A 144,179-nucleotide genomic window follows, 5' to 3' on the forward strand; every position below is an offset into this window, starting at 1 on the left:
TATCGGTTCAGTTAGAGCTGGGAGATAATCTCTTGGAATTTTTGGAAAGCTAATAGTAGATAGTAGTTGGGGAGTAGGATCTTCCACGTTGTTTGGTGTGGAGGTGGGGGTATTTGAGTTTGAGTATAAGTCAGAGTAAAAATCTTTCATAACCTGAGCGATGTGTTTATTGGATGTTGTGTATGTATTATCTGAGAGTTTTAATGGGTGTACTGTAGTAGTGGATCTAGAACCATTTAACATGTTTGTCAGGAGTTTACCAGATTTGTTGGCAAAGCAATGGTAACGATAATTGATGTTGTATAATTGTTTGTTGCCTCTGTTGTGTAGGTATTCGTTAGAGTGTGTTTTTGCTAGAATATATTTTTGTTTATTTGTTGGAGAGGGGTTTTGTCTATATTGTGAGTATGTCATGGATAAGGTTTGTTGAAGTAAGAGGAAGGTAGCGGAATATTGTTTGTTTAGCTTGGCTACGTATGAGAGGATGAATCCTCGTAAGACAGCTTTTGCTGTCTGCCAAAACAGAGGGGGGTTTGTGGTTGCGTGCGACTGGTTGCTGGTGTTGAAATTATCCCACTCTTCCATCAACTTATTTTTAAATTCTGCTGAAACTAATAAGTGGTTTGGAAATCTCCAAATGGATTTCGCGGTAGGCTCTTCATTAATGAGTAGTTTAAACCAAAGTAAGGAATGGTCGGATATGAAAATTGGTTCCATTTCCGAAGCTGTGACTCTAGATAATAGTTTATCTGAAAGGAGCATATAATCAATACGCGAATATGTATGATGGGCAGCAGATAGGCAAGAGTATTCTCTGACAGTGGGATTCAATGTTCTCCAAATATCTGCTAGCTGTAAAGCTGAGGCCACCTGTGTGACACCTAAAGCGGGGAGGGATGGGGCTTTTTTTGTCTTTGAGGACTTATCTAAATAAATATCGGAAACCAGATTAAAGTCGCCACAGAGTATCAAATTAGTATGCATAAGAGGGGTCAATTCGCCAAGTAGTTTGGTAAAAAATTGTTTTTTGTATACTGTTGGTGCATATATATTGCACAGGGTATACTGAGTAGAATGTATTATAACCTGAGAGATTATAAATCTTCCTTCTGGATCGGTTGTGCTTTTCACTAGTTCATGGGGTATGTTGCGTTTAATCAAAATAACAACTCCTCTTGCTTTTGAATTAAATGTGGCGCTAGCTAGGTGTTTCCATCCTAGCATTTGGAGTTTTTGTACTTCAGGAGCTGTTAAATGCGATTCCTGAAGCATTACTATGTCTAGCTTCATTTTATTGCAGTAAACTAAGATCTTTCTGCGCTTAGCTGGCGAATTGATCCCTCCCACATTTATAGAGCCCACCTTCAACTCCGTCATGGTTTCATTTTATCAGAGTAGGAAGATCGGGAATACACTGCACATGGAAACTTATAGATGAGGACCGGGATAAGACACAGGAGGGGGGGGGGGGGAGACAGGACAACAATTTCTAACATTACTAAATATGGAATCTATTGCTGTGTCCAGCACAGCAATAACAAGTGTTTCTAGAATCCAACACTTACGGTTAACAAATAAGAATAGTATTTCTACTAAATTTACTAGATATAGCATCAACTTTCCGGAGCAAAGCTCTCTCCGGCTCCGCCTCACTAGTAGGTATATAGGGTATGACTGAGTCTATGTTAAAGATAGGTATAAAGGAAAGAGGGGGATAGGGGGGGGGGATGGGGGGGGTGGGATAAGAGTGTGATTTCTAGAGCTTGGCTTCTTATAGGCCACACCAGCTGAAGGAAGGGAGGGGGGGGGGGTATGGGGTGGAAAGAAGGGGGAAAGCGAGGGGGGGGGGGTAGGATGTGTCATCTAAAGTTAACTGGAATCTTATAACTCTATAAACTGAATTAGACACTGAATTATATAACTTTCACATAATGAACAGTCTAGCATAGGAGTAATAACTTTGCCAGAAATGGCTTCTTATTTCCTCAGACCGGTTCACAGTCAAGGACAGAGTGGCTTCCTGGTAGGGGGAGATATGGGGGCGTCAGAGATGTCGTCTTCTTTGTGGAGTCGACTTTCTTTCAGGAATTCTGTGACATCAGCGGGGGTTGAAAAATCATGTTGAGAGTCCTTCAGAAAAATTCTGAGTTTAGCAGGATATATTAACGCAAATCTCAGTTTTTCAGTAATCAATTGGCTGCAAATCGGCGAAAACACTTTTCGTGCCTTCGTGACTTCAGCAGAGAAATCTTGGAATAGTCTCAGTGAGTGGCTTTCCCATTTAATAATGGGTACTTTCCTAGACGCTCTCCACAAGACCATTTTGTGAATATAGCTTAGGCATTTAAAAATAGTAACCCTTGGGCGGGTGTCATTTGGGCGTGGGGTTGCTCCTATGCGATGGACACGCTCTATTACCATTGTGGCGCATTCTTCCCGTACGCCTAATAATGAAGGCAAAGTTTGGCTAACAAATAGTTCCAGAGCCTGTCCTTTAACATTTTCAGGTAGCCCCACCAATCGCAAATTATTTCTCCTCGATCGGTTTTCGATTTCTTCCAATCTGTTAATAATGGAGTAATTTTCTTTTTCAAGGCGTTTAATTTCGCACTGTGCGTTTGCCATGCTATGTGACAGTGAGCCAATGTTGTGTTCTGCGGTGTCTACTCTGTGCGTTAGCTGTTGTAACTGAGTAGTAATATCACTCACCGCCTTTGCCAGAAGTGGGGCCATGGTGGAGGTGATTGTGTCGACCATGTCATCATATGTCAGCGGGGGGGTCTGTGGCAGTCGAGAGGTGTCTTCATCATCCCCTTGAATCTCTGAGGAGGATTTCTTAGAGGCTGGGAGCAGTGAGGTAGCGTCGCCGTCTGGCGCCATGTCTGTTCCAGGCCCTCTCTTGAACTGGCGCCCGCTCTGTTGGTGGGAGCGCTGCGGCTGCGGGGCTGTCAGATTTCTGTCCATTTTCCGTTCCGGGGGACTGAGGGGGGATGGCAATGGATTTGCTCAGTCGTCTGGAGGCGAAAACGCCGTGTAAAGAGGTGAGGTATCGGAGCACGGAGCGGAGCTGAGTGAGGTGCGACTCACTCCATGCACCCGGAAACCGGAAGTCAGAGATCATGGAAACCCTTTAAAATCTGCCACCTTGCGCTGCCATCTTCACTCCAGTCTCGGAGAAGGGTGGGATAGGGTGTGCTATGCTGTGCTGCTGTGTAATGATGTGTAATGCTGTGTAATGCTGGGTACTGTCTCTGCTCGGCCCTCTCTCCTCTCTGCTCAGTGGGATCATTATCACCATTTTAACTTCAAGGACAACTGCTGTGTACTGTCTCTCCTAGTCCTTGTGCTGGGGCCTGCCTCTGCTGTGCTGTATAGTCCACTGGTGCTGCTAGTGCCAGCCTAGTACCAACCTAAGTACTTACCTAACTACTGCAGTATATAATTCCAGTCTGCAGAGGATGGAGGAGCAGCAAAAGGCCATTCAAGCCTACACGGCCACCTATAACATAGGCAGAGGAGCGGGGCTGCACCTGACTCAAGCATAGTGGAGGCTGATTTTCATGTTGTGCAAGGTTCTCCAGCCGTTTAAACTTGCCACAGGTGAAGTCAGTTCCGACAGTGCCAGCTTGAGTCAGGTGATTCCCCTGATCAGGCTGTTGCAGAAGCAGCTGGAGAAAATGAAAGAGGAGCTACAGCATTGCGATTCCGCAAAGCATGTCGCTCTTGTGGATGAAATCCTCCATGCGCTTTGCCAGGATATGAGGGTGGTCAGTCTGTTAACGTCAGATGAATACGCTCTGGCCATCATGTGCGATCCTCTGTTTAAAGCATATGTTGTGTCTCTGTTTCCGGCGGACACAAGTCTACAAAGGTGCAAAGACCTGCTGGTCAGGAGACTGTCATCTGAAGGGGACCGTGACATGGCCACAGCTCCTCCTTCATTTTCTCCCACACCTGTGGCTGCGAGGAAACAGCTGCGGTTCCCACACAACCCGCTGGGGATATAGGGCAGGCAGGAGGGGGTTTGGACATCTGATCTGAACTAAAGAACCTGGCAATGATTGCTGACATGTCTACTGTCACTGCATTGGATGCTGTCACCATTGAAAAAATGGTGGAGGATTACTTTGGTGACAGCATCCAAGTAGACATGTCAGACAGTCCTTACCTGTACTGGCAGGAAAAAAAGGCAGTTTGGAAGCCCCTATACAAACTGGCTCTATTTTACCTCAGTTGTCCCCCCTCCAGTTTGTACTCCGAAAGTGTTTTTAGTGCAGTGGGGAACCTGGTCAGTGAGCGGCGAAAGAGGTTGCTTTCGCAAAATGTGGAGAAAATTATGTTCAGAAAAATTAATTATCAATTATTCAATGAAGACCAATGCCTCCAGAGATTATAATGGGACCTGTGATTGTGGAGTTCAAGGGGAAGAATTGATAATCTATGAGGATGAGGAAGTACACACTGAAGGGGGCGAGGAATCAGAGGAGGAGGAGAATGACGAGTGAAGATGACATCTTGTCACTGTAGAAGATATTATGAATTGTTTTTTTTGTGTGGGGGCCCAAAAAAATAATCATTTCAGCCACAGTTTTGTAGGCCCTGTCGCTGAAATGTTTGGTTTGTTAAAGTGTGCATGTCCTATTTTTGCAACATAAGGATGGGTGGGAGGGCCCAAGGACAATTCCATCTTGCATCACCATTCATTAAGGAGTCATTCATATGTAGGACTTGTCTTTAAATGCATACAACTGTTTGCATTCCACTAATGAGAGTCATTGATTGCTGCACCAATCGCCCACTGCTCTTCGGCTGGTCACCGCCTGTGCTCAGATAGGTTGTTACAGGTGTCTCCGGGAAGCAATTCTACAGTGTTGTTAATGTAGGCACTGTACGTTAATCACAGATAACTGATACATGTCTGTGTCACAGACGTTTCTGCCACTGCCTGCAGAATGCTGCCGAATCGCCCACTTCTCCTCGGCTGGTGGTAAACAACACGATCAAGCCAGATAGTGATCTTATTAGATATTAAACTGATAAAAACAGATACACAGCACAGCACACTCGCAGACCAACTCAGTGCTGCATGAAATGCCCACTGATCCTCAGCTGCACATCGTAAACACGATCAAGCCAGATAGGGGTCTTATTGGGTCTTATTAAACTGAACACGTACGATTAGGAAGTAAGCCCCCAGTTTCTGAACAGGAGTGCCGAGAGGGGGGGAGCAGGTACAGTTTACCCGGGCCCAGGCCTGTCAGGGGGATCCAGGTCTGGACACACATTTTTTTTAATTTGGTGGCGAGTGCGCTGGGTCTGAGTGCGCCGTAGTCAACTTTTCAGCAGCAGCATTGGGAGTGCGGATGTGGGCCGGCATGGGGGCAGCAGCATCACAGAGGTCCTTCCGCTCTCCAACTCTAGGGCCTGCTGAGAGCCCGCCACATGATTTGGGAGTTTACTCCTGGCAGAGCATGTTAACCCCTGGCAAAGCATGTAACTCTGGGCAGAGCATGTAACCCCATGCAGAGTATGTAACTCCTGGCAGAGCATGTAACCCCTGGCAGAGCAGGTTAATCCCATGGCAAAGAGCATGTTAACCCCTGGCAGAGCATGTAACTCTGGGCAGAGCATGTAACCCCAGGCAGAGCATGTAACCCATGGCAGAGCATGTAACCCCTGGCAGAGCATGCTAACCCTTGGCAGAGCAGGTTAATCCCATGGCAAAGAGTATGTTAACCCCTGGTAGAGAATGTTAACCCCTGGCAGAGCATGTAACTCCGGGCAGAGCATGTTAACCCCTGGTAGAGAATGTTAACCCCTGGCAGAGAATGTTAACCCCTGGCAGAGCATGTAACTCCGGGCAGAGCATGTAACTCCGGGCAGAGCATGTTAACCCCTGGCAGAGCATGTAACCCCTGGCAGAGCAGGTTAATCCCATGGCAAAGAGCATGTTAACCCCTGGTAGAGAATGCTAACCCCTGGCAGAGCATGTAACTCCAGGCAGAGCATGTAAACCCATGGCAACAAGCATGTAAACCCCTGGTAGAGCATGTTAACCCCTGGCATCAAGCATGAAGCCCATAGCAATGAATAGAATAGAATCCCTTTATTCGTCTCACAATGGAGAAATTTCAGTGTTACAGCAAGGTTCAAGTACAGATAAGAGTAGTAGCATAATAATAAGAACACACATAATAAGATAAGATCCAAACAATATAACTCAAGAATCTAGGAACATGCAGGTCTTCTTCAGACCATGACAGTTGTACATTCTAATTGCAGCCGGAAGGAACAATGAGCATTTAGGTAAGTGGAACTTACAGTATGTGGCATAATATGTGTGGTATTATATGTAATAGACATTACAGTGTGTGGCATAATATGCAATGAGCCTTACAGTGTGGAATAATGTGTAATGGGCATTATGGCATGTGGTAAAATATGTAATAGGTATTACAGTGTATGGTATAATGTGTACTGGCCACTACGGTTCGATATAACGTGTAATGAGCATTATGGCATGTGGTATACTATGTAATGAGTGTATGACATGTGTAATAGGCATTAAGGTGTAACTTTTTGTCCCTGTATCCACCTTGGAAGCAGTGGCGTAACAAGAGTCAACAGTGTGCGGGGACCTCCGTCCGTGGGGGGCCCCAGGAAGTTGTTGTACCGGGGCCCAGGATTTCTCTTGGCGGCCCTGCTCCAACCCAGGGGTAAAAGTGGTCCTAGAGAGGTGGGAAACTCTTTTCCATCTGCCACCTAGTAATTAATTACACCCTCCCCTCCACCCATTAGGCAATGTTTTGAGAGACGACTGGTAATAACCCCACAGTTGAATAATCAGATTATTATATGGATCGCTTTTCATTATTATATGAATGATGCACTATTTTTTTATCATTGCTTCTTTTATTGTGGGTGGTACCAGTGGCAATTCCATCTTGCACCTCTTTTGCCATTATGTGCTTTGTGTGGCCAAGTTAATTTTATTTAGCTGGCTTATTGGGTATTAAACTGATAAAAACAGTTACACACTTGCAGAACAAGTCAGTGCTGCACGAAATGCCCACTTCTCCTCGGCTGCACATCGTAAACATGATCAAGCCAGATAGGGGTCTTTTTGGGGTCTAGTTTTTCAAACTGCCTTCCTGTCTGCCGCTGCAGTGCCACTCCTAGATGAGCCACGTGTTTGTGCCGCACACTTGTGTGGCTTAGCATAGTTGTCCAGCTACCTCGTGCAACCTTTTGCCCTAAAAACAATATTGTGAGGTGTTCAGAATAGACTGGAAATGAATGTTATTGAGGTTAATAACAGCATAGAAGCAAAAAAAAACAACCCAAATTCTGTTAAAAAAAAAAAAATCAGAACCCAAAACCCAAAATGTTTAGGTTGTGTTTTGGTAAAACCCATTAGAACCCAAAACGTGAAGGTAATCAGAACCCAAAACTCAAAAAGTGGCCTGCACATCCCTAGTCTCATGTAGACTGCTGTACTCATTCATGTTTACAAGCACAAAGGGTGGCCTGAGGACATGTGAATATATGAGTTGGCACTAAATGATCACATGTGGATAAGTTGGGGCAGGTCTAGTGGTTCTTAGTAGCATATAGGAGGCATGTGGGGTGTTCTGATGTTGCAGTTCAATTTTCTTAATCTTGGCTTCTTGTTACAGCATGGACCAAATATGGTTTAAAGCAAAGTTTTCATTTCAGTTGGGTAAGGTGAGAGTACCAACTAAGAGAGTACATTTCTCTTAACCTTGTAAACACTATTTTATTCTCATGGGTACAACCAGTGACAAATTTCCCATTAGGCGTGTGCAGGGCCGGCGCTACCCACTCAGCGCCATGCTGAAAAGGCGCTGTCTCCCTCCCTGCTCTGCTAAAGCTGCCTCAGCCCTCACTGTCACTGCCTCCTGCATGCCGCCCGCAGCACCTGTCTGACAGCGGTCAGCAATATGGAAAGGCTGAGCAGCTCCCTGCACCGCGCACACACTGTCCTCCTCCTGCGACCTGCCCCCTCTTCCTCACGGACAATTGCGCTGAGGCATGTAGCGCTGTCTGTGAATGCCTGGATGACATGTCATGTCCGGATCCGGCCCCTACTCATTGCTCCCTGCGCCTGTCAGCTGTCAATCAAATGATGAACAGGCAGCAGCGCCGCCTCCCCTTCCTTCCCTCTTCTCAGTGTGCTATGCCAGTGCCTCTGCCAGTCCTCAACACTCCGCCACCTCTATCTCCTCCCCTTTTCTTCCATCTCCTCCTTCTCTCCCCTCCTTTCCCCCCTCAGTCACGAGTGCTGCACATACTTTTTGTACTGCTTTCAGATCGCATCGCACACACATTGCATGCATGCCGTGCGATCTAGCCCATAACGTATGCGATTCTCGCAGCGTGTATGGGCACCTTTAATGCCTGCAACATTTTGAGGACACAGCACTGAGATGGTGTACGCATCATGCATGTACATGCACCCGAGATCCTCCATAGGATCGCATATTGCATACACTCCCACAATCGGGCTGCAGCTTGTTGCAATGGCAATGTGAAAGGGCGCAAAATGTATGGTTTGCAGGAGGGCGCCGGACACCTTAGAACCGGCCCTGGGCGTGTGCCTAGGGGTGGCACTTCTTAGGGGTGACACCACCCAGGGGCATCGAGGAGAGCACCAGGCTTCAGCCTGGCCAGGTAAGTCCTGGAGGGGGGGACCCCTTTATTGGGGGGGTCCCCACTTCCCCAGTACCCCTGGCCAGGCTGACCGGTCGGTTTGGCCAGGGGGACTTGTATAAAAAGTCTCCTCCCTGCTGGCTGGTTTTGCCTGGGGCTGGTTCTTAAAATAAGGGGGACTCCTAGTCATTTTGTCCCCCGTATTTTGGGAACCAGCCCCGGTCCTGGAGTCTGGGACTGGTTTTAAAAAATCATCGAAGCCCTATCTTGTTGGTTTCATGATTTTTTAATACCAGCCCCGCCACTGGAGGGCGGTACTGAGCCGCCGAGGTACCAGAGAGGTACCAGCATCACATCCCGGCCGGCGTGAATCAACGCTGCCGCCCGCTCCCTGCTGGGGGTATTTCAGCGAGGATGGAAACGCTGCGCCCCCGCGCGAGCCGCCGGCTCCCTGGGGATTCAGCGAGGATGGATAGGACGATCGGGACTCGCAGCACCCGGATTCTGCATATCAGCTACACTAGGTACAGCGCTCCGGGGGGGGGGGGGTGCGGGCACCCGCCGCAGTATAGCCCGCACCCCCCCCTGTGCCGTAGTAAGTGTCGACCACCCCCCCCCCCGGGGGGGTTTTGCCTGTTGCGGGCGGGGGGCTTGCACTGGCCCTGAGCCCCGGCTCTTTCAGCCTGGTGCTGTTTACGGCCGTGGGGGGGAGGGGGGGGGAGGGGGGGGGGGAACCCCACTCCATATTTTGTATTTTTATTTTTTTCTATTGTTTTTACATACTGCAGCCTGCACAGATCTGACTGATCTGTGCAGACTGCCTATAGGAATTCGTATTAGCGGCTGTATATACGGACGCTAAACGAATCAATACGAATGAATACGACATCTGGGATTACAAAGGAGTCGTATTTGACTGCTTTTTAAATTCCCCTCCGGAATACGAATTTGCATACTGTTAAAACAGCCGTATGCAGTTGTATTCATAATATGAATACAAACAAATGTATTTGTATTCTTAGTAAATTTCCCAAAAAAACTGGGAAGTACGTGGACATCTTCGCAATGACAAAGGAAACGAAGAAAGCATGTGAGCTGGCAGCTAACAAGGGGCCAGCGGCTGAAGCAGCATATAAGACGTACAACAGGTGGCTAAGTGGGTTGTATACATTTGCAGCGTGTTATCTTAAGACCAGGCCTGGGGAAAAAATGAATGTGCTTATATACATGAACATGATACATGACATGGTGGAGAACAGCAAGGTAAACACCTGGAGGGCATATGACGAAGCCTTCCGCAGGAAGCACAGTGGCTGGAAGGTGCTTACATTGGGAGAGAAGGATGTAGAAATTTGGCTGTATATGACACAACCCAAGGAAGAGGAGCAGTCCAGCGAACAGGGGAATTGCCCGGGGAGGCACAGTTTTCAGGGGAAATCAAAAGGAAAATGCTTTGCCGTCAACAGCACCCAATGCACAAGAGGCCAGCAATGCAAGTTCAGGCAAATATGTGCACAATGTGGGAAAGGGCACCCAGCAAACTAATACAGTAGAAGGGCAAGTGTTTTCCCTGGGGAAAAGGCAGAAGGAGATCAGCGGTTTAAGTAGGGCTGCTACTCCAGTTAAGTTGGTCAGCATGCATAAAATTGCTAGGGTGGTACCACAATAAGGAGGACACAGAGTTTCTAAAAACAGGGTTCAGGGACGGATTTAAGTTACCCATTGAAGTGGAAGTCGAGGTTGCAGTAAAGGCAAAACATTTAAATTCTGCCAGTGAATTACTGCGCATAGTGGGAGAAAAGGTCCGCAAGGAAATAGAGGCGGAGAGCATAGCAGGCCCCTTTCCAGAACCCCCTTTTCAGCATTTAATAGTGTCCCCAATAGGAGTGGTACCAAAAAAGATGCCTGGGAAATTCAGGCTCATCCAACACATGTCATACCCAGGAGGAAATCTGCAGTGTATGATGCCACAGTGCAGCATTGCTTACCAGTCTTTTGAAGATGCCATCAGAATAGTGCGCAGCTGTGGGGTAGGGGCCCAATTGGGGAAGATAGATATTGAATCAGCATTTAGGCTCCTCCCCCTTCAACCATATAGTCACACATTCATGGGATTAAAGTTCGAGGGCAGTTATTATGTGGATTTATGCTTACCCATGGGTAACGCCATTTCATGCATGTTCTTTGAAAAATTCAGCACCTTCCTGCACTGGTGCGGGGACGGGCTGCAGGACAATTGCGCACTATCTGGATGACTTTCTAATGGTCAGCCAGGCGAACACTGACACATGCGAGCGGCTGTTACAATCCACGCAGGCGCTGTTCCACACTTGGGGCTCCCATAGCAACGGAAAATACAGTGTCGCCTATGAACAAACTGTCATATCTGGGACTAGAAATAGATACCATTGACAGGCTGTGTAGGTTACCAGAGGACAAGGTTGCCGGCCTTATGAGGCAGATTGGAGAGCATGCCAGAGCAAACAAGATTACCCTAAAACAGCTCGAATCGTTGCTGGGGTCACTTAATTTCACATGCAGAATCCCAATGGGCAGAATCTTCTGCCATAAACTGGAAAGGGCCACAGCAGGGGTAAGAAAGCTGTATCATCTGATTAAGCTGACAACAGAAATCAGAGAAGATATGTCGATGTGGGAAACATTTCTAAGGGAATTCAATGGTATTCGCATCTGGCCGGCACTGCCTGTGTCGAGAAAGAGGCTGCAGCTGTACCATACCCTCCAACATGATCCATTCCATTAGGTACAACATGCTCTGTTCCTGGACTTCCCTGCCAGTGGCAGTTACAGAGGTGAGGCTCCAGCACAGTCCAATATTAAAAGGGGGGAGTCACATCAACTGTCAGTGAGTCCAGGACAGTAATGTTTGGGGCGGAAGTAGGTGTGGCTCCCCCTTTTGAATATTGGACTGTGCTGCAGGCTCACATCTGTATCTGCCACTTGCAGGGAAGTCCAGAAACAGAGCATTTTGTACCTAATGGAATGGGTCATGTTGGAGGGTATGCTGTACACCGATGCAGTAGGGTCTTGTGGTTTCAGGGCATATCTCGAGGGAGAATGGTGCGCATCGTAGTGGCCGCAGAGCTGGGATGAAGCAGGGCGGACAAGGAACATGCTGCTGCTAGAGCTGTTCCCGATCATAGTAGCGGTGGAGTTGTGGGGTAACAGGTTAGCCAACATGGAAATAACCTTCTGGTGTGACCACCTGGGGGTGGTTCAGGCAGTCAATAGGCAGAGTGCCTCCTCCCCACCAGCGATCAATCTGATCAGGCATTTGGTAATGGTTTGCCTGCGGCACAACATTAAAGGCCCCGATACATTAGTCCGACTTGTCCTAGGGACGAGTCATACCTGATTTCCCCTGCAGGTCCCCGGGAGGGGGAAACACGATTAGGCACTTGATGTGCCATGGTGTGCATATGATAAATCGCATGGATTTATCATATGCAGTCCTTGGGGAGCTGCAGGAGGAGGGAGCCATGCGTGGGACGGCAGCGGGCGGGGAACCCTGCTTGGCTCTCTATTAGCTGGCATCCCCCGCCCACTGCTGTCCCGCGCATGGCTCCCTCCTCTGGGGCCGGGCATTGCCCATCCGACCTCCCGACCCCGATCCGATGCGCACGGGACCGCGCATTGGAACGGACGGCATGTCTACAAGTGCGATTTTGGCCGATATCACAGCCCGATTCATCCGAATCGGGTGAAATCATGCCCAAATGGCATAGTGTATGGGGGCCTTAACTTCCGCACCAAGCACGTCCCAGGGGTAGATAACATCATAGCTGAGTGGGAAGCCTTTAGGGAAGCGGCACCACATGCGCAGCTGCAAGGTTTAACATGTCCACCTCATTTATGGCAGGTTGTCAAGATGGCGTGAACAAGCTGGTGAAAGACTCGACATGGAGAAGCTACAGGGCAGCTTGGGCGGAATAGGGGAAACATAAGTAAAGAGCAGCAAAGGAGGGTAAGTGGGAAAGTTAAGCGCTAAAAGAATTCCTGTGGGGAATGTACAAATACGGGAAATCTAGGGCGTAGGTGAGGGTAGCACTGGCAGCCATTGCTTTCTTTACAGAGGTAGCAGGGGAGGAGGACATTACAAAGAGCTTTACCATCACCCGAATGATGAAAGGTTGATGCAGGCAGAACCCAAAGGAGCCTGATACTAGGCAGCCCATTACAGAGCGAATGCTGGGGCAGCTTATGGCGGAGAAACCCCAATAAAGGGGGTGCAGATCTCCAAGGCCTGGCATCGGAGGGGGCAAATTGGGGACCGAGGTCGGTTACAGGTTTCAGTTGAGAGAAGGGGTCCATGAGCCCCCAAAGCCAGCTTGATTCAGTTATGTTGGAGGGCTGGTGGACTGCAGTGCTATCTTTGCCACCTAAGCGAGTAAGATTATATTTGTAATCTGTTTAATAAATGTGACCTTTAATTCACAATAAATAAATGACTCTGATTGGTTATTTCAGGAAAAAGGGGAACAGGTGGAAGGGGAAGGGGGGGGGGCGATTAAGGGGTTGAGTTTCTTAGTCTCTTTAAGGGTAAAAGTATGGCGGGAGCATCAGATGCTCAGAGGTTTAATAGGAGCTAACAGCGACTAGCCGGGAGAGACCAATTAGTCTGGGCTCCCAAGGCCAGAAGGTGTGCCCCATTGTCTTGCCGGTATTAGGAAGGGGGCAGGGAGATACTACGGAAGAGATAGGGGAAGGTAAGAGAGGGATATAGGGAGCAGGCTCCTCCCTGGGGGCGTATACCCATACTTAAGGACAGGACAGGTATAGAGGGAGGATCAGAAATAGCAACCGGTGACGCAAAAAGGATTTTCCCACGGACCCACCCTTCGACGAAGAAGGAGCAACATCCAAGCAGCATCTAGTTACAGCAGAGATTGTCTTAATAGGGCAGAAGTACTGCTGGCCAGACAAAGCAGCACTGTTTACTTGTTTCAGCTGCCTTCAGCTCGAAAGCAGCCCAGTGTGTACGAGGCAACAATGAGCATTGATGCGCTCTCCTGCATCATCGCTGGCCCGGCCGCTCATCTGGTGGTATTACCAGCAGATGAGCGATGGGGTGGATGGCTTACCATAGCTTCCTGCTCAGGTAAAATCGCTGACACAGGCAAAAAAAAAAACACTCAATGTGTATGCACTGAGCATTTTTCAGCCCAGCAATTTTCCATATCATTGGTCAGCATACATACTGGGCAAAAAACGCCCAGTGTGTATGGACCTTTACTGTGGCTTGAATCCTGTGTTTAGCAACCTGCGATGGACCTGGGATTTTGAAATAACAGGGGTATAATTTTGGACCTTGGTAAAACCACCAATTTAGTGTTCTTACTTTAGCTTGTGATACATCCATATTAGTGATCAGTGAGGGTTAATGTATTACAGTATATGTTTTTGTTACCACATTAATAGTGGAGTTTTTCCAAAGTAAATATGTGTGAAGTAGTTAAAAAGGTAATATATTAAGGGGATGTGTGAGTAGGCTAAATGCTGGTAATCTTTTACAAATCAATAGTGTTTTACAGTTCCCCTAACTAGACATATTAGTGCCCTGTGCCAGAAAGGGGATTGGTTCCTCCCACACTACAAATAGGGACAGTGCACAGAACTTATACTCATTCCACTGCAGCTGCACACAGGATCACACCACACTGCAGCAACACATACAGGGTAACACCCAGTGGTGCAAGTAGAAACAACGTCTTAGTGGTACTGTGCTGCACGCCGAAAAATGGGCGTGGTCAGGGGTGTGGTCATATGACACAAGGGGAGTGGCTACATGACAAAACTTTATGCCCCCAGTGCCAGATATGTCCCCCACAGTGCTAGGTATGCCCCCAGTGCCACACATATGCCCCACAGTGCAAAGTATGCCCCCACAGTGCTACACATATGCCCTCATGGTGCTAGTTATGCCCCCAGTGCCAGATATGCCCCCACAGTGCCACACATATGCCCCCACAGTGCGAAGTATGCCCCCAATGCCAGATATGCCCCCACAGTGAAACACATATGCCCCCACATTGCGAAGTATGCCCCCAATGCCAGATATGCCCCCACAGTGACACACATATGCCCCCACAGTGCGAAGTATGCCCACAATGCCAGATATGCCCCCACAGTGCCACACATATGCCCCCACAGTGCAAAATATGCCCCCAATGCCAGAAATGCCCCCACAGTGACACACATATGCCCCCACAGTGCGAGATATGCCCCCAATGCCAGATATGCCCCCACAGTGACACACATATGCCCCCACAGTGTGAAATATGCCCCCAATGCCAGATATGCCCCCACAGTGACACACATAAGCCCCCACAGTGCGAAGTATGCCCCCAATGCCAGATATGCCCCCACAGTGCAACACATATGCCGCCACAGTGCTAGTTATGCCCCGAGTGCCAGATATGCCCAATAATGCCACATATGCCCCACAGTGCTAGTTATGCCCCCAGTGCCAGATATGCCCCAGAATGCCACACATATGCCCCCAGTGCCAGATATGCCCCCACAATGCCACACATATGCCCCCACAGTGCAAAGTATGCCCCCACAATGCCACACACATGCCCCCCACAGTGCTCGTTATGCCCCCAGTGCCAGATATGTCCCCCACAGTGCTAGGTATGCCCCCAGTGCCACACATATGCCCCACAGTGCAAAGTATGCCCCCACAGTGCTACACATATGCCCTCATGGTGCTAGTTATGCCCCCAGTGCCAGATATGCCCCCACAGTGAAACACATATGCCCCCACATTGCGAAGTATGCCCCCAATGCCAGATATGCCCCCACAGTGACACACATATGCCCCCACAGTGCGAAGTATGCCCACAATGCCAGATATGCCCCCACAGTGCCACACATATGCCCCCACAGTGCAAAATATGCCCCCAATGCCAGAAATGCCCCCACAGTGACACACATATGCCCCCACAGTGCGAAGTATGCCCCCAATGCCAGATATGCCCCCACAGTGACACACATATGCCCCCACAGTGCGAGATATGCCCCCAATGCCAGATATGCCCCCACAGTGACACACATATGCCCCCACAGTGTGAAATATGCCCCCAATGCCAGATATGCCCCCACAGTGACACACATAAGCCCCCACAGTGTGAAGTATGCCCCCAATGCCAGATATGCCCCCACAGTGCAACACATATGCCGCCACAGTGCTAGTTATGCCCCGAGTGCCAGATATGCCCAATAATGCCACATATGCCCCACAGTGCTAGTTATGCCCCCAGTGCCAGATATGCCCCATAATGCCACACATATGCCCCCAGTGCCAGATATGCCCCCACAATGCCACACATATGCCCCCACAGTGCAAAGTATGCCCCCACAATGCCACACACATGCCCCCCACAGTGCTCGTTATGCCCCCAGTGCCAGATATGCCCGGGCCATAATGACACACATATGCCCCTACAGTGCTAGCTCTGCCACCTCAATGCAACACATGCCCGCCACATATGTCCCCACAGTGGCAGAAGCCAGCAGCAGCGGCACAAGTTACTCACCCTTCTGGTGTCCTGGTGTCCGGGTCTCCTCTTCTTCTCCCCCGCTGCCGCTGATGATGATGCTGTGGCTTCTTCAGGGGACAGGGGAGTGCAGGGCAGGACAGGACAGGGCAGCGCAGGACAGGGCAGCGCAGGACAGGGCAGCGCAGGACAGGGCAGCGCAGGACAGGGCAGCGCATCACGCGTCTCTCGAGTCCTTCCCCGGCTTCACTGTGTCTGGGCCGCCAGCCAATCATACCTTGCGGGCTGGCTCCTGATTGGCTGCTGGCCCGTGAGCTATGATTAGCTGAGAGCCCAGTCACAGTGACACAGGGAGGGGAAGGAGAGATGCGCTCCCCTCCCCTCGGCTGTGGCGGGGCAGCGGAGGCCACGCCCCCTGCCACTTAGATATGCGCGCATGCGCATTAGACACTTTCCAGGGCATTTGTTATGGCGGTACGGGGTACCGGCACAATATGTTTTACCTGTACGCTGTACCACCCCGTACTGCCATATTTACAGCCCTGGTAACACCACATTGCACTGGCACACGCAGGGTTACATCGTTCACTCCAGAGGCAGTGGGTGGGGGTGGACACCGGGTCACAGCAGGAAAAAAAAAGATCCATACATAGATACACACACACACTATATACAACCCATATCTCCAAACATGACCCTCTCCAGGAGGGACACACTGCTCTATTCCTGGACTTCCCTCTTAATTAATGATTGCCATCACCTGTGTTGAAACACTTTTCTTATCACATACCCTGTTCAACACAGGTGATGGTTATCATAAATTAAGACGGAAGTCGAGGAATAGAGCATTGAGGGGCAGATTTATTAAGCTTGGAGAAGAGATAAACTGGAGATAAAGTGGAGAAAAGGTAAAAGGAGATAATGCACCAGCCAATCAGCTCCCAACTGTCTTTTTCAAACACAGCTGATTGGCTGTGCTTTATCTCCTTTTACCTTTTCTCCACTTTATCTCCAGTTTATTTCTTCTCCAAGCTTAATAAATCTGCCCCTGAGTCCCTAATGGAGAGGGTCATGTTGGGAGGTATGACAACCCACTGCAGACATAAATACATATATACACACCACCCACTGCATACATACAATACACACAGCATGCATACATACATATGTAGACAAAAAATGACATATATACACTGTATTAATACATGTATACCAGGGACGTGCAGTCAGGGGAGGCAGGGGAGGCAGAACCTCCCCTGTCATTAATGATTACTAAAATAATACAAAGAAAATAACTATGACACATATGTGTCATAAGCATATGCTTTATATTAGAAAAAAAAGTGGTAAAAATATTATTAGAATTGGTTACAGAGGCTCCAAGAGCGGTACCTCCGGGTGTCAATGTTAAAGTTCTGAACTATGGGGCGGGTAGGCGGCGGGGACAACTAGCTGTTGTCAATGCCCATTAGAAGAAGCATTACAGGCGGCACCTATAGCGGTGCCTCAGTGACAGTCAGGGACATGCTTTCTGTTTCTGGCTATATGAAGCACACCCCTGTCACTGAGGCAGATGTGATTGGGCACAGTAGCGCTGCCTCAGTGACAGGGGCGTGCTTTCATATAGCCAGAAACAAAAAGCACGTCCCTGACTATCACTAAGGCACTTCTATAGGTGTCGTTGTCTCCCTCTCCCCCCCCATAAAGCCCCAGCCCCAGCGCTAATCAAGAGACTAATGGGAGATTGACTGATCCCCCTCTCCCACAGCGCTAGCCCTAGCTCCGCGCTGAACGTAAGACCAGCGGGGGGAATAAATAGTTTGCAACTGCCCAGCGCCGTCCCGAGTGCTGAATGTGACACCAGCGTCTACCCCTCTCCCCCAGTGCTCCGGAGTCTCCAGTTGATTTCAGCTGCTCCCCAGGCGCTGGTCCCAGCTCCAGCACTGATGAGCAGCTGAATGGGACAGCAGCGGCTCCCCCTCTCCCTCGGCGCTGGTCCCAGCTCCAGCACTGACGAGCAGCTGAATGGGACAGCAGCGGCTCCCCGTCTCCCCCGGCGCTGGTCCCAGCTCCAGCACTGACGAGCAGCTGAATGGGACAGCAGCGGCTTCCCCTCTCCCCCGGCGCTGGTCCCAGCTCCAGCACTGATGAGCAGCTGAATGGGACAGCAGCGGCTTCCCCTCTCCCCGGCGCTGGTCCCAGCTCCAGCACTGATGAGCAGCTGAATGGGACAGCAGCGGCTCCCCCTCTCCCCCGGCGCTGGTCCCAGCTCCAGCACTGACGAGCAGCTGAATGGGACAGCAGCGGCTCCCCCTCTCCCCCGGCGCTGGTCCCAGCTCCAGCACTGACGAGCAGCTGAATGGGACAGCAGCGGCTCCCCCTCTCCCCCGGCGCTGGTCCCAGCTCCAGCACTAACTAGCAGCTGAATGGGACAGCAGCGGCTCCCCCTCTCCCCCGGCGCTGGTCCCAGCTCCAGCACTGACAAGCAGCTTAATGGGACAGCAGCGGCTTCACCTCTCCCACGGCGCTGGTCCCAGCTCCAGCACTGATGAGCAGCTGAATGGGACAGCAGCGGCTTCCCCTCTCCCTGGCGCTGGTCCCAGCTCCAGCACTGATGAGCAGCTGAATGGGACAGCAGTGGCTCCCCCTCTCCCCCGGCGCTGGTCCCAGCTCCAGCACTGACGAGCAGCTGAATGGGACAGCAGCGGCTCCCCCTCTCCCCCGGCGCTGGCCCTAGCTCTAGAGCCTTCAGATGAGACCAGCGGGGGAAGTGACTTGGTGGCTGCCGCCTGGCCCCAGCCCAGTCTCCATTTCTTATGAGGAGATCAGCGGGACTTCACGGCTCCCCCCTCATGTGATGCCAGCACTGCTCAGCAGAACTGCAATCCCAAGGTCAGTGCTTCCGACCCCCATCCCCAGCCCAGTGCCCCCTATTTAACCAGCCATCCCCCTTCCCTAGACCAGTGCCCCCTTAACCAGCCATCCCTGTCCCCAGCCCAGTGCCCCCTATCTAACCAGCAAACCCCTTTCCTAGCCCAGTAACCCCCCTATCTAACCATCCACCCCCTTCCCTAACCCAGGGTCCCCATCCCCAGCCCAGTGCTCCCCTAAGCAGCCATTCCCCTTCCCTATCCCAGTACCCCACTATCTAATAAGCCATCCCTGTCCCCAGCCCAGTACCCCCCTAAGCAGCCATTCCCCTTCCCTAGCCCAGTACCCCACTATCTAATAAGCCATTCCTGTCCCCAGCCCAGTACCCCCCTAAGCAGCCATTCCCCTTCCCTAGCCCAGTACCCCACTATCTAATAAGCCATTCCTGTCCCCAGCCCAGTACCCCCCTAAGCAGCCATTCCCCTTCCCTAGCCCAGTACCCCACTATCTAATCAGCCATCCCTGTCCCCAGCCCAGTACCCCCCTAAGCAGCCATTCCCCTTCCCTAGCGCAGTGCCTGCCCTATATAACCATCCATCCAACAGCACAGTGCCCCCCCCCCATCAGCTGGGGTGGTAGAACAATGGGCATACTCCGTGGTGGCTTGGTGGAGCCAGTACCAACAGGGTCTGTGGGGAGCGCTGGGTCTGGGTAGGAGCTGCTCTGCCGGTCTCTGCTGCTCATGCAGGCGGCTGCTCCCACACTTGCCTGTCAGCGCAGAAGCAACGCGGACCCAGCGCTGCCCACAGAGCTTGTCCGTGCTAGCTCCAACAAGCTAGGGTACTTGTTTCCTAGCACGACCACAATCGCGGGCATCGGGTGTAATTTTTAGTGGTCTGCGACGCGACCGACGCGATGCCCCCGATTTCCCATTGAAATGCATTGAAAAAAGTAAAAATCGCGTCGGTCGCGTCGCAGGCGGCTAAAAAAAGCTTAAATGGTCCAGACGCGATGCCCCCGATTTCCCATAGGAAACAATGTTAAATGCCTCAATTTACCCGCGATGCCCCAGATTTCCCATAGGAAACAATGTTAAATGCCTCAATTTACCCAAATCATCATAGGGAACAATGGTAAATGGGCCAGAAACCCCCAAAAACACCCCTGAACAGTGAAATGTCCCCCCAAAAGTAGTTTATGCCACCCCACGATCAACGTGAACCCGAAGCGTGGTGAGCGCAGCGAGCCCGCGAGGGGCGACGGTACGCGTCCTCCGACCTTTTCATACCCCCACTATCCACGTCGGCGTGGAGTTGAGAATAGAATAGTGTGGCGAGCGCAGCGAGGGGACGCGGATACCTTCACAGGTAAACGCGTCCCTTTGCGGGCTTCACAGGTATCCGCGTCCGCTCGCCACGCTTCGGGCTCGGTGGCTCGCTGCGCTCGCCACACTATTCTATTCTCAACTCCACGCCAACGTGGATAGTGGGGGTATGAAAAGGTCGGAGGACGCGTACCGCTGCGCTCGCCACGCTTCGGGTTCACGTTGATCGTGGGGTGGCGTAAACTACTATGGGAAATCGGGGGCATCGCGGGTAAATTGAGGCATTTAATATTGTTCCCTATGGGAAATCGCGGGCATTTTTACTAACGATGCCCACGATCATGATCAGTGTGGCCGTGCTAGGAAACAAGTACCCAAGCTAGTGCCTCACCATCCCCTAACCTCACTGCACATCACTGATGTATACATATACACAACACACACTTCATATTTACATTACACATACATACACTGCTTGCATACATATACACACAACATACATGTACTGTATATATACTACATACATACAGAGACATACATACAGCATATATTGATGCACACACACACTACATACATACATACAACACACACTGCATACATACACACACAATACATGCATAGATACACATAAACACACAGAACATACATACATACATACATACATACATACAAACACACACCAAACAGCACTTACCGAGAGAGGAGAAAGGAGGAGACTGCCTGTGCCTGAGTGAGTGGAGCTGCTGGGGCAGCATGTGCTCAATAGCTCCCACTGCTGGTGCCTGAGTATATGTGAGTGGAGCTGCTGGGGCATTATGTGCTCAACAGCTCCCACTGCTGGTGCCTGAGTATATGTGAGTGGAGCTGCTGGGGCAGTATGTGCACAATAGCTCCCGCTGCTGGTGGCTGCCCTGTGTCATGCAGACTGACTGAAGCAGCAATGCACTTATTGTGCTGCCTAACAATCAGGGCCAGCAACAGAAATCTTGGAGCCCCATGCACTGTTATCTCTGCGGCCCCCCACACCATCAAACGCTATCAACCCTCTCCCATGCTGGAACAAAAACTGGATGCACTCCCTCACCCTGTGGCTTGCACTCTATCACACTGACCCTCACCATGCAGACCACATTCTATAACACCGACGCATTCCCTCACCCTGCGTCCTGTGTTCTATCACACTGATGCGCTCCCTCACCCTGCGACCTGCGCTCCATTACACTGACGCACTCCCTCATCTCGTGACCTGCGCGCTATCATACTGACACGCAACATCAACTTAAGTCCTGTGCTCTATCACACCGATGCTCTCCCTCACCCCGTGACCTGCTTTCTTCCACACTGACATGCTCTCTCACCCCTCGATAGGGTTACCACCTAGTCCCTTTAATTCCGGACACATATTAATTACACAGGTTCTGTGGCTGGCTGACTTCAAGACTCCACTTCACCTGATTTTAAACTGCCACAGAACCTGTGTAATTAACATGTGTCCGGAATTAAAGGGACTAGGTGGTAACCCTACCCCTCGACGTGCATTCTATCACACTGACACTCTCCCACACCCTTCGGCCTAGGCCCTATCACCAGGGCAGCCGAGAGGTATGCCGGGCCCCGGGAAAACATGTGGATGTGGCCTAATTGAAGGGGGGGCGTGGCCACCTCCCATGATTAGGCCACACCCCCAAAACATTTAGGGGGTGAAAAAACACGGTCAGTAAGATGCTCATGCTGAGCCTGCTGTAGGTGTTTGCTGCACGGGAGGGACAGGGGGGGTCGGACCAGGGCCCCCATCAGGCCCCTCCAGCAAGCTTGGGCCCGGGTGATTAGTACCTGCCCCCCCCCCCCCTCGGCTTCCCTGCCTATCACACTGCTGCACTCTCTCACACCGCGGCCTGTGCTCTATCACACTGATGCACTCCCTCACCCCACAGCCTGCGTTTTATCACACTGGCATGCTCCCTCACCCTGCAGCCTGTGTTCTATTGCACTTCTGCAATCCCTCACCCTGCGACCTGTGTTCTATCAACACCACTGATGCACTCCCTCACCACACAGCCTGCGCTCAAAGGGGACAGGGATGGCTGTCCCATTTGACCCTCCCCCTGATGCCTGGCCTGATAACAGCAGGCAAAGAAGGAGCCATAAGAGACGGAGGCCCAGGGTAACATACCTCCTGTGGCCCCCTTTAATCCATCTCTGTCCCAGGTAGAGTGGGCCTTATCTCAAAGATATGCAGATTTATACACAAATATAAGTTGCAACCATTTGGCTGCCAACTCTACATGAAATCCCGGATATCTTTATTTCTACTTTTGTAATGAATCTTTTGCATATTAGCATATGTGCATAAATAAACTAATTATTAGTCTCTTAACTTGCAAGTGTCATTAATCGTTCATTCTTTGGCCTGCAGTAAAGCACATGATCACCTGCAGGCATGCTTACCAGCCAAAAGAGTTAAGTAATATCAGGTGTTTTATTAAGAAGGGCAGGTTAGACTTGTTGATCTAGTACAGTGTGCAACAATCTTTGAGCATATGCCACATGCAGCTGAGATGAGAGCATATATCTGGCTGTTTCTACAATAATACATGGAAAGGTACTGTTTTAAATATTATATAAGCTTCCAAATGCAGTGTTTTGTGCAGTATACTGTAACTTTCAACGTTTTCGTGACTATTTGTGTATACTGAATATAACATAATGCTGTTCACAGCTGAAGTCAAAACAGTTTAGGAGACAGAGCTAATCATTTGTACATGGAATTAGTAGTTAATAGGTTTGTTTTTTTCATGATCTGAGTGTATTGTTCTGTAGACTGGCATTGATTCAAAGAAGAAACTTTTAATTAGGATCGTATGGTGACGGCAATCTGAAACTGATGTGCTTACTTTAGTTGTGATGGTCGACATTATGTTGAAAATAGTTTTTCATAGTCATAGCTTGACTTCTTTCTTTGTTTAAATAAGAGCAATGTGACGTTTATTGGGTGATTTGAATATGTAAACAAAATACTATTTATTTTTATGACTGCAACATGAGCTTCATTATTTTTTTTTTTTTTAATATCTATTTTATACATTCAAAACTGGTGGGGAAAGAGTGTGTGTGTGTGTGTGTGTGTGTGTGTGTGTGTGTGTGTGTGTGTGTGTGTGTGTGTGTGTGTGTGTGTGTGTGTGTGTGTGTGTGTGTGTGTGTGTGTGTGTGTGTGTGTGTGTGTGTGTGTGTGTGTGTGTGTGTGTGTGTCAGTCAAAGTGGACTACCTGACCCTCTCCTTCATGAAGAAAATGCTCTGTTTCTGGACTTCCCTGGTAATTTATGATTGCCGACACCTTTCTTAGCGATTACCTAGCTCACCACAGGTGATAGCAATCATACATTACCAGGGAAGTCCAGAAACAGAGCATTTTCTCCCTGAAGACAGGGTCAGGTAGGAAACCCTGATATTATATATATATAGAGAGAAAGAGAAATGGAAGAGGCGGCACTCAAATGGGATTTTTCAAAAGTGTATTGTGGCAAAAGAAAGGACCAACGTTTTGGGGTCTTAATCACCCCTTTGTTAAGGTGCAAGTGGAAATCCAAAAAGCATAAACATTCACAAGAGTGCATAGGAGGTTATTCAATTTACCTATCAGAATGATCCAGCGACCTTCCTTATTCTTATGGGAGTCAATTAGGTCAAAAGTTAGATGGGATGCTAAAAGGATAGAGACTCCACGTTTGCGATGCGATTTTTAATTGTATAAGCACCCGAATGGGTGCTTACAATGTTAAATGCATCCCCACGCCAGCCCCACCATCAATGCGAACCCGAAGCGCAGCGGTACACGTCCTCCAACCTTTTCATACCCCCACTATCCACGTCGGCGTGGAGTTTATTCTAAATAGTGTGGCGAGCGCAGCGAGCCACCGAGCCCGAAGCGTGGTGAGCGGACACGTATTACTTTACATGTATTCCGCGTCCCCTCGCGGGGCTCGCTGCGCTTGCCACGCTTCTGGCTCGGTGGCTCGCTGTGCTCGCCACACTATCTAAAATCAACTCCACGCCGACGTGGATAGTGGGGATCTGAAAAGGTCGGAGGACGCGTACCGCCGCCCCTCACGGGCTCACTACGCTTGCCACGCTTTGGGTTGGCGTTGATAGTGGGGGGCATTTAACATTGTAAGGGCCCATCAGGGTGCTTGTACAATAAAAAATCGTATACCATCGCATTGTATGCCATTGTATGGCATAAGATGCCATACAATTTTTTTTATTGTACAACATCTTGTCGCATCGTATACCTTATTTAGTCTTATGGTATACAATGCAATAGGCGCCGTGCTAGGAAACAAGTACCGAAATTTTCAACCCGGTAACTTGTTCTTCTGTGTGAAGGTGTATCAGGCTGCTCCCGGCAAAATGACACAGCATTTGAAATGCTGTGTATTTGCCAGGATTTTCAGACTTTTCTGTCTGAAAGGGGTATTATACTGAACAGCCTTGTATTGCACAGCCAGCGATGGACTGGGCCGCTGAATCAGCCCTGGCATTTGTGAATGCATGTGATCTTTGTCATGCACGTGCACACGTGGGCACACATACACCACGTATAAGCGTGCTGCCTCTCCCGGCTTGCAGGAGAGAAAGTGAGGAAGCGGCGTGTGATGCCCCCCTCTCCTGGACCTCAGCAGCGGACATTAAGAGTCCAGCCGCGCTCTCTATGTGCTGATCGGGAGGCGGAGACTTCACCTTGCATGAAGAAACCGGCCCACCTGGCTATCAGCCTCACTGGTATTTGACAGATGGCCAGTCCAGCCCTCTGGGGTTAAGCATCTGCACAGTTAAGCGCGTGTGCAGATGCCTGGTGCAAGTGGGCATGACCAACTGCTTGTTCGCCATCCCATTCGCACCTAGCAGTGCGTGGAGTGGCGGCAAGGGGTCATACCCATGGAAACGTCCAGCCTTTCATGGGCGCTCCCATGAAAATGCTCGGTGTTCCCATGTAAATGCGCCCGTGACACGGGTGCAGGGGGCAGACAGCTGACATCGGCGTATGTCAGCTGCCCGCCCGCTTCCCTACAGGGTGCCCGCAGATCTAAGAAAACACAGAGGTGTCTTAGGTCTGCAAACGACTACAAAATCATTCGATGGTTTTCGACCATCGAATGATTTTGTCCTCGCACGCAAGCCTGCGAATGGAGGCAGTTCAGGATTAAGGTTTTGGATTGAATGGAAACAGGTCCAAATTACATAATGTTAGCAGTTTTATAATTTTGTGGGGGGGGGGGGGGGGTAGGCTGTCAGTGGGGCAGGAGGGATCGCAGAAGAGATGGGAGATTCCTGCTTCTGTTCATCCTACATCCATTCAGGGGAAACATTTACTTATTATGTGATAAATGGGTTCCTTCATGTTGGATAGAAGTTCAACATCGCTGGGTATCACTGGGTATGTACTCAACATTCCAATTATGATTTTATGCTGGTCTCTTCTCTGTTCTTTAACTGCAGAATTGGTGGCAGGTGGGCAGTCTATGTTCTGGAATTAGTGACTACATGCTTTTGCCAGTCTTAACTATTGCTGGAGTTTTATTGCAAAGCATCATACTGTATGTAGATTATTCTAAAGGATGAAACTAAGGGTGTAATTCAGGTTGGCTCGCGACATGCGAATATCCCCGCCGCATTGCATATAGACGTTTAGCATAAACATCCATTCAAGGGGAGCGTACCGGGGCCCATCCGATGGCCGCTGGCCATCTAATGATTTTTCCCCTGTTCGCAAATAGAAGTCAGTCTTGGCTGATCTCTATTTGCGGCATCCGGCTCCAAGAACGGAGTGGGCACTGACGTCATGTGATGGCAGCCACCCACCACCAAAAGCCATTGGTCCTCCTGCATTCACATGGGTACGCCCAGCATTTTCTTGGATATATATATAGATTCTATATACCAGTGGTAGCCAACCCTAGCCCTCAAGAGCTACAAACAGTTCACATTTTCCAGACAACCTAGCTGCTGCACAGCTGCACTCATTAATCACTGACACATTTTAAAAGATACACAGATGGAGCTAAGTAGCTCACTTGTGATTCTGTGAGGAGACCTGCAAAACATGCACTGTTGGTAGCTCTCGAGGACTAGGGTTGGCTACCCCAGCTATATACAATGAAATGAAATTCCTGGAGTTAATGGACGGTCTCGCTGCCAAGACACAGCCGGGCATGCATATAGATTCATATGCATGCCTGGCTATTGTTATCTACACAGCAGCTGAGGCAAGAAGCAGTAGCATATTTATAATGGGTGCAGTGTGTGCATTGCACCCTGGCCCCTGCGAGGGGGTGTGGTACACTTGAAAAATGTGCATGTTGACTGTGTAGACATTCGGGACAAAAATAACAAGAAAACGTCGTCCTTTTGACTGTCGACCTAATGCTTGTGTCGACCTGCCAACCCTGTCGACATTAGCCATGTTGACCTATTTCAAGTGTCAACCTAAAACGCGTCGACCTTTAGTGGTCGACCCAATGCAAGTTGACCTAAATTGGGTCGACCCAATGACCCATACCCTGTGAAGAGATACGGTGTACATAGTATCTATTCATGCGACAAGGCACATGCAGGCTGTTTTAGCTGAGAGCCAATAGGACCAGGGGCGGCGCCCTGATAATACAGTCTAGCATGAAGACTAAAGGTGGCCATACACATGCAGATTTATCTGCAGATCTGGCTGGTTGGAACAAAATCCTGGTTATGGATGAGAGCAAATGACAGTTGACCATTTGCTTGGAAATGCTGGAAAACTGACAAACTGTCACTCACCCATAACCTTGTTTTTGTTCCAACCAGACAGATCTGAAGATAAATCTTACTAGTGTATGGGCACCTACACATTTCTCTTTATTACTGTATAAAAACTTTACCTTCCAGAAAAAGAAAGCATAAAAAAACAAAATAATATTTTTCATGACAGGTAATTTTTGATGGTTTTATTGATGTTTAAAGATCAGGAAGTCAGGGTAAAATATTACCTACCCTTCAGCAGGTAAAGGATAGGAGTAAAATTATCTTTTTATTCAAACTTTGTGTACTTAAAGGGTGTATACCTTTCCTTTCTTTAGATTCAGCCTTCCTAAATAAACATGACGCCAGGAGATAAGGTCCAGAGAACACATATGGTATGTGTCTCTGCACAGTACAGAAGTGATATAATTATCTTGCTGTTAGAGGCTGACATTTACCTCAGTCAGGTTTGACAGGAATCGTGAGAGATTGTACAATGCTTGAGGCGCTACTACCTGGCAAGGAGGAATGGATCATCTATACCACAGGTTCTAAAACCCCACACAGTGCATGTTTTGCAGGTCTCCTCACAGAGGGGTTTATTCTAGTTCATTCTTTCTGACAAAATCCTTCTTAAGGCCCCCATACATTAGGCCGACTTGTCCTAGGGACAAGTCGGACCCAATTTACCTGCGAGCCGCCCGGCAGCTCCCCGGGAGGCTCACATACAATTTGGCACTTGATGTGCCATTTTTACATGGGATAAATCGCATGCGATTTATCCCATGTAAAAAAAACCCCGGGGAGCTGCAGGGCGGTGAGCAGTAGTGGGGGCGGGCAGCGGCAGTAGTGGGGGCGGGCAGCGGTGGTGGGGGCGGCCAGCGGCGGTAGTGGGGGCGGTCAGCGGCGGTGGGGACGGGCGGCGTTTGCGGTGAGCGCAGTGTACTTACACATAGCAGCAGCGGCGGGGACGGGACGCGCAGTGGCGGCTATTATATTTTTAAAATACTTGTCAAATGACCGGCCGCTCTCTGATTGGCTGAGAGCTCTCCGGCCAATCAGAGAGCGGCCGGTCATTTGACAAGTATTTTAAAAATATAATAGCCGCCACTGCGCGTCCCGTCCCCGCTGCTGCTATGTGTAAGTACACTGCGCTCACCGCAAACGCCGCCCGTCCCCACCGCCGCTGACCGCCCCCACTACCGCCGCTGGCCGCCCCCACCACCGCTGCTGCTATGTGTAAGTACACTGCGCTCACCGCACACGCCGCCCGTCCCCACCGCCGCTGGCCGCCCCCACCACCGCTGCCGCTGGCCGCCCCCACCACCGCTGCCGCTGGCCGCCCCCACTACTCCCCCGGTGTCTGTATGCATATGCCTGTCAGGTGGCAGGCATATGCATACAGGGAGGTCGGACGTGATCGTATGTACAGACCGTCCGACCTCCCTGATCCGGTCCGATGCGCACGGGACCGCGCATCGGATCGGATCAAATGTCACATTCCTACGATTTTGGGCCGATTTCATCCGATTATCGGCACAAAGTGCCGAAATCGGATGAAATCGTCCCAAAATCGCATAGTGTATGGGGGCCTTTAGATGGACAAAACCATGTGCACTGCAGGGGGGCAGATGTAGCATGTGCAGAGAGAAATAGATTTGGGTGAGCTATTTTGTTTCTGTGCAGGGAAAATACTAACTGCATGATTTTACACTTCAATATAGATCTCACTTTGAAGAAAATCCCCACCCAAATCTAATTCTCTCTGCACAAGTTAAATCTGCCCCACCTGCAGTGCACATGGTTTTGTCCATCTAAGAAGGATTTTGTCAGAAAGAATGGACTAGAATAACCCCCAGAATCACAAGTGAAATAATTAGCTCTACCTGTGGATTTTTTTAAAATGTGTCAGTGAGTAAGGAATGCACCTGTGCACCTGTAGGGTGACTTGGAAAAGGTGAACTGTGTGGGGTTCTGAGAACCGAGTTTGCGAACCCCCTGATCTATACTGTTGACTTGCCTCCTTTAAAACACATTTTTTTCTACTAGTGTCCGAATTGTAAAGCGCAACGGAATATGTTGCGCTTTATAAGAAAAATAAATAAATAAAAGTAAATAAATAGTGTTATGGTGCCCATACACTCATATGCCAACTTACACACAAGAAAATACTGTAAGATCTGTCTTATCCTTCCACGGGATACTTACAAAGCAATAGGAACTATATACACCACACTCCTCCCAACTTAGATAAATGCAGACAAATTGTAAATGTAGCACTACACAAGGTATATGTTACCCTAGAAGGCTACAAATCAAGCCTTTGGGGTGCCTTACGAACTCTGTCTGGGTAACAATGTTTAAATTCCCTAGAGACAGGCTGTTCCACTGAAGTCACACCAGAAGGTTCAGGGTCAGTTGTTGTCACTAGGGGAATCTCTTGTTCAGGTGACTCCATTCTAGGCATTGGAACAGTCTCTGTAGTCAACCCAGAGGGGTATACATTTTCCTCAGTGTAAGGAACAGTCTCTGTACCAGGCCATGGGGGGTAAACATAAACCCCTACATCACTAGCTTGGCTGTGTCCAGATTTCGACTCACCAGTCATCTGCCTCCTGGCCTCAATTATTTGATCAATGTGTCATTGCCACAATTCCCCTCCAACTTCAATCACATACATCAGTGGGCCAGATTTTGAAGAAACTATGCCCGGTTGCCATTTGTCTCCTCTGTAGTCACAGACAAGCACCTTTTGGCCAATGTCGAAGGATCGTGTAGGTTTCTGGTAAACAGTTTAAAACTGTTTGTTTTGTACCTTTCTTCTCACATCTGGTTTTATCAAGTCCCACTGAGACCGCAAGTTACGCTGCATAAAAAGCACAGCAGGTGGTTGACCAGTAGTAGAGTGCTCAGTTCTATGATATATGAAAAGGAAGTTGTCAATCTTATGTTGTAAAGGCAGATGTTCCTGGTGTGCAGACTTGATAGCCTTTTTGAACGTTTGTACAAATCTTTCAGCCAAACCATTAGTGGCTGGATGGTGTGGAGCTGATGTGAAATGTCTGTGCCATTATCTTGCATGAACTTTTTGATTTCATTCGACACGAATTGTGGTCCATTGTCACTGCATACTTGCTCTGGTAGACCATTTCTGGCAAAGATGGTTCGTAGAACAGCAATTGTTTTCTCAGACGTAGTGGATTTCATATTTATTACCTCTGGCCATTTTGAATGAGCGTCCACTGCAATAAGAAACACACAATTCATGAATGGACCAGCAAAGTTGTTATGTGTATGGGGCTGTGGATGGTGAATTTTGAACTCCTTGACTCCATTCACATCCTTTTGTCAATGTTTCGATTTGCCCATCGATTCCTGGCCACCACACATAGCTTCTATCAAGACTCTTCATTTTTACTGTGCCCAGGTGCCCCTCATGTAAGTTTTCCAACACTCTTTTTCTCAATTTGGGTGGTTTTACCACTCTGGAACCACACAACAGAGTTTCTTGACAGACAGAAAGTTGATCCCTCCTGGCTGAAAACCCATAATATTGAGCATTGCCATGTTTAGGCCAACCTTTGAGAGTTAATTCCATTACTTTAGATAAGATTGGGTCTCTCCTTGTTTCCCGATTGATCATGTCATTGGTTATAGGTAGCTGTTCTATTAACATATTGTGATAAATGTTCAGGTCATCTTGGTCACTGGCTTCATTGCCTTGGGGCAAGGGAGAACGTGATAGACCATCAGTGTTGCCATGTAGTTTTGTTCCTTTAAACTCAATGTCATATGAGTGTGCACCCAGGAATAATGACCAACGTTGAAGACGAGCAGCAGTCATGACTGGAACTCCCTTTTTGGGAGTTAAAAATTGACACCAATGGTTGATGATCAGTTACTAATGTGAAGCTTTGTCCGTACAAAAATTTATGAAATTTCTTCACTCCCCATACTAGACTTAAGGCCTCTTGATCAATTTGTGCATAATTCTTCTCTGCTGCAGTCAAGGACCGTGAGGCGAATGCAATTGGTTTCTCACTTCCATCTCTTAGTTGATGTGACAACACTGCTCCAATGCCATATGGTGAGGCATCACATGCCAGTCTGATCAGCAGTGTTGGATCAAAATGAGTAAGGACTTTATCAGATGTAATCAATCTTTTTGTTTCTGCAAAGGCTTCCTCAGTCTTTTGTCCACTTCCAACGAGCACTTTTCTGTAGTAAGGCATTTAGTGGGTGTAGGACTGTGGAGATGTCTGGTAAGAACTTGTGATAGTAATTGACTAGACTCAAGTAAGATCTTAGCTGCGACACAGACTGGGGCCGGGGTGCTTGCAGTACTGCTTCAATTTTGTCAGCCATCTTGTACAGGCCCTCTCTATCAATTATATGTCCACAGTAGGAAATGCTTTCTTGGAAAAATGCACATTTGTTTTTATTTACTCTGAGTCCATACTCCTGTAGTCAATGTAATACTTTCTCCAAATTATTTAGATGGTCCACGTCATCTTTGCCTGTTACAATTATGTCATCCAGGTAACATTGTGTACCTGGTATTCCTTGCAGGACTATATCTATTGCTCTCTGCCATAGTGCTGGGGCTGAAGATAGTCCAAACACAAGACGGTTATATTGTAATAAGCCTTTGTGTGTGTTGATGGTAAGATATTTCTTGGACGCTTCCTCAATTTCCATCTGTAAATACACTTGAGCTAGAACAATTTTGAAAAAGCGGTTACCCCTGAAAGAGCTGCAAAGATGTCCTCTATTTTGGAAAAAGGATACTGTACAGTTCATAGCACTGGATTTATTGTCATCTTGAAATCGCCATAAATTCGGATACTTCCCATTTTATCCTTCTTTACTACTGGAACTATAGGCGTAGCCCATTCACTCCATTCCACAGGGGAGAGTATACCAGAGTCTTCTAATTTCTGTAATTCCTTCTCAACCCTTGGTCGAATAGCATATGGTACTGTACAAGCTTTATGAAACTTTGGAACTGCCTGTGGATCCACCCCTATTCCGTCGCGGAAAATGGATTGTACAGCATCCAACAGTTTTGAAAGTTCTTTAGTAGCTGCATCACTGCTAGATACATTGGAGGTGGTAGATTGTAACGTGTGAATGGAATGCCAGTCAAGTTGAATTTTCCTTATCCAATCACGAGCCAATAGTGCCGTCCCACCCTGTGGAAGTACGTATAAATACAGTTCATGATTATTGCCTTTGTATTTCACAGAAACCTTTATTTTTCCCAGTGGAGACACCAGTTTGCCTGTGTATGTGCGGAGATTCACTGATGTTTTCTTTAAAGGAATTGTAGCAAATAAGCACTTGTAATCCTTTGCATTTATCACTGACAGAGCAGCGCCTGTGTCTAATTCCATTTTTAAGTCAATACCTGCTACTTTTAAGGTGACCCAAATCACTTGGCACTCTTTTGACCTTACAGAGTGCACATCTAGGCTGCCTAAGCCTTTTTCTGTCCCATTACTATCAGTAGAGTCGGATTCATTGTCGGTTACCTTATGCACCTGGGGTGTTGTATATTTTCTCCCAGAGGCTTTATATGCTTGTGAGCGGTTGGGTGTTTTCCCTGACTGACATGTCCTTTCAATATGGCCTCTTTTCTTACATTTGCAACATACTTTGTCTAAACCAGCACTGACTGGCTTCATGTGAGGACTTCCCACAGCAGGCACAGGGCTGTCTCTGATTCCAATGAATTGGAGTGGTAGAACATTCTGGAGCCTTCTGTTGCAATTCTGATGCATCTCTGGTTGCAGTCTCCATTAAAATAGCTATGGATAGTGCCCTCTCTAAGGTCAGTTTAGGCTCACCCAGCAATGTATTTTGTGTATTTGCACTTATCATCCCACAAACCAATCAGTCTCTTAAGGCATCTGATAACCCTGCTCCAAACTCACAGTGTTCAGATAACTTTCTTAATGCAGCAATGTACTCAGACACACTTTCACTTTGATTTTTTCTGTGACCTGAATCTTTCAGCAATCACTAATGGTTTAGGATTTGGGTGCTTTTGTAAGATGTCCACAATGTCAGTGAATGACTTGGTGGCTGGCTTATCAGGTGTTACTAAACTCCTCAGTAACTGTATGTTTTGGCCACCATCACACTTCGTAAAGACTGCTACTTTCTTGTCAGCCTGCACACAGTTAGCATCACAGTACAATTCCACTCTCTCAATATATGTAGCACAGTCCTCTATAGCACTATCAAAAGCAGCTATTGTGCCAATATATCCTGACATTTTGCCTTAATGTCCTCTTTCCTCTCTTCTGTATATTAAGAATGATAGAACTCACATGCTCCTGTATTCAGCGATGGCTGTCTGCATGTGCTGCCCTTTTTCACCCCATAATTGTGTAGAGTTAGTCCTGTGGCATTCCACTGATCACTGGAGCAATACTGAAGAATAGGTTTTATCCTCGTCGCCAGTGTTAAGTCTGTAACTTATATTATATCAAACCTTCATAAAGGAGGACACAGGAGTTCAGCATGCTTCTTTACTCATAAACTGCAGGGAAGGAACTTACACACAAGAAAATAAGCTCTGTTGTATCCTTCCACGGGATACTTACACAGCAATAGGAACTATATACATCACAGTGATCACTTCTGCAATTTGATAGATAGTATGTGCAACACAAACTATCTATCGATGCAACATTTGACCGGCGGGTCAGCGCATCACGTGGCATGGTTCACAAAATGTGCATACAATCATTCCATTTATCGAACAGTAATTGAATGATTGTATTCAATATCTCATAAGTGTATGGGCTACATTACAGAAATAATTAAATGTCTGTGTTGCTCACCCTCCCTTTTGTGATTCTTTTATTGTGACCTCAGCGGGGAGCAGCATTTTTAGTTATACCACTCTATATAAAAAAAAAAATGGCAATAAATGATTGTAAAATAAATTATGCTTCGCTATTCTCAAATTACCCCTTCTTTCAAAGTGAACCGTTGATCCGCCTAAAAAAATTCTGCTGGATCCCAGCTCTCGTTAGTGACCCGTTTTGCCCATCTTTAACAGCCATATACCAGTCTAGTTAATAGATCACTGCACGTTTTTTCCCGTTCACTGCTGTCTATGAACTAAAGGCAGCTCACACACGAAAAGTACAAGGGGCAGATAGCTGTCACAGACAAAGAAGAGACCACTATGTTCCTGCCCTCACCAAGGTACATACATACACCTTATTCTCCACACCATGCAGGACATCGCGCTAGTACCCCTGCCACCCACTGCTTCTCCCTGTCACCCACTGCTCCCCATCACCCTCTGCCTACCCTTGCCTTTTGTTGTCACTGTTTTCCTCTAGATGTCAACATCTCCCTCTGTTCCCTTTCCTTCTGTCAAACTGCGCCTTCCAATGCTTTATACTGTCACACTCTTCCTCTCCATGTTACCCACTGGTTCCCCGTGCCCTTCTCACACACCTGCATTCCATTGTCACCTTTTTCCTCCCCCTGCTTTATACTATCACCCTTTGCCTCTCCCTGTCATCCACTGCTGTGTAACATATTGCGAACAAGGGTTGGGGAGGAGAGGAGCCACATTACATTTTTGAACCTGGGCCAACCCCTCAAGTTCTGCCACTGGTGCATCCACATATATAGCACAAATTCACTGCAAAGATAAAAGTTGCTTTTATATATACCCTAGGAGTGATTTGACCTAGGCCTTTATATTTTTGCTATGCTTCTGTAGTCTCCTAGAGCTGTGGTTCTCAACCTCAGTCCTCAGGACCCCCAACAGTGCACATTTTCCAGCTCACCTGGCTGCTGCACAGGTGCACTCATTAATCATACTCACCTCCCAGGGATCGGCTCCTTCTCTGACCTCTGGAGCTGTAAAGTGAACTGCTGCTTTGCAGCATCCCTTTACTGCACCGGTTGTCACAGAGCAGCAGGAAGCCTGGAGACTAGAGCAAGGATCACCAGACCCTGGGGAGGCGAGAAGGAATTGTTTTAATTTTTTTTACGAAGTGATCAACTTGTGTATCCATTGGACAGTGTGTCCAGCTTATCACATTGGCCATGCTCCTGCACTACTTTGCAGAACCCCTGATTCTCGTGTAAAGGGCCCCATACATCAGCAATTAATTGTGACAATTTTCAGATATGGAGATGATTGCCACAATTAATTTTAGATGTGTGGGCTCCCCCTTTTGGCAATCCCAATCAAAATCGCCAATCGATTGCTTAATTAGGTTTTTAAACATGTTTAATAATCTGGTATTATCTGCAGATCTTTTTTATATGTGTGGGCATTCCCAATTTGTCTTCTTCATCTATTTACATTATGAACAGCTGAAATGACAATCGATTGGGGCAATTTCCAGATATGAAGATGCAATCTTTAGATGGAAAAATCTGCCGATCACTGAAATAAATCTGTAATGTGTGGGCAAAGTCAGATAGATTGTAAAATCCATTTATCTGGCCAAAAAATCCCTATATCTGGAAATCCATAAATTGTGATTGCTAATGTATGGGGCCCATGAGCTGGCGTTCTTATCTTAAGGGCTCACTGCAATTTTTTTTCTTCTTTGAATTTTTTTTATCACTTTCGCCTCAGACCACATTTCTCATTATAGGTGTGGGAAATGCTATCTGGTTATTAAAAAAAAAGTATGTGAAAACAGCTCGGAAAATACAAAAGAAATGTGAAAAGGGTGTAAAAATAATGTTAAAAAAATAGACCCCTCAATGAACAATACGTTATTCGGACCCAGGGTCAGAGTTGCATGCAGTAGCATCTGTATTTGCTTCTTTTATCTCAGTTGAGTCTGAAACTTTATGATAATACTAGTATAACATGCTTACCGACTCTTCCGGGAGTGAGGGGGGCATGCAGTGGCGTAGCTACCATATGGCAGCCACTGCGGCCAGGGGCGTAGCGAGGGCGGAGCCACCGGAGCACGCGCTCCGGGCTCAGAGAGATCAAATGGCGCCGGAGCCGTGTGCCACCGGCTCCCCTGCCCTGCTTCCCCGCCCAGCTGCAGCGCTTAGTTACAGACTTACACACAGTGCTAGTTGGAGTGTAGGTGCCGAGATTTTGCTGCCTGTGACTCAGAGGCACCCGGCAGGTCAGAGCAGCAGGGACAGTGGCATCATGGGAATTGTAGTTTATATGTTACTGCTCAAACTTTGAGCAGTTAACGTTTAAACTACAAATCCCATGAGGCAATGCTTTGCCCTGGGAGGAAGTCTCACACAGTTGATCTTGTTGTGAGACAGACTGAATAGGAACCGCGCTGGTGGGATCAGGATGCCTACATGCATGCAGGGTCAGTGAATGCATACTCTCCAAAATTTGAGGGGCAGAAATCGGTACACACTTAGGAAGGGGGCGTGGTCACGGGCAAAGTGGGCGTGGTCACATGCAAAGTGGGCGTGGTCACGTCTCCTTTCCGAATGTGTCATGGGCAGTTTTTTCCCCACATTATTCTTGTGGCCCGACACAGTGTGAAATAACATAGTGGCCCTGGGCGGCATATGGCAGTGAGGGTGCCCCCTGGCTGAGCACCTGATGAAGCTGATGAGCTGCTGGCATATTAAATCAATATATTTAATATACTTATTTTTTAAATAATATATTAAATATACTGATTTAATATGCCAGCAGCCCACTTCTAAAACTAATCCACCAGTCAGACACAGTCACAATGTCCAGGCTATACCCCCACCACGCTCACTGGAATGAGATTTTGTGACAGTGACTCACGGAGAGGATGATCTCTCTCAGGAGGCGTTGGTGCACTGCAGCTTGAACATGTTAGGCAGCTGGGCTGAGCTCCGGGTCAACAGGGTCAGACTCCTCAGATCCCCCCTCATGTGTGCCCCGGCTGGCGGCCGCCGCGCACCTGCCAATCTGCCTCTGCCTCACATGATCTTTCGCGCCGACAGTGAGGCAGGGCAGTACAGTTGTCTCTCCGTCCCCTGAGCACACAGACTGTGCGCAGGGTACGGCGCTGGTGCTGCAGTGACGTCATGACGTCATGCAATGCCCGCCGGCGCCGCAAGGGACACTTGGGAACGGGAGGGGAGAGCCGGGCACCGCAAAGAGCAGAAGACACTTGAAAAAAATGCACAGAACACTTGGGAATGGGAGGGGAGAGCCAGGCACCGCACAAAGCAGAGGACACTTAAAAAAAAACGGTACTGTACCGACAAAATCGGTACAGTTGGAGGGTATGTGAATGCTGTTGAGTTGACAAGGCTGTCCTGGAGGGAGATAGCTCTAGAGTTCTCTCCCTCCCCCTACCTCCCCTGTGTTTATCGAAGCAGGAGCAGCAGCGTCAGAAGGAGGACTCCTACATGCACAATATGTGCTGACTTTTTCACTGACTTGGTAAAGATCTGTTTTTGATAAGATAAATAAATTGGTAGCTTATTCACTTATTCATCATTATTTGTTACTATTCACCTCCTGCAAGCAAATTGGTGTGGGTGTGTGTACATATATATATACACATGTATAATGGGCATCATGTGTGGCTTATGTGCGATTGGAATTACGGCATGTGGCATTACGTGTAATGTGCATTAAGGTGTGTCCTGTAATGTTAGCTTGTGCCCCCTTTTTGCCACGCTAGAGCCCTGCCTACTACAAATCTGGGTCTGTGTGTGTGTGTGGGGGACGCGAAACATGCTCCGGGCACCATGGCTCCTAGCTACACCACTGACTGCGGCAGCTTAAGGGGGTTGAAGCCAGCGGGGTGGGGAGGGGTGCCGATGCCGGTGCACACACATTCGGCAGGCTGGCTAAGTTGACAGGGACTGACAGGCGGGGCTAGAATGGGCATTCCGTCAGTTTAATAAGGAGGCGCCTCTGGCAGCCCCCCTTTCCCGGCTCCTGGCAATAAACTACCTCACTGGCTGCAGGTGATGGGGACAGGTAGGGGGCGGAACTACATACCCTCCGTGCACTGATGGTCACCTCTCTTGGTGCCTAGCAGCTGGCCTATGACAGAGCTGCTCCACTCCACAGCCACAGGTGTTGGGCCCGGATCCAGCCATCCCTGGTGTCTGCCTCCCTTAATAGAGCAGACCATACTGCAGTAGAAGCAGGGCCACAATGCTAAACATGGAAGCCTTGGCTTCCCGGGGGCCACAACGCTGCCTAAAGTGGAAAAATCATTCAAATGTGAGTAGTGACTGAATGATTGTTCCTCTTTGCAGGTGCATGCGAGTTGTGTAGTGCGGGGATTCTGTCTGTAGAGGGAGTGCATTCAGCAGGTTGGCGGGCAGCATTTACCTGCTCGCTAGGCAGCAAATATTCCCAGCCTAGCGATCAGATGTGACCCGGTCCCATGTACTATAAGCACAGCTTGAACCCATTTTTCAATTACCTGGGCAGGACCCGGGAATGCTGCATAAAAGGGGTATTATATAGCACCACAATATTCCACTGCACTGTGCACTTACTAACCAACTGTAATAAATCAAGACCATGATTTGATCTCCCTGCTTGAAAGCTTATATGCTACAGATCGATGTTGCGCTACAGCCGCATGTGTCTGTTTGGCATGCCAATGTCGCACCCACTGCATCGAATCGCTGCGTCATGCCATCTGACAAAACTATGGCGGCGATTCTGTTCTAAGCCCTAGCGCGGCACAAGAGGCATCAAGGTGGAGCACTTAAGTTGGAAAATGACTAAACTTGCAACTAAGCACACCCGAGTACCGGCCTTCTCCTGCTTAGCAGCTCACTGGTTAGAAGAGCTCCCTACTGGCACTATTCACTTTGTACCACCTTGCAGGTAACAGTACAGTTATAAAATGAAGTGCTATTGTCTTCCGTGCTTGTCAGTGACGTAAGTTTGTGCCAGTTGCCCGGAGGCAAGATAAATACTGGTGTCCCCCCAATAGTTCAATCAGTAAGGTGTCTGTCTCCAGTAAGACAGTTCATGGGTTCTAATACAGGGTGTGACACTTGCACAAATTATTTTAGGAGGGGGAGTCAGCCACAGAAGCGATATTAGCGACTTTCAATTAACTGATTCAAAATCACAGGGGAGGAGAGGTGCCCCCTTGGGAGAAGGAGCCCGGCGGCAGATAACTCCATTGCCTCCCAGAGTTCTGCCTCTGGTGCTTGTAAAGCTGGCCATACATCAGAAAGATCGATCTTAAGATCGATTGCGCTCATGATTGTGTACAATTTCCCTTGAAATCCCGGCAGTCCTTGGTGGTTTTTGGACACACAATCTGCATACAATCCATCATACAATCAGTCATACAATCCATCTGCAGCATGATTGTGTATACAAGATGTGCACACAATCTGCATACAATCCATCATACAATCAGTCATACAATCCATCTGCTGATTGATTGTATGATTGTGTACATAAGATGTGCACACAATCTGCATACAATCCATCTTACAATCAATTGAGATTGTATGATTGGGTACAATATCTTTCTGATGTATGGCCACCTTTAGCGATCACCTGTCCCGAAAAACTGTGACGTTCTTAAGGTGACTGCCAGGCTGTACCAATGTAACTTTCTGAGGGAACCATTGCTTTATGTACATTGTGCTATAGTGCTTGCAGGGCAGCTAAAAGCCAAAGGGCCAGATGTACTAAGCCTTGAAAAATGATAAAATGCAGAGTGATAAACCACCAACCAATCAGCTCCTACCTGTCGTTTTTTTAAACACAGCCTGTGACATGGAAGGTATGGAACTGATTGGTTAGTGGTTTATCACTCTCCATTTTATCACTTTTAAGCTTAGAACATCTGGTCCATAGTCTCCTTCACACAAAACAAGCATTAGATCATACATGCCCGTTGTATAACCTTTGTTACATGCATGTGGACAGTATGAAGTCCCTGTGGGCTCATAAATATGTGTTTAGCAGCATTACAGTATTAGCCTAGGGCACCTGGAACCTTTACTAAGGCCCTGTCTGTATAGGACACATTTATTTTCACATATCCAGGGCCAGATGTATTAAGCTTGAAAAGTGATCAAATGGAGAGTGATAAACCACCAGTCAATCAGCTCCTAACTGTCATGTCACAAGCTGTATTTGAAAAATGGTAGCAGAATCTCCATTTTATCTCTTTTCAAGGCTTTGTACATCTCGCACTAAATCCTTACACAAGTATCGAGTTGTCTGCTGCCTGAAATCAAAATAGCAAAGTGAGGTTACTGAGGCATGACTGTCCAGTTCTCCAATAGTTAAAAGGATACAAGTCTGCCTTCATGATGCTTGCCACATTGTGACATCAGGGACAGCAAAGCACAGTTATTGAGGCATACTGTTCTGCTCTGTGATATCTGAAAGGAGATACAGTAGGTGTAAATGTAGGGTACTTGCCGCATCAGCAACCACACAGTGCAGTTAGTGAGTCACTGACCTTCTTGCTTGGCCAATGTTAGAGTGATGCTTGTACAAACGCCACGTTTACTGCACAAAGAGTAGTGAAGTCTGTTCTTCAGTTAGTAAAGTTAATCTTGTTTATTCTCGGTGTTTAAAACAGAATATAAGTTCAATACACATCCCCTGGCATGTTAGAGAGTGGACACATCCCCTGGCATGTTAGAGAGTGGACACATCCCCTGGCATGTTAGAGAGCGGACACATCCCCTGGCATGTTAGAGAGCAGACACATCCCCTGGCATGTTAGAGAGCGGACACATCCCCTGGCATGTTAGAGAGCGGACACATCCCCTGGCATGTTAGAGAACGGATTCTTGCAGCCTGGAAGCGGGCAGCATTTACCTGTTTGCTAGGCTGCAAACATACGCTGCCTAGAAAACAGGTTTGAATCAAAGGCCCAAAGAATTGCGGGGGCCCTAGGACATCTGCCCAGGAAGCCCATGTGTTAAGATGGCCCTGAGTAAGTGTTTTCCTAACCAAGAAAGATTGCCTCTCCTCTGCCCTTGGAACTGTAGGATACAGAAGCAGCCACAGTATAGCCCATAAAGCTCAGCCTAGCATGTTCCATATCGGGGAGATGCGTCTCCTGCAATCAGGGCCGACTCTACCACTAGGCACCTGCCTAGGGCGCCAGGATCTAGGGGGGCGCTACCAAGTCTGCCTATCAAAAAATCCAGGATGTCTGTGAGGATCCTTGTTGTACTTAATGCAGATTGTTGCTGTGGAACCTCTACGACCTCACCTCCATACTTTCTCTTGAGGCATACTGCCCTATTTTGATGCCCTCTCTTCCTGTACTCTGTTGTGGGTGGCAAAGGGGAGGGTGCTGGGGACCTCCAGAGAAAGCAGGGGTCTTGCCCACCTACCTGGGGGGCTGGGATGATCACTGCATTTTGGGAGGCTTCCTGTCATTCCAGAATGTTAGGCAAGTATGCAATAAGGGGTTGGAAAATGGTTATTGGTGGCAGTATGGGGGGGGGGGCAGGGGCGGCAGTAGGATGACGTTTTGCCTAGGGTGCTGAGAAGCCTTATACCAGCCCTGCCTGCAGTAACACACTGTTCCACTGCATTTTCTTCAAATATAGATTTATTTTTTTCTGTTTGCAGTAGATATAATCGCAACCACATTCCCATAGCATTCTTTCAAAACAGTCATGCTAGACAGAAATAGCCAGAATGTTGTTAAAAAATAAAAAGCATAATACTCACTGCATTGAGATTGGGGCCCAACCTGACCCAAGCATATGAGTAATACATTCTGCAAAACAAACCAAGAAAAATAAAAGCAAAATCAAAGGTGTATATTTACAAAGATTCAATGGGTATGAATGCACCCATTAGTACCTATTCAATTACAGCTGGGACCTGATGTCCGGCTAATTTACTAACCGGCAAATTTGGCTGATTTGCCATTTTTACAAACAGAAACTTCAGCCGAATAAGGGTGTACGAATGAGTAGACCATCGATAAAACCAGAGACGTAACTACTTTTTTTGCGCCCCCCCGCCGGACATTTCGGGCGCCCCCCCGAAATATTAACCCCCTCCTTACCCGTCCCCATTGCCGCCGGCGCTTCTGCCTCTAACCCGACACGCAGATCTGTGTCGGGTGACGGGCGGTCCCCGGCTCCGGCTGCAGTGCTAATATAATAACAGACACTCGGAAAATGGCTGACCCATACAGCATTATGGGGGCAGCCATTTTCCGAGTGTCTCTTTTTATATTAGCACTGCAGCCGGAGCCGGGGACCGCCCGTCACCCGACACAGATCTGCATGTCGGGTTAGAGGCAGCGGCGCCGGTGGCAATGGGGTAAGGAGGGGGAGGGCAGGAGTCGGGAGCCGGGACCAGGTGGTAACTATAGTCCCGCAGACCCCCCAGGCGCCCACACCTGCCTAGCGCCTCCCTGCCACCGCGGGGGCTGCTGGACTATAGTTACGCCACTGGATAAAACGCTGCCGTAAATGGTCATGAGACTCATTTACTAACATTCGTACTGCTGAATTCGGCTAAGAATTCAGCAGAATGTATTTTTATAATCCGTACTGGGCTCCAACAGTCAGCGGGGTCATACCACAGCCAGGGGAAACCTTTTACATAAGTTACCCCAGCCAAAACATGACACCCTGGCTGCTCAACCCTGGCCGGATCCCTGGGGGACGTCAGTCACTTGGATTCCCTCATCCTGCAAAGTCATGCCCCGTCATATATAACCATTGATCATATGTAACCACATTATTATAAGAATGATTGAATAATTATTCACATGATTATATTGGTTTCAGATCTCTACTTCAGAACTGTCAGTTTGTGAACTTAAAAGGAAAGTGTCACAGGAGGTTATTCGACCAACTGCACATCTGTACGGCTCTCAGTATGATTCCGTGAGCTCATCCTCAACATCATTTTTAATCGTTGGCTGTATGCGAGTTAATAGACAGGAAGCTGGCGTTTGGGTGTGGTGACCAGGTGTTTACTGGGAGTGCCAAGGAAAACGCAGGCAGGCCCAGGTGTTTCAGGGAGGGTATGTAACATCAGCTCTGCCCACTATCCACCTGTTTCTGTTGCACTGGCCGAGTAAGACCTGGGTTTCGCTCAGACTGCACACTCTGGGAATATCATTCGATGGTGATCAGTTGCGAATGGATTTGCAACTAATCGCTGGGCTGCAATATTTTCACAGGCAAGGCGGCGATTAGCTGATTGCAGGGTTCTACAAATTAGCAGCCCTGTGATCAGGTTTGCATAAGCCTCTTAGTGCAGTTGCTGAGTGTTCTAAATTCCCAGAAGGACGTTCCAAACAGTATGCACAAGAAAGTAGCTATTGTTCCTTTTGGCAAGCAACCTGGATGGCCTCCCAGCATTGTTGAACAGGAAAGTCAGAAGCTATTGTTTACGAAGACCAGGTTAGGTGATCTCTGTACCATTGTATCAGCGCTCAGAAAACTCATTTCTTATGTTCTCTTATTTTCCTGCAAATATCAGGCAACATAAAGCTGTGCTTGCAGAGCATGTGTTGCAAAGCACGTGTTGCAGAGCATAAATAGACTTTGTAAAAACAATTTTTTTTTTCATTTTTAGCTGGTCCTGGGTCTGCTGGAGGGTCCCAGGTAACAATCCCCCACCCCTCACACACACACACACACACACACACACACACACACACACACACACACACAAACACGTGTTGCAGGGAGCCACGCAGTGGGGAGGGATATGACATGCAGCATAGCCTCTCTCTGGAGCTCAGCATACGCTGCTCAGGGCAGTGTGCTGAGCTGGGGAGAGAGACAACTGCAGTAGCAGCCTGTCCACTCCCTCCATCTCTACCCAGTGACCATGAACCCTGCATTTAACTGGGGCCCAGCAGAGCTGTCGGTAACCCATAGTTGCCTACCCTCCCGCTTTTAGCGGGAGTCTCCTGTGTTTTGACTCTTTCTCCCGGTCCCCTGGAAGGTCCCGGGATCCTCCCGGTTTTTCAGCCTTCTTGCCGAAATATTGGACTGCGCATGCGCAAAGTGCCGGGGGGCAGGTGTCAGCAGCGCTCGGCGTTGCTGTCCTCTTAGATGACAGCCGCCGCAGAGACTGGCAGCAGGGAGCGGAGAGTGGGAGCGGCTGGAACGGCAGCGGTGAGTACCGCTAGCAAACTAATTACGTTAGTCACGCCCACGGATCTGCCCCCTTTGGTGTCATGTCTGCCGGGCCTGCCCCCTACTTGATTGAGCTGGCTGCCCTCTCCCTGATGTACAATGTAAGCTCTCACGAGCAGGGCTTTTCTTCCTCATGTGCTTGTCATTCTCCTACTTTAACCATCTGTGGCACCAAATCCTGGGGTTGGGGGGGTTGTAAATTGTTACGGGGATGGGTCATGTTGTTACTGATAAAATAATCAATACAAAATCATAGTAATAATAATAATAATAATAATAATAATAATAAAAACGTCATTAGAAAACTTACGTTTATCACAAAATTACATTTGGCATATATTTAGTATATAGAGGGTTATTCAGACCTGATAACAGGGCTGTGAAGTCTCAGCTTGAGCATTTAAAAAAGTGTATTTTTTTGAATCATTGGCCATTCGCAAGTTGATTGACAGGAAGCCCGCGTTTGTGTGCCCAAACGTTTCAGGGGAGGGTGTGTGACGTCAGCTCCTACTAATTTCTCTTTACTTGCTTCATACAGTATAGTGTTGTAGTGTCATAAAATTTAATTTGGTGGAAATCCACTGCTTTTCTTAAAACATTTCCATTAATGATAGAATTTGTTGCCATCTGATATGTAGTTTAAAGTATTGTACCAGAAAAAACTAGACCAGTGGCGCAAATACAATAGCAGCTGTTCCAAAGGGAGGGTATTAATCGCTCAAGGAAATATAGATCTAATACAAATGACAGACATCGTTCGGGTTTCACTGGGGTTAAAAAAATCAACAAATATGCCTAAATAAAATATACCATTTATTACATTAAAAACATAGAAATATAATAGCTGGCATTATAAATATCAATAATATAGAGCCTGTTGGATGTTGATGACTACACACATATATAGATAACGGTACTTATGTAGTATCTGGGCTGCCGATTTTTTGATTGTATGCCTTAAGTTAAGGCATACAATCAGATGCGATGCGATGCGATATCGCATCGCATCGCATACGACCATGCGATGCGATGCGATGCGATGACCCGATTTTTCCATAGGATTCAATGTTAAAATGGACTGAGTCCATTTTAACATGGAATTCAATGGGAAAAAGGGGTCCTTTTCATACCCCTACTATCCAAGTGGGCATGGAGTTGGATATAAACCTGTGGCGAGCGTAGCGAGCCACCGAGCCCGAAGCGTGGCGAGCGAAGCGAGCCCCGCGAGGGGACGGTATTCTGTGTCCCCTCGCGGGGCTCGCTACGCTCGCCACGCTTCGGGCTCGGTGGCTCGCTACGCTCGCCACAGGTTTATATCCAACTCCATGCCCACTTGGAAAGTAGGGGTATGAAAAGGACCCCTTTTCCCATTGAATTCTATGTTAAAATGGACAGAGTCCATTTTAACATTGAATCCTATGGAAAAATCGGGTCCATCGCATCGCATCGCATCGCATCGCATGCGATATGGTCGGGTGCGATGCGATGCGATGGACCCGATTTAAAAATCGGCAGCCCAGTTACTACATAAGTACCTAGATAACATACTGTACCTCAATGGAGCTGGTAGATCCTTTGGAGGAATGAAAGTCCAAGTATAATGTCCAGCAATATGGAGGTACCCACCCAGGAAAGCAGTTTATCTGTGCAGGTATTAGCTGCCCTTAGTAGGCAAGGTATCCACATTAAATTGCACGTACTATACATGGAAAAGATGAAATGTCCTCCCTTAAATGGCAAATGACGGTACCTGGGCTGGATGTACTTCTTAAATGCAACCGGTCCGGTTTGTACAGATGCTGTTGGTCCAAGTTGTGTGTAGAAATTTTTTTTTTTTTTTTATTTCATCTTTATTTGATTGTTTCTCATAAAATTATACAACACATACACATACATCAATACATTTGACATACCTAACATACAAACAAACATAAATTACATTTAGCAGCAGCCAGTATATACTCTTGTGGGTTTATAGCCGTTTTTCGTCCACCTTCCGACTCCATTTATTCATTCCCTCCTTTGTCTATAAGCTTATATTAGGGGAGTGATCTACTCGTCCTAGTATTTATGTGTGAATCCTAATCTATTTTCATATTTCATATTGAGTTTACTTATATCCCGTTATATGTGACTATTGTGTAGTTATCGCAGAGTTGACCATACAACTATCAGCTCTACTGTGTTCCCACCCTGTGAGGTATACAAAAATTAACCCATACCTATACCAAACAATTTAAGAATCACAAAAAAAAAAAAAGCTAACAGGTTACATTGAAAAACTCCTTGTTACAGGGTGCTCCTTTTTTTTTTTTTCCTTTTCCCCTATCTAACATTGTGCATATTTGTATTATGGGTTAGACCATCTCCCCCATATCCCACAAGTCCGGGACCCCCTTTATTACTAGGGGCATGATTTTCTCATGCCCCAACGTTTTTTCCGGGAGTTATACTTTGTTTCTACCTACAACAATATCATACGACCCAGACTACGTACATATGGGGGGGGGGGGGGGGAAGGGTCCACCCATGTGAGGTAAATATTAAATTATTATTTTAGTGTTTACGTGAATCCAATTTTAAGTGAATATTGTGTATATCTCTCTTCTTAATGTTATCATTCAGTGTTTATATTTATTTATTTTTTAAGTATTAACCGTTGTACTATTTTCTACTCTGTGATACACACGTTGACTAACAACCTATACATTAATTGAACTAAGGGCAGGAAGATTTAAGGAATTAAAGTGGAACACCTCAGATTCCATAGAGCCTATTTGTAGCTATTACATGTCGGACAAGCAGTATATTATAGCACATATTCATTCCGATCTACTATGTTGAGTTATTATATTTTGAGTTATACCATTTCCCCCATATCCCATAGAATTTGGAAATTGCGTTCCTCGAAAGGTACATATTTTTCTCATGGTCCATGGTACTGTTTACCAAACTAGACCAGGCTTGAGTTCTTGGGCCATTTTGGGCCATCCATGAACGGGCAATCACCGTTTTAGCAATTGCACATAGATTAATTGCAAGCTTTCTAAGATCTTTAGTCATTGTGTTACTGGGCCAGACCCCCATAATGACTGTTAGGGGTTGTATACAGTCTCTTGGAATCCCCAGGTCAATCAGTATTATCCCTATTTCTTGCCAAAAGATTTGTATCTTTGGGCACTCCCATACCAAGTGCAAAAAGCCACACCCCCTATTCTTGCATTTTGGGCACCTATCCGATGTGTTTTTAGCAAATTTACCCATCCTTTCGGGAGTAAAGTAGGTCCTATATAAGATGTTTAATTGTATCTGTTGGGTTCTGGCGGAGCTGGTGGCCTGCCCAGGAGCCGTCAGTGCAAGTCTCCAGTTTGTTTCATTTAGTTCAGGTATATTTTTAGTCCAGTTCGACCTTAAGCCCCCCAACTGATCACTTTGGGTATTATCTAACAGAAACCTGTTGCAGTTTGAGATCCGTTTATTGGAACTCAGTTTTTTAATAAATGTTTTAATCGGGGTCTCCTTTATACTGATAGTTTTGTCCCTGTTATTTTGCGCTATTGCACTCCTCAATTGGAGGAATCTATAGAACATATTTTTAGGGAGGTCAAATTCCAACTGCAGTTGGGAGAAGGATTTGAGATTATTGTTTACAAATATCTGTCCCATAGTGTATATCCCATATTGCCCCCAAATCTTGCCCCCTTGTTGTAAATTCAATTTTTTGAGCTGGGGAAGGGAAAAAATATACGTATCGGGGTCAGTTTCCTCAAAATCCATTCTCTTACACACCCAATTCCATACATTCCTAGCTTGTTTAAGCAGAGGAGGGGATCTACGATTTCCCTCTTTTATCAAAATTGCCTGCAAAGGAGTTTTGACCATGGTCGCATTGTCTATGAATTTGGATAGATCATCTGTGCATTCCTCCTCCTTAACCCAGCTTACCATATGGGTCATCTGGGCCGCATAATAATATAACTTGAAATTAGGCATCGCAACGCCACCTCTATTCCGCTCCCTACTAAGTGAGGACATTTTTATTCTAGGAGTTTTATTCCTCCAGATGAAGGACGATAACACACAGTTGATCCTCCCAAAAACCTTCTCTCCAATTGGGACAGGCGATTGTAAAAATATGTAAAGGAGCTTTGGAAGGATTGACATTTTTATAAGATTTACCCGTCCAATTACTGTCAACGGGAGTTTCTGCCAGCTTTTACACTTTCTTTTTATCTCATCTATTATAGGGTCAAGATTGTCAATAATAAAATCGGCAGGGTTTCTAGATATTATGATCCCGAGATACTTAAATTTATCAACGCTATGAAGGCCCGAGCTGATTACTACTGGCCCACTCCCCAGTACGTTAGTTAAAAGAAGATGTGATTTATTATAATTTATTGTTAGGCCAGAATACCGCCCGAATTCCTGGATGTTCTCAATAACATGAGGAAGCTGGTTTACATAATCCGCCATGCCTATCAATAGATCATCTGCATAAAGAGAGATAATGTTACCACCGATTCCCACCTCACCTAGGTCTGCCCTTAATTTGCAGGCAATTGGTTCTATCGCCACTGCGAACAGCAGGGGCGAAAGGGGGCACCCTTGGCGAGTACCTCAAAGCAGGGGAAATGACTCAGAGATATACCCATTGACAAGAATTCTTGCCATAGGGGACTTATATAGGAGAAATACTCTATCTATGAATTTAGGGCCCAACCCAAAAGCCATCATCACTTGTCTGAGATAAGGCCATTCAACCGAATCAAAGGCTTTATTGGCGTCGAAGGATGCAATCGCTACATTTCTACCCGATACCTCTGCCATCTGGATATAAGTAAAGAGTCGACGCAAATTAATGGCAGTAGATTTTCCACTCATAAATCCATTTTGATCCGGATGTATAATTTTACTAATAACTTTATTAAGTCTATTTGCCAAGATCTTGGCATAGATCTTGGCATCGACCGTGATCAGCGATATTGGTCTATAGGAATCGACCAAGGCCGGGTCCTTACCGCTCTTGGGAATGACCGTGATGATGGCTTCTGACATTGAATTTGTTAGTCCACCCTCAATTTCCATTTCCTGGAACAAATATAATAATTTTGGAGCTAAGCTCACTTCAGCTTTTTTATATATTTCTCCCGGCAGGCCATCTATTTCCGGAGCTTTATTTGCAGGAAGAGACTTAATCACCTCCTCCACTTCCTGAATGGTAATAGGGGAATCCAATGAGTTACTATCCTCTAGGGGCAGTTTGGGTATCTCTATGTTGCTTAAATAGTTTGCAATTTCATTACTCCCATGTTTTAATTTGGACTGATATACTTCCCTAAAGTGATCCACAAATACCTCCGCAATCTGGGGTGGGGTTATCCACAGATCTCCCTTATCTGAGTATATTTTTGATATTATATTCGGGGGTTTATCTATTTTGGAGAGATAGGCCATATATCTACCTGCTCTGTCAGTATTCAAATAGAATTGGTGTGATTGTTTTAGTAATCTTTGATTGGCCATAATTTGTAGATGTTCAACCCACCCTCTTTGTGCCGATAACCACTCTGTTCTACTTGGTTCGGTTTTATCAGATATATATTTCTGCTCCTTCTCCTTCATTTTAGTTTCCAGTACCAAGGCTACTTCTCGAGTTTCTCTTTTTAAGATTGATATTTTTTTCAACAGATTTCCTCTAAGGGCTGCCTTAAACGTGTCCCAAACTACTGTGGGGCTAGCTGTACCTGCATTAACCTCGAAAAATTCATCAGTTTCAGCATTTAGGTCTGCTGTATTACTAAATTGCTCCAGCCACGAGGGATGGAATCTCCAATATCTAAAACCCCCCTGTGGATCGGAGTCTATCTGCATCAATACAGGAGAGTGATCAGAAATACCTATTTTTGAGATGTTTTTAAGCAAATTTTTAGATGAGAAAATAATATCTATTCTTGAAAATGTATTGTGGGATGGGGAGTAACATGAAAATTGACTGACCTTTGGATGTCTCTCCCTCCATACATCCCACCACCCTATTTCCGAGGTAAATTCAGCGAGTCTGCTATTGCCGCTGTCATATCCCCCCTTGTTGTTCCATCTATCCAGACCGGGGTTCATGACCGCATTGAAGTCACCCAAACATATGATATAACACTAAGGTCGTGCGGAGACAAAGTCTACTGCCAATCTGAGTACCTCATAGGAGAACGGGGGAGGTATATATACCGCTAAAATACAGTATCTAATAGAGTCAACATTTGCATCCAAAAATACATATCTACCCCTATCATCTATTTTTGATGCTATTAGTTCAAAGGGAATATTTTTCGGTACTTATGTAGTATCTGGGCTGCCGATTTCTAAATCGGGTACATCGCATCGCATCGCATGCGACCATCGGATGCGATGCGATGCGATGCGATGACCCGATTTTTCCATAGGAATCAATGTTAAAATGGACTGAGTCCATTTTAACATGGAATTCAATGGGAAAAAGGGGTCCTTTTCATACCCCTACTATCCAAGTGGGCATGGAGTTGGATATAAACCTGTGGCGAGCGTAGCGAGCCACCGAGCCCGAAGCGTGGCGAGCGTAGCGAGCCCCGCGAGGGGACACAGAATACCGTCCCCTCGCGGGGCTCGCTTCGCTCGCCACGCTTCGGGCTCGGTGGCTCGCTGCGCTCGCCACAGGTTTATATCCAACTCCATGCCCACTTGGATAGTAGGGGTATGAAAAGGACCCCTTTTTCCCATTGAATTCCATGTTAAAATGGACTCAGTCCATTTTAACATTGATTCCTATGGAAAAATCGGGTCATCGCATCCGATGGTCGCATGCCATGCGATGCGATGCGATGCGATGCGATATCGCATCGCATCGCATCTGATTGTATGCCTTAACTTAAGGCATACAATCAAAAAATCGGCAGCCCAGATACTACATAAGTACCTATTTTTCTTAATAATTATAGAGACCCCTCTGGCTGACGAAGAGAACAGAGAATGAAAAGCCGTTCCAATCCAAGGACGCCTTAGCGCCAATACTTTATCACCATATAAATGGAGACAAATTATTTCAGCCGCCAATGTTTTGCATTGTTTTAGTACTAAGGACCGCTTCACCTTCTCATTTAGACCACGCACATTCCAGGTAAAAAAAACCACCATTTCTTTTCAGGTATAATTCCTATCAACAGTTGTATTTTATCTAGGGATGTCCCTACTTGGATCAGGCTATAGCTACATGATTTTTCAATAGATAACTCCACACTTTCCCAGGGCTGCATGCACAATACACAAACACAAAAACACATCACAAATACCATATACCCGCAACCCACCCCCCTCCCTGTATGACCTACCCATCTAGGCATACCTATTTCAAACCCCTCGCTATCAACTAACCCTTTCAACCTCCAACTTTCACTTAGGGCAATTTACTGTTTGTCACATCGCCATGAGCAGGCCCAGCCCCCCAGTGACCCCATGCATATATTATTTATGAAGTTTTCGCCCACCCCCCCTCCCCCCCCCCATGCCCGCACACCCACTGAGCAGTAATTTAGGATTTCCCATTTCCCTCCCCCTCCCCCCCCCCCCAATCTCTGGAATTCAATCATATAATCAATGTATCAAAAAAAAAGAAAAGGGAGAAGGAAGGAGAGAGGAGAGAAAAAAAAAATTTACTTAGATGTGTATTCTACTTCACATGTGATATTGCTATGAGCAACCAATCAGATCCTGTCTACTATTGTCTAGAGGGTGCTAAATAAATAAGAAGTGATTCTGATTGGTTGCCCATAGCAACATCACATGTGAAGTAGAATACACATCTTTGTTCATTTCCACCTATGCTGCTCATAGCATATTTTAATAGCACCAATGTGCCCTCCTGTGTGATGAACCGGCTACTAGATCTAAATGAAAGAGATGCTGATTGATATTACATAAAACAGTGTTAGTGGGTATGCAGCACCACTAATTAAAATTCATGTTGTATCAGTTTTATAATAAAAGGGCAATCTGACATCTATATTTCCTATAACTGCAAATTACAGCTGCAGTGCATGTATAATTAAGATGTCAGCAACATAAATGTGCCAATTCGCTACATGAACGCAGCACTGATCCTTTCATAGCGGAGCCCGTGCAACAGCCGGCACGTTAAATCCACATATTAGCTACTTTAGTTGCACATTGTACAAACGTGTAACAATAATCGCATTCTGTCCATGAATACAATGTTGCAAACCTTCACACTATTCATGAGCTCAGCTCCTACTGCACAATAGAGGCACACTCGTACAGTGCATATCTTTAATGGAGATATATATCTTAGCCCTATGGGGCCCATTTATGAAGGATCGCAGGCTAAGATATATATCTCCATCAATGCAATCTGGCCGGAATATTACCGGCGGTGCAGGAGGGATCGCAGCAGAGATTGGAGATTCCTGCTGCGGTTCCACCTGATACATTTAAGTGATCCTTAATATTTGCGGGGCTTTAGCCGCAAATATTGTTTGGTTAAGGCGGCCCCTGTGTCACTTGTATTATCCCATGATGCTGCGTAACTTCAAGATACAAAGCTATTAGCTCTGCTATGTGCCACAGTAGCCTTTTTGTTTTGAAGTGGCTTTTGAGCCACGTAAATCTTATACAAAGGTAGAGTAGACTCTTTGACATCACAATAAATGATATACTCTCCGCATATTAAAATAATTGGTACTTGTTTCCTAGCACGGCGCCCATCGCATACCGTATTTAGTGGTGTGCGATGTGTGCGATGCGATCTTCCCGTTAAATTAACAGGAGTGCTTGTACAATGAAATTTCGCATAGCATTGCATGCCAGCAAATGGCATGCAATGCTATTTTTAATTGTACAAGCACCATGATGGGTGCTTACAATGTTAAATGCACCCCCATTGTCAACGCAACCCCCACTATCAACGCCAACCCGAAGCGTGGCGAGCTCGCGAGGGACGGCGGTACGCGTCCTCCGACCTTTTCATACCCCCACTATCCACGTCAGTGTGGAGTCAATTTTAGATAGTGTGGCGAGCCCCGCGGAATACGAGCCCGAAGCGTGGTGAGTGCAGCAGGCCCTGCGGAATACGAGCCCGAAGCGTGGGGAGCGCAGCGAGCTAGGAAACAAGTACCAAATTATTTATTAAATAAGTTTAATAATTAATGCTTAATAATATTACTATACTAAGGAGATTGATTCTGGCACAATGAAATGCCTGCACAAGCTTTATTTAAACAATCACAAATGTCACTTTGGTTCTGATTAAGAACTGCTTGCTAGGCTGCATATATTCTCTGTCTAGCAAGCAGGTAAACAATGCCCCATCTCCCCGCCAAACGTAAGACACACCCCTGCCGCCATCCAAATCCCAGTAACAAGTGACAGCAGCCGCCCACCCCAAGGATGCATGGGAACGCAGGCGAAAGCCAAGCATTTTTGTGGCCATGCCCATAAAACACTGCGTGGTCCCCTGCTCCACCCCACTACCTCTTCCCGCCCACCGTTGAGCGCACATCGCAGCGAATGTGAAACTCGCTGAAGGCGTTTGCTCCCGGGGTTTGCACTTGCGTATGTTGAAACCTGCACCCTCGGGACCAGGGGCGAATTCGCTCAGGTCTGAATCACCCCCCTTTGTTTGTCTTTTCTCACTTTTTTTGTGCTTATCTACTTCATAGTTTTATTAGAATTAATAAAAGTTATATTTTATTTTATTCCTTTGTTGTTCCACTTTGGTGCACCACATACAGACAAATCTTCCTCTGTTCTGTTTAAGTATGCATTAGATTTAACAAAATGAAGATTAGTAAATGTAGCCCATTGTGTGCAATGTATGAGGGGAACTGTAGACTGATGAGAACCTGAGGACTGTGTACAGAGCTATAACAGCATATTACAATGTAAAATAATCTGTCACCCTGCCACTTATGTAATACTGGACTCTTATGCCTCAATGAGAGGATTTATGAGGATTACACTTTACATGTACACCTTTTAGAAGTAAACATTTTGCTCAATGTCAATATGTTAAAAGCAAACACATATGGAGTGCTCCCATGACTGACTCACATTCCATGGTAAGGATAAAGTTATTTCATCAGAAATGTTTTCCTCAGGGAAGGGTATAATAATGTTTTCTACACTTAGTATTGTTCTATGGAGTGTCAGATAGTGTAATGTGCTATATTATAATTGCTCAGCTGCCAACATTCTGTTGCAGGCCCATCCATGATAATGTTCCCATACCTGACACTGTACAAATGTGTAGCTGTGTATCTATTGAGGTTTAATTATTGGGGTATTCAATCCACAATGTTATTTCTGATGGGGGGAATAGGGGCTGACACCTACTCAAGCAACAGATCGACAGAAAGGACCTAACTTTAAAAGCAGTAAGGCCTGTTTTTCTGAAAACGGCCATGGATTGTCAAGATCACGGCCGGATCACGACAATCCACAGTTTTTGCAGACATGCCCCCTTTTCGATGATCGGCTGGCAGGACATTGAATCCGATCTACCTATAAACTGCTGAGCGGGCCGAAAACGGGCCCCGGTCCTGTCTGTCTGGATGTAACAACAGTTGGGACCCGGGATTGAATACCCTCCTAAATCTGTTCCAGTGTTGGATCACGGCTGGATGGGCCCACCGGGGGAATGCAGTGGTAGCCACGCTCATCATTGTGGCAATTCAGCTACTCGATCTTGTTTGGCGTGCCAAATCCGCACACACGGCATGGAATCACCATATCACCACTCGATGCATTTCTATGAGCCGCACGAGTTAATTAGATGCTCACAGAAAACTTCAGGATCGTGCCAATTACCATGGGAGTCGCACTGGGCAAATGGCATGGCTACGATGAGCCTGGCTACATCTTTAAATCATTTTATGGCAAGCTTCTCCAATGTAGCTGTACACGTCCACACTTGTAGACACTTATAGGTGCCACATTCACTTTCTCCCTGAAGTACCTTTACAGAAGTAGGCAAGTATGAATATTAGAGATTCAAGACCAGATATATCAAGCTTCAAAAGTGATAAAATGGAGAGGGATAAACAGCCAGCTAGTCAGCTTCTAACTGTCAGTTGACACACTGGGGGACATTTACCAAAATGGATTCGTAGAAAAAAAGTGTATTCGTAGGCAGAAATACACCTTTTTTTTACGAATTTGTATTTTTGGGATTTACAATCCCAAAAATACAACAATTCGTAGTCCTAAAGATGGAACATTCGTATTTGTATTTACAAATACGAATGTCTACACCATCGATAGAATACGACAGAAATCACCATTCAAAAGAATGGTGGTTTCTGATTTACTAAGCAGCCGTACTGACAATACGGCTGCTTAGTGGTGTGAAACACCCACGCAAATACGACTGGAAAATAGAACACCATTTTCCTGTTCTATTTGCGTTTTAGCCTGCACGGATCAGTCAGATCCGTGCAGGCTGCAGTGTAAAAAAATAGAAAAATAAATAAATAAATAAAAAAAACGGCGTGGGGTCCCCCCCACAGCCGAAACCAGCACCAGGCTGAAGGAGCCGGGGCCGGTAATTAAAAATCAGGGAACCCGACAAATAGGGGTTCCTCGATTTTTAACAACCAGCCCCAGGCTCCAGGTCCGGGGCTGGTTCCCAAAATACGGGGGACAAAATGACTAGGGGTCCCCCGTATTTTAAGAACCAGCCCCAGGCAAAACCAGCCGGCAGGGTAATGTCACAGCCGGGGGACACTTATAATATAAGGTCCCGCGGCCAAAACATTAACCCTACCGACCAGTCAGCCTGGCCAGGGGCCCTGGGGGAGTGGGGACCCCCCCAATGAAGGGGTCCCCCCCCTCCAGGACTTACCTGACCAGGCTGAAGCCTGGTGCTGTCCTCGATGCCCCTGGGCGGTGGGCATCGAGCTGATAAATGGTGTAAAAAAATAGATAAACTATTGTTTTTTTACTGTGGCACTACAAGTGCCAGCAAGACTCCCCAGCAAGCTGGGACTTGAAAAACCACAAGTCCCAGCCTGCTGGGCATTAAAGGGCCCGCTGGCACTTGTAGTTCTACAATAGTGCACAAAACACACTGATACACTTTTTAAATAAATCTTTATTACATACAAAGCCCACACATACTAATACTTACCTATCTTCTTTCCGTAGGTAGCCCTGATGTCCTGTGTCGGCGTCTTCTGGTCCTGTGTCGTCTTCTTCCTCCATGTCGACCATCGCTGTCGCCGTCTGGATCCGACGAAATCCATTTGGGAAGCTGTGGAAGGAAACCATACTCACCTGTCCCAGCGCGACGTAGTCCAGGTAAGTGTCTTGGCAAAAAAACAAAACGAACACCCGAATCCAGCCGGACAAGCAGGGAGCCGCACAGTGTTTACATCGTGCGGCTCCGCCTCCCGAATGCCGCTATTGGCCGCCTTGCGGCCTAGCGGCTCCTGATTGGCCGCTAGGCCGCAAGGCGGCCAATAGCAGCATTCGGGAGGCGGAGCCGCACGATGTAAACACTGTGCGGCTCCCTGCTTGTCCGGCTGGATTCGGGTGTTCGTTTTGTTTTTTTGCCAAGACACTTACCTGGACTACGTCGCGCTGGGACAGGTGAGTATGGTTTCCTTCCACAGCTTCCCAAATGGATTTCGTCGGATCCGGACGGCGACAGCGACGGTCGACATGGAGGAAGAAGACGACACAGGACCAGAAGACGCCGACACATGACATCAGGGCTACCTACGGAAAGAAGATAGGTAAGTATTAGTATGTGTGGGCTTTGTATGTAATAAAGATTTATTTTAAAAGTGTATCAGTGTGTTTTGTGCACTATTTTTTTAACTGTAGAACTACAAGTGCCAGCGGGCCCTTTAATGCCCAGCAGGCTGGGACTTGTGGTTCTCCAAGTCCCAGCTTGCTGGCACTTATAGTGCCACAGTAAAAAACAATAGTTTATCTATTTTTTTACACCATTTATCAGCTTGATGCCCACCGCCCAGGGGCATCGAGGACAGCACCAGGCTTCAGCCTGGTCAGGTAAGTCCTGGAGGGGGGGGGACCCCTTCATTGGGGGGGTCCCCACTCCCCCAGGGCCCCTGGCCAGGCTGACTGGTCGGTAGGGAGAATGTTTTGGCCGCGGGACCTTATATTATAAGTGTCCCCCGGCTGTGACATTACCCTGCTGGCTGGTTTTGCCTGGGGCTGGTTCTTAAAATACGGGGGACCCCTAGTCATTTTGTCCCCCGTATTTTGGGAACCAGCCCCGGACCTGGAGCCAGGGGCTGGTTGTTAAAAATCGGGGAACCCCTATTTGTCGGGTTCCCTGATTTTTGATTACCGGCCCCGGCTCCTTCAGCCTGGTGCTGGTTTCGGCTGTGGGGGGGACCCCACGCCGTTTTTTTTTTATTTATTTATTTTTTCTATTTTTTTTTACACCTTGCAGCCTGCACGGATCTGACTGATCCGTGCAGACTGCTAGAAATAATTCGTATTAGCGGCCGTATATACGGCCGCTAATACGAATCATTACACCATCGGAGGGTTACAAAGCAGTCATATCTGACTGCTTTGTAACTGATCCTCCGGAACACGAGTTTGCATACGACTTAAACAGTCGTATGCAACCGTAGGGAGAATACGAATACGAAAAACTAGGTTTTTCATATTGGTAAATTTCCCCCACTGGGTTTGAAAAATGACACTTAGGAGCTTATTAGCTGGTTGTTTATCACTCCACTTTTTTTTCACTTTTTCACTTTTTGAAGCTTGATACATCTGGACCTCAGTGACTGCAGGGTCAGAGTTAGTCAGTAACAAATGCATTCCTAAGCACAATACACGCCCGCTCTTATTCAGATCTGATAGCAGTACAAATTTGTTCTCAAAATGGGCAAAACCAAGGGCCTTATTTTGGTTCATTCTTTCTGACAAAATCCTTCTTAGATGGACAAAACCATGTGCACTGCAGGGTGGGGGGGGGGCAGATGTAACATGTGCAGAGAGAATTAGATTTGGGTGAGTCATTTTGTTTCTGTGCAGGTAAAATACTGACTGCTTTATTTTTACACTGCAATATAGATCTCACTTTGAAGTAAAACCCCACCCAAATCTAATTCTCTCTGCACAAGTAACACCTGCCCCACCTGCAGTGCACATGGTTTTGCCCATCTAAGAAGGATTTTGTCAGAAAGAATGAACCAAAATAAGGCCTCATGTGCACTACAAATGTAGATTTGGGTGGGGTGTGTTGAAACTGAAATCTAAATTGCAGTGTAAAAATAATGCAGCCAGTATTTACCCTGCACAGAAACAAAATAACTCACACAAATCCTCATAAAGTTTAAAACATGACAATTGCCCTTGTTCTGAATAACAGCAAAGCACAGAGAGTTAACCCCTTCAGTGCTGTAGCCGCCATTAACCCCGTGTGCCGGGCTCTCCGGCCAAAATGTGGTACTAAATAATGTGTGTGTGGGGGGAGGGAGGTGCGTGGGGGGGCCCTAAATGTGGGAGCCTTGCCCACCGTTCCAGGAGGCTGGGAGGGGGACCTGATTTTTGGGACCCTCTCGGCCATTGCGGGAGGGTAGCAAAGTATGCTTTGTGCAGGTTATAATTTTCTGTCTTATAAAACATGTTTCTTTGTGTGTCTGTAGGTATAGGTTGGGCATGGTCGCACAATCTCAATCAGACCTGGAAATCCCGTGCGAATGGTAATGCACCTTTAATTCTGCCTGCATGCCTCATTCTCTTGCTCCCCTCTTTGTTTGTCCCTTCCTCCCTGACATTCTCTCTGTCACTCCTGCTCGCTCTACCATTTCCCTTTCTCTCTTTTTACATAAAGCCCTCTCTCTTCCTGACCACCCTTCTCTCTTTCCTCTCTTTTTCCCCGACACTCTTGGTCAGAGGTGTACCTAGATATTTGTAGGCCCATAGCAAACGTTTGTAAGGGCCCCCTATTTAGCAACTGATGGTGATAAATGTATGTAAAACATATCAATTAGACAGCAAAGATGGGCCCCCTTCAGCTATGGGCCCCATAGCAGCTGCACCCCTTGCACCTATGGTAGTTACGCCCTTGCTCTTGGTCTCTCACTCTTCTGCCCCCAAAGAGGATTACGTTTACAACACAGAGCTTTTAAAATGTAATTGCGCTATAAATCCAGCAACCAAAACCACTGAAGATACAGCGGCTATGCGCAGTAAATGCAGCCCTGATTTTATCATTTCCACTTCTGTTTAAAACAAATGAAAACAAACAGGTTTCCCCTTGCATTACTCCTCATGTCCATACAGTATACAGCCTATAATACATTTTAAGATTAGTGTGGGCTAATTCATTATTAATCATTGAATTTACAACATCTGATCTAATTCTTCCATTTTTCTCTTTTAGGAACCATGATTTTCCAGTTATCATTCTTCCAGGTTTTTCTACCAATTTCGGCAGCTTTGAAATACAGTCTTTTGGCCTTGGCTTTAGCATTGTTTTTGGTTGCACTGGTTATTTTAGCATGCAAGATGCACCAGTATTATAAGTTTAAATCCTCTATTGGGAAAGGTAAGAAGAAATGTGATGTTTTTCTTTATGGCATTTCTGCTGCCTATACAGGCAGCCATTATACTATAGTGCACCCTAGGGGGGTGATTCAACAGTGCTCAGGGTTCATTTGCTGCTTACCGAGCGGCTTGACACCGCCCTGACAAATGCATCCCCTAGAAGGAGAAATCATTCGATGGTCGCGATCATCGAATGATTTCTCCTGCCATCGGAAATAAAAGTCAGTAGAAACTGACTTTTATTTCCTCCACCAAAGATGGGGTGAGCGCTTACATCCTGTGATGTCATTTGCCTGCCCCTGGCAGGCATCATCCCGCCTGCGTTCCCATGGGAACCCCCAGCATTTTCATGGTGATGCCCATAAAGTGCTAGGCATTCCAATGGTCCAGCGCCATCTCTGCTCATGGCCCTCCCTCCCCACAACGAACGGCCCTGTGAGTGTGTAACTGGCCAAAGCCATTTGTTGCTGGGGTCTGTACATGCAAATACAAATACACATATGCACATGGGCAGACCCCCAAACATTGGAATGCGTCTGAATTCACCCCGTTCTGAGTGATGTTGAATATATGCCCTATGTGCACTATAAAGCCCCTGTTTTCTTTCCAGTTAATCAATTTGGCCTCATCTGCAACTGACACCTGTGCAAGTCTGAATCGGCCCCTCTGATTTTAAATAGAGTGTGTCTGATGTCACAGGCATGTGCCGGATGTGTGCTCACGTCTCCATAGGGAGTAGCTATATGGGAGCGGCTATATAATAAACACCTATGTGCCTAAAAGTGGGTGTGAGACTGGCTGGGAGCTCTCATTACGATTAAATAACAGGGACACCCTGTTTGAGGAAAAAAATGCAAACAAGGGCTTGTATTACACATGTCATACCACATTATCTGCACTGTATGCTTATTTGATTATTCTGCGATGCTAAAGAGAATTACAGTAGTAAACTGATTTTCCTTTTACTAAGCATGGCAGTGGCATGTATGCAATGGATTGTTATAATGTATGTGTCAACTTACAGACAAGAAGTTCATCAATGGCAAGAGTCTTGAAAAGAAAGGAAGTATTCTGGTAAAAAATCTATCTCCTGCCTTTTTAGAGCCGGCAAGGGAAGAGCAGAAGTCAAAGGCAAGTTACTGTTTTTTTTATTTTTTTTATTTACAGATGTGTCCTTCAACATCTTTCCCCCTAATCAGGGCCGCCAATAGGGGGGTGTTATGGGTACAGCTGTCCCAGGCCCCGGCCTCTGGAAGGGCCCGGGCAGCTCATTTTGTCCACCACAATTGCCTCCGCTGCACTGCGCTCAGTGTGCTGAACACAGGCTTATTCAAACTAGGATTCTGGCGGCAGATTAAAATGCTGCACCGGCTTTTGAGTCGATCAGAGCTCCCGTACCAGTAGCCATTCAGAGCGGCTGCTGGTACGCAAGCTCTGATTGGCTCACCAGCCGGTGCTGTATTTTAATTGGCCACCGGCATATTGAGTTGAAGAAGCCTGCAATCTGGGACCTCTAGGCTGCAGCTAAGCAGAAGAGGAAATGTTGGCTAGGGGTCAGGAGGATGAAAAGTGCGAAAGAGAAAGTGAGGATATGAATGCATGTACTCTAAAGATTCCATGTGGACAGCATGGAATCTTGAAAAATTACCTCCTAAAAATTGCCATCATCACCTTCTAGGAGACTCCAGAGGTGACATTTAATAGGATGATAGATTCAGAAAGTGAGAGATTTGGTAAGAAATCTCCAGTTTTTTAAAGCAGCAATCATTTACACTTCAAAAGCATACTGATTTTGCAGTGTAAATGATTGTCGCTTTAAAAAACTTGAGATTTCTTACCAAATCTCTTACTTTCTGAATCTCTCATCCTATTAAATCCCCCCTAGAGGTCCTACTAGACCTCTTGGGAATGAAAGCCTGAATGAAGTAGGTCCAATAAACTGTGTGTGTTAAGATCATGGGCCAGATGTACTAAGCTTGAAAAGTGATAAAAATGGAGAGTGATAACACACCAGGCTGTCCCAACTGTCATCTTACAGACTGGGTTTGAAAACTGGAAGTTAGGAGCTGATTAGTTCGTAGTATATCACTCTCCTTTTTATCCCTTTTCAAGTTTAGTACATCTTGCCCACGGTGTGAGGAGAGTGCAGGCAAGTCTTTTCAGTTGCTTGGAGGAGCTTGAAAGCTGAGTGATGGATGATAGTTTGAGAGAGAAGTTTTGTCAGAATTGTGTGTTTTGTTTTTTTCCAGAATGTGAGTAATAACTGCATGTTTGAACCATGGAAAGGAAAGACACCAGATGAGAAAGAGATTACAGATTGTAGTTAAATTTAGCATGAGCACAGACCTTTACATATTTGTGAGGGTATTGGGTCAAGAGGAGAGGTAGTAGATTAGGAGAAAGAGAAAAGTGTAGATACTCATTTATGGAATCAAGTGAAGTGAATGTGACTGAGGAGGAGGTTACCATTTTATCTCATATTTTATCAATCTTGTCCTTGAAGTAGGAAGCAAGATCTTGTACACAGGTGCTGGGATTGGTATGAAATCCCGACAAGAGGGGGACGTTGATCGCCACGCAGTGGGCCCGGTGCCTCGCTACGCTCGGCACACTTATTTATTGTCCCTCTATGGGTGTTGTGGACACCCACGGAGGGAGAAAGTGTCGGGATCTCGGCAGTCGGGATTTTGAAGGCCGGGATTCCGACCGCCGGGATTTCAACTGCATCCCCAGGTGCTGGCTGGTGGCTTTGGTGGGGGGAGGGTTGAGAAGGGATTTAGATGTATTAAAAATATGTTTACTGTTAGAAGCCTGAGCAGAGATGAGAGTCTACATATGTTTTATTTGAAAGATTCCAGGGCAATACTATAGGAGTGGTAGATGGTTTTATATGTGAAGAAAGTCATTGGACTACAAGGTTTACGCCATTTATGTTTAACTTTCTGTGAGAGTTTTTGTAGGTGTTGTAGTTTTTGTAGGTGTCTTGTTAATTTACAGTGCCACTGTTGGCATCTAGGCCTGCGTGGAGTGGAGTGGGTAGATGGAGCCACTTCACCAAAGATTATTTTATGAGTATGGTTCAGGTGTGACACAGCCATCTCCAGGGTAGTGAAAGCAGAAATATGTAAAAGCAGTTGTTGCAGAGAGGCGTAAAGTTCTTGAAAATGAATAGCATTAATCTTTCCGGAGGCTTGAGGTAGATTGAGGGGGGACTTTGGTGACATTAACTGGCACGGTCTTCTCCTGGTTCACCTCATACCTCTCCGATCGCTCCTTCTCCATCTCCACTCCTACTCAGGGCCGGCGACAGGGGGGGTCAAAGGGGACATGTGTGACGGGCCCCGGCGATCTGAAGGGCCCCAGAGCCCGGCCAGGGCCCGTCTGTGTCAACCCCATTGCTGCGGCCTGGGCCGCGGCAATCTGGTGTCTGTGCTGGGCTGGACAGCCGACTCACTCGTATTGTGCGCCCCCGGGTCTCACCTCCTGCCGCAGCGCTGACTGAATTTGTCACTCTGTCCAGAGCCGGCCCTAGGCATCGGAAAGGTAGGCAATTGCCTATGACATCTAGGAAGCCTAAGGGCATCCATCGCAAGCCTAGGGACGGCTCTGTCTGGCAGCGGGCATCAGCGTAAAGTACCCAGTCCCCCAGGTCCACCCTCAACCCCTGTCCTCCGCCACAGACCGGGACTTCCCGAATCCTCACCGATCTGCAGCGTGTGGCTGAGCCAGCGGCTACTGACATCATGTGCTGATGGTGCCACAGTACACTGCTGGTGCTGGGCTATTGGCACTGGTCATCCAAAGAAGCTGGCCACTGTGCGGGCTGCAACAGAGCTGGTTCAGCTTGTGCAGTCACTGCCAGTCAGCACTCAGTCTCAGCTGGAACATTGAGGGACATTGTGTTGGAGCGGAGTCAGCAGTCCCTGCACTGTATAAGGCTAGATAACTTGACCAGGGGATCTCAATGCAAACAGTTAAAAGTAAGACAGCAATAAAATGACTATGTGGTTATGTTATGTTATGTATATATATATATATATATATATATATATATATATATATATATACACACACTTGTACATGCTCCCTCTGCTGTTTTTCTATAGTCGGGCTTCTCTAAAAAACATAGGATTGCCCCAGCAATTACCATTGATTCGGACCCATTCGCTAAGCAGCGTTCTTTCGCTGCATAGCTAGCGGGTAAACGGCGCCTGCTGGGGGAACAAATGCCTGGCCCCTTCACCGACCAAATGCCTGCACCTGCATATGAATGGATGTGTACACTTACACATATATTCGCATGCGGGCGCACAGGCTAAAAATCATTCAATAGTCACCAACCATCAAATGATTTTTTTTTTTACCCGTTCCCAAATAAAAGTCAGTCTAGGTTGACTTTTATTTGGCTTGTAGATGTAGGAATTAGGGGTGGGTGCCGACGTCTTGTGATGTCAGCTGCCTGCCATGTGCAGACTTTGAGCCGCCTGCGACCGCATGGGTACACCCAGCAGTTTTCAGGCCGCACACATCATTTTTGTGGGCACGCCCAGGAAATGATGGGTGTTCTAATGTGACAGCCCCCTGCCTGCCCCCTCTGTGAAGTTTGATACTCGCCGAAGGCGTTCCCACAGTGGGCCTGCACATGCGTATATTCACCGATACGCATGCGCAGACCTGCAACATTGGTTCCTGGACCGAATTTGGTCATAAACAAAGGCCCCATTAAGAAGTACTAGCCTGCTTTTGACATACAGTATAAACATATATATAATGATATATATTATATTGTACTGCTCACATGCACCCAAGATCCATGTGGGTGCTCCCTTTAAACAAAGCGCAGCCTGGCACGAATAGTTGCAGTTGGGTAAGATTCACACCAGCGACCCAAACGTGGGTAAGAAGAAGAGTGTCACACACACACACACATTATATATATATTATATATATATAGCTATATATATATATTTATTTTCAAGTTTGGATTGTTGGATTGTGAGTGCTCTGCCATACAGGACTTGTATATACAGATGATGGGCCGAAATCAGCTTCACATGCTGAAGGGGAAAAATTGCCAGTGAGTGTGTGAAGCTCAAACTGCGGTCGCATCCCGGAAAGGTGTGATTGGAGTTTGGGTGATGGCGAGGGGGCAGCAACACAGTGCTGGAGGGGGTTCCTGACAATGCATGTAGGGTGCATGATGTCAAACATAGCTCAAGACAGAAAATGGTGGACCTGCACCTGCCTTTTTCAATGCGATCATATTTCTGTAATGTGATTGCATTTCTGCCATTACAATTTAGTTGTCTGGGTGCCCTCAGTAATGTTTAAAAGTGTAGCAGGGGAGACTAAATACTAACAGGTGAAGACCAACAAGCAACTGAAATGTCCTGATGAATGTTTAACAAATTGAATTATAGGCTGATGTTGTATCATCATGTCCTGTGACTGCAGTGGTCTTCTGTGTTTAACTATAATATATAAGGGGCTTCAAATCTGTTGTCGCTATGACTGTCACTATCACTTGTTATGTGAATACATCTTTAAATGTAAGTCTGTGGAGTGTCGCCTCTGTTTTCTCCTCGTTCTGCTGCTCCTGAAGTACTTCATACATCTACATACCCATAAGGAGAGCACCCCGGCTTATTGAACCATTGTGCAGGACCAATCTACACTATATATTTAATAATACATTGCAAAAAAGTATTTATGGGTAACAACTTACAAGCTTCTATGAGGTTATCACAATAAGAAGCATAATGGAATAGAACCACCCATCAGGCAATACTTAACGGCATATGGATCATCTCCCCATGTACCAGTAAGTATTGCCTGAGGAGTGAGCTTTGGTGGCATTTTGTGAATAAGGAACAAATGTGAGTCAGGTGTTGTATGGTGCGGTGTAATGTGAATAAGGAGATAAATAAGGGCGAGTAGAGCAAGGAGCTGCAAGGTGCAGTGTAATGTAAATGAGTCACAATACAGTGTGATGTAATGTGAATAAGGAGCAATATGGGACAGTATAATTTGAATAACACTTCTTAATAATGGAAATGGATGCTGGGACAGATGTGGAACTAGTGGTGGGGCTAAGGGGCACCAGGGAAAATCTTGCCTAGGGCATCACATTGGTTAGGACCAGCTCTGTGTCCTCCCGACGTCCAGGTCAGCCGCTCAGCGCTCGGAAGCTGAGCCTGAGTCGGCTGTCTCCTATGCTGCACTGCGCACGCATCACTGACCTACTTCACATGCGCGGCACATTTAATCTGTGTTCCGCACTGTGGTGGCTGCCTTCGGGGGCCTGCCCTGCTGCTGTGGTCCTCCTGTGGACGGAGATTCTATTCTACTACACAGCTGAAGACTGAAGTGTAAAAGCCCCCCTGGATCCTTAATGGTATAGATAAGGAGTGGACTAAGGAGGGAAGGAGGCAAGGAGCTGCCTGGAGCTCATCTCAGAGAGAGCCAGGCATGGCCGCATGCCGGGGGGGGGGGGGGTTTGAAGGGCAAAGGGCCCCAAAAATATCAGTGTACAGGGCCCCAAGATTTCTGTTGCCGGCCCTGCTCCTACTACCTTGCAGCCAGTCGGTGTTCCCCAAGGGTCAGTCCTTGGCCCTCTCCTCTTCTCCCTCTACACCACCTCACTGGGCACCCTCATCAACTCCTATGGCTTCCATTACCACCTTTATGCTGATGATACTCTAATCTATCTCTCCTCCCCTGACCTATCCCCATCACTCCTGTCCAAGGTCTCCGAATGCCTCACGGCCATCTGAGCCTGGATGACCCAACGCTTCCTGAAACTAAACATGGCTAAAACTGAACTTATAATCTTCCATCCCCCGAACATTCCCTCTTCTCCCACTATCTCCATCAGCATTGGTGAAACCGAGATCACCTTCACCGACCAAACTCGCTGCCTCGGTGTCATCATTGACTCCTCCCTCTCTTCCACCCCCCACATTCGTGCTCTCTCACAGTCTTGCCACTTTCACCTATGCAACATCTCACGCATCAGACCATTCCTCTCCACTGACGCGACCAAATTTCTCATTCACTCTCTTGTCATCTCCCGCCTTGACTACTGCAACATCCTTCTCTCTGGGCTACCTCTCGCCCGCCTCGCCCCTCTCAAATCCATTCTTAACGCTGCTGCTAGGCTCATCTTTTTCTCCTGCCGCTCTACCTCCACCTCCCCCCCTCTGTCTATCTCTTCACTGGCTCCCCATTCCTTTCTGGGTTCTCTTTAAACTCCTCACCACCACCTACAAGGCTCTCTCCTCCTCCACCGCTCCTTACCTCTTTTCACTGATCTCTATCCACACTCCCTCCCGTCCTCTTCGCTCCGCCTCCGACTGACCTCTAACCTAATCACCTCCTCCCACTTCCATGTCCAAGACTTCTCTCGCGCTGCCCCCCTGCACTGGAACAATCTCCCGCCACCCATCAGGCTTTCTGATTCCCTTACCTCTTTCAAGTGCTCACTCAAAACCCACTTCTTCCGACTAGCCTATCCCCCCTCCTCCTAACCTCTTTTGCTCCTCCTATCCTGCCTACCCTACCCTACCCCTCCATCAATTCCTACTTATCCTATTATTTTTCGTTCGTCCACCCACCTCCTTTTAGTCTGTTAACTCTTATGAGTAGGGCCCTCCTTCCTCACGTACTCACCCTACCTCTTTACCTCACCAGCGCTCCTGCCCTGTTCTTCCCTTCCTCTACTTCATCTTCAGTCTCCTCGACAAGTTCGACACCTACTTCAGAACTGATTTTAGTTCTACCAGCTATACCCCTATTTATGCTGTCTTTTATCAACACACCCTGTACGTTACCTTGTAATTAGTTTTTTGTTTGCTATGTATGGTGCTGCGGACACTACATTAAGTTTGATGGAAAAGACTATGCAGGTGATAAGGTTTTGGTCTCAGAGAGGGAAAAAAGTGTTGGTGAACTCAGAAACTGAGCATAGTTTTGTGAATAGAAGATCCATGTAAGCAGCAGCAATAGCATCTCCGTCTACATTTATCTTGGGCTCACTGACAAGAGTGGCTGGCAGTACATGTACTTCTGTATTTGACGAAGTAGCAAATCTGCTCAGAAAAGGTTTGACCATTGTCATTCCTCCTACCACAATTTGTGAAGCTGGACCTGAGACTTTACACACATTTTATACCAATTGCTTTGTGACAAGTGTCATACCCAATCACCCATGGTACACTGACAGCTTTGTACAGTATGTGTCTATATTTGAACCGACTCACGCTTGAATTAACCATTAAATAAATAAAAATACTTTTTTTTTCTCCTTCTGATGTCAGTAGTCTTCTTGCTAAAATGAACATCTGTTTTCTAAGTGACTGAAATCTTCTTCACATTATTGTTTTCTCATGCTAGATCCAACTGATGCTGAAGGAAATGGAAAAACTAGAAGGGCATCTGACACCTTCACCTCCAAGTACAGAAAGTCTAGATGACCTGGGAAGTGACTCTGAACAACCTCAAAGGTTCAGAGGGAAGCTCAAATTTTCCCTTCATTATAATAAAAAGACTATGACTTTGCTAATCATTGTTCTTGAAGCCACGGACCTTCCGGAACACAGCAGAGACCCATTTGTCAAGATCAGGTGTTTCACCAAAGTCGATGAACCAAGATCTGAAGTACAGTCTGTTGTTCATGAATGTGAAACCAGAGTGGTGAAAAACAGTAGACACCCGATATTTGATGAGGATTTCTCGTTGTCACTAAAGGATCACCAGTTGTCAAATCTAAGCCTCAAACTTGAGGTATGGGCTATAAAATCTACTTGATTATTGTAAACATTTTAAATGGTTTTAAAAAGTGTGTATGAACTACTACATATGAAACTGTTAAAGCAAATGCTGGAATGACACACCATATATCATTAGATTGTTTGTAAGATCTCGCAGTGTATATGTACTACAGGTCGGGTCTCCCTTATGCATGTATTCCAAAAACCGAAATATTCCGAAAACCTTGTTTTTTCAGAATATTTCGGTGGTTTTTTTTTGGGGTTGGGATCATTTGGTCTACAGCATGATGGTCGACAGTCATTAGGTCGACACCATTATGTCGGCATGGGAAAAGTTCAACATGTGTCTAGGTCGACATGGGAAAAGGTCGAAATGGTTCTAGGCTGAAAGGTCATTAGTTCAACAGGTCGTTAGTTTGATGGGTCGTTAGTTCGACAGGTCATTACTTCGACAATGTCTAGGTCGACAGTCAAAAGGTCAACATGGGGTTTTTCACAGGTTTTTTTACCTGAATATCAACACAGTCAACATGGACACAGTTTCAAGTGCACCGCAACCCCTTGCATCGCTCGCTGCGCTTGCTAAGCGTCGGGCACGGTGCCTCGCTGCGCTTGGCATACTATTTTATCTCCCGCCATGCCCTAGTGGATGGTAGGGCATGAAATACCACCTCTTGGCACATGTTGGCTCAAAAAACAGTCAAAAACCCTATGTCGACCTTTTAACTGTCGACCAAAACATTGTCGAACTAATGACCTGTCGACCTAGAACCATGTCGACCTAGACCCATGTTGACCTTTTCTCATGTCGACCTAATCGTGTGGACCAAATGACTCTATCCCGTTTTTTTGTTTGTTCTTTTTCCCCCAGACCCCTTTTTTTATGCTTACATCATCCCCCAAAGTCCACGGCGGCATTCTCTTCAGCAGCATCTTCGGTCCCAGGGGTGCAATGCGTGGATGTGCAGCCTCACCATTGGTGTCACCGGTGCACCTGCGCAATGCACCCCTGAGACCAGAGATGCCTTTGTAGATGATCCTGAAGGCCGCTGTGGATTCCGGGGGACCATCGGGGCACAACCAGGGGACCAGATAAGTATGAAAAATATTACAAAATCCAAAAAAATCCCTTTTTAAAAATGCTCGTGGTCCCGAGCATTTCGGATAAGGGATACTCAACCAAATATCATTTGCCAAGGGTTCAAGGGAAATCGCTGATAACATTGGGGTTTATTTACTAAGATCAGAGTTTTATTGAAGATGGGATCAGAATCGGTCTTCATTGCGTAGCGAGCAGCTTAACGCTGCCCGCCCAGCCAAATGCCCTCCCATCCCTGAATCCCCTCAGTAACATGCGAGGGGATGTACAAGAACACATCCCCTCGCATGCAGCCGATGGTTGGCTACCATAAAATTATTTCTCTCCCCTTTGGAAATAACTCTGTCTAAACTGACTTTTATTTCCGTCGGAGTCCGCCTAAGAAGGGGGTGGGCCCTGACGTCATGTGACATCAGCCGCCTGCCCTGGCAGGCAGCGGCCCACCTACATTCCCAGGGGATCACCCAGCATTTTAATTGGGACGCCCATAAAACTTTGAAGGCATGAGCACAGAGGGTCTGAACATGCACACTGGGGGCTACATGCAAAAGAAACCAGTATTTTCCATGCAGAGAAACAATACAAATATATTTGCTCCCCTCGGGGCTGTCTTAACAACATTGTGGGCCCTAGGTAAAGCAATGCTCTGGGGCCCCTACCTAAGTAAAAAAAAAAAATCATAACCTCCTGCGGTGTTCTCCACCTGCTATCAGCCATCCAGCAATTAGCCTTCGTTTACAGCCAGTAACTGTTTGCCTGCAGGCGGGTAGAGAGTGTTTCCAGGCAGCTCTTAAATTATAATTTGAAAGCAGAATAATCCAATGACCGCCTCTGTTTCCTTTTGTATAACAGGTGAAAGATTTTGACAAGTATTCAAGACACACTCTCATTGGAGAATACAGAATTGCACTAAAAGATCTTAAAGTTTCTGAAAGTATGGATTTCTGTGAAGATTTGCAAGAAAAAACAAAGGTAAATAATTGTTATTTTACAGACATTGCTGCAACTTCATTAGCATCCTTGCCGTCGTCATGTCTGTGATCGCAACTGTGTATATGAATGTGCAAGGGCTGGGATGCCAACTTTGTGTAACAGTAATTACCACTATTGGAAGCACCACCTCCATGCTGGGTACAGGATCAATGTATGGCTTCCAATGTATGGGATTAAGCATCCAAAGCACTCCTTTGACACAATTAGAAGATATCCATGCATCTAAATAGCCACCTAGCAGTCCAGGAATGCTTAATACATTGTTGAACTGTGCATCAAACTCAGAATGATCTCCACTGTGTCATAGTCATTAAAATAAATAGTCTAAATGTAAAATATAAAATGTGAAATACTGTATTTGAGTCTGTCGACCTTCTGTGCTTTGGCGCAACTAGAAATTTTGCACCCCCCTGCCAAAAAAGTCTCTGGAGCCGCCCCCACCCCCCCCCCCCCCATATATTATTTATCATTTTTTTACCTACATGCTTATTGCTAGGGGTTTCTTGCTTGATGTCAGTGGTTACATGCTCAATGCCAGTGGTTACATGCTCTTTGACTAGGGTTACTTGCTCATTGCCAGGGGTTACATACTCGTTACCAGGGGGTTACAAGTGCATTGACAGAGGGTTACATGTTGCCAGCACTCCTGGATTCCGGTACTTCTGGGCAGCATGGTTTACGCTCCACTCTACTGACAAATACTACAGGTCCAGTAAGACCTCTAACAACTGTCTTAAACAATACGGAGGGCCACATTTGGAGGGCTGTTTCAGGAGATTCCATGCGGATATCCAGAACGCATGGAATCTGCAGAGATCCTGTGCCCCTGCTCCTCCCAACTTCCCCAAGCCACTGCTTGGACTGTGTGTTTTTGTTACGCCACTGCTTCTGTGGGCTTTTGCATAGGGACGCTCCAAACCACTGGAAGAAATATCTTTGTAGGATAAAATAGTTTGATTGAATTTAAGCTAACAAGGAGGTCAATTCAATACAGTGTGCAGTGAATGGCACTGGGAGGGAGCTCCCAGAGCTATTCTAATCGCATACTGCCAAGATGGAGAATGCTGGTACTCGCAGCACTCGCTGGTGTTTAGTTGGGGGCAGTACTATTTTTCTGGAAAAATAGGTTCAGGAACTCCAGGTCTGGGGGTGGATCAATTAAATAAAAATATAACGATAGGAGAGAAAGAGGGAGAGAAAGAGAGATTTATATATTGTATTTAGAAACAAAGGCACTCACAGGTGACTTTAAAATAAAACTTATCTTATGGAAAGTACATTTTGGCCCAGAGCAGGTTCAGAAACCCAGTTCCTGATGACATCATTTTTAATTAGAGGTTCAGGAACTGAGTTCCTGCTGGTTCCTGCTGAAAAATAGCACTGGTTGGGGGTACCAGCATTTTGCAACTTATGTGCCCAGCATCAATGCTGTTTGCACCACGCTAGGGCTTAAAACCGCATCAACGCCCTCGTTTTGTTGGATTTCTGCTCGCACCCCAGGACTAGTGCGAGCAGAAATCCACTTGTGCTATTCACTGCGCACCGTATTGAATTGGCCTCAAGTACTGCAAAGTAGGTACTTGGTTTTGCCTTTCATCTGGACTATTAGAGGGAGAGGAACCAGGCTGCTGCAGAACCGAGCATTCCACAACTGTATTGCAGATAGTAGGGGCAGTGTTAGCTGTGCAGGAGGGGTTATCTGAGGTGTAGGCACTGAAGCAGAACGCAGGTTTGTAGAATACACAAAGAGCATTTTTTCTGGATCCCCAGATGTGCAGGATTACGGGATTGCCCATATGCAAGTGCTGCTTTTCGGCATGTTCAGAAATGCTGGTGCAGGTTTTTGGGATCTTTCGTATAACAAACTTGTGCAGGTTTTCAGGATGTCCAGTGTATGAACAATAGTGCAGATTTGCAGTGTGCTTAGTTTAGGAACACTGGTGTGCATGTGCAGTGCAGTGGCGTAAGTTAGTCCCAGTTGCCCGGAGGCAAGATAAATATTGGTACCCCCCTGGTGATGGTTTGCAGCATGTGCAGTGTAGCAATACTAGTGCAGGAAGTCAGGATCTAATTTGCATAAGTAGAGCAGGAAACTGTAGTAGAGATAACAGACTCTGGAAGAGCTATTGTACTGGTAATATACTGCCAACACTTACTGACTTAAATAAAGTGATGTGACTGGTGATTGGTCCATCTGATCAAGTGTCTGTGACTTGCTGCACACTGTTTGGTTGAACATCCATGTGATACTTTGTGGCGCTCATGTACTGAAGCCATGGTAATCACCGGAGATGAACGCCAACCATGTACAGGTAAGTGTTTGGGATGTGAGGCAGCACTGTGGGGACCCTGAAGGACGAAAGGGTGCACAGCAGGACTTGACAATGGCCCCAGGGTCCAGACTGTGACAGGATAATGTAAATACTCTTGAACAACGGGTTAAGCTTATACTTATATATTCCTGCCCATTTCTTATCATGAAGATAGGAAGGAGAACATTGCACCATTGTTACAGATATGTTTGTTACAAACTGTGCCCATACATTATATAGCAATGTCTGATGTGCAAAATTAAGTTCCAGTGAAAACTTTAATCGTCTTGATCTTAGTTTTCTATGTTCTACCTGATAAATGTGCTGTTATTCTTTTTCTATTTACTTTGTGCTTGTGTGAGCCAGGATTGTGAAAATTATGTTCAAGCTGCTGTGTCACCGTATCAATACCAGCAGCAGATTTTCATCATGGATTAAAAAATACATGTTCCCGGACCTTTCACAATTTATTTTCCTACTACTGATTGAGCTTAGACAACTAAAATAAAATCATCATAATGTAAAATAAAAAAAAAAGGGAAGTTCAGGTTGTTTCTTAATGAGGGAGGTGAAAACGCTCTTTAGGAGTAAGAACTCCACTATATAAAAGTCCCCAGGGTATAGCTGCTGACCACGAGGTGCCCATACACTGCGGTGTCTTCTACCCTCTGAGGAGTCACCACGAAGCCCCCCTGGAGGCGTCTTGAACCTTCCCGGGCAACAGGATTGCAAACAACATAGTGTACAGTATGAGTATAATGCTGAAGTGTTGACACTGTTCTATACATTACTGGCTGACTCTTGTGGTGGGATGTACAGTAAGTTCGCTGGAGATGTGGGGTGCCGACCGGACTCTAGACTGTTATTTTAAGTGGCAATCATTTACAAGGCAAAACTACACCAGACAACAGTCTGAACCTCTGGCGAACTTGGACACTATTACATCCCGCCAAAGGAGACCTATTATTTCACTTGTGATACAGAGGAGATCTGGCAAACATGCACCGATAATGTTCTGTGAGGACTAGAATAGGTAAACACTGTCCTATATTACATTGCTACATGGAAATATGCAAATGTTCATACAGTCATTTTAATATTTAAACCTCTTACCTTAACTACAGGATATCATTGGAGAAGTTTTGATATCACTCAAATGTCTCCCCACATCACAGAAGATAGAAATTGGGATCCTGAAGTTCCAAACAAGCTCACATAGCTTTATTCAAGAAAGAGGTACAGTGCATTCATTGAAGTATAAGCCTCAAATATCTATCTATCTATCTATCTATCTATCTATCTATCTATCTATCTATCTATCTGTCTATCTGTCTGTCTATCTATCATTTGTCCAATAGTGGTATGGCGACTATAATTTAAATACACAGTCCATATATGATGATCCAATTTCAGTGAAACAGAGAGAGAAAGTTCATCCAAAAATTGTTTATTTTGATCCTTCAATGAGTTGTCACAGGTATTACAGCATTATGGAAACCTCCCAACGTGTTTTGTCTAGACAAGACTTCATCAGGGGAACATTTTTACAATCTTTCAGCAAAGATAGATTCTCAAAGTGTCCTTGGGAAAATTCCTTTTTCTTTTGGGAAGAATAGAAATATTCCTGGCAAGTATAATACTTTCTACATATAGAGCTATAGAACATGCACCAGAGCCCTCTGATGTGGGTAACTATCACTAACCCTGTATATTTGTTTTACAAAGTGCAAGAAGCGCTGCAACCTTATTGCCAAACTAAATATGATAGGGCATGTGAACAACATATAAAACACTCCAAACAGTGGCGTAACTATGGTATCGCAGACCCAGTGGTGGATCGGGGGAGCCAGCACTGGCAGGCTCTGCAGGGCATGATAAAAAGGTAGAGAGGTACAGACAAGACAGCTGGTTGGTGCACATTAGCTCTCCCACTGGTTAAGGCTATACACACAGAGCCTAATGGCTGCTGTGTATAGCGTGGGCTGTGAGCCGGGAGCCCTGCCCTTTCCGGGAGAGGGCAGCCAGCTCAGGAGGGGGGGGCGTTGCTGCTGGGAGGGAAAAGGGGTGGGTAGGGGGCGGATCCACATGGGCGGCTACTTGTTGGGGGCATGGCCAGAGCGATAGTGCTGTTTTAGCCACGCCCCCGAAGTGCAATGCCGGGAGGGTAAGGGTAGTCCATTCCGGGAGGGTAGGCAACCCTGTTATATTATCTATAAAGCTGCTCAGAACTGAGCTATACCTCCTATCCAGACAAGGGGTCAAATGTAATAAGATATAGAGTAATAAACTACCAGCTAATCAGCTCCTATCCTAGACTGTGATTGAAAAATGTAAAGCAGGAGCTGATTAGTTGGTTGTTTATCACTCTCCATTGTATCACTTTTTCAAGCTTAGTGCATTTGAGCCTGGGAAAGCTAGTGCAATAGTCCAAGTGGGCACAAGTGGAATATACACAAAATACCTCATCTCAATCAAACAATCCCAAATTTTTTTTTAAAAAATGTCATTGTTCATGCTTTTTTTTTTTTTTTTTTTTTTGCTACCTCTTCTTGGCTGCTATTGATTTTTCACTATTGACAACTAAAAGTGATATGGACAGAGTCAGGACAAAGTTACAGGGAGAGGATTAGTATAGAGGAGGCTAGCATAGAGGTGACAGGGTCAGGACAGGGGCCAATACTGAGATGACCAATGCCAGATATGTGTCAACAGGCTCCCCATAGGCACCACATTTTTCCTCCCCTCACAACCTATTTTAACATTTCATTATTAAGTTATATGAATACTTACCTACCCTCCCAGAATGGCCAGGAGGCTCCTGAAAATTGGGTCCCCCTCCCGGCCACACAGAAGGGTGATCAAGTCTACCACATGCCCCCGGCCTCTTCCGCATCTTCCTACCCTGCCGGTAAAATCCCACAATTTACTGGTGTTTGCAGAGGAGGAGGAGCTAAAATGTCACAATTTGAGTGATTTTAGCCCCTCCCGCTCCAAGTAAACACCTGCGGAGCTGGATTCGGATGTCTGTAGTGAACCATAGCAGTTACCATCACAGTTCAGTGTTTAAAAATTCACCCATGTCAACTTATGCACTCTCGGCAGCAAACATTGATAAGTAGAACAGAGAATTTCAGCAATTCCTTTAAAACATATAGTCTTACAGCAATTCAGAGCAGCATGAAGTAGGGATAATCATCTCATCACAATGGTTCACAACCATCAATGTATTTGTTGCGATGGCAGTAGTTTTACCATTCAATGGTAGTGTTCCGATGCTTGTTGCCATCAAATGGTAAACATTTGATGATGTTGTGATGGTTCTGGCCCCAGTCCTGTCCCCGGCTGGGAATGCTGAAGAGTTTTGTGCATGTGTGGCCAAGCTAAAGATGTTTTGCACATGCACAAACAATGCTTTTTTTCACATGGGCAAATCACATGATTTTTTTCTCTAATTCTTTTGATGCACTTTTCATCCCTAGCATGAAGTACTATATAAGGGGGTAAGTTTAATCTGCTTTGCAGGGAGGGAGCAAGTAGCAGAAGTTTTTGTCAAGTCGGAGCTGGCTGGTCCCTTCTGTAGCGTGAACAATGGCCAGTTACAAAGAGAAAGGGGAAGAGACAGCCAGGACCACCAGGCAAAGCATGCTGACCAGCAGCAGCACTGCCTGGCTAGCCATATTGTAGGTAACCCATTACACCCCATTGCGATGTATGTGTATAAAACTAATACAACACTGTAGGACTTAACAATAAAAGACTCAAAAAGTAAAGCAGTCAAACCTGCACTCTAACAGTCCATTGGGGAATTAATTGCAGATGTGAAGAGTCCGGCAGTCATAAGAACAGGATCTAAGGGTACTGAGACACCCTAAAGCTCTGAATTGAGATGATCACTTATCAAGTATAATCAATTTTGGTGTAATGGCAAACAGCAATATGAAAGTAAACAAATGAAATCAGGGGTTAGGAATTCTACAAGGATCATTCAGACCAGGAGCCAACCTCAACTGAGATATTTCCACGCTCAGCCAAGTATTGGTTTATCTACACTTTACTATCAATGCTGGACAAGGCAACTTGGAAATAACAGCACATACAGTGCCAAACATGTCCACTGTCATTTCCACCCATGAACAAACAATAGCCAACGAGTATGAAGACATCTGGTGCCAAATCAAAGTGTGGGCCATGAAGGGGGTGTGATGCATGTGTGGGAGTTCAGTGTCCAGAGACAGTCAAGATGTGGTGAGAAGTAGTTGAGCAGCAGCACCACTTACTGAGTTATACTCTGGGAAATAAACTATGCCATCCCTAACACAGCACCAAACCAGATAGGGGACCATAAAGTCACCAACCCAAACACCATGATATCCAGTAACTGTTACTGGATGCAGAAGGCGATTTTCTAAAAAGTAACCATCTGCACCACCCATTAAAAGGGAAACCCTTTTGTAACAGCTATCAAGTGCAAAAGTGATTAGAACCAGGTTAACAATCCTTTGACTCCATAAGTTGCCAGCAGCTGATAGACTTGATTCTCAGGTACCAGGTCGCATTGAATGATGGTTTTACTCTGTAATTGAGTCAAAGATCCAGTTATCATTTCAACTGTAAGTAAGGGAGACCTACTGTATGTCAGAATAGTGGAGATGGACTCAAGATGGTAAACTCTGGTAAGTAGCAGCATGAAGTAACACAAGAAGTAACACAAACCATGTGTCAACACCAGGGTCTATCCTTTGTGTGTAAATGGGCAGGGTATTGTTTCTTTATTACTGAATGTTGCCAAATGATACATGCATATTATGAATACTGTATATTCTAATGGCTTAGTTGAACATTGTCAGTGATACAGACCTGTTTTGGAAGATTTTGGTACACCGTTTCTTTAATTTGTGCATGTAGTAAAATAATTGTATGTGTTTTTTTGTCCTATTATTTCAGATGTATATGCCAGAATAGATGTCTTCAGTAATCACCATAAGCAGAAACATCAAAAGTCCAGTCTACGGGCAAAGTCTAAAGTGACCGTGTTCAATGAGACTTTTCTATTCAGTCTTCCTAATCCTGGGAAAACGCAGTGTCTGGTTCTCATCTCATTGTATGAAACTGTGGAAGGCGGGAGGAAACTCATTGGACAAGCTTCACTGGGGAACCAGCCAACCCAGCCAGAAGATAGCCATTGGGATCAGATGATGCAATCACTTCGTCACCCGGTAGCGGATTGGCATCCATTGTACATATAAAGACACTATCCAAATTAAGCCTTTTGTTTTTGAAACATTCGGGACAGTACTAAATGGGTTTGTAAATGTAACCAAGGACATGAACTGTTGTAGTAAAATAGTTTAATCATATTACCTCTTGAATTGGAGTTAACTCTTTTCTTTTACCATCCCATATTCACTTCAATTGCAACTGATATCTAGATTAATATTTTAGCCATTCTGGTTCTTAAATAGGGGTATGCATCCGGCACACCCTGAACCTGGAGAACCAATGACAAGTTCTTAGAACACAATCAGCTGCTTGGTCTCAGTCCGTACTTCCATGACTTTAGAACATCAAATAGGTTGACACATTGTGAAAAAGTGCCCTGCTACAGCCCTGGAAGCAATGGAAGGTGAAATTACTTATAAATAAGGAAACATAGTTTTTAAAAAGGCAGTCACAATAAGCACAAGGCTTTATGGAACTGCTATAAATACTGTGTTTAATTTACACATGACAGAAGTTTCCATTAAAAGTCATAACATATTTGCTCTCTGTTTATCCTTTGTTGGCAAGAGTGAATTGTGGCGGTGTATCCTACCCGACATTTACGGTAAGTCAGCCAACCACCAGTAGCTCAGTCTCTCCCAACTCATGATCTTATAAGCAAAATTCAGAGTGCTCAGACCCTAATAAGCATGTGTATGGTGGCAATTTTTTCGTTGATTTCCGCACTAGAAACAGTTTGGAGACTGAGCACTAGAGCATTCGCGGAAAAATGGTGCTGTGGCCATTTTTCTAGCCATTTCTGCAGCGCTGCTGCCTCCGACACTGGACTCCAGAGGATAAGTACAGTATTTTAAAATGGGTGCATTGTGGGTCTGCTGGAATCTGCTGTGACTTCTGAAATCAAAGCCAAAACGACAATGGCGCTGATCGGTGGGACTTATATAGGGTCTGGGTCTCGCTCAAGAATCCAACAGCGGGATGGTGACTCATTCTGGATCTGGAAAAATAGTGCTAAGGATCGAATTGCTTGGATGCTGCCTCATATCAGGTAAGTTTGGGGGGGGTCTCTAGGAACCAAGCCAAGATAATTTTTTAATACTACCCTAAAATTTCTATCACAAAACCCATTGTTTGTTGAGTTGTCAGAATTGAGCACGACCAGAGCTTCACATATAGCAGCCCATATTTCCATGGAGTCAATACTTTCGCTGGTAGTTTTTAATTTTAGAGTCTAATTTGTAAGCAGTAATACCAGGGGTAGATTGGCACAACTGTATACTAGCAAAGAGTAATAGACAGAGTAACATGATAGCAGGCATAAATCAGGCTCTCCAAGGTAAGTGGAAAAAAATGTAAAATGCCACAGGACTACAGGTAAGCATGCAGACAGGGTCAGATTAAGGCTTGGGGGGGGGGGGGGGGGGGGGGGCTGGGGCACGTAAGAAATGATTGCTTGGGTAAAGAGGGATATATTAGATTGTGCATAACTTCCCTCTCAATATATGATTGGCGTCACCTGTGTTGAACAATTCTATTTAAAATAAAGACACTACAACACAGGTGATTGCAGTCAGAATTTAAGAGGGAAGTCCAGGTAGTTACCATACTGTGCCGTCTGCAATGGTTCACATGAGTATATTAAATTGGTACTTGTTTCCTAGAACGGCGCCCACGATTTTGATCTTAGGCATCGCAAGGAAAAAATTGCGTCGGTCGCATCGCATGCGGCCAAAAAATCGCATGCAATGTGACCGACGCGATTACCGCGATTTTACATAGGGAACAATGTTAAATGGCCCAATTGACCCGATTTCACATAGGGAACAATATTAAATGGCCCACAGACCCCAAATACCCACCCTGAAGTGTGAAATGGCCCCCCCAATTGTTAACGCCACCCCACCATCAACGTCAACCTGAAGCGTGGCGAGCGCAGCGAGCGGCGGCGGTACGCGTCCTCCGACCTTTTTATATCCCCACTATCCACGTCGGCGTGGAGTTGAGAATTGAAAGTGTGGCGAGCCCGAAGCGTGGCGAGGGGACGCGGAACACGCTCCCCAAGCGTGGCGAGCGCACACGGATTACTTAACATGTATTCCGCGTCCGCTCGCCACGCTTCGGGCTCGTATTCCACGTCCCCTCACGGGGCTCGCCACACTTTCTATTCTCAACTCCACGCCGACGTGGATAGTGGGGGTATGAAAAGGTCGGAGGACGCGTACAGCCGCCCCTCGCGGGCACGCTACGCTTCGGGTTGACGTTGATGGTGGGGTGGCGTTAACAATTGGGGGGGCCATTTCACACTTCAGGGTTGGTATTTGGGGTCTGTGGGCCATTTAACATCGTTCCCTATGTTAAATCGGGTCAATTGGGCCATTTAGCATTGTTCCGTATGTAAAATCGGTAATCGCGTCGGTCGCATCGCATGCGATTTTTTGGCCGCATGCGCTGCGACCGACGTGATTTACATTTTACCATGCATTTCTATGTAAAATCGCGGGCATCGCATCAGTCGCATCGCATGCTATTATAATGGCTGGGGAGACCCCCTGACAGAGGGGGGCCCGGGGTACTACGCATGCATAGGTTAATGAAGAGTACAACCTATGACTTTTTGCACTGTGAATCTTCTGTATATTTGCCTATGAAAAGAGGTGTTTTCATAGGCATTTAGCATGTCAGCATTAACCACGTTAACATTTAGCATGTCAACACGTGCAGTGGACACCTACCTGCTAATGAATCTTGGGTGGCTCTCATGGTGACTTCTGGGTCTGGTGGTCATGTGGTACAATGGTCTTCATTGTTATTGTTGACATTATAGATGCATCACCTCCATTAGATTAATTCACAGGTGCTAGTCCATGTTTATTTGCATCCCCAAGTTTCTCATTCATCTTGCTTACTGTATGTTGTATGTATGATGTATTTATTATAGGGATGTGCACCGGCCACTTTTCGGGTTTGGGTTCTGATTACCTTGAGGTTTTGGGTTCTAATGGGTTTTGGCAAAACACCTCCTAAGTGTTTTGTGTTTGGATTTTTTGGGTTTTGGGTTCTGATTTTTTGTTAAAAAAGCATAAAAACTGCTAAAATCGCAGAATTTTGTTTTTATTTTTTGATCCTACACTATATTAACCTCAATAACATTCATTTACTCTCATTTCCAGTCTATTCTGAACAGCTCACACCGTACAATATTGTTTTTAGGGCAAAAGGTTGCATCGAGGTAGCTGGATATCTATGATAAGCCACACAAGTGTGCGTCACAAACACTAGACTGATATGGCACACTTAGCATCCCCTCTAGGCTGATACTGCACACCTAGAATTACCCCTGGACTAACATGGTAGCATCACCCCTGGACTGATACAGCACATTTAGCATCACCCCTGGATTGATACGGCACACTTAATAGCACCCCTGGGCTGATACGGCACACAGCATCACCCCTGGACTGATATGGCACACAGCATCACCCCTGGACTGATATGGCACACAGCATCACCCCTGGACTAATACAGCACACTTGGCAGCACCCCATGAATTATACAGAAGACTTGGCAGCAACCCATGAATTATATGACACATTTGGCTCACCCCAGGAATTACACGTAATACATGTAGGCACCCCTGACCTGATACAGCACACATGGAATTATACGGCACAGATGGAGGCACCCCTGGACTGATACGGCACACATGGCGGCAGGCATGGAATTATACGGCAGACATGGCAACACTCCTGCAGTAAAAAAAAAGGAAAACTTTTATTCTTTTAATTAAAAAAAAAGAGCAGCACACCTGGAATAATACGGCAGACTTTAGTAACACCACTTGAATTATACGGCTCTCTTGGCTCACCCCTGGACTGATACAGCAAATTTAACAGCCCTTGGAGTAAAAAAAACAAAAAAAGGGCAGCTCCCCTGGACTGATACAGGACACATGGGGGCACCCCTGGACTGATACGGGACACATGGGGGCACCCATATAATTATAAAGCGCACACGGGGGCACCCCTGGACTGATATGGGACACTGGGCACCCCTGGAATTATACGGCACACATGCGGGCACCCCTGGACTGATACGGGACACTGGGCAGCACAGCTGGACTGATATGGCACACTTAACACCCCTTGCAGGTTAAGGGAAAAAAACACCTTTTTTTATTTAAATAAAAAACAAAAAACTTTTTTTTTCAGAGAGCCCCCGTTAAATGTCCCCCACAGTAGTCCCATATAACAGCCCCCCTTTAGTAGTAGCCTTAGTAATGCCCCCTTAGTAGCTGTAACCTGAATAGTTTTCCACTTAGTGGTTCCCCTTTAGTAGATGTACAAAAGTTCCTGCACCATTAGTTCCCCCTTAGTAAACGTACCTTTAGATTCCCGACTTTTACAGTTGTCCCCCTTGAGCAGCCCCACTCAGTTTATGCAGCCTCTATTTGATCCCCCAATAGTTGCCCCTCCTTAGTATATCCCCCCACAGTGTTTTTTTTGTCCCCCATAGGTTTTTCTTCTGTGCAGACAGCACGGCAACATCCGTGCTGTCTGACTTCTACATGCAGAATGAAGATGGCGCCGGAGCCGGACCTTTTATAGAGATCCAAATCCGACGCAGGATGATGACGTTTTGGCCTCGATTTGGACTCCTGAAAATGGCGGGACCCGGCGAACTCCTCGGATCTGTCCTCGGATAAGGTAAGTTCGTGGGGGTTTGGATCTCTAGGATCCGAAACCCGCTCATCTCTAGTTTTAACAGTACATAACAGTTCAGTTAAAACTGGAATCGACTCGTACCGAATTAAATGGTCTACATATGAGGTAGACAATAAGGTGTAGGGAGGGACATATGCTTGTCACAATGGAACCAAGAACTCCTCTCACTTTCTTTAGATGCTGATGAATCTCAAATGGATAAGAGAAACTTCATGGTGCAGTATAACATACTTTTATTCACACACAATTAAAACATCACACAATGTAAGGGATCTCAGGGCTCTCACCATTCAATTATGTCCACATGTGATTGTAGACACAAAAGCATAAAATGTAAAACCACCACAGGCGTCCCTGGATACTGGCTGTAAGGTGAAGTCTGTCCGGTCCCCTTCCAGAGTGTTTTCAAACGCCTGCCCTTATCAGACTTTGTCAGAATAATACCCTTGATCCCTTATGCCCCTTTCATATCCCAAGCCGGTTGGACCCAGGATCGGTAGATTCAGATTAAACCTGGGTCACCCATTTTACAGAGGGCAAACTGGATTTAACCCTTCTTATACCGGCTTGAAATACCAGGTTGGTTGACCCAGGTTATTCGGTGTGGTGTGTTCACACTGGATCACACAAACTGGATCATTTGTATGATGTGAAAGGGGTATTATTTATTAAGTTAGTTAGTTACTTATACACCTTTCACACCACAAAAATAACCCGGGTCAATTGCTGGGCCAGTGTGGGCTGTAAAAGGGCTATGTTGAATATCCTGGGTTCAGCAACCCGCCAATCCAATCAGGGAATAAACAGTGTTATTCCTGGGTCAGACTCAGGTTGCTGGGCAGTCTGAATGGGTATTCCGGTTCAAGCGACCCAGGTCCCATTCACTTCTATGGAGGGGGCAGCAGCATCACCTCAGTGCTGCCTCCTCCCCTTGCCTGACACGTCACCACTCTGCTTTGCTCCCCCAGATGATGTCAATAAGCCGGGTAGCTGTCAATAAACCAGGTAACACCACATAGTGCAAATGCCGGGTCGCTCCCAGGATGGGCCTGTGTCCAAATCCCAGGTCGTATTTGCGATGTGAAAGGGGTATTATTTTACAGCACTTCATTATATGGAGACCAATGGGGTGGCTTAATTTACCATGGTTGCTAATTATTGGGACTAAAGGGAAACGGTTTTGTTTTTCACTGACGCTTTTCCTGTGTTGGAGGCACCAGAATCTCAGCCCCAGATAAATCTCACTGAAACGGATTTCCCATTTGCTTGTGATCTTCCTGGTGTAATTTTGACTAGCCTGTGTCTTCTGCCATTGTAGCTGGTTAAGAATTTGGAGTATACACAATGCCCCTATTATTTATTTGTTTCTAAAGCTGGGTCAAATAACATTTGAGATTAAATTCCACTAAAACTGAAGTAAGATTCTGCAACACAGCCTAGGACACAATTTTCTGCCCAACATGCATACTCTACATATAAAGTCAGATGAGTCTGTAAATTAACTTATTTGTACAATGTTTCAAGTTTTGGAATAGTTTTATGTGTAGGAGCTTATTTTATTGCTTTGCATATTATACAGTAGGAAATCTGCCAGTGTGTTCCTAATACAGGATGAAGTCTGGCCCTCCAGTGGAAATATCACTGGTAGGTTTTGTCATCATTGTCCAACTTTAAAATATATGTGGCCAGTTCCTGGGCTGCGGGGAAGTCATCTACATGAATAAAAGAGTCTTTGGGAATGAAGCGCTCATAATTTTCTCGAGATGGGCCCATAACTATTGGCACAATACCAAATGTGAAGGCATTATACCACAGTTTCTCCGTAATGTAGTCTTCATGAATTGAGTTTTCGAAGGCCAGATAAAATTTGTACTTGGAAAGTATTTGCTGCTGTTCACTTCTAGGCAGAGGAATATGCTGTCTTCCATATACGTAAATGGATAAAAACTTGTTAATCTGTTCATAATAGTTCACCCTCCGAGACTGTGGGTTCCAATTACTGACTACACAGGCCACCAGCTTAGTCTTTGGCGGGATGGTGAAGTTCTCTTCATCCTTATTCTCCTCCAACCAGCCATAAAGGTGAGAATATGTCAGAGTCAGTCCTGTAGGACATGGTCAGATTGATGAGATTGTCCATAAAATGTAAGTTTGGGCTCTTCGATGGGGACTCCTTGTTAAACCATACCCAATACTGACTTGGTGGTCTTGGTAAATGAGGTAACAACTTTTTAGAGTGGAATATAGTCATGTGATGGATAACAATCGTGTCCGCAGAAGAAAACAATGTCCTATCAGCAGTATAGACGCAATCACTGATATCAAGGTAAGATGGACATTCATTAAGGCGAAATTTATTACCTAATGGCCAAGTCCATAGCAAGATGATTCGAGCATGTCCACTTGTTTCCTGTGCAGGTTCCCCATATTAAGCTGCACCACTTGCTGAGGGAATTACATTGTTATACAATAGAAATAAAATGGCTGCAATGCACAGCTTTACAATACATATTATAAATAATTTCTTCAAAGATGTTTTCCGTGAACACTGCATTTAGTTATGTAGAACCACCGTATTGTATTATTTGGAGAGTAGAAGTTTCTCACAATTGTCATCCCTGTTGGAGAAATAAAGAAAACATGATACCTCAAAGTAATTATGTGAAATTATGTCAGACATGAAAATGGAACAAACTGTGCCCCATCGGTGTAGGTGGCCGGGCAGTGTGGCATACAGGCTACTAATTTCTAAATGGTACACTGTGCCACCATACTGGCACCACTAGCATTGCTTTTTTGTATTTCAGAAATAATAGTCAAAAACAGGTCAAATTGGGTGGTGGATGATAGATTGACAATCAATAGGTCAACAGTCAATGGGGGAATTTTACTAAGACAAGAGTGTTATTTCACATGAGAGGTTGCTACGGGCAACCAATCATAATCTTCTTATTTATTTAGCACCTTCTAAAACATAATAGATAGTATCTGATTTGTTTCCCATAGCAACATCTCATGTGAAATATAACTCTCATCTTAGTAAATTTCCACCAATAGGTCAACACCATAGGGTCAACATGTAAAAAGTCAACAGTACAAGAGGTTGACAGGAACAATAGGTTGACCGGTTCAAAAGGCTGACAAGACAATGGTCGACACATTTATGGGAACACATTTTTTTCATGTTTCTCAACTTTCCTTTTTTTACTATCCATGAATATAACTATTTGGAATGGTATGTTGTGGTGAGTGAAGCGAGGCAGCGAGGGGATGCATACTTCCTAATTTGGGTCATATATTGTTAAAAATAGAAATGTGTATACGTTTTTTGTTGTTGACCATATCCCCGTTAACTATTTAACCCTTCCAACCTTTTGTACCCGTCGACCTTTTGTAAACTTTTGACCCTGTCAACTTTTTGTACACATCAACCTAATAATCCTATGTGTTAACCTATTGACTGTCATCCATTTGTACTCGTTGACCATCTGACTGTCTATTTGTTAATCCACACCCGTATAATCATAGGCGTGCGCACATTGGCCCTTATTCTGATCGGTGCGGCAAGATCCAATTATGCGGCCAGGACCGTGCGTGCGAAACCCCGCCTTCCATACGGATCACAAACTCCGTCCGTACGCGGTAAGAAGCTGGCCGAACGTGTATTTTTCACGGAATACGCCTCCTCCATCTAAGGGAACCTCCCCCATCATTCGATGGTCTCAGACCATCGAATGCAGGACCGAGTGCTCCACCAGCTCCCGCAACCTCAGACGACACGGACATTTTTCCGTGCAAAAGCAGGGATCTGGGCGGGCAGCTGACATCCGGCGATGTCATATGTCCGCCCCATACACGTGCATCACGGCCGCATTACCATACGTACGCCCAGCGTTTGCATGGGAACGCCGATGAAACGCGGGGTGTATGCATATGGTAATGAGCCCAAATAGCCCTTCATGCCCCTCTCCACCCCCTGTTCGGAGTGTTCACATATCATGCGGGATTTGGCCGTACGCCCCGCTCGCACATGCGCAGAGACGCCTCTGCACATGCGCAGACACAAAACATCGGCGGGCCGAACGCACGCGGATATATCCGCACCGACCAGAATAAGGGCCATTGAGTGTTAAGGGTGCACAGGCACCCCCTAATGCTGTGCCCCCACCCCCACAGTTTTTGCTGCTAGTAATACCAGCAATACCTTTTACCAAAGACTTTTGCTTTTTAGACCTGTATTCCATTAAAACAAGCGTCCATCAATCAATTATGTGTGTTTTGCATTATTAATTGTTTTACACCATTGTCATATCACTACATCTGTGTCAGCCAGATATGATTTTGACTTTATTTGCATGTACTGTTACACAGAGTAATTAGAAGATTAAAACTGAAACAGGCAGGATATAATGGTGTGGCTGAGAATCGTTTTATATTGTAGTGAGTACACGCCTGATTGGCGGTGTTAGACAGACCCAATGGCGGTGTTAGACATGCCCAATAGGTGGTGCTAGGCACACCACTTTGACAGTGCACCCCCTAATCTCCCCAGCTCAGTGCATTTTACCATGTCCTACCACCCTCAGAGTGGCAAACACATTTTAACACTAATCTATTGCATGCATAGACTGATCGAATATCTTTACTCAGCTTCGGTACAAAATCCTGGTAAGCATTTTAACCAAGCTCCTATTCCTAAACCCCCTCCCACAGTCTGAAACTATCACCCCCCAACAGTCTTAGTCTATTCAACCCCCACCACAGCCTAACTCCACCAGTGCGAAAACCACTCCTCCATTGCTTAACCCCTGTGCATACCATTGAGTTTCTGAACATAGGGATTCTGTTCTCAAACTTCTGAATGTCAAGACCCCACTTGCTGGTAACCCCTTTTATCTGTGTGATTAATAATGTAGACATGAATGACAATTACACCCAAGCTTGGCAGCCATGCGGGATGCCAGATGAACTTGGATGTTTTAAGAAAATCACTTGTAAGGCAAATACCATGCCTTGTAAGTGATTGCCCCATTAAAAAAAACTGAGTTCGGCTGATATTCAGCTAGGCCACTGAACTCGGGAGTCATTGCATCTGTCCCGAAAATAACAGTAAACTAGGTGTAACAAGGTTAATAGAAAAAGCTTTTTGCATTTTCACACATTTCACATATAAAAAATGTAAAATGGACTAGTCACCATAATCATTACCCTTGTTTTCTGCATTCTACTGTATATAAATTCAAAAAAACAGATCTAGACAAAATAAGCACTGCTTCATCCCACCAAACACCACCTAGGTTGTTTTAACCCCCTATCCTATCATACATTATTTTTTAGGCGAAATATCACCATTGACATATATTGTTCTTTTAAAACCTAGATGATTGGGCGATGTGTAAAATTAAGTAGAATGCTTTTTGCTGTCCATGTTTTTTTTTTACTGGTTAGCCTACATCAGGAGTAGGCAATAAGTGTCCCTCTAGCTGTTGTAGAACTACCCATTCCAGAATGCCCTGTCATAATTATTCTATTTAGCCATAATAAAGTGGTTGCAGGGCATGATGGGAAATGTAGTTCTACATCATCTAGAGCAGTGGTAGCCAACCCTAGCCCTCGAGAGCTACCAACAGTTCACAATTTCCAGACAACCTAGCTGCTGCACAGCTGCACTCCTTACTCACTGACACATTTTAAAAGATACACAGATGGAGCTAATTAGCTCACTTGTGATTCTGTGAGGAGACCTGCAAAACATGCACTGTTGGTAGCTCTCGAGGACTAGGGTTGGCTACCCCAGATCTAGAGGTTCACTTATTGCCCACCCCTGGATCCCTGGATTTGATGCTTCCGTATATCAACACCCTGGTTTGCTATCATGATCAGAGGAGTATGTGGCCAAGACAGTATTATTCAGTTAACTATTTTCTAACACATATATCACCTCCATGCCCACTGTACAGAGCTCCATGGTCTGAAAATAAACAATAAGAACACAGTTCTAATTTGGTCAATTTTAAGGGGAATACTTATGCACCTCTTTTATAAGAATCCACTTATACATTGCCCCATTAGTCAAGAATTCCCTAGGCAACACACGTTTCACCCTTTACAGATACACCACTGTTTTATTGTATTGCAATGCTTTATTACATTAGGTGTAAAGTACTAAAGTTCACATAGTACATTTCATTGAATCATATTCTAAGGCTTTAACTCATTTGAACCAGTCTCCAAATCTTGAAATATTCTTATTCTTAGGGGCATTTTTTACTGCTTTGCATACCCTACAGTAATCTATCTGGAAGCTAGTGCCTGCAAAAGGATGAAATCTGGACCTCCAGTGGAAATATTGCTGGTAGGCTTTGTCATCACTGTCCAACTTTAAAATATATGTGGCCAGTTCCTGGGCCGTGGGGAAGTCATCTACATGAATAAAAGAGTCTTTGGGAATGAAGCGCTCATAGTTTTGGCGAGAGGGGCCCATAACAACTGGTACAATACCATTTGCAAAGGCATTTTTCCATAGTTTCTCAGTAATGTAGTCTTCATGAATTGAGTTTTCAAAGGACAGGTAAAATTTGTACGTGGAAAGGGTTTTCGTATAATTTCTAGGCAGAGGATTATGCTGTTTTCCATATATGTCAATGGATAAAAAATTCTTAAGCTGCTCATAGTATATCACCCTCGTGGAGTTTGTTTTCCAGTTACTGACTGCCCAGGCCACCAGCTTAGTCTTTGGAGGGATGGTGAAGTTCTTGTTTTCCTTATTTTCCTCCAACCAGCCATAAGGTGTGAATATGTCTGAGTCAGCCCTGTAGGACATGGTCAGATTGATGAGGTTGTCCATAAACTGTAGGTTTGGGCTGTTAGATGGGGACTCCTTGTTAAACCACACCCAGTACTGATTTGGTGGTCTTGGCAACTGGGGTAGTTGGCTTTGAGAGTTGGATACGTCCCAATGATGCATAACAACCGCATCAGCAGAAGAAAACAATGTTCTATTATCGGTATAGAAGCATCCACTAATATTAAGGAATGGTGGACAAACATTAAGGGGAAATTTATAATGCCCAAATGGCCAAGTCCATAGCAGAATGATTCGAGTATGTTCAGCTTGTTTCTCTGTAGTTTCCACATGTTCAATTGCATCAGTAATTGCTGGATGACTTACACGGTTGTACAGTGTATACAAAATGGCCGCAAGGCACAGCTGTGCGATACATATCATAAAGGATTTCTTCAGAGACCATAATTTTCTTAAATTCTTCATTTATTTATGTAGAAACACTGTAACAATAGGGCAAATTAGTTGGAGAATAAACTTCTCGTCACTGTTGAAGAAATAAAAAAAAATTTACATCAAAATTACAATGTGATACAGCTATTTTAGCAGTGAAAATTTGCTCTTTTTAAAACATATGTCAAACTTTGATACGATTTAATTTTTAGTATTATTGTTATTACAAAACAATATTTTAAATAATGTAGTTCATAATTTTTTTGCTATATTCACTGATGATTTTAATCTATATTAAACAATTAAATTGCCCAACAAAAACACATTGCACTGTGGGAACACTCAAGTTGAATGTTTTAGTGGAGCTGCAGCTCTGCTTTCTCTGAAAACTGAGCTGCAATTGGGGATTTGGCTTTGCCTGTCTGAGGCAGCCGAAACAAAATCCTAGATAAAAAATGGGTAATTGAATATCCCCCGGCAAGCCAATTACCCACCAACATGACTCATTGAATTTGGTACACAATGCTCTGCTCCTGGACTTCCCTCTTAATGTATGATTGTGTGGAACTAGGTAATTGACGAGAAGGGTGTTTCAACTCAGGTGATGGCAATCATACATTAAGAGGGAAGTCCAGGAACAGAGCACTGTGTACCGAATGCAATGGGTCATGTTGGAGAGCATGCGGTAATTGGATAGCGCCATTTTTATTGATAAGTATTGTTTAACAATTATAAACCCAGCTACCTTATATAGAAAATAATATATATATATATAAATATATATATATATATAGACAGCAGAAATAACAGTGCGCAAATAGGTCAGAAAGCCAGTGTCCAATTTAGACAATATACCCTTAGAGGATCTCCTCCACAAATGTCTCTTTATATTGCACTCAGGTGAAGTATGTCCCCGACAGCTTTAGCTCTCCACCTCACAGAGGTAATCCTGAATCCACAGGTGGTTTATCTAAAAGAGAATGATGAGAGCAAGCGCTCATAGTGCATGAATCTGTTTAAAAGTTTTATTGGACACAGGGTAAAAATACTGGTGATACAGAGAGCAGGGATCACGTACCGAATCAGGTTGTACATACACCGCTGTACATACACATGGAATAGCTGACTCCGCAGCACATTTGTTGGAGAGGTTACACTCAGATCGATGACGCTAGGCCATGCCCCAACGCGTTTCGTCATCGACTTCGTCAGAGCCCTCTGACGAAGTCGGTGACGAAACGCGTTGGGGCGTGGCCTAGCATCATCTCTGACCGGAGTTGAACTTTTGGAGAACTGATCACTGCTGCCGCTTGCTGCTGGAACAGACCGCTACAGTCTGCTGTATACTGTGTGCCACCTGTTGGTAATCGATCTGAGTGTAACCTCTCCAACAAATGTGCTGCGGAGTCAGCTATTCCATGTGTATGTACAGCGGTGTATGTACTGCACTGCACTGTTCACCTTGACAAAGGGGTACCTTATGCCCCGAAACGTTGGTATGCTATTTTTGCACTAATATACGTTTTTGAAATTTCCCAGAGTGCCGCTGTCTGCTTCTTTGCCTATATATATATATATATATATATATATATATATATATATATATATATATATATATATATATATATATATATATATATATATATAGTATCCCAAACGGATGTCACTCAGCAAATAAAGCAGACAAAGAAGATAGTATCTTTAGCCAACGTTTCAGGGCTTTGGCCCTTTTATCAAGTCTTGATAAAAGGGCCAAAGCCCTGAAACGTTGGCTAAAGATACTATCTTCTTTGTCTGCTTTATTTGCTGAGTGACATCCGTTTGGGATACTGTAAACTTCATTGTTTGGATGAGCACCAGTTCCAGCAGCCTATACAATAGAGTGCCGGTCAATTTGGGACTGTGTATATATATATATATATATATATATATATATATATATATATATATATATATATATATATATATATATATATATATATATATATATATATATATATATATATATATATATAGTGATATTCAAGTAGGGAAATGTGCACTCACAAAATTCATCCAGTATGTGCTGGGGTGTCCACAAGCTCAGGTTATACACTTAGTTAGTGTTAGCCATACATATCCAATAGTATAGAGCGCACTCACCAGACTTTTTTTCTCCAGAGTCCGTTTAAAATCACAAAACTTTAATAATCCGGTACTTGTGTAGTTTCACGGCGCCACCGAACGCACAGCCTGTGTCTGAAACTTGGCAGTCTGCCAGACTTTGTGTTTACTGTGCGCGTGCCGCTCTAGCTGTTCTCAGCGCAGCGTATGGCTGCTTTCCTTATGTAAGCTACGTTATCAGCATAGTGCTGGGCAGCAGCAGTGCACCCAGCGCTGACAGGTCACTGTGGTACTTGTAGTTCCACAGTGAAATAGGCAGTCCTGCGCAACGCTGACAACCCGGCAATTTAGATGCTAAAGCGTCTAAATCCAGACTCCCTGAACTGGACACCCCGGCAATTTAGAAGTCTAGATTTAGACGTCTAAATCCAGACTCCCTGCAAACCGCTAAGATGGGGGCATCTAAATTTAGACGCTAAAGCGTCTAAATTTAGTAGGGTCTAGGGGTACACTACTAAACCTGTTCACAATTACACTAGTCGACGTAACAGCTGTCGACCTTGTTAATTCCACTATCCACACCAACCCGAAGCGTGGCGAGCGCAGCGGTACGCATCCTACGACCTTTTCATACCCCCACTATCTATGTCGGCGTGGAGTTGATTTTATAAAGTGTGGCGAGCGCAAAGCATGGCGAGCGCGAAGCATGGCGAGCGGATGCAGATACCTGTGAAGCCCGCGAGACGCTTTAGCGTCTAAATTTAGATGCCCCCATCTTAGCGGTTTTCAGGGAGTCTGGATTTAGACGTCTAAATCTAGACTTCTGGGTGTCCAGTTCAGGGAGTCTGGATATCAGTGACGTGCGGTGAGGTCAGTGGCTGGTGAGGCACTGGCTAGTATCAGAGCCAGAGCTCATGGTGGTCAAATTGAACTTAAGCCCCACACATACCAGAGGACTAGGGACACCCACAAACTGACCTGTCACCTGCCAATATAGTCAGCAGTTTAGTACTGTCCCACTACCTTCCTGCCAACTTCCGGCTCACCACAGCCCCAATGTCCCAGGGCCGGCACATGCTTGTATTACTTAGAGAACGTTTGTTAGAGAAAAGTTTCTCAAATCAATTTTTTTGTACTACTGTCTTGTAGAACAAGAAACTGTGTATTGGCTGTCGAAAGGCCACTGTGTTTCAGAATTGTATCTTCCAAAGGAACAATGTTTCTAGTTACACAGAGGAATGCACTCATCAAGTGTAACTGTCCTTTGTGATTCAGAAAACATTATTTTACTTAGCCCAATGATGGGGAAAATTGCTGGGATGAAAAACGCTCAGTGCATACACACTGTACGGTTTTCACCCTTCTCAGCTATTTTCCTCTGGGTGGATGACTTTCCATAGGAAGACGCTATGGAAAGCTGTCCACCTCGCCACTCATCTGCTGGTAACACCAGCAGATAAGCGGCTGGACCAGAGATGATGCACGCATCTGCGCTCACTTCCCCATACGCACTGAGAGGTTTCCAGCTAAACGTCGCCCAGTGTGTATGGGGCTTAACCCTGTCACTAACACAAGATTTAAGTTGGCTTATGAATACTCAGGACACCCCAGCCACACATGGGTACGTCTATTCTGAACTGAGCCATATACACACCTATCACCACCTCACACACCCCTTATAAATATGGATATATATATATATATATATATATATATATATATATATATATATATATATATATATATAAATATGGGTATATATATAGCCATCACCAACCAACCCATATATACATATTCCAACTATCGTCCCCCAAACACCCGTTATATACATCTATACACAACTATCTTACTGTATATACATCTATCACACCACACCCACCCCTTCTGTATATTATATACACACTCACATATCCTTTATATACATCTATACACACCTGTCAAATCACACCCACCACACCACACTCACCATATATATAATACATATATACACACCAATAACACCCCCACATCCCTTATATACATTTATATACACTTATCACCGCCCACCCACCACTTATATAAATATATAGACCTATAACACCCCCACATGCCTTATATACATTTATACACACTTATCACACCCCACCCACCACTTATATACATTTATACACACTTATCACACCCCACCCACCACTTATATATATATATATATATACACACCTATAACACCCCCCACATTCCTTATAAACATTTATATACACTTATCACCCCCCACCCAACACTTATATAAATATATAGACCTGTAACACCCCCACATGCCTTATATACATATATACACACTTATCACACCCCGACATCCCTTATATACATCTATACACACTTATCACACCCCACCCACCACTTATATAAATATATACACCTATAACACCCCCCACATTCCTTATATACATTTATACACACTTATCACACCCCCACATCCCTTATATACATTTATACACACTTATCACACCCCACCCACCACTTATATAAATATATACACCTATAACACCCCCCACATTCCTTATATACATTTATATACACTTATCACCCCCCACTTATATAAATATATAGACCTATAACACCCCCACATGCCTTATATACATATATACACACTTATCACACCCCACATCCCTTATATACATTTATACACACTTATCACACCCCACCCACCACTTATATAAATATATACACCTATAACACCCCCCACATTCCTTATATACATTTATATACACTTATCACCCCCCACCCACCACTTATATAAATATATAGACCTATAACACCCCCACATGCCTTATATACATATATACACACTTATCACCCCCCCACATCCCTTATATACATCTATACACACTTATCACACCCCACTCACCACTTATATAAATATATAGACCTATAACACCCCCACATGCCTTATATACATATATGTACACCTATAACACCCCCCCACATTCCTTATACACATCTATACACACCTATAACACCCCCCACATTCCTTATATACACTTATCACCCCCCACCCACCACTTATATAAATATATAGACCTAGAACACCCCCACATGCCTTATATACATATATACACACTTATCACACCCCACCCACCACTTATATAAATATATAGACCTATAACACCCCCACATGCCTTATATATATATACATATATATACACACCTATAACACCCCCCCCACATTCCTTATACACATCTATAACACCCCCCACATTCCTTATACACATCTATACACACCACATCCACCCCTAATATACATCTATACACTGATAACACCTCCCATATCCCTTATATACATACACACACACACACACACACATCTATAACACCCCACATACCACGTATACAAATATATCGACCTATAACACCCCCACTTGCCTTATAACACCCCCACATTCCTTATATCCATACATATACACCTATAACACCCCCCATCCTTTCCCCACACAAACAGTAAACAGTGGACACCAATAAGTTAACCTACTTTTTTGGGCTGGCAGACGTTGGGAGGATTTGAGCACGGACACAGAAGCTCCTGCGTTCCTCTGAGGTCTGACTCTGTGTGAGCTCTCCCTTCTTAGTGCAGGCAGAGCTGGATGAAGAGGAAGTGCAGCACGGTAGGGGAAGCTGGATAAGTTCACTGCAGCAGAGAAGTCCCCTTTCCTCCCTGCTTAGCACCCAGTTGATTCTGTGAGGTTCAGATGGGCTGACAGCCACTCAGCTGAAGCAGAAAGCAGGCGCTGTCAGTGCATCCATGTCCACCTATGCCTGCCTTCTGGCATTTCCGTGCTGGGACCCGCCATAAAACAGGACAAACTGACCTGGACCAAGGTTTGCCGGGCAGCCAGAGATTCTGCTAAGAAAATGGAGGTAGGCAACTCTGCACCCACCACCTGCGTGAGTGTGTTGGACCTAATGCCCAATCACATCTGCCTGGCTCGGTGACAGGGTCACTCGTCCCAGTCACTGAGGCACTTGTATAGGTGCCGCTTCTTCAGCTTTCTTAATTGGCTTTTACAGCCTGATGCTTGGATCCCACCCACTGCCCGGCTCCTGCCCGCCCCCTGTTTCAGTTCCTTTACTACCGACAGCAGGAGGCACCGCTCTTGGTGCCTCCAAAACAACAAAAAAAATGGATTAATAATGAATAAAATAATAGAAAGCATATACCTATGACAGAATATGTGTCATAAGTATTTTATTTGTATTATTTTATTATGTTAATCATTTATGACAGGGGAGGCACTGCCTCCCCTGCCTCCCCTGACTGCACGTCCCTGCTGGATTTAGACGCATTAGCGTCTAAATTGCCAGGTTGTCAGCGGTGCGCAGGACTGCCTATTTCACTGTGGAACTACAAGTACCACAGTGACCTGTCAGCGCTGGGTGCACTGCTGCTGCCCAGCGCTATGCTAATAACGTAGCTTACATAAAGGAAAGCAGCCACGCGCTGTGCTGAGAACAACTAGAGCGGCACGTGCACAGTAAACACAGAGTCTGGCAGACTGCCAAGTTTCAAAGTTTCACCGTGCGCGCGGTGGCACCGTGAAATTACACAAGTACCTTTAAAAGATACACAGATGGAGCTAATTAGCTCACTTGTGATTCTGTGAGGAGACCTGCAAAACATGCACTGTTGGTAGCTCTCGAGGACTAGGGTTGGCTACCCCAGGTCTAGTGCATGTGGGGCGACTTCAGCCATGTGCTAAGCGATGGAGTTACCAGATTGCTCAGCACACATCACTGACACAGGCTATACACCAGCAATGTGTGCTGAGCAATCCGTGCTACTGTAACTCTGTTTTTTGAACCACATGCACACCTGAGGTCGACATGCATTGGGTCGATTACTGAAGGTCGACATGTCTTAGGTCGACATAGATGAAAGGTCGACAGGCATTAGGTCGACATCGGGAAAATAAAAAAAAAATAAAAAATCCTTGTTGACCTTTTGACTGTCTACCTAGCCATTGTCGACCTAATGGTTGTTTTGATCTTCCATCCATGTCAACCTTAAGCATGTCGACCTGTTTAAGGTGTCAGCCTTCAGTGGTCAACCTAGGGTTTGTACACCCCATGACACCCATGCCAACTAAGCTATTTTGACTACATGCACTGCCGATTTTGTCTATGTTTACTATGATAGTCTGTGATCTAGTCAAAATTGCCTTGCTGCAGTCTATTTTTGCTCAGTGATACTGACTTAGTAGAGGCCGTGCATCGGGATCAGCTGCATGTTTAACACCGTGCAATTATGGCTAACCTTCTAGGCATTTTTGACTATCTAGTCAAAATTGTCTGCCAAAAATCGCTGTGTGTACACCCCTTAATTCAGCATGGTTCACTAGTGAACAGGTCTGAAATCAGACCCTATGGGGGAAATTTACTCATTTTTGACATATTCTATCCCGAAAATACGGCAATTCGTATTCGTGTTGATGTGCTATCAATACGAATACAAATTGCCGTATTTTCGGGATAATAAATGTCAAAAATAAGTGTATTTCTGGATACAAATACACCTATTTTTTACAAATTTCCTTTAGTAAATTTCCCCCTATATCTCTGGGATGCAATAATATAACGGCAATGTAAATCTTGACAATGAAAATACCTCCACCAAAATACACACAAAGTTGCATACCTCGCAACATGACCCTCTCCAGGAGGGACACATTGCTCTGTTTCTGGACTTCCCTCTTATTTCATGATTGCCATCACCTCTGTGGAAATACCTTCCTTACCCATTAACCTGTTTAAAACAAGCGATGGCAATCAGACATTAAGAGGGAAGTCCTGATACAGAGCATTGTGTCCCTCCTGGAGAGGGTTATGTTGGGAGGTATGGGGTTTTAATATCCATACATAGGGCGGAATTCTCTAAACTAAAAATTCAGTAAAAACCCCATTATCAGGTTTTTACCGCATCTTGCACTGCTCCAAAGATCCCCGGCCGGGTTACCGCGACAGGGGTCATTGCCAGCAAAAGCTGGCAATGCCCCACAGAAGCCTACGGGCTTCTACCGCGACCCACCGCCGCCACGAACAGACCCCCGCCACCCGGCACGAACTCCCCCCTTACCTGTGCCCGGGCAGCAGAGCCCGGACCTGTGACCTCCTCCTCCCTGCACTGTAATCCTCTTCTGGGAGCAGGGAGGAGTAGGAGAGCAGCCCACAGCAGCACATCATCCGGCTGGTTAAGGAAGGGGGAAGCCACTTCACATCGCCAGCTCAATGCAAAGGACAGCTCTTAACACAAGAGCATAATTATCGTATACATTATAATTACGTCTGCGGTAGCCGGTGATGTGCGGTGAACTGTGGGTGCGGATATTAGAGAATCCCGCCCATAATATCAAACACAGGGTTGCCTACCTGACCCTCTCCTTCAGAGAGAAAAACGCTCTATTCCTTGGACTACCCTGGAAATGTATGATTACCATCACCTGTGGGGAGCTACCAAAATCCCTGGTCAGTCCCTAATCTTTGAACACGGTAGTTTCCAGGGTTGGACGCAGCTTCATACCCCATTTAAACAGCACTGTGACCCAGGTCGGATCTGGGTCTGAGCTGTTTACACTGAACCTGGGTCAGCCCAGCTTTTCCCTATGGATGACATAAAAAAAAATTTAGGACTGAAACTGCCAGCCAAGCTTCCCTTAATGATATAAAATAAAAATGAAAAGGCATGACAAGTTAGCATTGAAAAATATTGCTTGGTTTATTTTGTAAAATATTTTTTCAAAAAGTTATATTCAGTGCTCAAGGACACATAGCGGTATAAAAGTGCAGCATCACCCATGTGCTCCCCCCAGTCCCCTTCCCCTGCAGCAGCAGACAATCTCCCATGTGCTCCCCCCCCCCCCAAAAAAAAACATAAATGATAATGCATCCAATTATTATTTTTGTGTGCACTGTCCTCATCCTTCCTGGCTGCTGTCTTTTACCGCTGCAGCGCACTGTGGAACGCATGGCGCTGACTTACGGAAAGGCGTCCTGTGCTTCTGGTAAACTTTCAGCACTACCCGGATGTCCCAACCTGGGACCCAGGTCCAACCAGTGTTCAACCCTGGTCAGGACCTGGGTAGGAAACCAGTGTTACTGGACCTGGGTTGGCTCCTTTTACACCAACGCTGACCTGGGTCCAAAGTGGGGTTTTACATCAGTGTAAAAGGGGTATTATTGATAAGAAAAGTGTTTCACCACAGGTGATGGCAATCATACATTACCAAGGAAGTCCAGGGACAGAGCATTTTATCCCTGAAGGAGAGGGTCAGGTAGACAACCCTGATCAAACATATATATCATTATAGTAACATGATCAAAACCTAGACTAAAAGTGCATACACGTGTACAGATTTTTCTGTCTGATCTATCTGGTGGAAACAAAAACCTGGAAATGTATGGGAGCAAATGACAATCAAAAATTTCCACCCAAATGCAGGAAACCAGAAAAAAATATATGCTTTGATAAATTTGTTATATCAGAATGATTTAGGCAATTTGTCTGGCTGATCACGGCCTGTTTTCAAGCATTTGAGAACAATTTTTGGTACTTATGAGTTATCTGGGCGCCCGATTTTTTGATTGTATGCCTTAAGTTAAGGCATACAATCAGATGCGATGCGATGCGATATCGCATCGCATCGCATCGCATGCGACCATCGGATGCGATGACCCGATTTTTCCATAGGAATCAATGTTAAAATGGACAGAGTCCATTTTAACATGGAATTCAATGGGAAAAAGGGGTCCTCTTCATACCCCTACTATCCAAGTGGGCATGGAGTTGGATATAAACCTGTGGCGAGCGTAGCGAGCCACCGAGCCCGAAGCGTGGCGAGGGGACGGTATTCTATGTCCCCTCGCGGGGCTCGCTACGCTTCGGGCTCGGTGGCGCGCTACGCTCGCCACAGGTTTATATCCAACTCTATGCCCACTTGGATAGTAGGGGTATGAAAAGGACCCCTTTTTCCCATTGAATTCCATGTTAAAATGGACTCTGTCCATTTTAACATTGATTCCTATGGAAAAATCGGGTCATCGCATCGCATCCGATGGTCGCATGCGATGCGATGCGATGTGCCCGATCCGACCCGATTTAGAAATCGGGCGCCCGGATAACTCATAAGTACCCAATTTTTTGATTGTCATTTGCTCCCATACATTTTCGGGTTTTTGTTCCCACCAGATCTTAAGATGTGCGCATAAATTAGCCATAAAATCTTTTGTCCAGCCTGGACAAATCCATACATGTGGACCTTGCACTTCCAACCTGGCACATCTTGGAAGCAGAGCAGCACTGCAGGGGCACACAGGGTGGCAGTTTAATAAACAACCCCCAAAAAAGAGAAATGCTCCAAAGAGCAAAAAATACAAAGAGGTGCAAGATGAAATTGTGCTTGGGCCCTACCACCCACCCTTATGTTGTATACATGCATAGTTTAACAAAGCAATCATTGTCATCAGTGGCGGATTCAGGGGGGGGGCACCCGGGCACGTGCCCCCCCTGTCATTTATTTTGTAGCTGAGGACCAGGGCTTTCCAACGAGCCCAGCCCTGTGTCTCTAGCCCCCCGGGAACCGGAGATATCGCCTGGCAAACCTGTAACGTTTTTTCCCCATAGGATAATATGGGACCCATCAATTCCGACCCCCACCCGGTTCCGACGGCTGCCAGTCCCGCCCTGGCATCACAGAAGCTTGTTGTTGATCTCATTCAATTCCAAATCGCTAAACCTTCAATATGATACCAAGCTGGTCCAAATCGGTCAATCGGTTCCAGAGATATTGCATGTAAACTGAAATTTTTTTTTAAATGTAATTTCATGGCTGTTCATGTTCTTTAAGGGCAGATTACTCTGGAACCTAACATTCCAGTTTCACTGGACCAAAATCATTCAAAGCCCACTCAAAAGTTCTTCAATATAATACTTGTCTCATGTAAATGGGTCAGTTGGTTCCGAAGATAAAGGCGGTTAAATGAGATAACTGGTTAAAGGGGGGAGGGGTGGTTTTCTCTCCCCCTCACACCAGAAAATGCAGGGACTAGGCTGGTGTAAAAGGGGCCAACCTGGGAATGCATTTTCTGGTGTGAAAGGGGTATTATTTCAAATAGCTGGGACCTGCAGTGCTCTGAATACAGCCAGGCTCTGCCACTGTCAGTGGCTATCACTTCTGCTGTCCCCCATTTACCACAAGCATGTATTCCCCCTTGGCAATGAGCATGTAATCCCACATGGCAACGAGCATGGAACCTCTGGCAATGAGCATGGAACCCTTGGCAATGAGCATGTAGAGAAGCAGCACTTATGTATCATAATTTTTAATAGGCATTATGGTGTGTGGCATAACACATAATGGACATAATGGCGTGTAACTTAACGTGTAATGGACATTATGGTGTAAATGTTTAATGCGAGCCTTTGGTGGACAATGTCCCTGTTTATGAAGTGTATTGTGAATTTTGGCTTAATCTGTGTGGCATTATGTGAATTCTGGCTCAATCCATGTGGCATTATGTGAATTTTGTCTCAATCCGTGTGGCATTATGTGAATTTTGGCTCAATCCATGTGGCATTATCGGAATTTTGGCTCAATCAGTGTTGAATTATATGAATTTTTTCCCAATCCGTGTGGCATTATGTGAATTTTGGCATTATGTGAATTTTGGCTCAATCCGTATGGCATTATGTGAATTTTGACACAATCCATTTGGCATTATGTGAATTTTGGCTCAATCCGTGTGTGTTATTATGTAAATTTTGGCTCAATCCATGTGGCATTATGTGAATTTTGACACAATCCATGTGGCATTATTTGAATTTTGGCTCATTCCATTTGGCATCATGTGTAAGGGGCAAGTATAATGGGGTCTAGTATTTTGTTGCATAATGTGTAGAAGTTGTATATGGTGTTGACACGCCCCTGTTGAGTGGCCACACACCCTTTTCCGGAGCACGCCTTCGGCTCGCGCACAACTACATCCTTCACTTTTGTCGCAATGGTGGGCCTGCGTACTTTAAATGCCAGGGCCTATTTTTAATTCTATTCCCACCCTCTCCTGCCGCTCTCTTAGCATGTACACTGGAACCACTAACACTGCCCCTCCCCCACCCAAACCCTTTTTTTTATCATGGTGCCCCCCTGTCATTTTATCCTGGATCCGCCCCTGATTGTCATGACTGGTGGTAGCAGCTTCAGCACTTCTATCAGGTTGCTGATCTCCCACTATTTCCTCCTCCATCATCCTCCAAAAATGTGTTTTTGTTTAATTTATTACTTTTATTTATTAATCTTACTTTACACTGGACACAGCCTGTCACACTGGACACTGGACACTGCCCCTGGACACAGTCCATCACCCTGGACACAGCCCCTGGACAATGGACACAGCTGTCACACTGGACACAGGCCGTCACACTGGACACTGGATACAGGCCGTCATCCTGGGCACAGCTCCTGTACACTGGAAACAGCCGTCACACTGGACACTTGATACAGGCCGTCACCCTGGACAAAGCCTCTGGGCACATCTCCTGTACACTGGACACTGCCCCTGGACACAGGCCGTCACACTGGACACTGGATAAAGCCCGTCACCCTGGACAATGGACACAGCCTCTGGACACAGCCGTCACATTGGACACTGCCCCTGGACACAGGCCGTCACACTGGACACAGCCCCTGTCACAATGGCCAATGCACCCTGGACACAGCCCCTGTGAACTGGAAACAGCCCCTGTCACACTGAACACAGCCCCTGTCACACTGAACACAGCCCCTGCAAAGTATTTTCCTTCAGATAAAAATAATGACATTGTTCTATACAGACAAAACAAAGGACCTTATTCTAATTCACATGCTCAGATGCGATTTCACACAGAAAATGATTTTTAGCTTTTTTGTTCAGACGTCCAAGCTTGTACCATTGCGGACATAAAAAAAACGCTTGCAAGCATCATCCGAAATCAAGGCGTGTTGTGGGTGTTTCTCTGGGCACAACCTCACACCACTGCGAAAATGGGCATACACAAAGGGATTTGACAAAAAATGGTGGGGTGGTGGCTTCGCAAAACTGCATGTATACTAGCAGTGGTGGGAATAAAAACCCTTTGCAAATATAAAGGTGTGTACACATGGCAAAAATCCGAGCGACCATATTGCCAGTGATTGGAGTGTGCGCGCTCCCATTTACAGCTCCCGAATAGTCGCTGGTCGGAGGAGCATGCTCCTCCGACCGTTGACTTCCCCTGCCTCTTCTCCCGGCAGTGTGTCATCTTCATCAGGGACCATCTCTGGTCGCTGATGAAAACAGGGACACTGAGCAATATGATTGCTGAGCAATATATTGCCAGCGACCATATTGCTCCGTGTGTACACAGGTCTCGTCTAGCTGCAACTAAGCGGACCAATGCTTGCAGCAGCAATCACCACGCTCAATTGCTAAAATACATGCACCTGCACACATTACTCACCCATGCACCATACAAGTTTTTGTCATTAACAGATTAACTAACCACATGTACTTAAGGCCCTTATTCAGATCTGATTGCAGTACAAATTTGTTCTCATAATGGGCAAAACCATGTTCACTGCAGGTGGGGCAGATGAAACATGTATAGAGAGAGTTAGATTTGGGGAAGTTATTTTGTTTCTGTGCAGGGTAAATACTTGCTGCATTATTTTTACAAAGCAATTTAGATTTCAGTTTCAACACACCCCACCCAAATTTAACTCTCTCTGCACACGTTACATCTGCCCGACCTGCAGGGCACATGGTTTTGCCCACTTAGAGACCAAATTTGTACTGTGATCAGATCTGAATAAGGGCCTAAATGTAGGCCCATGGTAAGCACACTTTGTAGCTTACACATTCATCTGTAATATAGATGTGTGCATATATGTCAGCCCTTCATCTCAATTGCTTTACAAACTGTTTCTGTGTGCATGTGGACACTTTCATTTGAAAACATGACTACCAAATCTGTATAATGACCTGTGTGAAACATTTTAAACCTATACACTCTCCCAACCCACATATATCTGTCAGCGTTTTAAATACCATCACACAATCTGTTAGCACAATGTTAATATGTATGTTAATCACAAGTCGAAATGTGTCAACTGTCACAGTCAAGCAAACCAACCATGATGGTGTGCTTAGACTGGACACACCAGTGTTGTGTCTCAACAACTGCTAATGCATACTTGCCTACCTGACCCTCTCCTTCAGGGAGAAAATGCTCTCTTCTTGCACTTCCCTGGTAATGTATGATTGCCATCACTGGTTGGGAGCTAGGTAATTGATAAGAAAGGTGTTTCAACCACAGGTGATAGCAATCATACATTACCAGGGACCAAGTCCAGGAACAGAGCATTTTCTCCCTGAAGGAGAGGGTCAGGTAGGCAACCATGTGCTAATGTGTTTAGACAGTAGTTTGTAAGTAATTTGTAAGTATAAATGTCATTTAGCCTACCGTTTGCTGTAAGTGCTAAAAATGTGCACACAAAAATATAATCCACACATTGACAAACAATAACCCATACTTAACACATTAAACTGTGGTTACATATTCAACACCATGGTGGACATGAATTGCTTTGCCGACTAAATGTCGGCATGGGTCAACTCAGTGTCAACCTTTTTTAAACCTCCACATGTCCTTAGCTCAACAGAATATAACTTTGCCCCAAACATGATTTTGGTATGGTCCAAAGACAGAATCAAAAGGTTTACATGCATTTGTTTTGGTAATTTATAGATGGCGCGTGTCGCCAGGTCCTATTGTGTGCATTAACATCCACTATGGTTTTTTTACCAACAAATACAATAGTGTGTCAAATGTAGGGACTCATGGAGGGTGAATTATGGCTTCTGGATTATGACATGTGAGCATATGTGGTTGCCCAATACCTTGTCTATTGCGACATGTATTGTTGATTGTATCTTTAACGTGTGTTATTTTAGCCACCACAAAAATGCATGACCGCCTTATGCTGGCCACACATCAGACCAACTTACAGCCAACTAGTTGGTTGGATGGAATAAAAGTCTGGTACTGGATGGGAAAATCTGGAAACGGACAAAACCTGTTGCTCCGGCAAAGTAATGTACTTGTATCGGTTTGATTTAAATCATTTCACTGAATGTTTTTGTCCATTTTCCTGGGTTTGTTTTGCTCTTTGTCATTTGCTCCCATCCAGTAACTGATTTTTAATCCATCCAACCAACTAGTTGGATGGTTGGAGGAAAGTTGGTCTGATGTGTGGCCAGCATTATAGTTGTTGTTGCTTGATGCTATGACTCCATAGGCGAAAAGGCAATCATCTCTAATGCTTTTCAGAATAATATTAACCCCTGATGGTGCAATACATTTGAAACACCAAACATGACCCCTGGGGGACCCCCCTGAGCCCCATGTAAATCGTGTCATTTTAGCCCCGCCCCCTCCATGGAGATCAGTCATTTCTCCTATTTCCCGTAATGGGGCAGGGCTTAATGACATCACAGACAAGCCCCGCCCCCGATCGGGTAAGGAAAGTCTCCTCTCCGGGCTTCTCCCTGCATGCTGCACTCTCTCTCACTGACTGTGCTACACAGTAACGCCGGCTGCAGCGGGGAGCGGGCGCAGTGAGGAGCGGGGAAGTGGGGGGAGCGGGCATGCTGCACTCTCTCTCACTGACTGTGCTACACAGCAACGCTCACGACCACCATCGTCCTGGTGTGTACCGGGCATATCCCTCCCCGCTGGCAGCCTAACCCTAACCATCCCCTCCGGCAGATTATACCTATTCCTCCCCTCCTGCAGCTAAACCCTTCTCTCCTGCAGCCTAACCCTAACCTCCCCTCTCACAGCCTAACCTTACCCTCGGCTCCCGTAGCCTAATCCTAACTATCCCTTCCGGCAGCCTTACCCTAACCCTCCCATGTTGTAGCTTAACCCCAGCCTCCCTTCCCTTAGCCTAACCCTGACCGACACTTAAACCTAATCTACCCTCCTGCAGCCTAAACCCTAACATCTCCCCTAAAACGAACCTTCCCCAACTTTAAGTTGAAACTGTATTCACAGCATGGGTCAGGGATGTAGTGTACGGTAAAGAGGAATCAATGATGCAGTGTAGGGTATAGAGGGGTCAGTGATGTAATGTAGTATATAGAGGGATCAGGGATGTAGTGTAGGGTATAGAGGGGTCAGTGATGTAATGTAGGGTAAAGAGGGGTCAAGGATGCAGTGTAGGGTATAGAGGGGTCAGGGATGCAGAGTAGGGTATAGAGGGATCAGGGATGTACTGTAGTGGTGGGTAAAGAGGGGTCAAGGATGCAGTGTAGGGCATAGAGGGGTCAGTGATGCAGTGTAGGGTATAGAGGGGTCATTAATGTAGTGTAGTGTATAGAGGGGTCAGTGAAGTAGTGTAAGGTATAGAGGGATCAGGGATGTAGTGTAAGGTATAGAGGGGTCAGGGATGTAGTGTGAGGTATAGCGGGACAGGGATGTAGTGGTGGGTATGGAGTGGTCAGTGATGTAGTGTAGGGTATAGAGTGGTCAGTGATGTAGTGGTGGGTACGGAGGGGTCAGTGATGTAGTGGCGGGTACGGAGGGGTTAGTGATGTAGTGGTGGGTAGGAAGTGGTCAGTCATATAGTGGTGGGTATGGAGGGGTCAGTGATGTAGTGGTGGGTATGGAGGGGTCAGTGATGTAGTGGTGGGTATGGAGGGGTCAGTGATGTAGTGGTGGGTATGGAGGGGTCAGTGATGTAGTGGTGGGTATGGAGGGGTCAGTGATGTAGTGTAGGGTATAGAGTGGTCAGTGATGTAGTGGTGGGTACGGAGGGGTCAGTGATGTAGTGGTGGGTATGGAGGCGTCAGTAATGTAGTGGGTACGGAGGGGTCAGTGATGTAGTGTAGGGTATGGAGGGGTCAGTGATGTAGTGTAGGGTATAGAGTGGTCAGTGATGTAGTGGCGGGTACGGAGGGGTTAGTGATGTAGTGGTGGGTACGGAGGGGTTAGTGATGTAGTGGTGGGTACGGAGGGGTCAGTGATGTAGTGGCGGGTACGGAGTGGTCAGTGATGTAGTGTAGGGTATAGAGTGGTCAATGATGTAGTGGTGGGTACGGAGGGGTCAGTGATGTAGTGTAGGGTATAGAGTGGTCAGTGATGTAGTGGTGGGTATGGAGGGGTCAGTAATGTAGTGGGTACAGAGGGCTTAGTAATGTAGTGGTGGGTAGAGGAATCTGTCACAGGCACAAAGAAGTGCAGATGCGACTTCAGCGAAGATGCAAGGAAGGTTGTAAATTTTGAGCAATTCAAAAACAGGCCTTATGAGGTGTAATTCCAGCCAACAGACCCCACCCGCTAACAAGACCCCGCCCCATTAGGGCTGCTACCATACTTTTCCTGGGCTGATTTTTTAATCCCAATCCGCCCCGGATAGCCCTTGTGGATTATTGGATAGCTCCCCTTAAAGTGCCCATACACCTACTGTGTGCAGGAGTAATCCCTGAATGCCTGATGGGTGATCGGGGATAATCCTGCAGGGATCACCGAATCTAGAATTTTTAACATGCTTATTTTCCCACATCCCCAATCATTGCTGCCCACATTTCAGTCTGCTAGCAGTTCAGGGGATTTGAGCCTGCAGATGTATGGGCACATTTAGTCCAACAGATTCCATATATACATTCTATATTAACACTGGTATGAACCCTAAGATGCTCTTATTCTTTGCCAAAGCAGGGGGAAAGAGGCCGATACAGTATCTGCCGTTGAGCCTATGATGCTGACAAGCACCAAATTTGAGCTATATGAAACACCATTTATAGCCTTAAAAGAAGGTTCTGGGATAAAGTCCTGCGCTTAGGTGCAAGCTTGAATCTGTACGGTGAGTGTGTCACCAAACACACTAAGTTAACAATGGAAGAAGAAAAATACCGACAGAATTTTCAAGCGCTCCTTCTATTCATATATTTTCGATGTCACTCCGTCTCAGATGGTCCTGATGATGACTCGTGTGACATAAAAGAAAGAAAACCATATAGTGTAGTACCCTTAGGTATAACCTCTAATATAGATGATTTCTGATGTCAAAAAACCGTACCCTATATGGTGGTCCACTAAATGAAAAGTGGACAAATCACGCTCAGGTTTGAGGGAGTGATAAACCTCCAATCGATACTCCAATATCCTCCAAGTTGTTTCACATAGAAAAACCAGAGATAGGTGCCCAAATGGTGAAATAACGTTTAATGATTAAAAACATACAATATAAAATTCTTTGGGTGTAAACAATGGACTCTCACCAGATCGATGTGTCTACTAGATAAAAGCAGACATACAGAGCATACTGTAAGATGGAATAACCACAGGCGTCCCTGGATGCTTTCTGTAGGTGTTCAAGTCCTGGTGTGATGACCATTTATAGCCTTATGTGTCAAACACAGCTTCATGCTCATAAGTTGTCAGGACACAACAACTTCCATCAGAAACCAAATGTCCACCGGACATTCACTGGTGAAGCTGATACATATCACATTGTTTTACAGTTTAGTAGGAGGTTTTTTTTAATACTAAAGCTGTGGCTACTAGGTGTGTGCTGTGGCTTAAGGTGTTCATACACTAGTAAGATTTATCTTCAGATCTGGCTGGTTGGAACAAAAACATGGTTATGGATGAGTGACAGTATGTCAGTTTTCCAACATTTCCAAGCAAATGGTCAACTGTCATTTGCTCTCATCCATAACCATGTTTTTGCTCCAACCAGCCAGTTCTGAAGATAAATCTGCCTGTGTATGGCCACCTACTGTATCAGTGCAATGGATTGTGACATCACAGATCACTGGCTGCCCTCTCAGGCCCCCGGTCAGTTAGGACAGTAAGGCAGTTAGCGCTGGACAGCGGAGGAGACCCTCCCTTATTGTCTGCCAAAAATGGATAAAAAATGCCTAACCTTGTTTATCGGACTTCTACAGTTTGTGAATTTGGTCCTGTTGGTGCTAACGTGAGTTAAATAATCCTAATGATTCACTACCTCTACCTTACTACTTTATAATATAACATGTTAGATTATCCCTGGTGTCATACAATATGTATTTACAGTAGATGATCATTCCTTGTGTGGTGCCAAATTCCATATATCTAATACTAAGGTGCTGTGGTTATACATGTTACAGTATGTGGCCATATTACCACCTTATTGGATTTCTAAGTTACTTATACTGAATATTGTTATTTATTTTCAGAATATTTGAAGATGTCATCATTTGGATTATAACTTTGCTGACATGGTGTGTTGGTAAGTTGTGGTTCATTCTTTTATAATCACCTCAAAGCATTATACTGTATTATGTATAGTGTGGGCAGACTAAATTCATACAGGGGTATACTTACTAAAGGACGATTTTGGCTGATTTTAATCGATTCCAGAAGCATTAAAATTTATCTGAATTGATGCTGGACTTCCAGAGCTAAAACTCACATTTACAAACATGTAAAAAAAAAATATATATATATATATATATATATATATATATATAGGCAGGCAATCAGACCGCACACATGGGACTTGTCTCTCAGCAATAAAAGTCAGGCATCAGCCGATTTCAGTGCAAGCTTTCGGGAAGTTTTATTATCCCGTCCTCAGGCTAAAAACGTGTTACAACAATGACATAAACATAGTGTACCTTATATCCCGTCTTTTTCCCGCGTGCAGCTTGCGGCGTCCTCCCTCCGTCTGCAGTCTCCTTCCGGGTGGGGAGTGTCTCAACCACGTACTACGAGATCCGTGACGTCAGGGGGATGCCGGTCAGCTGACCGCAGGATCGTTATTCAGTATATAACTGTATAGAACAATTATAAAGATAATTTTTTTTTTTTTTCTTATCTTTATAATTGTTCTATACAGTTATATACTGAATAACGATCCTGCGGTCAGCTGACCGGCATCCCCCTTTAGGAGTCAATTTATTAGAGGTCCGTTTTAATCAGTTCCATATTGAATAAACTCGATCTTAATCGATGTTGGACTTGTTTTCAATATATATATATATATATATATATATATATATATATATATTTTGAAAACAAGTCCAACATCGATTAAGATCGAGTTTATTCAATATGGAACTGATTAAAACGGACCTCTAATAAATTGACTCCTAAAGCCCTATGCACACTGGATCACCTGCTCCACCAATATCTGCGATGCTACATGTTTGGAGGTGATAATTATAGGAAGTGTGACCACGCCCCTTATGCAAAATTAATTTTAAGGACACTATTTTCAGTGCCTGCCTGCAAGTCAAGTTCTATCATTCATTTAGAACAGTGGTCAGGGAACTCGGCCCTCATTACCCCACGCAGTGCATGTTTTGCAGATCTCCTCACAGAGGGGCAGATGTACTAATCTGCCTATAACGTTTGGCGAAAAACTAGTCCCACTTTTCCAGCATAACGTGGAGAAGCGGGCAAACGTTATAGGCAGATGTATTAAGCAGATAAGTTATCCCCAGCGTGAACGGCTCTCCTTATCGGCTCCCTCGCCGCCCGCACATGCGCACTCGCAGTCCCCCACCCCTGGCCGGCTTTCTGGGCATGCGCGAGATCTTGCTAAAACCGCGAGATCTCCAGCGCAGCCCAATCCAGACGCAGGGTTAGCGTTTCCCCACAGTGGGGGATAGGACAACGCTAGCCCTGAGCTGGTGAAGCAGCCGGGGTGAATTAATGCCTTGAAGGCTGTTAATACATCGCCCCGGCCATTAATCCCTGGGGGGGATTGCAGGGGACAGCCACGCCGAGCGTAACTCGGCGGGCTGTCACTAGCGCACGTTAGGTGCGCTAGTGATACATTAGGGAAATCGTAATCCCCCCCAGTTAACCAGCGATAAGTGCATTTTTGCACTTAACGCTGGTTCATATATCTGCCCCAGAATCACAAGTGAAATAATTAACTCCACCTGCGGACCTTATAATATGTGTCTGTGAGTAATTAGTACACCTGTGCACCTGCTGTGTTACCAGCAAAACATGCACTGTGTGGGGTAATGAGGACCGAGTTCCCTGACCACTGATTTAGAATGATAAACTTGGTAAATAAAACATCAGAATTAAAACTTAAAGAACTGTATGCTAACAGGCCATTTGCACGCTTCCAACACAGCCATTATACCGGCACCAAACTCCAGTTTTCTGGCTAGAAATGTACAAAACAAATGAGTAGTATCCATCAATAGGTATAAAAAATTTTTTTAGGTGAAATTATATTAAAACATAGGGCCTTATTCTAGTTCACTCTTTCTGACAAAATCCTTCTTAGATGGACACAACCATGTGCACTTCAGGGGGGGCAAATGTAAAATGTGCAGAGAGAATTAGATTAGGGTGAGTTATTTTGTTTCTGTGCAGGGTAAATACTGGCTGCTTTATTTTTACACTGCAATATAGATCTCACTTTGAAGTAAAACCCCACCCAAATCTAATTCTCTCTGCACAAGTAACATCTGCCCCACATGCAGTGAACATGGTTTTGTCCATCTAAGAAGGATTTTGTCAGAGTGAATTAGAATAAAGGCCCATATTGAGGCTCCGCTAGTTAGTAAGGCAAAAATTCTTACTTTTCTAAGATACAAAGCTAAAGGCCCATACACACTAGGAGATTTTCATTTCAAAAGACTTTGCCAAAATCTCTAAAAGGTATATCTTTCACCAAAGTAGTGTGTACACACTGATAACCCTTTCAGACATACTACCCAGGATTTTAGACCCGGTTCAAACCCGGGTTTTTAAAAATTCCGGGTCCATTGCAGGTGCGCAGGACCCGGGATTTTAGTCCTCAGACATATGCTAGTCCCGGGATTGTGTGCGTGCATGTGGAAAATCCCAGGAGTTTGCCATATGTCTGAAAGAGGTACAGTATATGCGATTTTCCCAAAGAGCAAGAGATTTTGGGGACGCGAAAGACTTTACAGAAAATCTGGTACTTGTGTATTATCACGGCGCCCATCACATCGCATCGCATACCACTAATAAAGGTATGCGATGGGACCGATTTGAGCCTTTCTCCGGGCTTAGTGTACAATTTTAATATCGCGTCGCATCGCATGTCATTATAATGGCATGCGATGCAACGCGATTTCCATGTTAAATGCCCACCCAGACCCGATTTTTTATTGTATCCCCACCCTGATGGGCAATGAGTATGTTAAATTCCCCCCATTGTTAACGCCACCCCACTATATATATCCCTGCAGTTACCCATTAACCAAGTTTATGCTGCCTTTACTCTGTGTTTTGACAGTGTAATATTCTCCCATGCAGTTTGCGGCCAGTAATGACAAGTGCAAGGGGGCCCCCTGTCTAAAGTGCCCCGGACCCCATGAAGGCTTAATCTGGCACTGCCCCCCCCACACACACACACACACAAACGCTCATACACAACCTTATATAAGATTTTGTATGTCTGTTAGGAATTATATAACTCTCTATATATTTATAGAGAGAGAGAGAGAGAGAGAGAGAGAGAGAGAGAGAGAGAGAAAACACATATATTTCAGAGCTCTACCACGGAAGCAATATTGTTGGATTTCAATTAATGGATTTAAACTTGCAGAGCAGGAGAGGTGCCCCCATGGGAGCAGGAGCCCGGCGGCAGATGACTCCATTGTCTCCCAGAGTTCTGCCTCAGCTGTTATTTACACTAAAAACTAAGCAAGCATGTCCTCTGTTGTTATTTCCTTTTGCCAGGACTTGGACTTGCAGTGCTAATAATGAAAGATCTACTTGCATGGGCAACATCGACCCTGATAATGGTAAAAGCTAAATATCAAATGTACATCAATCCTGTGCCAAGACCCCCACATCCAAGTAAGTATCCGCTGATAACAGTAATTGCGGTCTTTAATGTCTGTAATGATGAATATAAGTAGATTGATTAAAGGGGGTGTAAGAAGGTGTGCGTCCATGGCAGGTCGCTGTATAAGGAAAATAGGAATAACCATACATCTTGGTTTTATTCTGCCATGTACTGTATAGCACAATTTGGCAACCTTGGACGCTTTGTGATTTTTGGAAACATTTGCTTCTCTAATCTATTACTTTATACAAATTCTACTGCTGCAAAAAAAATTTTTTAGAATCCATCTACTTGCTACATTTGGAAAAACAGCTAAGCCGTGTTTTACATGTTGTGACAAATTGAGAAAAAAAGCCAAGATGCATGTGGGCACATCTGTACATGACAAGCAATTCAGTACAAGCGGAATCTGAAAGATATAAGACAATACAGTAGTTTGCATTACGGTAGTAAACTCTAGAACAGGGGTGGGGAACCTTTTTTGTGCCAAGGGCCGTTTGTATGGGGAAAAAATCCTTCGGGGGCCATATGTAAAAATGTATATTACAAATTGTCCTGCTGCAGCTGTTCCACGCTCCGGCGGCTGCTGGTCAATAGGACTGACAGTCTCCGGCTGCTGTTGATTAAGAGGAATCTTGCGAGAATTACCGACCTCTCGCGAGAATTCCCCTGTACTTGACTCCCGGCAAAGCGAGTGGGCGGGCCACTCAGACCGGCTACGGGGGGCTGCATATGGCCCCCGGGCCTGAGGTTCCCCACCCCTGCTCTAGACTGTAAACACATAATATCCTTCTCAAAACACATATGTGGGAGGAGGCAAAGGAGATTATTAATCATCCGACTTGCAAAACCTCAAACTGACCAGACATATACTTTAAAATAAACAAAAATTTCTGCTGATGCAGGACTCTTGCTAGGCATAGTTACCTTCCCTCCTGCATTCTGCAGGAGACTCCCTGAAATAGCAGCAATCTCCCTCTCTCCCTCATTAGTCTACCAATCTTCCTCATTTCACCTAGCCCACATTACACAGTTTTTGTGGGAAAAAAGGAATGAGAGATAGATATATTTACATTGAATCATCAGCACTATTTCCTAGCACTTTAGCAAGTATAGTATTACTAACTGCTTTGGGGCTCATCTACATTTGGATATAAGTCATTTTGAAAGATTCCTCTCAGATGTAGCAGTACACACCCACGCTTGTAGGTGCCATGTTCACAATCTCTTTTCACAATCTCTCCATATATTGAACTAGACACGCCCTTTGGGTGGAGCATGACACGCCCCCTCAATGGGGCGCTGTGCTAAATTCTCAGTTGCTCTAAGATGGTGTAGACCACACACCCGGTTGTTAACTGCCATGGAATGACAGCAAAATGGCGGCCCCTGCTTAATGACAAGTGTCGGGAGCTGCATTGTAACATTACGTGCAACATCCTGCTCCTGTCACAGTGTAGGGGCCCAGGAACTGCAGGCAAGGCCACAGGGTCAAGGATATCACATTTACCGTTTGTCCTATTTATTGGTTTATTCTCTTTCAGCTGATTTATTTCATCCATACACACATTTCTACAAGCCTATAACAGGACGCCTACCAACCGGACGCAGCACTGAGGTAACAATTACACATTTACTCTGGGATTATGGGATTGTTCACAGACTAGTTTATATTCATTTTTAAAAACATTACAATACACACACACACATATACACACACACAGATATATATATATATTCTAATGTTATTATACACAGGTGTTTCCTCTTTTCAAACATGGGCTACTCTGGAGGGGCTCTGCAAACTTCCAGGGGGCATCTCATGGTTGAATGACACAGAAAATAGAGGCCCTGGGTATAATATATTAAGCGGGATGTACTTAAAAATGCATTTCCGGGGGTTTTACCGCATTTGCTAAGTTACTAATACCCGCCCATGACAATGTTGACATACTTCCTATACCAACAATGAATATGTCAACATGTTCATAGTGTTGGCATTGAGCTGGTCAGCCCTTAGCATGACAACACTAATAATGATGAAATGTGTTTTTGCCGTGATTCTATCCCTAACAGTAAAGGGGTGTACACACGGGACTCGGTCCCGGTGATTTGAACTGAGTAATCAAACGCTAACCCCATTACTCTAAGCACAATGCAAATGTTGGTATTATGACAATATCGGCATTACATATGTACATAAGGATGTTGACATTTTATCATTGAATAAAACATCCTGATTGATGACCTTCTGGTATCACCACCATGAATGTTGACATTGGCACTGATGACGTAATCACTGCTTACCTTCACTAACTCTTGGCACTTCTGGCAATCCCCACAAATCTACACTTTGGCATTAGTCTTGAAGTGAACATATTTATATTCCGTCTCCGGTCTATCTACAAAATGTATTTCTGCTTCCAGGTGAATAACAACAACTCAGTCAAAGAACAACTATATATGCTATCCAGGCTTTATACCTATCCCCATGGTCAAACATCTACCTGGGAGGACGGGTGCATTACTGATCTACCAACACTGAAAAAATACCTGCGCCAGGAAAAAGAGAAGGAGGAGATTGCTGAGCAAGGTATGAGGCTTCCACGTGTCCCATCCCACTTCTTTTTATTTCTCATCCATGTTGGGGACATTACTGACCCTTGGGGATTTAGGGTCTGGTGCTTTTGTTAGTTCCTACCTGCTGGTCCAGGGGGAAGCAACCTCCTTAGGGGTCCCTGCCGAACAGCGGCACCATGCACCTAGTACTGCCCATGTCACATACATGTTATATTCCCGTGCACTCCTAAAGCATGTAAGAGAAATGGGAGTTTTATACTTAAAATAGATCATTTCCTCCAAGTCTATGTAACCCGTATTACAGGGTCCTGGGCAAATATGGGGAGGTCACATGACAATGACCCTGCAATGCTATCCACTGCGCAACCGTACAGTTACATCTTTTTGTAGGGATTAAACACTCACACTTTAATAGTTTGTGATTATTTTAATTATATTAATTGTGTTATGCAGTACGCAAATGCAACCCCTGCTGGAATATACGTCTCCTGCAATATCAGTACCAGAAGGCATCGCGCAAGAGATTCCGGCCCACCTACAACTTCTGAACATCAGACTGAAGCTGACCCAGGCAGCAAAGGTAACATCACAGTTGCTATCAGTATTACATGTCTCAGCTGCTGTTCTTATTCCTTCTTTGGTTGAAAGAAAGTTATTTTTAGATGTAAAACATTTAGTGATGGAGATATTGTCATATGGATAAAGCAGGAACCTTTTACAGAGTAGTGCCCAATCAGCCATTTGTACATATTGGGGCTAATTCAACTTCATATGCTGTATTGCTAAAATCCAGCACAGAGTAAGGCCACCCGTCATGGAAAGTCCTGCCCTGTGATCGCAATTAGATTGACCACAGCGATTATGGACCCATGTGTACTCACAGCCGGATTGTGAAGGCAGGCGCACCGCTGTCATGTTTCGGGTCACAGCGGCTGCGTGTGATGTCATACAGCTACCCTGAAAATGGTCCAAACAGGCCGCGCCGTACAAAAGCGATCGCAGTTTGACAATTTGCGCAGGACCTCTGTGGCCACTGCATATGTGCAGAAGTGTGAAAATGGCCTAATTGCGGTTTTCACACTACTGCGAGCTATACCGAATTAGCCCCATTGCACATATTATAAACTTACTGACATCAGGCAGATGCCATGATGATGTTCTATTCATACAGGTTTTAGCCTGAGGATGAGTAATGAACAACAGCCCATTTCATAAGGGGATACAAGTATCCCCTGGCATGCAGTGTAGTCTCACAAATCTGAAGGGCCATTGGCACTGCTACAGAGGCTGCGGCCTGTATTCTGCTCCCTGGGGACAGCACCCCTGCACTTCTCTGCCCCTGTGCATGGCTGCGAATGCGTACACAGCCATACACACAAGGGAAATCATTCACTATCCAATGATTTCCCCCTGCTCAAAGCGCTGAGTGAGAAAGGACTCGCTCAGCGGTGCAAAGACCGTGTGGAGAAGGAGGGCGCTGATGATGTCAGGGCCCCTCCCACCTGATGGTCAGGGAACGTCCAGAAAACGTTGTCGGGAGGCCCCCAAATGCCCACAGGGTGTTAATAACCAGACGGACTGCTCGCGCAAAAGCATAAGGCGCCTAGAGAATTATGCTGCTTTATCCTATACCTTTATCTAACACTTAAGCCTAGAAATAACTCACACTGACACCTTAACTATAAATAAGACACGGACACCAACTGCGTAAGTTTAAAGGTCATCTAGAATATTTATTGAAAGATGATATGACCCTAATTGTTTTAGGGATGGCAAGAAGAAGCACTTGAGACCAGCACCCTCAAAACGCGGATGCCCCTCATGGCAGCGACCAGGTCGCCCCACTCGCTGGCATCACTCAACAATTGTGTGTACAGCCCGCTCCGCAGCGGCATGCCACGCCCCTCCTAGGGCCAGACGCGGGCACTTCCAGGAAGTGTCCAGCGCCCCACCGCGTTGAGTCGGGACTCGCCTACCTTCTTGGCAGAGAGGCGGGCCATACCCCACGGAGACCACCTGACACCACACCTGAGTGCTGGTCGAGAGCGCTCAACCGCCACAGCCTTGGCACGCCTACCCAGCCGGGTCAACCTGTGCCACAAGGCCCGCCACCCCAAAAAACAACTACCTACGCCCTAACTATGCTAGACACAAAAGAATATCCTGCAGGAAAATAGCCATACCGGGGTCCGATAAATGAACCCCGTCCGGCCTTTACAGCCTCGGGTTGTCTTTTACAATGGTGGGATGCCTGACTGCTTTACCGCCCTTTGCCACTATGTATCTAGATACAGTGTGGTTCACTTTCTTTCTGGCCTTCTCAACAGCCTCTATGCTCCGACACCCCCGCCATGTGAAACGGGGAACTATGTCAGACCAAACCAGCAGTACACCTGGCCAACGCTCCTGTATCCTCGCCATGTCATTCTCGATTTGTATCGTCAACGCAATGCCAGTCCGCTTGACCAAATCATTGCCTCCCAGGTGTATGACTAACACATCAGGTCTGCCTAATCTTCGGGCTTTGGAGACCAGCAGGTCCCACAGGCCATCCCACTGAAAACCCCTAATGCCTAGCCACTGCACTTCCCGGGCCCGAGACAGCTCCGGGGCCGTGGCCGCCAAAGGGTGCCTAGCAGCCCAATATATATAGGAGTGCCCCACTAACCAAACCCTGCCCAGAGTCATTAAGGGAGGGGGAGGGGCTGAAAAAGAGAAAACCTAAGGTTAGCATATAACATTATACTGTAAAACACAACTGAAATGCATTGACTATAGACCAGAGTGAAGGGGAAAAATCTTAAAAAACCTCTGGTGGACTGATGGGGGGAAGCCAATTGTAATTAAGTCCCCATGCAGAGGAAAAAGTACAAAAATTCCCTTCACACCGTCGATTCCGGAACGCTAACCGTTCCAAAACCGTTTGTAAACAATATGTTTTCGGGTCAGTGCAACAGGCGCTATTTACAATTTATATAACCTTACATATTTCTTATAGGCGGATGACTTCCACCTCCCCACTGCTTGAACTGAGGAGGGTGGAAGCCCCGCTGCGGCCGCGCAAGTTGCCGCCCCGATTCGGAACGAATGCGTTCCGTACTCTTTCTCGGGGAGGCCCAAGGCCGCGACGCACCTCCGAAACACAGCCGCAAACTGGAATCGGGTAAGTGGCCCCACCTCTTTGTGTGCCAGGAACTGTGCCGCTGTGCCCGGTCCGCCCGAGACATACTCTTCAGCCAGAGATACGGGACATATCGCCTTATTGCAGTGCGCTCTTAATGTTATCCAGACGCCCTTACCCGCTTGGTCTGTCTTTGACTTCCCTATCTTGCAAAGTATCCTCCCCTCGCGGAAAACTACATTTTCTTGAAGGAGCCCCGAAAGCGCGTGTTTGTTAGCGGCCACTAACTCGCTTACCCTAAAGGCTCCAAAAAATGCGAAGGAAAAAGCTACCTTGAAGAGCACCGCCTCATATCCATTCTCCGCTACCTTATTTAAACACTGCATAAGATCCCCCAGCATGCTTTCGTCAATTGGGCGACGGGAGTCCGGAACCCCCGGCTGCGCCCTAGCCCACCCTTTTAAAGCTTTAGCCAGTACAAAAGACCTAGTAGGATCGGGTTCACCTAGCAACTTGGAGTGGAAAGCTATCCCTGCCAAAGCCGCCGCCATAGCCGACTTTGATCTACCGTTGTTATAATGCTCCCAGACGAAGGCTAGTAACCGGTCCTCGACCGACTTTCCATAGGCCTCCGGTGAAACCCGAAAGGCTGACCAATCCCTCCAAGCCGCCCCGTAAGCTCTACGTGTGGACGGGGCCAAAGATAGCAGGGCCAGGGACTTCATGCCGACTCTATGACCTGCCATACAAAAGGGGGACAGCTGAGCCCTGTGATAGCAGCCTCTGGTGCCAGCTCGCGAAATCTCTCGAACTGGAACCTCGAGAGTGTGTCTGCTATGCTGTTGTCGACTCCCGGGACATGTCGGGCCCTAAAGTGAATATTGTGCTGCAGACAATGCAAAACTAGGTGTCTCAGTAGGCGCAACGCCTCTGGTGATGTGGCCCGCTGGTTATTAATCGCATGGACCACGCCTAGGTTGTCGCACCAGAACACTATGTTCCTGTCCGCCAAGTGGCTGGCCCACAACTCGACCGCCACAATGATGGGAAAAAGTTCCAGCAGTAATAGATTGACCGTGAAACCACGGTCAATCCATGACTGTGGCCATGGCGCGCAGCACCATTCTCCCTGCAAGTAGGCCCCGAATCCCGTAGAGCCAGCAGCGTCCGTGTAGAGCTGTAGCTCTACACTGGAGGCTGGGTCCGCCGGCCACAGCAGCTCCCTGTTGAACTGATCCAGGAAACTTGACCATACCGCTAGGTCTCCCTTTATCTCTTGCCCTAGCCTAACTGTATGGTGTGGGTCTCTCACCCCCGCTGTGGCCCTCTCCAGCTTCCTGCAGAAAACCCTACCCATCGGAATGATGCGGCAAGCGAAATTGAAAGATCCCAGCAGGGACTGAATCAGTCGGTGCCGGACCCTCCCCTTCCGTCGGCACTCCTCAATGAGCGCCTGCAGCTTCGCTACCTTATCCTCCGGTAGTCTGCAACACCCACCCTCGGAGTCTATTTCAATACCCAAATATGATAACACCTTGGTGGGACCCTCCGTCTTGTCAGCTGCTATGGGGACCCCTAGAGCTGACAGCATGTCCTTGGCCCCCTCCAGTATGCGCTGACATGTGTCGTCTTCTCCTGGTCCCACAAAGAGAAAATCATCTAAATAATGAGCAACCCCGTTGCAGCTCGTACCTTCCTGTATGCACCAATGCAGGAAGGTGCTGAATCTCTCGAAGTAGGAACAGGAGACCGAGCACCCCATCGGCAGGCATTTGTCTATAAATATGCCCCCCTCCAGCCTAAAACCCATAAAACGGAAGAAATTGGGGTGCAAAGGGAGCAGCCAGAAAGCGGACTCTATGTCCAGTTTCGCCATGAGTGCCCCTTGTCCAAAACCCTTCACCATTTCCAGCACTTCATCAAAGAGCTGGTATTGTACGCTACACTGGGATTCCGGAATGGCGTCGTTGATGGATCTTCCGGGAGGATGAGACAGGTGTTGTATTAACCTATACTTCCCCAGCGTCTTCTTAGGGACTACTCCTAATGGGGAGAAGCACATGCGGGGCAAGGGTTCGGCGGCAAAAGGGCCTGCCATCCTTCCCAGTTCTATCTCTGCATACACTTTCACAACCCCTGGAAAATCCCTTGCCGATTTGAGGTTCTTATGGGATATCACCAAGACTGATTCGGGGATGGGTAATTGAAAACCGAACTTAAAACCACTATATAAGAACTGTGCCGCCTCCCTATCAGGGTAAGAGGCTAGGCGGCGAGCCAACTCGTCCAGGACTATGGGGGAGGGTGCCTTACTTGTTGCTAGGCCCTGCGTCACCCTGCTCCTGGGCCTTCCCAGACTTACAGGATTTTCCCGAGTGTCCTGCCCCGCACCAACGGCATTCATGCCTGTAGCGGCACTTTGCGCCTCTCTCGCACTTGCCGTCGTTAAAGGCGAAGCATCTACCCTTGCCCGAAGACTTCGCCCCGGGTTTCCCCCCTAGAAAGGGCTTCCTGCCCGATTGCTCCGTGGATGGCTGGCCTTTTCCTATTACTTCTAGCCATATCTCCACGTGTTTGCAACCCATAGGCATGGTTGTGGACCCCTCGTGAGCCCGGCGGAACTTCTCATCATAGTCCCGCCATGCCCCGTTCCTGTAGCTAATGAATGTTTCGTTTACCAGAAACAGGTAACACAGAACATTCAAATGCTCATCTGGCCTGGTGCTAAGGTAGCACGAGGAGAAGATGAGAAAGCCCCTGAGCCAATTGTGGAAGCTTTTGAAGGCGAGCTCCCCGTTGGCTGAGGATTTCTTGGCCTTATCGAACTCCTTTTTCATGCCGGCCGTTAAAGTAAAGAGGTCCACAAACTTCCCCTTCTTAATCCTCTCTTTCACTCCCCTACGGAGACCCCGGGAAATGGCCGTGTTCGAGCAGTGAACCTTATCCCCGGCCGTGTCTGTAACGGGGGGGGGGGGGGGCGCGTCTTTCTGCTTGCGCTTTGTGCCCCTGACCCTCTTTGCTACTGCTCGCGCAACCAATTTAGCAAGCTTGCGCGGGCGCCCGGACTGCCCCTCGTCCCCACTGCTAGCTGTGGAGTGGTAAGATGAGGATTCACACAAAGAATTGTCAGTGTTCTCACCCTCAGAGGACTCGGCCCCTTCCTCAGGCTCTGCCGCCGCCTCTTGCGTCCCAGGTTGTTCGGGAGGACTGGGCCTTGATGACCCGCCAGATTGTTCTGCATCCCCGGAGGCGCCAAAGGAATCCCTGCCGCTGGTGGTCGCTGTGGCTGTCGGGGTAGATGACCTCGGAGCCGACCCGGAGCCTTGCAAGATCCCTTGGATGGCACTCTGCGTAGACCTCATGGCCCTCATGGCCCCGTCCGAACCTGCTGATGTTTCTGGAGACAAAGGCAAGGCATTACCCATGGAGCCTGAAGTAGTGGAGAACCCTGCATCACCCCTGGATGCCAGCCCCCTTTCGGCACTCCCCGCGGGTGAATAATGCGGCCGTGGAGGGGCGAAATTTGGTTGCTGCCCATATGGGTGGGGTTGACCCCCGCTCTGATAAGGATGCTGCAACCCTGACTCCCAGCAGTGGGCTGCTGCTGCAACAATGGCCAAGAGGCACGGTAAGGCACCTGTGGTGTCCCACTGTTTTGCTGGAAGTATGGGAAGCTGGGAGATTGGCCCCAGGTAGGCTGGTGTGCCATATGGTGCTGCGCTTGAGGGTATCCCGGGTGGCTTGCCGCTACTGCTGTAGGGAAAGGCCAGGCCCCTTGTTGGTGGTGAGTAGCGGGGGGCTGCTGAAATTGCTGTAAACCTGGATGAAATGAAGAAGGGCCAAGCCCTTGGTGCCCTTGCTGCAATGGTGCTGGGTGGGCGAACATGCCCTGTGGCGCCTGGGCTTGCCCAGAGCCCTGGTGCCACACTGCTTGCTGCCCTGGAAAAAATTGCGCTGTGGCAGGCCCCGTGCCCTCCCCGCTGCTGCGGGTTAACACTGGTTGCCCCCCAGTAAAGGATCCTGCACGCGGGGCGAAACTGCCCGGCAGCAGGGGATCTACAGTGTGTGCCAGGGAGGCCTGCAGTGTGACTATGGGTGGACCCCTGAGGATTGTAGGCAGCCTTGCTGGGCCTCCTGTAATGACCTGCATGGGGCTGGCACTGGGAGCGGGTGGGGTTGATGCACCCCCGCTGCCTGCGTAAGGCAGCGCATAAACGGGGATACCCGTAGCTGGAGGAGGTGTACTCATACCCCCTTGCTCCTCCTCGTGGTGAATCAGCGCCGCGTGAACCCCCGCTGTGTGAGATTCAGTGTCAGCCGGCGCCTCCGCCGAGGTGCCTGGCATAGCCCCGCGTGTTGGCGTGCTGCTGACACTACCAGCCGCGCTATGCGCGGCCTGGTGATCAAAGCGGGCAGCCGCCGGGGAGCGCGTGATCCCCGCGACGGATGCTCCGCTGCTGCTGGGACTGACTGCTGACAGGGGAACAATTCCGCGCTGTAGCGGCGGGGAGAGAGGGCGCCCAGAGCCGCGCTGGGGCTCTGTGGATGCCATGTACTGGGCCGCAGCTGGTGTTTTACCACCCCCACGCCCGGCTACTGTGATCAGGGGGAGGGCGGCGTCCGCCAGCCAACGGGGGGGGGGAGCGCTGCGCTTGGGACGCCCTGACATCTTTAAGGTAATGTAACTATCTGATGGACCAAATAAGTACAATACTTAGCTTAGCGTCCTTGTGCTTGGTCAAACAGGATTGTCCCAGCTGAAATCCAGACTCAACGAGGAAGTCCTTCCTGTCTGCTTGCCTACAAGTACCCCTCTCTAAGCTGCCGCCCCCCAGCTACCCGATAGGGCAGATCTAACTGCCACTCACTATTTGCCTCCGGCCTTATCTTAATGTTTACAACTTTATTTAACTCTGCAAATTCACAGGCTCTTAATTACACTCGGGCCTATGCGGCCCTTGTTACATCTTATGCGCGCATGCTCAATATTTCAATTATCGATTCACCTATGGCACATACCTATGGAATCAGACCCAACACTTCACAGGGGCTAAAAAGCACCTGCATTGTACCACTGATGGGTCTGATCCGATAGATTGAACCTGCAGCAGGTTCAATATGTAGGGTCCAACCCGATGTGCACGGGATTTAAAAAATTTCAAACACATCCATCGAAATCGGATGAAATCGGCCCAAATTGTACTAGTGTATGGGGGCCTATCTTTGGTGTACCTAACTATAACACTGTAGTCGTTTGTACCAGTATCGTAAAAAAATGAGTAAATAAAATGAAGCAGTCACCAATAGTACCACACAGAAAAAAGGGAAAACGATATTGGCGCAACTCCCGGGCGAACGATAAAGTGCATACACGCGGGACACTATAGTATTGTATGTTTTGCTGTGCACTGAGTCGGGGCAGCTGTAGTGACGTACACTGAACAATATAGTTACCGATAGTCAGTGATGTCACCCAGCCCCGCTTGCACATACAATCATTGATAATATAGTCAACATTGACCTGTAGGTACACAAGACAGGAGATATCAATAACGATAATGAGTGTACACACTGGACAATATGAACAACTTATTGTTAACGATATTGTGATTGTTGTTATTGTTAAGGATATATCATCTAGTTTAGTGGTTTCCAAACTGTGTGCCATGGTACCCTGGGGTGCCGCGGAGCACTTGCAGGGGTGCCTTGAGTTTGTGGTCGAGGACCAATTCAAACTATTTATTGTCAATGTAATTGGCAAAACCTGTGTTGGCAGCTTGCAAACAGAAAATATGTGGACAAACAGAAGCAAATCCTGTCATTAACCACATAAGGATGACCTATAAACACAATTTATTTAATTTCATATGTTTTTTCTAAAGTACTCAGTAAGAAAATTTTGGCCTAGGTGTGCCACAAAAAAATGTCTGATACTCTAGGGCAGTGGTTCCCAACCTCGGTCCTCAAGTACCCCCAACAGTGCACGTTCCCCAGGTCACCAGCAGGTGCACAGATTATTCAGACACATTTTAAAAGATCCTCAGGTGGAGCTAATTATATCACCTGTGATTCTGTGTGGAGACCTGGAAAACGTGCACTGTTGGGGGTACTTGAGGACCACAGTTGGGAACCACTGCTCTAGGGTGCAGAAAATGTTTGGGAACCACTGATCTAGTTACTGTGTATGGAGCTGTAAACTGAGACGCTTAATATCATTTTGGCCAAAATATGGGCCACCAACTGTAACCAGGTGGGCTCCCAACATTGCCAAGGTTCAAGTTGAAGAGAATATTACATCCAGTATTGGGAAAATGATAAGAGTCTGTTCCGTAAGCTCGCAGAGGGCTCGCCCTGCCGAAATAAAGCCGCTGTATCCCCTCGCATGTCCCACAGTGGGAAAAATCATTCAATGCTCGGCGACCATCAAATGATTCCTCCCGGCTCGCAAATATAGGTCAGTCTCCACTGACTTATATCTGCGGCTCCAGACCGTAGACAGGCAGGTGGCTGACGTCCTGTAACATTTGGCACCCTGCGTCACGGCCAGATTTACATGGGAATGATTATGGACAGTGCGAACATGCGGGGGACCGATGTCATTAGAATGCGGGCCTATATTAGGAGGGAGGATAATTATATGAGGATGTAAAACAGAAACAAATGATCAGAGAGAAAAAGATGATGACATAAAGAGGATAGATGTGTATTATATAGTAATGTCATCTGTTTTCCAACAGATCTACTGTATTATTAAAAAAAGGACACAGGCAGCTATGGAGGTGGATATATCACTACCTGTCACCGAGGAAGTAGCCCGAGGATTTATCAGAACAGGACACACAGTAACATTCTATGTCACCCAGGACTGCAGAAACAACATCTTGTGAGGGGTTTCATCTGGCTGTGCATGTGCCATTAGGTGCCAATGACATATAGGGCGCTGCAATTGTGCTACATTAAAGTACAATACTGTGGCTTTGGTTCGTAATGAACAAATGCCACAGTAATGTTCTTTAGTGGAGCACAACTGCAGCGCCCAGTATGATGGCACCTGCCCATCCTCCCCTGTCCCTAATGAAGAGCACTATCCTGTAAATGCTGCTGTGAATAACAACTATCCTGTCATCAACATCAATCCTACGATGATCAAATGTCCTGTGAATAACATCTTTCTCTATATTTCCATCTTATTTGCTTTACTAATAAATACAGTTCTGGGATATGACCGTCTCTTTCATTGTTAGTGCCAAAGCCGGATTAAAACCTAGTGAAAATACCAATTGCAGCAGCCACCATCCCAAGACAGCATGGAGCTGTGTGAGGGCTAGTGAAGCCTCCCAGTGTGCATACCTCCCAACAGTCTCGATTTCAGCGGGACAGTCCCAATTATCAGGGCCTGTCCCACTGTCCCTCCCGCGGCCGGCAGTGTCCCGCGGTGAGGGGGGGCTGTTGGGAGTCCCCCCTGTCGGCTGCTAAGCAGCGGGGAATAAATGCTGTGGTACTTATGTAATATCTGGGCTCCCGTTTTTCATATGAGACCGCGTCCCCTCGCGGGGCTCGCTGCGCTCGCCACGCTTTGGGCACGGTGGCTCGCTGCGCTCGCCACACTATATAAAGTCAACTCCATGCGTAGTTGGATAGTAGGGGTATGAAAAAATGGGGTGCATTTAACATGGGAGCCCAGATAATACATAAGTACCAATGCTGTTTATTCACCACCATTTATTCCACCATAGACCAGCAAGTGCAGGGGTCCCGTACAGTGCAACACTCAACATTTTTAAAGCTTTATTAAAATTAGGGGCAATTTGGCAAAAGCAGGATTTTATATTGTATAGGATATATATTGCTATAGCTATATACAGTATATCTATATAAACATATAGATGTAGCTGCACTCATCTATCCCATGTCAAACTCAGCTCACGGCCGGCAGCTGCTCACAGCTGCGCACTGGTGTAAGTGCCTCATTGAGAGATCCTAGGCTCGGATTGTCTCCACCTCTCGGCGCTCATTTCCAGCAGGCATTCCACCACAGGACAGGTTTTCCTGATCCCGCCCCCACATCTCTATAAGTATTACGGAGCACTCGGGATAATTTTGCTCCGGTTTCAATGGTGGGGGTCTGCGCATGTGCAGAGCGCCTGTGCGAATGCCCTCAGCGAGTTACAGACTCGCTGAGGCATTTACATGGGTGGGGAGGAAGGGGGCATCAGGGGAATGCACAGCATTTTATGAGCATCCCAATGAAAATGCTGGGCGTTCTCCTGTGAACGCAGACATAGCGTTGCCTACTCAGGGCGGGCGGCTGACATCACCTGAGCTCAGCAATCAGTGGCAGAAATAAAAACCAGTTTAGACTGACTTTTATTTCCAAAGGGGAGAAAAATCATACGATGGTCGGTGACCATCGAATGTTTTCTCCCATTCGGCCCCATGCGAGAGATTAGGTGCGGGGCGGGGTGGCGCTGACCTGTTCACTAGGCTATGAGTATACACGGGAGGCTGGTAGGTACTTGTGGACTTTCACGGCTCCCATCGCATGCCATATGTAGTGGCATGCGATGGCATGCGATTTTTGCCGTTTTTATGCATTTTTTTTAATCGCATGCGATCGCATGCATCCAAATGCATTGAAATTTGTATCAATCATGTTCAATGGCCCCCAAATGTCATTTTTTAGGCTGTACCACCCCCACTATCAACGCGAACCCGAAGCGTGGCGAGCGCAGCGAGCCCGCGAGGGGCGGCGGTATGCGTCCTACGACCTTTTCATACCCCCACTATCCACGTCGGCGTGGAGTTGAGAATAGAAAGTGTGGCGAGCGCACATATAGACGGTTCCAACCCACCCGGTAATTACGTTTCCACAGTCCTATATGCAACTACAGCTGGGGACAATGGGTCTAGTGCAAAATTTCTTATTGTCATTTCTTGTTATCTACTGTGAAGCATTCTTTTGCTTATGGTAAGTGGATTGTTCATTAAATACAGTATTATGCTATGGAACATTTTTCTCATTTTCTGGTGAAATTCATATGAGAAACCTGCATATTGAAAACTGGTTTCTATCCTGAAGCTGTGACCATCATCCGCTCTTGTGACATCCCTAAAAGCAATAAGGGAAGTTAATAATATACGTATTTGGTGCGCTGGAGAAGGGTTCTCACTTTGTATTATATCGTGTCTGACTATTGGGAGTGCAGACACGCACTCCGGAGTACCCCTCCTAGCTGCGTCAATTGCGCACTAAGTTAATACCCAATACTTCTATAAACGTATTTATTAACGTCCAACTATAGTACCAGATAATGGAAAATGCTACTTGAGCTCTTGCTTCTAAATCACTAAAATGAAAAGTAAATAATTAAATTGGTAACCCCGCCTCCGCTTATAGTGACAGCCCATGGAGAAGGATAAGCCACTCCTGATTGGCTGCCAATCTAATAAATAGATAAGGCTTACACTACACTACACCATTTGGGCTCTTTTTTTCCGATTCAAGTGAGAATACGGGTGAAAAATGTAAAAATTGCATGTGTTTGACATCAGGTCCGATGTGATGCATGGTTCCGTGTACATCTCATCGGAACCTGATGATTGCACGGTCTACACTATAGGTATGTCGCATCATCCAGACTCCAGCAGGCTCTGACTTAGATCACAAATGATACATTGTATGCAGAAGGTCTGCAAGAAGTTCCTGGGCGGTTCATGGGGGAATCGCCTTAGTGTATGGGCACCTTAACTTATACCACAGGAACAGAGGAGCCGTCCATTTATTCTCTGTTATGGTGTGTACACATGGGTACAATCACCTTGCGATTCTGACTATATAAAACGGGTGAAGAATGTAAAAACTGCATGTGTTTGACATCCGGTCTGATGCGATGCATGGTTCCGTGAACATCTCATCGGAACCTGATGATCGCACGGTCTACACTATAGGTATGTCGCATCATCCAGACTCCAGCAGGCTCTGACTTGGATCACAAATGATACATTGTATGCAGAAGGTCTGCAAGAAGTTCCTGGGCGGTTCATGGGGGAATCACCTTAGTGTATGGGCACCATAACTTATACAACAGGAACAGAGGAGCCGTCCATTTATTCTCTGTTATGGTGTGTACACACAGGTACAATCACCTTGCGATTCTGACTATATAGTCAGAATCGCATCGGTATCTCACGCAGATCGCAAGGGTTTTAACCCTTGTGATCCCGATGTGATCCCGATGCGCGCACCCGCATCGCACGGCAGAAAGTCTTGGCTACCTTGACTATATTTTGCAGATCTGCACTATATAGTCAAAATTGTATGCCATCGCATGCATGCCGTACGATCTGATCGCATCGCATGGCACATCTCATGTGTGTACACACCAATAGGTTTGCTGTGCCATCGATGGAGGTAAACCATCTGGTTCTCCCCCATCGATGGCAAAAGCATTCAACATTCAAGCATTCAACATCGACCATAATTCATCGATGATCCTGAATCATCGATGGCCATCCCTAATCTGATGCAATTTTTCGGAGCACATAACTGAAGGGAATGAAGGGGGTTTCCTCTAAACTACTTGTGGTTTGCACTGTTATATGGAGTGGTTCAGAAACAACCAAAGAAATAGCTATTTAGTAAATTTCGCCCAATTTACAATTATTACTTGTAAGATAGGTGACACACATCTACGGGTGTAGTTCTCACTCATGCAATACATTCGAGTTATTTAGCAGAGCACACAATCTGTTTAACAGTATGAAGCCATCTTAGGAGTCTGTTTACCCTAACAAAGGTAATTCCTCACTTTGTCAGATGTCCCCTAGACACTGATACCTGCATAAAACAGCCATAAAACACATTTAAATAATGTTCCTGTTTTAACAGAAACTGACTGTCAGAGTTATGAAGACTGCGCACCATTGTTCTCCTTCCCTGCTCTCAGTCATGTCACAAAGCTGCTTTCTGCTGACATTGCAAGCAGGACCAGAGTGAGGCATACTTGCCTACTTTTGAAAAATAGTTTCAGGGAGATTATAGTTTGTAGTAGAATTTTGCACAGCACCCCAGTGAGGGGGCATGTCATGCTCCGCCCAAAGGGCGTGTTTCATATATGGAGAGATTGTGAAAAGAGATTGTGAACGTGGCGCCTAGAAGTGTGGGTGTGTACTGCTACATCTGAGAGGAATCTTGGAAAATCCATCCAAATGTAGATGAGCCCCAAAGCCGTTAGTAAGAGACACTATACTTGGTAAAGTGCTGGGAAATGGTGCTGATGATTCAATGTAAATGTATCTATCTCTCATTCCTTTTTCCCCTCAAAATGTAACACTGTAATGTGGGCTAGGTGAAATGAGGGAGATTGCTAGACTAATGAGGGAGAGAGGGAGATTGCTGCTATTTCAGGGAGTCTCCTTACTTAGATACATCGTTGACAGGCAAAACTAATGCCACACACAATAACACACTGTAATGCCCATTACACATCATGTTAGGGCTTTACAAATTTTCGTAAAATAGGGACAACAGGTATAGTGCGCGCCGCAAGTGTGCGCCAAAAATTCACCCCGTAATGCCTATTACACGTCACACACCCATTACATAGTATACCACATGCAACGATGGCCTGCCAGGCTTGCTTTTGCCGCCACCCCCCCCCCCCAACTAACGACTATACTACGGCACTATGACTAGTGCTGTACAAGAACCGTTGTTAGTGTTACCTATGATTTTTATGCTAGCCCACAATGCAGGTTACTGCAGACTTTGTTTTAACCGTAATCCTGTATTAAAACATACATCGCTCTCATACATACTCTGCCACTCTCATACATACGTAGGATCCGGTATGTAATCCCGGCGGTCGGGATCCCGGCGTTCAGAATCCCGACGCCGGAATCCCGACCGCCGAAATGCCGACAAGGGGGGGACGTGGATCGCCCCCCCTTGCGGGCTCGCTGCGCTCGCCACGCAGCGGGCCCGGTGCCTCGCTACGCTCGGCACACTAATTTATTCTCCCTCCAGGGGTGTCGTGGACACCCCAGGAGGGAGAATGTGTCGGCATTTCGGCGGTCGGGATTCCGGCGTCGGGATTCTGAACGCCGGGATCCCGACCGCCGGGATCTTAACTGCATCCCCATACGTACACCAATCTTATACATACATCACTGTCTAACATACAACACCGCCACTCTCATACATACATACAGTACATACATACACACATACATACATACATACATGCATGCACTGTTCCCATTAATCGCATCCCTCCCTTACGCTAGTGCACACACCGTAATCCTGTATTAAAACATACATGCAGCCCTGGCAGAGAGACAATCATTTTGCATATTCGGTGATGCTGGGCTGCTGGCAGCGCTGTTACTTACAGTTAGTTGATGCCACAGCCACTGGACTGCTGAGAGTAGTCTGCTATGATCGGACTCGGAGCAGGACTCAGGGGAGCAGGACAGCAGGAGCCATGACGGAGGACTCCAACTGCTGCGCAACACAGGCTTCTCCCGTTCTCCTCCTCTCACACTGCTTCTGCACAGTTTGCGCCTCTTGTAATGTGCGCGGTGACACACATACAATCACAGACTAAGGGTCAGATGTACTAAGCTTCAAAAGAGATAAAATGGAGAATGATAATCAGCAAGCCAATCAACTCCTACCTACCATGTCACAGACTGTGTTTGGAAAATGACAGGTAGGAGCTGATTGGTTGTTTATCACTCTCCATTTTATCACTTTTGTAGCTTAGTGCATCTGGCCCTAAGAGTGAGACTGTCACTCCAGAGTCCGCTGCCCCACCTCCTCCCAGTGCACTCCCCAGTGTACAGTGCCCTGCCTGCTACTGAATGCGGCCTCTCTCTCAGTGGCTACTGTCCCGCCTCCTCTCCAGGCCATGTATGTTATATAAAATAAAAAGTCTCCGGCCGTCGGCGATCAGCGGCTGCCCACACTGCACGCAGCGGCGCTGTCCACTGCATTGCCCCCTCCAGAGGCGGAACAAGTGAGTTGTGGGCCCAGGTTCAAAAATATGGTTTGGGCCCCCCAAACACACACAAAAAACCCACATTGTGGTTTTTGGTTTTGTTTACTTCAAATTTAAAGCCCATTACACACTGTAGTGCCCATTACACATTCACACACTGCGATGCCCATTCCATATTATGCCGCACACCATAATACCTATGACATATTATGCCACTCACAGTAATGCCCATTACACATTCTTACACACCGTAATGCAAATTAAACATTATACCGCACACCATAGTGCCCATTCCATAGTATGCAGCACACCATAATGCCTATGACATATTATGCTATACACCGTAATGCCCATTATACATTATGCCACACACTGTAGTGCCCAATACAAATTCACACACTTTAATGCAAATTACAAATGATACCGCACACCGTAGTGCCCATTACATATTTTGCAGCTCACCATAATGTCCATGATATTATGCCACACACCGTAATGCCCATTCCATATTATGTTGCACACCCTAATGCCCATTACACATTGTGCCGCACAACATAATGTCCATTATACATTATACTGCACACCATAATGCCCATTAAACCTTATGCTACTGTAATGCTCCGCAGAACTCCTGCTTATACAGTTAGCACATAATGCCCCCAGTAGTGTCTGTTACACATAATACCCCCAATAGTGTCCATTACACACAACGCCCCCAGTAGTGTCCATTATGCATAATGCCCCCAGTAGTGCCCCTTACAATAGTAATGCTCACTTTTTTTGCAGGCTGGTATCAGGCATTCATAGAAGGAGAGGAGTGCAGAGCTACCACTGAGTTCTTGTGTATTGTGGCTCGGCTGCTCTGCTGGTGGTAGGGAGCTTCCAGTTGTTTGGAGCTGCTATCGGCTAGGGTGCCACCGTATGGTTTGTCAGGACGGGGGCAGAGGAGAATCAGCTTCATGACTCCTCCTCCTCAACATGGACCATGCTGCCAATAATCAATAATGCCATGATCACATAATGTATAAAATAAAAATGAGTCCCCGTTCAGCGGCAATGCCGCTTACAGTGCCATGCTACGATATGCGGCACTGCCTCCACCCGCCCGCTGTTCTCTGAGTGACCGAGTACCGAAGAATACAGTAGTAACAGGCAGGGGCGGATCCAGAAAAAAATTACAGGGGGGGGGGGGGCACCAAGATAGGGGAAGGAGTGGATAGTGGTGCAGGTGTGCAAACACTCTCAGAAAAGGGGTGTGGGATCATGACTGGGGCGTGGCCTCAAAGGCTTGTGGATGACTGAGGTATACAAAATGATAGGGAGAGGCAGTGGGTGATGGTGAGACAGAAAATGACAAGCAGGGAGTGACTGACAAGCTGTGGAGGACAAAGAGAGGGTAACAGGAAGAGGGAGATGACAAAAAGAAAATGTGGGTAATAGGGAGAGGCAGAGGGTGTCCGAGGGAGGGGTAGAGGGTGATTAGGAAAGGCAGAGGGTGGACAATAGGTGAAAGGAAGAGGCAGTGTGAGAGGCCTCTTCCTTTTCTGCCTGTCTCAAGTGGGAGAGACAGGCAGAAAAAAACATGGCGAGTAACAAGAGCTTCCTTACCATTTTTCTCTCCCGAGAGAAGCGGGAGAGATAAATGGTAAGGAAGAGAAAAAGGATAGAGAGATGGAGAGCACTGCGAGAGTTGATGAGCGTGAGAGAGTGAGAGAGATGGAGCTCAGAGAGATGGAGAGTGGAGAGTAGGGGTGTAACAAGAGCTGAGAAAAGCGGGAGAGAGAAAAGGGAAGGAAGAGAAAAAGGGTGAGAGAAAAAGGATAGAGAGATGGAGAGCGGAAGGATTGAGAGCAGAGCAAGAGTTGGAGAGCAGAGAGTGAGAGAGATGGAGCGCAGAGAGTAGGGGCTAAAAAGAGCTGAGAGAAGCGGCAGAGAGAAAAGGGAAGGAAGAGAAAAAGGGGAGAGAGATGGAGACTGGAGAGAGAGAAGGAGAGCGGAGAGAGAAGGAGAGAGAGAGAGAGAGCAGGAGAGCAGAGAGACAATGTGAGCACAGAGAGATAGAGAGTGTGTGTAGGGAGAGAGAAGAGAGGAGAGCGGCAAGAGAGAAAGAAAGAGATCGGAGAGAGAGAAAGAATGAGAGACGAGTGGGAGAGAAGGATAGCACAGAGAGAGAGAGAGAAGGAGAGCACAGAGAGAGAGAGAGAGGAGAGCAAGAGAAGGAGTACTGCGAGAGAGGAGAGCAAAGTGAGAAAAAGATAAGAGTGGGGAGTAGATAGAGCAGATAGGGAGAGAAAGAGTGTGAAAAGTGGGTGAAACAGAACCCAGCAACCCCCCCACCCCCTTCTTTACTTTCAATATACAAGACAAATAGTGTACCTGAGGCAACAGGTCAACATCAGGTGTTTTGAGGGTCAGGGCAAGAGCGGGTCCCATAGAGGAAGCTGAGGTGAACGGTCCCATGGAGGAGGCAGAGGTGGTGGGTCCCATGGAAGAGACAGAGGTGGCAGGTCCCATGGAAGAGGCAGGCATAGCCGGCAGTTCCTGTGGAAGAGGCAGGCAGAGGGGGCAGGTCCTGTGGCAGAGGCGGTGGGTCCTGTTTGGAGGGAGCTCCGTTTGGGCAGCAGTGGGTCACGTGGAGAAGACTGAGGCAGCGTTTCCAGGGCCGGTGCAAGATTCCTCAGCGCCCTAGGAAAATGGTTTGCCTACTCCCCCACCCCACCCCACACATACATTCATACACACCAATGCTACTGTGAGGGCTATGTATTATGTATGTACTGTACATAAAGTGGTCGAAGGGGAAATTTTTAAATGGGTGAATGGAAAAAAACGAAGGCTGTAAAAGAAGAAAAGAGTGTAGTGTACCACAACATATACCCCTCATACACATTATGCAACACAATAGTAGACCCCCTTTACTTGCCCCTTACATATTGTAGGTTATTCTGATCGTAGCAGCCAAACGTGCGTACGTTCGCTATTAACGTACGCTATCCATACGCGGCCGTTGGGGTTAAGTCCACCCACAACTCAGCCGCATTCGTACGGCCAGAAACATCGGCAAAGGGGAGTGGCGTACAATTGAGCGTACGCCAACGTACACGGACGGGCCAGCCCTTACACTCCGACAACTGGCGTACAATTGAGCGTACACCACCGTTTACGGACGTCTCTCGGCCGTCTTCCCACCGACTTCTTGCGGCTATCTGAGCGTACGCCAGCTTGCACGGACGGGTCCCTATTGTTTTCAATAGAAAAGTCAGCTTATGTCACCGCTCGTGAGAGTGAGCGTACGTCCGTGTACGCTGACATACCCTTCACATATATGGACCTGCAAATCTTGCCTTTCAACTATAATTATGAAAATTAATTAATTGATTGAATTAATTAATGTGCAAAATAGTGGGCATGGGCTTAAAACATTGCTGAAACATCCTTTGTAGGTGTTAGATGTGGTTTATGTTATTGTATCATAAATACAAAACCTATGTTTGTATTAGAGTGAACACGTTGACACATGTCGACTTGTGTAGATTGAGTGTGCTACTGTGTAAAGTCTATGAAAGCACGTAGTGAATGTGTCTAACTGTTTAACAAATACCTACCTTAGCATATATAAGCAGGTCTTACAAAGATTCTTACCTTAAATTAAACAAACCTTTAAATGTAGAGAAGTATAGAAAGATAAGCTTCCAATGTGTTTGAGTGCTGTGTGTGGCTTGCAGGTAGTGAAATCATGGTTTGGACTTAATAGACTGCAGCATTGGTTATTACATTCAGGTGTATGTGTTTGGTAGTAATCAGCGTAAATTAGCTAACCCAGGCGCACGCTGGCATGCGGTATCTGTAGGGGTGGTTTGAGATGGCGGTTGGCGGCCGCCTGTTTTGTGTCCGAAATGAACGGTGCTTTAGTCGATCGTGCGGTAGTAGCACCGCTCATTTTTGGTGCACACCCCCGTGTACGCCCATATTTACGCCCATTTTCCCTCATTATTTCGGCCGCTCCCCTCATCACGCCCCTATGCCGCCCCCAATGCCCGTACACTCGCGTACAGGTTTTTTTGCACGTAGAGACCCGTCCGTAAGCGTTGTGGAGTGTTCGCGCCTGCGCATTAGCGAATGTACGCATGCGCAGATCATTAAAAACCCCGGGACGTACGCGTACGGCCCGGCCGCACCAACCAGAATAAGGCCCATTATGCCACACGGAATGGGACAAAATTCACATTATGCCACACGGAATGAGTCAAAATTCCCATTATGCCACATGAAATTAGTCAAAAATTCACATTATGCTACACGGATTAAGCCAAAATTCACATTTTGCCACACGGATTAAGTCAAAATTCTTGGAGAAGGACTGATGGGGATGCAGGAATAGAGACGGCAGGGATTCAGGGATAGAGACAGCGTGGATGCAGGGAAACTGATGGTGAGGAATCATGGACAGTGACCACGAGGACACAGAGACAGTGGCACACTATAGCAAGCTATTTACTATGCAAGCCTATCAGGAGTCCAGTGGCAGCAGGGATTACAGCCAGTAACACCCCATGTGGGAACCCTGTGTTGAAGTGAATGAAAGGGGGGAGCAGAGAAGGAGGAGTGGAGGTGTAGGGTATGGAGAGAGGGAGACGATTAGAAGGAGAGGAGCAGAGGGGGGAGAGGAGAAGGAGGAATGGAGGATGAGCAGAAAGAAAGAGCAGAGGAGAGGGGGAGCAGAGGAGGAGGAGTGGAGAGGACAGGAAGGGGGGAGAGAGGAAGGGAAGAGAGGAAAGGTGGAGGGGGAGAGAGGAAAGGTGGAGGGGCGAGAGAAAAGGGGGATGGAGAGAGGAAGGGGAGAGGAGGTAGGAGAAGGAGGAGCTGAGGCAGAAGAGATGGGGCAGGAGAGGGAGAGCAGGCATTTGAAAAATTTGTGAAAGAAAACATCCAGTCAATGTGTACCTCCTCTCATCTGCACTGCAGTCTCTCACTGGCCGCGTCTGCTCCTTCTCCATGGTGCCGACTCTCCTCCTCTCTCCCCTCAGGTGCAAAGTCTTGTTATTCTGAGCGCTGGGTTTATTTTTCTTTCCCCAGGACCAAGTCTCCTACAGTATGTCTGCTCCAGGGGCGCCGTCTCCTCCTCTTTCTTTAAGGCGCTGAGTCTCTCCTCCTCTCTCTCCTAGGAGCCTTGCAGCCGGGAGCCGCGCTGGGAGGACACAGCAGCACAGGACATTTCTGCTTAACAGCAGTGCAGCCCCCCGCAGGGCTCCCACCATCTGTCCACGCCCACCTATCAGGCCGCAGGTCACCAGGCAAACTCATCCGCCACTTCCCTTCCCCCCAGTAAGGCAGGCTCCCACCCTGCTTAAGAACGACTCCCGAGCTGAGCGGCTGCTTCTCATACAGCATGTCCTCCTCCCCAGCCTGCTTGTCATTGCACCAGACTAGCAAGCCCCTTAAGCCGGTTGAACCTATGGGCTGTGGCGGGTGTTGCGGCAGACAGGGTTTGAAATGGCTGTACTGTAGTGTACTACAGTATCAGTGTGCGCATGCGCAACTTTCAGCGGCGGCCTCACTAGTGTCGGCCTCCCTGGAAAATTCCCGGTAGATATAATGGCCAATCCGCCCCTGCCAATAGAGATTGGAGATCCTAAAGGCCTCATTAGAGACCAGATCCATAGTGGAGTAACTCTACTTCTCCTCACAAGCATGCAGATTGATTTTTTGATTTGTTGCAACATTGACCAGTTTTAATACCAATTTTAATATTTTTCTTTTCTTTTTTTTAATATGTTTGTTATTTGTGTACACATTAAATTGTTTAATTTATTTGGTTATTAGTGATTCTTTCAATGAAGTCCAGCGCTGCTCAACCCTCTCCTTTTTTACACATAGATATATTCATCCCATTACTACAATAAATGTACAATTTTTAAAATTCTATAATTTTCATCAATGGAATCGAGGAAAAAGGATTAAGCTGTCATTAAAATAGTAGCTATTCAGAGCAAGTATATAGAGTACAGTACAGGAAAAAGGATTATGATAATTCTGTGCACACATTTGGTTAAAGCAGGCATGTCCAAACTCTGGCCCTCCAGCTGTTGTGAAGTCCCATCATGCCTTGCCACATTTTTGCTATTGGGGAATGCAAAGACTATGACAAGGCATGCTGGGATGTGTATTTTCACAACAGCTGGAGGGCCATAGTTTGCAAATGCCTGGATTAAAGTATAGCCCCATACACACTAAGCAAAACAATGTAGCTCATTTAGGCCCTTCTACCCAATATCACTTGTAATATAGGGGGTGATTCTAATTAGCATGCTAAACTGCGAACCTTGCAGATTACCAAAAACCTGTGCCGCCTCCCTGGCCCTCACAACCATGCAAGGGGATGTGTAACAAAGACACATCCCCTCGTATGCTGCCGCTGCAGGAGAAATCATACGATGGTCGCAACCATTAAATGATTTCTCCTGCCTTCACAAATATAAGTTGGTCTGAACTGACTTTTATTTGTGGCTGCCGGGACAAAGACAGGGTGGGGGGCTGACGTCACGTGACATCGGCAGGCATCGGCCTGCCCCTCTACCCATGGGAATATACAGCACTTTTGTGGGGATGCACATAAAACACTGGGTATTCCCATGGCCCAGTGCCGCCACCGCCCCCTGCACACCCATGTCCCTCCCTCCCCTCTGCAAACTGCCCGGTGAGTGAGTAACTCACTGCGGCCATTCACACTCGGGGTTAGCACATGTGCAGAAATGTGCATACACAAACCCACACCATCGGGCCAGGGGCCAAATTCGGATAAATATGAGTGATCCAAAATTGGTCCCATAATCCAATGTTAATGATAATGATGCTCTCTCCTGCTGATATTTATTTATTTACAGTTTCTTATATATCGCAGCAGATTCTGTTGAGCTTTACAATTGTAGATAGTGATAAAACTGACTGGCTTACAATGGACAGACTTGGAGGTAGGAGGGCCCTGCTGCAAGTTTACAATCCCTTAATTTGTATCATTCACCCAGGAGTTCAATGAATTCCATTGAAGATATTGTTCATTAATGATATATCTAGTGTGTATGGCATTTATGTCCCACTTAGACCATTCAAAAGGTTAAAAATAAATTATCAGGAAACAAAGACTTTTATTCCACAAGGCCAATTATTCGAAAGCATATTAGTGATATGTTATAGGATATAGTATGCAAAAGAGCTGTATTATCACATTCAACGCTATATATTGGAATTCAATGAATAGAAGAGAGAAAGCAGAGTACTGTTGATGATAAAGGATATAACAAAAAATACATTTAACAAAGCACATAAAAAAGAAGGAAATATTAAATGTAGATGGTTTATTAGTCTGTAAAAAGATAAAAATTACATGAATGGTAAAATTAATTTGATTTAGGCGGGAAGTTAGCTGGGTATAAAAAACTTGCGTACCTCGCACCCAGATTTGGATTACCGCTGGTGTGAGCTCTCCTAAAACCTTGGGTTTTAAATGGTTGCTGGGTTTTGAGTACTGAAAACATTGTGGTAATTGATTAAAAATAAAGATACTGACCTGTCCTGTCCAGCGGGATTGTTTTTTGGGGTGGGATTTAGCGTCCGAGGTCTTGTGAGTAGATGGGTGTATTGATGATTTTTTTTCTAGATGTAACTGAATCTGTCTAATTCTGTTGCACTTAATAATGTTTGCAACAGAGTCAGTATGGGTACAGTGCTTGCGTAATATTGCATTTAAAAGGATACAACTAGGGAGTTGTTTCTAAAATATGTGTATCAAGACACTCTGGACAATGTCTGATTGACGTCAGAGAATATAAAATATATAAATGATGCCTAGATCACAGGTTTACTCTGAAAATAGATTTATTTTTTCTTAGAATGTTAGCTGCTGTCATTTCGGACCCTCGTAGTGGTTCGCCTTCTTAGACGTCCTTCTCACCTGGCAGGTGCCTAGTTTCTGGGATGCTTGGTTGTGTGCCAACTGGAGCTTGGAGGCACTTTCCTGATTGGCTTGTGCTGCCTTCTTATGGTAGTCAGTTCATTACAGCCTCACCAGTAATAGCATCTTGTTTGGAATACCTCCTGTTGCCAGCCTGTTCCTGTCTAGGATTCCTCTGTTCCCTGATCTTGTGTCCAGTTCCTTCCATCTGCCTGTTCTGGTCAGCCTGTCAGGGATCCGTGAGTTCTGCTTGGACAACTTCTTTCCTTTGTTATATGCTCAGTTCTTGTGTGGAGTTTTTATTTGTTGTGTTGTGCTGTGTTTTGTCTTGTTGTTATCTTGTATGCGACTCTGTCGCTTTAGCATGGTTTCTGCAACTAGGTCGCTTGTGTAATTAAATCGCTTATTTAGGTTTTGCGGTGGTCTGGTTTCCCTTACCTCACTTAGGGTTCCTTTAGTTAGATCTCCTTTTGTACTTTCTCTAGGGATAACTGTCTCTCTGTCTCCTGTAAGACCTGATGGCACCGGAGTTGGGGTGTACCTAATTTGCCCCTTCAAACGTGACTATTTTAGGTGAAGTCTAGTACGCAGGAGCCAGTCATCCCAGAGAAAGTCAACAGAGTCAGTGTAGGAAGCACTGTGACTATTCTAAAGATTTGGGGTAACATCCACATCATAACATAGAACATAATTTCAGGATTTTATTGGATCAATTCAGCCATATATGACAATGTAAAATAATTCTGAACATATGGTGAAGAATAATAATTGCAGGATTTGATTGGATAAATTTTGGCATATATAACTATGTAAAATAATTGTGAAAGGGTGGAAACTTATCAGGGCACACACAGACTTACTCACCCATAACCATACCAAGCAGTTCCATTTCACACACTGGCCGCAATTACCAACTCTGCTAAGATCTGCAATGAACTGGAGCAAGGTCAATTGACCAAGCACCTGAGGCGAGAGGACAGAACAAGCTGATTCATACAATCAGCCACACCCATAATAAGCTACATCTAATTACCTTGCTTTAATGTTTTAATTACAGATGTATCAGGTCTTATCCTTGCTGGCGATCCGCGGATCGCCAGCAACACGGCGCCTCTACCTGACTGAGACGCGCGTGCGTCCCCCACGCACGCGCGTCTTAGTATCCGGGCGGCGGGGCGGTGAGGCGGACGCATTACTGTCCGCCTCCCACTCGAGGGGCAGGGGGGGGACCCGAGGCACTGCGGGGGGGGTGCGGTCGCCCGGTGTGGGCACTGGGCGACAGAGGGCAGCACCGTCTGAAGGGGACGCTTCAGTTACTTCTAGTAAGAAGGCTAATAGCAATACACCCATTATGCTACTCACAAGTAAATCCCCCAAAACACCAGTTTTGGGGGGTTAGCCACAAATATTAACTATCACCCCAATGTATGTAGGTGGGACCACAGCAGAAATCTCTGATCCCTGCTGCGATTCCTCCTGTACCGCCGCTGGCCGCCTCCCCCACAGGTGTCGCATTGCACCCCTGGGCTACCACCATCATGAGATGGCGGTAGCCTATGGGCTACACACCGCACTGCTGCCGGGGCAGTGTGGTCAGCGGGGGGTCAGCACTAACCAAGCATGCACAGAGGCTTCCGGTCAGCATATTGTAGGGACAGGCTCCCTTTGGGGCCCTGTCCCTGCGTGTCAGGGATGATACATCCTGCCGTTAGGATCGCATTTCACAATGATCGCGGCTGGGAGAACTGGGTGCCGCACTCCCCACCCTGCACCCGGACGGACAGCCAGCAGACCCGCCGCCAGAGACGAACAAGTGAGCGGCGCATCCCACTACTGGCCGTGACATCTTCTTTGTGAAAAAAAGACGGGTCCCTCAGACCATCAAGAACCGATATCCTCTTCCACTCATTGCAGAACTTTTTGATAAAGTTAAAGGAGCCACGGTTTTCGCCAAATTCGACCTACTAGGTGCTTATAACCTTGTCCTCATCCGTCAGGGGGATGAATGGAAGACGTGCTGTGCAATGCCACAGCAGTATTCCAGAAGTTTTTTAATTACATTTTCAGAGATATGCTGTACTCCTCATTTTTTTCCCCTGATCTTCACCTTCACAGAAAGACTGTGAGAGAAGTCTTGTCTCGTCTTCATCAAAATCAATTATTCTGCCAACTGGAGAAATGTGTCTTTGAGGTGTCATCCATATAATTTTTGGGGCACATAATATCAAGTACTGGGTTGGAGATGGATCCGGAGAAGGTCAAAGCCATTCTGGATTGGACTGCACCCTAAAAGGTATCCAAAGATTCCTGGGGTTCTCCAATTACTATCGTCGATTCATCCAGAATTTCTCCACTATCATTGCACCCCTTACTGCTCTCACCTGGAAAGGAGCAGATCCTTCTAAGTGGCCCCCAGAGGCTAATCAGGCATTTCAACTGTTAAAACAAGCTTTTGTCACAGCTCCCATTCTCCTGCAGCCAGACATCAACAAACCCTTTATCCTTGAAGTGGGTGTATCTTCTGAGGGGGTAGGTGCTATTCTGTCACAAAAAGGCAAGGACAAGGAGCCTCATCCTTGTGCCTAGTTTTCCAAGTTATTCCTCCCTGCAGAGAGAAATTACCCCATAGGAGAACAAGAACTGTTAGCTGTGAAATTAGCCTTTGAGTAGTGGCGTCATTTATTTGATGGAGCTCTTCATAGGATCACTGTATATTCGGATTATAAGAACCTTCCTTTCCTCCGTAACATCCAGTGTCTTACCTCCTGCCAAGCTCGGTGGGCAATGTTCTTTGAGCGCTTCGATTTCCAAATCAAGTTTCGCCCAGGTACTCAGAACTCTAAAGCCGATGCCCTATCACTGGCTTTTGATGCTGATAACAGTAGTGCCCTCCGCAAACAGTTCTCAAACTTGTAGTTTTTGCTTCTATGACCACTTATCCGATTCCTCCTACCAGAAAGACCTTTGTTCCACACTATCTTCGCAAGAGGCTTTTGACCTGGGCTCACTTATCATGTTTCACTGGACACCCCGGTATTCAAGACCTTAGCTTTCCTTGCCCGATTCTATTGGTGGCCAACCATTCGAACAGACGTTACCAATTTCATCTCCTCCTGCCTCAAATGTGCACAACATAAAGTGTCCCGGACGTCACCTCCTGGTACTCTTCTACCTCTTCCTACGGAGCCTTGGACTTTATCTCCAATTTGCCTCCTTTAAAAGGACATTCTGTGATCTGGGTAGCAGTGGACAGATTCACCAAAATGGCTCATTTTTATCCATTAAAATCTCTTCCTTCCACTCCCGTGCTCGTTCAGCTCTTTATAAACACCATCTTCAAACTTCATGTACTCCCTAAAGAGATTGTCTCCGATCGAGGGGTACAATTTGTAGCGAGATTCTGGAGATCTCTGTGTGTGGCTGTTTAAGTTCAGCTCAAGTTTTCCACGGCTTACCATCCACAGACAAACGGTCAGACTGAATGGGTCAACCAAGACCTTGAGGCCTTCATACGTCTCTTTGTAGCTTCCTCTCAAGACGACTGGCTTGATTTCATTCACTGGGATGAATACGCGCATTACAATTCGTATCATTCTTCTGGCACTACTCCATTCTTGTAGAGACAAGTTTGCTCCTTTACAGAGCTGGGGGTATGTCTGCACTCTGTATATAATTTTTAGATAGGTCTGATCAACAGATCAAATCCCCACATTAAATTTGATCGATTTTGCGGGGGTGCAGTTCCCAAACAGTAATGGTTTACACACTAGGTAAGAAGAAAAAAGGACTGTTATTCTGGGGACGCACTAGGACAAAAGAAATTATTTCACATAAAATTTAACTTTTAATAAGTCATATCTTAAAATTCCCATTTATATACTATGATGGGAAACCGCAGTGAATTTTGAAGAGGTTAAAAAAATTACACATACAAACATGTACACACACAGATGGTGTGCGTAGTGATAAAGAGTTTAAGGAAAGGGTGATCCTAAAAAGATCCTTAAGCTGAAAAATGTGAATTTATTGATTGAGCAGGTCTTTAATGTATGACAAAATGTTTATTTTCGTGTCAGATGTCTCCAACAATAAAAGTTCTCTGTACTTGGTGTTATTCAGAGTGTGTCAGTTTTTGCTAGTACTTTTATTTGTCCTTGTTAGTACATTTGGGTGATTATGGGCACTTTTATTTACAAGGACCCGGATAATAGATTGGTGGATAACCCCCGTGTTGTGCCTGATTCCCGGCAGATACAGTATGGTCACCTGGGTTCAAGGCCCGGTGAACTTATTGTTTTATAATACAATTCACATAATTGTCCGGTAATAATTATAATGTAATAAGGATAGTTCCCGCTGTGTATCAGTTTGAATACTTTATCAGC

At 46.1% G+C, this 144,179-nt stretch overlaps 4 protein-coding genes across 4 annotated transcripts; 2 read left to right on the forward strand and 2 right to left on the reverse strand.

Moving 5' to 3' along the window:
• The first annotated feature begins 22,859 nt into the window (after positions 1 to 22,859).
• LOC146045538 (synaptotagmin-1-like) lies at positions 22,860 to 78,361 on the forward strand. The gene is made up of 8 exons (XM_083164454.1): positions 22,860 to 22,987; positions 58,918 to 58,974; positions 59,658 to 59,822; positions 60,846 to 60,952; positions 68,213 to 68,602; positions 70,541 to 70,660; positions 74,118 to 74,229; positions 77,938 to 78,361. Exons 3-8 carry the CDS (start codon positions 59,663 to 59,665, stop codon positions 78,237 to 78,239), a joined length of 1,191 nt encoding a protein of 396 aa, XP_083020580.1. The 5' UTR covers positions 22,860 to 22,987; positions 58,918 to 58,974; positions 59,658 to 59,662; the 3' UTR covers positions 78,240 to 78,361.
• Positions 78,362 to 84,485: 6,124 nt separating this feature from the next.
• Positions 84,486 to 85,314, reverse strand: LOC146045067 (4-galactosyl-N-acetylglucosaminide 3-alpha-L-fucosyltransferase FUT5-like). Its single transcript, XM_083163757.1, is given in 2 exon segments — positions 84,486 to 85,013; positions 85,015 to 85,314. Coding segments are annotated over 2 exon segments (699 nt in total). The 5' UTR covers positions 85,186 to 85,314.
• A 3,551-nt stretch (positions 85,315 to 88,865) lies between these two features.
• On the reverse strand, positions 88,866 to 90,262 carry LOC146045539 (3-galactosyl-N-acetylglucosaminide 4-alpha-L-fucosyltransferase FUT3-like). The gene has a single exon (XM_083164455.1). It carries the CDS (start codon positions 90,202 to 90,204, stop codon positions 89,149 to 89,151), a length of 1,056 nt encoding a protein of 351 aa, XP_083020581.1. The 5' UTR covers positions 90,205 to 90,262; the 3' UTR covers positions 88,866 to 89,148.
• Positions 90,263 to 109,147: 18,885 nt separating this feature from the next.
• Positions 109,148 to 126,058, forward strand: LOC146045664 (uncharacterized). The gene is made up of 7 exons (XM_083164660.1): positions 109,148 to 109,295; positions 109,537 to 109,589; positions 113,036 to 113,155; positions 114,689 to 114,762; positions 115,572 to 115,737; positions 116,178 to 116,304; positions 125,583 to 126,058. Exons 1-6 carry the CDS (start codon positions 109,225 to 109,227, stop codon positions 116,270 to 116,272), a joined length of 579 nt encoding a protein of 192 aa, XP_083020786.1. The 5' UTR covers positions 109,148 to 109,224; the 3' UTR covers positions 116,273 to 116,304; positions 125,583 to 126,058.
• Positions 126,059 to 144,179: the final 18,121 nt, after the last annotated feature.

This window comes from Crinia signifera, chromosome 11 (assembly GCF_055691185.1).
Source record: "Crinia signifera chromosome 11, ASM5569118v1, whole genome shotgun sequence".
NCBI classification, from domain to species: domain Eukaryota; kingdom Metazoa; phylum Chordata; class Amphibia; order Anura; family Myobatrachidae; genus Crinia; species Crinia signifera.

Excerpts from the sequence above, each read along its gene's own strand:
- LOC146045538 (XM_083164454.1), top strand. The coding sequence starts at position 59,663 with ATGATTTTCCAGTTATCATTCTTCCAGGTTTTTCTACCAATTTCGGCA. Across the intron at positions 59,823-60,845 it reads TAAATCCTCTATTGGGAAAG|ACAAGAAGTTCATCAATGGC; the intron begins GTAAGAAGAAAT and ends GTCAACTTACAG. Across the intron at positions 60,953-68,212 it reads GGGAAGAGCAGAAGTCAAAG|ATCCAACTGATGCTGAAGGA; the intron begins GCAAGTTACTGT and ends TTCTCATGCTAG.
- LOC146045539 (XM_083164455.1), bottom strand. The coding sequence starts at position 90,204 with ATGAAGAATTTAAGAAAATTATGGTCTCTGAAGAAATCCTTTATGATA.
- LOC146045664 (XM_083164660.1), top strand. The coding sequence starts at position 109,225 with ATGGATAAAAAATGCCTAACCTTGTTTATCGGACTTCTACAGTTTGTG. Across the intron at positions 109,590-113,035 it reads TTTGCTGACATGGTGTGTTG|GACTTGGACTTGCAGTGCTA; the intron begins GTAAGTTGTGGT and ends TCCTTTTGCCAG. Across the intron at positions 113,156-114,688 it reads GCCAAGACCCCCACATCCAA|CTGATTTATTTCATCCATAC; the intron begins GTAAGTATCCGC and ends ATTCTCTTTCAG.